Genomic DNA, 132,502 nt, shown 5'->3' on the forward strand with positions numbered 1-132,502 from the left:
CAAATGGGGGATAGGGAGAAAAGGGTATAAAAGGGCCGGTTGTGTGTAAAATGGAGCCAGTCAGTACACTTATTTGGCTGAGCCCTGCGCCTGATCACCACACTCTGTCCATCTTCTTATATTTCCTCATTAAATCTTTTCTTAACTCTGTCTGCTTATTTGTACTGCCTCTCCTGTGTGTGTGTGTGCTGAAGGACGGCGTGTCAAGACTGGTGAGATCTGGGGGTGTGCGTGAGTGAATTTAGGGCCTGCTATCAGAGTCAGGCCAGGAGTGCAGGCCCTGAGGTTACTTTGGTGCCAGCTGCTGGAGCCAGCAGGGCCTGCTACCCCCCGCCATGGGACAGGAGCTGTGTGTGCCCCCAAACCAGGGGGACCAGCGTGAGGGAGGCAAGGCTGGGCTCCACACTGGCACCGGAGCAGGGCTCTGGTCACTGAGTGTCTCTGTGTGCCCCACGCAGGGTGTGTGGGGTGTGGGTGTATTCACTGGAGAGTTCTCCAGTTTGGCTATGGTAAGGCTAAATTTCATCTTCATAAGGTGTTTGAGACCTTGAAAACAGGAATTTCAGCATCCAGTACTCTGATATCTCCTCTTTGCATCAACTGAGTATAAATGAATATATGGATGACTCTGTGCACTGTTGCATTCCCCATTTGCTGTCCTGTTGAAGATGGTACACAAACATATAACCACAGCCTGTGCCCACAAATGAGAAGCTTCTATTTGCAACTTTAAATAGATAAAAACTGTTAAAACAACACTATATATATATATATATATATTTATTTTTTTTTGTGAAACGTTTGCCACAGATTTTCAATTTTGGAATGAGTGTTCAAATGCATCTAGACCTCATTTACTGCCAAATAAGTTAGAGAAGCAGTTGTAGCTGGAGATAAAAAAAAAAAAAAAAAAAAGCTGACAAATCTGCAGCTGGCAACTGGTTTTGAGATAAGGATAAATACACCAGTGACCTCCTGACAAACTTCAGAATTTATTTCACTTCAGATAAATTGTAATTACAATGGTCCCAAGAAGGATGAAGAAAGATTATCCAAAGAGTAGGATATAGACTGCCTGGAAATGGGGACTGCCTGAGAACACGTGGTCCTCAGCAAGCAGGTGAATTTCTCAGTGGTGCAGTTGTGAAGAGGTGGTTTGTACCAGCTCCCTGCCTCTCAGATTGTCTGTGAGCATCAGGAAATTAAAACTCTGCATGGAAGATTTCGTTGGGCTTGGAGGAGCACACTGCAAGAGAGGGGTGGGTCAAGCCTAGATCCTCCTATGCAGAGCAAGAAAAGCTCTTGAAAGCCTGGCCCAAGAGGGAACAGCAAAAGCACAGCTTGTCCCTGTACACTCCGGGGATGGGAAATAAATGTCTCAACCTGCAGCATCTGAAATCTGAGGTCCCTGAGGTGGACATTTGGGAGTTTTTTAATGGGGTGGTGCTGAGGATGCAGAGGGCATAGTGCTGGAGTGCTATGGGGCAGCAGAGGGGAACTTAACCCCTTCTCCCCCTGCTTGCTGCTGTTCATTAGGGCCAAGGTGTGGGCGAGACACAGGATGCGAGCAGATAACACAGCAAACAGAGAATTTCAAAATGAGTTAATTGTATAAACCATTCTGCCAGCTTGAATATGAGCCAGTTTCTGCTTAAAAGGGTTTTTTTGTGTTTTTTTTTTTAACACATACAGTTTATAATTGGATGTGAACTGTATTGCCACAGGATGTCTTAGATGCCACAAAAATAAAGCACTGACAGAGAGCTTAGATTTTTAATCGATAACAAATCTATTTGGTCATTTACATCACTGATAACCACAAAAACAAATACGTGAGAGGACACATGAAATCAAGTGATCGACGGAGATCTTTGCCACCTCTGGAGACCTGAGATCAGCCAGATTCCCTCTCATCAGGCAGTCACTACATTTTTCAGACCTTCTTTTTGTGCCTTCTGTGTCAGCTAGGTTTGAGGAGGGCTCCTAAATGGACTCTTACCAATGTCTCACAAAGGCATTTTTGTTTTTCTTTCCAAAGCTGTTTTCCCCCACTGGCTGTAGCTCTACTATCACTGAATCCTTCCATTGGTACCTCTTGTTAGACATCATGCTGGTCTTTCAGTTCAAGCCTTGGTCCCACCTACTAATTACCTTTGATAGATATTCCACCTTTATCAAAGTTTCAGATCCACTGCACACTTGTTAGGTTTCAGTCCACTCCTTTCATGCTTTCAACCTCAAAGGCCCAACCCTTTTTGAAGACCTGCTCACAGGCACCCCATTTCATTCTCCTTCGGCTCTCCAAAATCTCATGCTCAGTTCAGTTTGCCCTGCAGCACATTTCCTGATGTTTCTTCTCCTGAAGCCAAGCCTCCCGGATGAAGAACCATGATTTTTTTCCTTCTTTTTGCTGTAGCTCAAGGCCCTGATAAGTGAGGGAGGGTGCGGTTTCACAGTAGAGTTAAGCTGATCTAAAAGCTAAATGCCACAAAAAAAGGATGTACCTCCTTGCTTTACTCTGCACAGTCCCATATTATTTCTTTCATCCCCATCTTGGCATCCCCTGTGGGAACCCTCATCCCCAAGAGATCCAAAGCTACCAGAGGAAAAGCAAATCATACTCTCACTAAAGTACATACAGACGAAGAAATATCATGTTGGCCAGGAAATACTGTCCCTTCCCTTAGGCATGAGTTGCTAATTTGGCCTCACTTTGTAGTGAAACTTCAGGCACTACAATAAATCTAATAGTAATATTGCTGCTGATCTGGCTATGCGGAGCAGTTAGGGCCCTTCTTCACTTACCTGAACCACGTCGTAGTTATGTATTAATCATCTATTAATTACTACAGAGCAGGCTTCTCATTACTCACGAAGCCCAGCTCACATACCTGGAAGCCCTCTCTTTCCCCTGTCACTCCACACAGCAATCCAAAACCAAAGTGAGTGATCTGTTTCCTTTGAGTCACCTCCTTGAATACCGAGCATCTATTAGATCACGCTACAGATGTACCAACCACTGATGGCGACCACAGCTGATGAGGAACTCTGATATTGATTTAGATGTGCTTGAAGAATTTAGGTGTTTAATAGAGGGAAAAGGTTATCTTATCATCTTATCTTTTTTTTTTTTTTTTTTTTTTTTTTTTTTTTCTGACAAGTCTCCTGTAAAGATCAAGGAGAGAGACAAAGGCGCAGTGATTTGAGAAGTTTGGAGGGGACTTCTACCTGTTTCTGAAACAACTGTCCATGCACAGCAAGAGTGCAATTAAATTAAACTGAAATTCAGCTTCAGTGTTGAATCAGGGTGCTCAGGACCTTGTTCCATCAAGTTCTGAGTCTTCCTCCAAAATCCACTGGACTCACACCTTGTATTAAGTGGAGGGGTGTTGCCTTGACTTACAGGGATTTGTAAGAATGTGTACTCAAGAGGTGTACCTGTAAATACACTCTCCATCAGGAAATATATATATATATATATTTGTATGTATAAATAGAAAAACTCCTTATTTTCCAAAGGAAATATAAAATTAACCACTTGTGATTGGGGAGAAAAAAAAAAAAAAAAAAAAAAAAAAGTATTTGGGTGTATCTGCCTTTTCTCTTTTAATTTACAGCAAGCTAAGAAGAACTCTGCCCCTGACTCACACTGTGACTTTGAGGGGAGAAAGTGTCACCAAAGCCAATTTATTTGAATGCCTGAAGGATCTCAGCTGGGTAAAGTGCTGAAGTAACGACTTAATCTTTCACCAGAGCCCAGAGATGGGCTAGCTTTGATTTCAGAAGGCTTTAGATAACCTTTCACTCATTTCAGTAGACTTTTTTTAGCATCCTAGTTTTCAGCTCTCCAATAAGTGTGGTTTCTGTGGCACTAATGTGCCGCTAATGTGGCACTAATTGCTTCTCGCTTGCTTCTAATAGGAAGTCACAGGGCACGCAGCTCTGTAATATCGCAGTGCTTTCGGTGGCACCCGCCTGAAAGACTATACACAAAAAAATTATCAAAATTATCAAAACAATTGCTGCATATGTCCTGAAATATCATAATAGAAAAAACACGAGATATAATCCTTTTTGCATGTAGAACTGAAACTGTTAGTTAAGAGAGAACTAAATGTTAAAATAAAATAAACTCCATTAAATTCTCAACTCATGGGAAAAAATCATGCTTAGTTTTTCTTTTCACTCCAGATGAGGAATGATTGGCAAATAATTGTTTTAACCTGAAAAAAAAAAGCTGAGAATCAGAAATGTGAGAGTTTCATTTGTATAATTCAGACGTGCTGAGAACATTTCAAGATGTGTATTTTTTCCTAAAAGCCTCTCATCTTGCCTCTGACAATTGCAAATTTGTGCATTCGTGGCTCAGAACAAACCATGGAAAGTTTTTATTTGTATTTTTGTTTTTCACCATTTCAGTGAGCATTACGTCTGCTGTGTTTGAATGCTTAACTATTCACCTCTCAAGTGCTGAGGTAATGCAAACCACTGACACATTTAAAGTAGATAAGCCTGGATTTAGGGTCAGGCTGGTTGAACCTGACCTTCCGCTACCTTGCAGGCTTTTGAAATCTTTCTTGCTTCTAAAATTGCAAATTTAACTGACCCAGTTTGAATGGATATTTCAGTAAAGAGCATTAGAGAAAACCCCTTCTGAGGGAACCTTTTCCGTTAACCTGTACTGCTCTAACTCTAAGAGGGAAACTGAATTGTACAAGTCACTCTTCAAACGTCAGCATCTTTTAAACAAGCTGATTTAGGTCATGGCTATTCCAGAAACTGCAAGGTAAATTTTACTCTCATTTGCATCCTCCTTTGGATTGCACAAGCTGGGAAAACTCAGACTCAGGAGTAAATATGAAGCACAGATAATTTGCAACGTTTTCATCTGCAAGCAGGATGAAAACTAGAGCTGAGAAGAGGAGTGGGTCAGATCATTGAGTTTGTTACACCAAGTGTTACTGTAAGGTGCACATCCTAGCAACTTGTCACCCACTCTCAGAGCAAATCAATGAGAAATATTTCCTAAAGCAAAGTGTTATATATTCTCCCTCTTCTTTCTGAGATGTAAGCCCTTTCTTCAAGAATCTCTCTGAAACTGAGCCTACAAACAGCATCAACACTTTTGCGTTCACTCATTACTGACTCTCCAGACAGCTTATTGAAAGCATCATCAGAGAACACGGTTGTAGCTGATTTCTGCTATCTTACAGTCCATCTGGATCAGCATCATTACCTGGGAAACTGCATCCTGACAGATTTGAGCCTCTCTCTCTCTCTGTACCAGGTTTTGCAGCACTCTGGGTGGACTGTTCTTCCCAAGGATATTGAATGGTCACACAGCAACACCCAGCCCCAGAGCATCCCACACATCCCAGTGACCAAAATATTTGCTAGAGAGCTGTTAATTTAAATCCCCCAAAAGCTGAGGAGAGTTAACGCAGACATCCCTCTCTGCAGGAAGGGTCTCTTGGTCAAGCTCATTGCTTTTACTTGGTCAAGCTCGTTGCTTTTAATGAGCATTCAGAGCTCATCAAGACATCTGCCTAAAAAAGAAACAAAAACAGAGGCAGTTACTATCACAGCAGCTGTGATGAAGCTCAGGAAAGGACTCTCTCTGAAGCTGGTACTAAAGTATTAGGGTTTCCCTTTGTAAATTCCCAAAGCCAAGAGGAGGGACAACCTTGAAGCAGCCCAACATCTCCAAGACTGCAATCCCCTGACAGCATCTTAGTGAAAATCTAGGAAAACGCGAACCCCTGGATGGGAGAAAGGGATCCTGCTTGTCACCATGTCAGTGGAGTCTGTCCCCCTGAACACAGGGATTTAAACTTTGCATGTTTAAATACTAACAGGGTAGGGTACAGCTGCTACACATTGGTCTTGTAGGATGGAGAAACAGCATGATCAGTGATCAATATCACCCAGAACACAGGGATGGGATGCAGGCAGTTGTGGGGCTACACAATGAGAGGTATTTTAGCTCCTAATATTGTAGCATGGTATCACCTATCTACCACAATGCACCGTGGAGCAGATGGTTGCAGTTTCTTCCCTTTTTCCTGCCTACAAGAGGGTCAGTTTTCATCTCACAGCCTTCACAAGGTTTCTCTTGAACCCTAACCTGGGATCTGAGGGTTTAATTACATCCTTCACATTTCCCAGACTGTGGTCGTAGGATCACAGCCCTGTTGCATAGCGCAAGATCATGAAGGGAAATGAAAATACAGCAATCTCAAAAGCAACTGAAAACAGTGTTTTGGGCTTTGCTTCTCAGATGGAGAATGATCAAATGTGGAAACTCAGTGTCACAATACATTTTGGTCAAATTTGTCATATCAGAGGTGAGGTACATACATCAACAAATATAACCTGATCCAGGCTGCGAAAACTGAGAAAAATAAAATAAAATTTGAGAAGAAATCTGGGTTTTCAGACATCAAAGCAGGTGATTGGGCATGATAAGTGTGGAGAGCAACTGGACGGGCACCAGCTGTCCTACATCTGCCGACCTCAGAATAAAAAGACACCAGACTGGTGAAGCACCACATGGATCCAAGCCATCGGTGCTGGTGACAGCGGTGCTTTTGATACTTAGAGCATCTCGAGTTGAGTCCGTGAAGCACGTTGATGTGCATTTGAGTAGATGTCAACTGTAGTCCGAGTTCAAAATTGCATACTTTGCATCCACTCGCTGCAGCGTGCGTGACAACAGTTCAGTGGTTTTCTAACATCAACATGGAATTTTGTTACTACTTGAGTGACTTAGCTGAAGCAATGACATCACCAGCAGATCTCAGAAAAGGTAAGCCCATATCCTGTCTTCCACCTATGGAATTTATACACAGACACTTTTTAGTGTAAGGTCAGAAACCACAGTCAAGGTTGGGAAAAAAAAACACCTACTCCCCTTTAACTAGGACAGCACGAAAGCTCTTATAAAAAGACCAGCAGCAAATGCACCCAGACGCCTTCAGTTTGACAGAGCCCAGCACAAGCATCAGCTGCAGTAAGAAGAGGAAGATGTCTCCAACCCTTCGTGCTTCTCTGGTAAGAACTTGCCATGTGTTTTGTTTTCTCCTAATTTAATAGGGACATATTTAAATTCTTATAGCTGACTCTCAGGAATGGGGCACCAACCTTTAAAATGCTTGTTAAAATCACCAGTTATCAAAAAGAACTGAAACAGGAAGCTGCTGAATAGCACCAGCATGGGACAACAATGAGACTGTACATGTTTATTAGGGAGTGGAGCTACTGCCACATAAACCCAAGTCAAGATATAAATTGAAAACTCAGAGTGTCTTTTTGTTGCTATATTCTTTCTGGTATCTCTTATCTATATTATTTTTATAATTATTTTTTATATTTTTTTATAATTATTTTTTATAATTGAGATTTTGCATATCACCAAATTACAATTGAGTGAATACCATATCTTTCAGTGCTGTAAGAATTAGTCCATGCAGAAATGGATGTGATATTTGGCACGCTTTCCCCTAATTCACCCAACCCACAGCATGGACTTTAATACCAGCTAGGCTGACTGTTCCCAGCCCCACAGAAGAGCTGTGTTACAGCAGTTGTATGGCGTTGTGTCCTAAATAAACCGTTTGTCTTCAGTCCAGCTCTCTGCTGTTAGTGCTGCTGGCCATGCTGTCAGCCAGCAGTTCTGCCTACGGGAAGGTGATACGGCCCGGGCTCAAGCCAGAGAGCCTCTTCAAGCAAGCAGATGCTGGATGCCTGACCCAAAAAGATGCCAAATTCCCTCAAACTGTGAGAGTCAACATAAGCATCAGCAACATGAACCAGGATAACAAAGTGACTCTTGATATCAGCAAACGTTCGCTGTCTCCCTGGGATTACAGGTACGATCACTGTCCCTATTGTCTAGAAATGACTGCCTTGGTCAAGAGGGATGCAAAAGCTATGCCCATATCTTTATTTTCTTTACTTCACTGTTGAGAGATTTGGGCAGTATCTACAGACCTCTTTGAAGCTAATCAACGCAGAAAGGAGCACAGAGCAAAAGTATGGTCTAGGCAGAAGACAAAGCAAATTACCTCTGTAATTTAATTATATTATGATGCATACTGGAGCAGATCTTATCGTAAAATGTATTCTTTACATAAGAGATGATCAAAAACTTTGGACGACTGACATTGTACTAAAGTCAGTGGTGGTTTAATAACACCAGCATCAGGCCCTAATAACATTTTGTGTTCTGGGGGAAAGCTGAAGTCTTTGGATTTGTCAGTCACTCCAGCATGTTGTGAAACTCAAGCCACTTCTAATCAGTCTTTCAAAGTCAACGCCTATTTGAAGCGAGTCCTTTGCCAAGGTAGTTGGACACAGTCCTTGCATGGATGACGTGCACTTAAAAACCTGCAGTATGCACATACTTATACCCTAATTATACTTAAAAAGCAGAAATAGCAGAGGGTCTACTGCCCTTCATAGGCAACCTTCCAGTGAGTAGAGGTTCCTAGGCTTGTTAGCCCATAATGATCCAGACTATCATGCCTCCAGAGATGCAGCAGCGTTTCCACTGCAAATACTTCCCTATCCTTTCATGTCAACTTACAGGATCGATGAGGACCACAACCGCTTCCCCCAGGTGATTGCTGATGCTGAGTGCCGCTACTCCAGGTGTGTGAACTCAGCCGGGCAGCTGGACCACAGCCTCAACTCCATCCCCATCAATCAGGAGATCCTCGTCCTTCGCCGGGAGCTGAAAGGCTGCCACCACTCATACCGGCTGGAGAAGAAAATTATCACCGTGGGCTGCACTTGTGTCACCCCCTTGATCCAGCACCAGGCTTAAAGGGAGCCTGTGGTGCAAGAGCAAGGAGCCACAGCAGGAGGACTTCCTTGCCTAACAGCGATGAAAATCTCTGCAGAATGGAATCAAGCCATAACGATTAGCTAGATTCTCAGTTTTGTGCTTTTGGTTTGTTTGATTTGGGTTTTGTTTCAAATCCTTTTCCCTTTTAAAACTCTGAATTCAGAATCTGGATCCTTTCATGTGCTCCACTGAAGGAGTAACGGGAACTCTTTACACATCTTTAGTTAACACTTTGAAAAGTCTATTTATTTAATTCTATTTATGCTAGTGGAAAAAAAAATAATATTGTGTCTGTTTATTTATCTTCATGCAATAAGAAGTTGTGGATGAACATCCCTGTAAGTGTTCAAGACCTGGCTGGATGGGGCTTTGGGCAGCCTGGTCTAGCAAGAGGAGTCCATGGCCATGGCAGGGGGGTTGGGAGTAGATGATCTTTGAAAGTTTTCCAACCCAAACCATTCTGTGATTCTATGATTCTATGCAATAAAAAAAAATCAGCCAAATAACTCTGTGGTATTCTCCTTCCTTTCTGAAGAAACCTTTTCTCATAAAGCAAGAAATCACTCCATTCCATTAGGACCATGTAACAGATTAGTATGAAACTAAAACCAAAAATTCTCATGATAACATCTAGCTCTGTTTCAGTAGACTATAAACCGTATAGAAGAGTTAGGGCTCGCATCATTAACATCGTTTTAGCAATAGAGAAACTAAAGACACCTGGAGGGAAATGATTTACCGAATGGCACTACACAGATTGACAGACAAAACAGACCAGCAAAAAAAAAAAAAAAAAAAAAAAAAAAAAGCAAAGCGGGTCCCAGTTGTCTACCTCATTATGTGATTGGAAAGGAGTTTGCAAAGAAAGGTTCAACGTAACACTCTGAATGCTTCTTCAGTGGAAAGGAAACTCCCTCCCCCAAAATGGAGAATGCGTTTATACTGTGTTTAATGCTGGTTACTACCGGGTAGACAAGGAACGGGGCATGAGTCAGGTGGATAATTGAAGTAATTAGCTGCTGGTGAGAGAAAATGCTTAATGCTAACCGCAACTGCAGTTTCCTCCAGTCTTACGTCCTTCCAATGCTTTTGCTGTCAGTGCTTCGAAGTAGAGCTCACTGACACAGTACTTCTACCACAGCCGTGAGGTTGCTTACGTGGGTGGAAGTCTTACGCTGCAGGAATTTTGATTTAGATGCACCCAGATGAAGATGTTCCGTGTTTCAAATGGAAGGCTGGTTTGCAAAGACATGGGTGTTTTTTTGCTGCCGCCTCAGGGATGTGTGACGTTGCCTGGCACCAACAAAACGCCATGGGCAAACGCAACAGAAAGTACACAATTTCTGAAGACGCAGAGCTTGGGGATGCAAATCCCAAACGAGAGGCAAGGCCCTTTCTGGTGAAAGCATCTTCCCCACATCCAGCTGGGCTAACTGGGGATGTTAACATCCCAGCTGTTCCTGCTGGGAGTTATTCCCACCAGCTGCGACAATGAACCTAAGCCCTCCCTCATCTACTCTGTGTCAGCTTGTACAGTGTAAACTCACAGCACGGGCAGGGATTTCATAGCATCCTTTGACCTAGCAGATATACACTGGGCCTGGAAAATGTTAATTAACTGTGAGCAATCACAGTATCTGCAACCAAAACAGTGAAGTCCTGCCCGTGCTTAAATTTCTATCAAATGCGAACAAAGTTTTGCCTGTATATAGGTATCTATTAATATGAGATCCGAACTGTTCTCGTTTCCTACCTTATCTCCAGCTATTGCTCCTTAAGGTCTCCTGCAGGCCCTGAAGTTCACCTCGTTGGCTGTCCCAGGAATATTGAGCATGGAACTGACTGCCAAAAGATACAGCGAGGAACCTGGCAATGCTCCGTGTTTCAAAGGGCAGGCTGGTTTGCAAAGACCCGGATGTTTTGTTTGCTGCTCTCAGGGAGGTGAAAACCCCTGAGGTTTTCAAGAAGTTAAATAAATTTCAGTCCAGACTGAAATAAAGCTGTCTGCACAGTCCATTAGATAACCTCGCAACATCCTACCACCTGCTATAGAAAGAACTTTGGTAAATTGTCTGCAACAACCCAAGTAACTTCTAACAGTCAAAATGAAGGACCCATCATTACCTCGTAGTGATATGAAGCTTAGCTGGGGTTGGCACATGAGTAATAGAGACTTCTTAGCAATTCTGAGAGAGCTACGATGTGGAAAAAGTCAGAACCAGGTCATGCAGCTGAAGCACTAGAACACGGACATCTTTGTGCTGCAAAGATACTCCAGTCCCTCTTCCTGCAGCATTGTTCTCCCTTGGAGCATTTATTTACCAACCCAATGAAATCTGGGCCTCAGGACACAACCGTTTTTTATTTACTTGGCCTCGTGCTAGGTTCATGCTCTCCTCTGCAAGGTACATGGGTGATGTACACACTCCTACAGAAGTATTTAATAGTATAACTGCCTGAATTCATTTGGCCCCAGGACTATTTTCTATCCTGCTCTAAGTTCCCTTGGAAATTCTGGCATCATGAGCTAAAATGTCTTTCTTTATCTTGCTAAACCCAGTTGAGCAGGTGCAGGGCGATCCCAAACCAATGCACCTGACTCTGAGGTGACCTAATCAGTGCTTTGTTTCTCTGGGCAAATGTTCACGGCTACAGTCCATAGCTCTCATAGCAGGGGACTGAGGAGAGCAGGACCCCTCTTTCACCCTTGCACAGCCTTATCAGTTTGAGGTTCAGCAGTTAATGCTTGCTCTTGCTGGTTTTGGAGAGTTTCAATGCAAATTCCTGCTGATTTGATGTCCTTTCATGATACCATAGTGAGCGGGGGTGGAAATTGCTGCAAAAACCTCTTCATAAAAAAAAAAAAAAAAAAAAAAAAAGATTTCCAGTCCAGCACTGCTTCACATCTCAGTTTCATGTCAGCTTGCAAAATTTAAGTAGCAAAGACTTACCAGTCAGCGTGCTTGGAAATCTATGAGTAAAACACAGCAGCAAGAGAAGCTTGAGGTTGGATTTGTGTGGCAAATAATCAGATAACTACACTCATCAGTGCCAATTACCAAAGCAAGATGGGAAGATGCCAGATGCTTGTGAAAGAAGATAAAATCAACAGTTGGCATGCCTTACCATGTAAAGGGGGTCAAGATAAGTGAGTACAGTACAGATTTCTGAAACCAGAAAGAAAAAGCAAACAAAAAATAATAGTAGGGGCAACTCAGAAGACAATCCATCGCTACTCATTTACTGGAACAAGGAACCTTGGTCACGATACAAACAAGTTGTGCTTAGTAAGAATGTAGATAAAACAGAAACATAATGCTTTGTACTTGATATAAAAAACATCAATTCTCACTCATAAAAATCTATGTCCAGAAAACACTGAGTGGAGCCTGCTTAGTTCATGACCCCCAAAGAGCATCTGGTGTACTCTTAATCCTTCATTGAAGTTACAAGAGAAGAAAAAAAAAATAAAAATAAAAATTCACAGCCAAATGGAACAGTGTTATACAAGATGTGGTCTTGGACCACTCACCTAGACTATTCTGAAGCAGCACAAGTTTAAAAATAATTACCAGAGAGCAAAGAAGTTACAGAAGAAGGTTAAGGAGCAAGAGAGGAAGACAAAGGCAAGGCTCACATTTTATCCCGTGATGGTGATGCGGGCACTGGTTTCTGCTCTGGGCCTGTCAGGCCACCTTGCAGGACAGCCAGGACTCACAGCTGGTGTGGAAACTCACCCCATCACCGGCATTCATTGTGTTCCCACCACACCATAGATCTCCAAAAGCCTGACCAGCAAACCATTCATGCCCTCAGAGTTTTGTCTGTTAGGCCTAATTCCCAACAAGTCATCTCTACTTCTGACTTGCCAAGCCATTGCTCCCTTGGCTTAGCAAACACAGCACTTGTACAGTTCTTGATTTTTGTCATGAGCCCTAAAGCTCGCTACTTTTGATTTATATATATATATTTATATATTTAATTTCTATGCACTTTTAAAAACAATAGTTCTGGGAAACAGGCTGATTTGGTCTGTAGTCCTTTTGAACACCCCCAAGAACATTTGCCTCTTGTCAAGGGTCACAGAATCACAGATTTGTAGGGGTTGGAAAGGACCTCCAGAGACCATCGGGTCCAACCCCCCTGCCAAAGCAGTTCCTTATAGCAGGTTGCCCAGGGAGGCATCCAGAGGGGCCTTGAATATCTCCGGAGAAGGAGACCCCACAACCTCCCTGGGCAGCCTGTCCCAGTGCTCCATCACCCTCACTGTGCAGAAGTTCTTCCGCATGTTGGTGTGGAACTTCCTGGACTCCATTTTGTGGCCATGGCCCCTTGTCCTGTCCCCACAAACCACTGAAAAGAGGTTGGCCAAATCCCTCTGCCTCCCACACTTCAGATATTCATAAACATTGATGAGATTCCCCCCTCTGTCTTCTCTTCTCAAGGCTGAACAGACCCAGGTCTCTCCACCTTTCCTCACAGGGAAGATGCTTCAGGCCTCGTATCATCTTTGTGGCCCTCCGCTGGACTCTTTCCAGGAAATCCCTGTATTTTTTGTAGCAGGGAGCCTAGAGAAGCCTTGCTCACACCAAAATACATCCACAGGTTGCAGCACAAATCTGGGAGGAGGCATTGGCTTGGGCTCATGCCACTGTGGTGCCTCCCAGCCTGTGCCAATGCAGGGGTCTCTGCAACGTGCTATCTTCACCATCCCCTGAGAGCTGCTACACACAAGGGGACCCCAGCTTGGGCTCCAAATACTGCCAAATGAGCACAGCTCAGGGATGTGTGAGAAAGAGGTTAGGGAGAGGCAAGCAGAAGAGGAAAGAAATAGGAAAGGCCTCAAGGCTCAGACACCAACCTGGGACCACGGGAGGCTTAGCTCAGCGAGTTACAAGAAGGCGCTGTGCTTCTACACCTAGAGCAGTGTCTTGTCCTGCTGGTGAAACAACCAAGCCCCTGAAGGCTGCTCTAACACCTCAGAGCCAGGGGATGCCCAGCTGCACCAGGAGCAGAGGAAGGGATTTGCTCTTAGGACAACCCAGAGCTAGGCCGGGTGCGTTGACTGAAGGCCTGGGTGGCTGCACGGGGAGGGAAATCAGGCAGAGCCCTTAGCCAAAGTCTGGTGCTCAGCTGTTCGACATGCCTGCCCGCGGTGCCGGTATGACTGTGCTGTTTACAGGAAGCCTGATGGCATTTGCCCTATGTTCTTAGATTGCTGGGAATCAAAGCCAACCACCTACCTCAATGCAAAAGCCAGCAGTTAAAAAAAAAATACCATCAGCTAGAGGCTTATTTACAACCAGCTGCACTCTAAGAATGATGCCATTAGGAGGAAATAACCCTTGCTGCCGGTTTTATTTAGAAACAATCCCCACACACGAGCGCACTCACTGAGAGGCGTGTGGTTTGTAGCTGACAGAGCCAGCTCCAAAACCTCACGACCCATGGGCGAGACTTCCTTTATTAACTACTTCTGTGTTGTCTTAATTAGCCACTTCACCACTCATCCCATTAGAGCAAACCTTAGGGTGAGCTGATTGGTGTTTAGGAGCATCAGCACGGGAGCTTTCACCGTTCAGCTGCCATAATTAAGGGATGAGAGACCTTCAGGCTAATTTTCTCCCTGCATAACAAGCAAGGACAAACCCCACAGGCGATACTGATCGAGAGGGAGAGAAATAGGTCACGAGCAAGGGCCGGGTGTCAGCATGCGACTTCCTGGTCAGCGGTTACTGTAAGAGGAGTGCTCTGAGAACACCTCCCTGGGTTTGCATCCCACCACATGAAGGGCTCGGTGGTCATAACGAAACAGCCGCTGCCGCAGATGAGTATGGCTGCTTGTAACTGAAGGAGATGGTTTCCCCACGATGCCACCCAGGGCTTGTCTTACTTGGCTCAGCGAGGCTCTCAGGGGATACACCCTGCTTGACAAACAAGCACAAAGGGAAAGATTTGGACCCGATGACTTGCAAACTATGCAGGGGGAGAAACAAGGGGGCCTCCCGGGCTCTACCTCTACCTAATTTAAAGGGGATTAAATGCAGCTGAAATGAAATATGAGTGCCTGGTATAAATGCATATGAACTAGGTGCAGGTGAGTGCCCAGGTATAAATGCAGGTGAACTAGGAAACAGAAGCTTCATGCCCTCACCAGCAGAGGAGAGTCAGAGGTAATGCTGAATCTTGACTGGATTTCCATGAACGGTAAAAAAAAAAAAAAAAATCTGATAAATTAACAGGCAGCAAGTCTAAACTGCTAGGCTGTGCTCCTTGTGTAGCTGAGGGAGAGACTAATACTTTCAACAACAGTTCCTCCACTACTAAGACAGGTCACCTCTATGGCAGCCCTGCCCTGGAGCTGTCTTTCTTTTTTCCTGGATATTTGGGCTCCTCACGCCCCACTTTTATGTCAGCCTGGCTAAGGAGCAGTGGGATGAAGCTGCCTTTGCTCATTTCCCTGCATTCCTGCTCAGCCAGCCATCCAGCTGGTGGAGGAGAAGGGATGGAGAGAAGATGACATCTTGGTTGGAAGAGGACAGGGCAGACTTCTCCCATCTCCTGTGAATAAGGCTAGACCCCATCCCAAATTTCAGCCCTGCAATGCGTTGTCCCCCACCTCTTTTCCCACCACCCCTGGAGACTCTCCCACTGGCTCCATTGCCTGTATAACCTCACTTTATCGCTTTCAGCCCTTTTTTTGCATCTTTTCATCTGTTTAGACTGCAAGCTCTCTTGCCCTCCCTCTTACTCATATCACTGCACCAGAGCCTGATCTGCACTGAAATCTCGCAGTGCTATTCAGCACAAACCCCTTCCCTGTCTGCTTTCATTTTGAGCTATCATGAAACAACACTCTTTTAAATAAAATACTGATTTTATTTTATTCGGCTGATAAATTATTGAATAAATACAAATAAACTTTTACCAGGTTTTGGATACTCTCAGCACATACAATGTCATAAATACAATCATAAATAGAAAATATAAATAGAAATATAAACACTTATTAGTTCTTTGCTGTTTTACCACTCAAAGTGGGATCAAGTCTCTCTCAGATTGCTCTGCAATAAGTCAGCAGCTGCTGACTCCGTGGACAATGAAGTCCATGGAGCAGCAGTGACACAAAAGCAGAGTGTGATGAGCACCAGGCCTGGTGGCACTTATGCCAGACGTACACTAGAAGAGGGAGCAGTGATGGCTGGAGGAGGAAAAGGGGATGAGGAAGGGAGGGAGAAGGTGCAGGAGTGGGGATTTTTGTGACACTGCTGACTATATATTTGGGCAGTTTACTGCTGATATCATCTTTTGAAACTGTAATTCATTTGATTCACAAAACTGATATGAGCTGCAGTGAAAAAGTAAGCACTGCTTTACTCCCTCCCTGCTTGCTGTCACAAACACAACTTTTCCTCCATTTCCCTTTCCCTCCTCCCCCATTAGCTACTGTCAATTCTGGTGCTAAAATCCATAAATGAACAACAAGAATTAGTACTCTCAGGAGGTAATTTGCTCAGGTTCAAAAGGAAAAGTCACGCTGAATTCCTGGGATGCAAGTGGGCACCTGGGATTTCTCCTGCGAGGTGTTTGTAGGGGACACCTCTTCTTCCCAGTGTTGCACCCACTGCTAATTCCTCCTAGGACTGGTAGCGGACGACCGGAGCAGCACACGTGCATCCCACCGTGATGAGTTTCTTCTCCAGGCGGTAGGTGGGCGGGCAGCCCTGCTGCTCCCGGCGGAGGACGAGGATCTCCTGTTTGATGGGGACGGAGTTGAGGCTGCGGTCCTCCTGCCCCAGTGAGTTCACGCAGCCAGAGAGGCGGCACTTGGCATCAGCGATCACCTGGGGGAAGCGGTTGGGGTCCTTGTCGAGCCTGAGGACAGGGACACAAAAGGGTTTTATGTGTTTGCTCTTTGCCTGTGCACATGTTTTGGTAGGATCTTCTTTTTTACCTCCGTGACAGCACCCATTTACCTGTATAGCTTCATTTTGAAACATGACAAAAGAATTTCAGTCTCCTTAACATTTTTAGAACTATTATCTATGAGTGGAATCAATTTTGATAACTAATATTGCCATATCTTTTTTAGTATATGAATGGAGTGGAGCTGATTGAAATAGGGAACTGAGAGCAACTGGACCATTCATATTTATTTGTTTTAATTTCAGCATTCAAAAATTTGTTTCAGTCAGGAAAATGTAAAATTACAATGTACTGACATTCTTCTTTTCCTAAAGGAATAACTCCTTGACAAAGACTGGCAATTAGAAACCATTCCCATGATGTCCCATTGCATTGCAGTTTATTTTGGAGAAACACCACCCAGCACCAAAATGAATGTGTGTGTCAAGAGGAGCTTGTGATATTCACAAGACTCCAGGCATATACTAAGAACAAGCCATTTTTTACCACAAAAGACAGCTGTGTAGCACAGCTGTTGCATTTTAGATACCATCTAAGGAGTTACCTGTAATCCCAAGGAGCGAGAGACCGGTTCCTCACATCATGGATTATCTTAAAGGCAGAATCTGAACGGCTGATGCGAACGTCAACTTTCACCGTTGTGGGGAATTTGGGATCCTTCTGGCAGTCTCCATTAAGTCTCTCAGAGCCACCGTTGCTGGGTTGAGGATGAGCTACCCTCCTGTGGGGTGAGCTCCTTACGGTGAGTGCTAGAACCAGCACCAAAAGGAGTGACCTGAACTGGAGAAGAAACAAGTATCATAGTCTCTGCTCAGCTGGGAGAGAGCACGAGGAGCCATGGCTTGACTAGACTGGGCAATAAACAGGCAGTGGGTGATCTTCATACTTTCATTTGGGTGAGCATGAAAAAGTAGTGCAAGTATGTGAACAATACTCATCGTAACAGAGGCTAAATTCTGATTCAAATGCTGACTGCAGCTGGCACTGCACCAGTAAGAGCATCTCTCCAATGAGTTATGAAACATTCTCCTCCTCCAGAGTCAAACAGCGATGTCTTTTGGTCTACAAGGGGGGGTAAGGACTCACCTGACCCCATCCTTAAGTTTAGACCTCCAGGTAAGCCTTATGCTTTCCTAGGCCAGGAAAAGTTGCCCACCTAGAAGCCACTTGCTAGAAATAACACTTTTTTTCAAAGAAATTTGATATTCGCAGTCCATTTCCAGGAGCAAGGAAAAATAATAATAAAAATAAATAAATGCAAAGTTTTTAAGAATATCAAAAGAGTTGACAGTACTGCAAATACTACCCAAGCTGGAGTTTAAATACAAAGACATTCACTTCACTGTACCTCCTCCTTTTCTCAACTTTCAGTAATTTTTATAGCAAGTTCTCTAAGAGAAGGCCTGTCTCTCCCAGTCACATATGAGCAGTGATGCCCTTACAGATAAATAACAGCCCGCTGCCTCTCCAGCCAACTTGCTCACATCTTGGACACAGCTTGCCTCGGCAGTCAAGAAACAAATCTACTTGCAAAAGCTCGGGTATGAAAGCTTTATCAGACACCTCGCAACCCATTTAGCTCTCACAAAGACCGACAAGAGTTGCTCCTACATCATGGGATCTACATTCAGTTTTTGTCTTGCAGCTAGTAGGATATCTGAGCACTTACACCAGATATAAGGACTTACCATTGCAGCATAGCTGGCAAAAGCCATTGCAACCTCTCTTCTGCTGTAGGCAAGCGCACACAGAGCGTGCAAGTTCTTCTCCGAGACCTCTTTCAGCCTCCGTATGCCTCAAAGCCAGCCGTGGTGCCCTTTTTATAGCACAGTTCAGCCACTACCACCTTTTCCATTGCATAAAGCTAGCTTACCTGACTCAAGGTTAGGAGTTGGTATTTAATTTATCTAGCCCACTTCCTTCCGTCTACCCCCAGAAATGGGAGGGCAGATACCACGTCATCAGGATCCCAAGTCAGCTAACACAGTTTGTTCAGACAGATAAAGCGATACGGGAAAAAAAGAGAGAAGCAAAAAAAAAAAAAAAAAAAAAAAAAAAGATCAGACAGCTTTTTTTTCCCTTCCCCGCTTTCTAATATTAATGTTCTCTCACCACAAACTCATCTGAGGACAGGTCCACGTGCCTCACACAGATCAAATGGCAGAGATCAGAAAGCTGCAAAGTCAGGCAGACAAACAGGGTTTCAAAATGAGGACAGGACATGGGATTCATGCTTTAACCTCCTTTTGCTTCAGTTACACGATCCACCCCTACGTTCTCTAGGGGCTCCCTACGTACTTAAGTGGATGGGCAAAGGGAAAGTAGGTGCCCACGGGAAGTCCTCCTGGTGGGCCGCAGGGTGCAGGGAGCTGGGATGCTTTCCCCATTCCTGTCTGAGATCCCATCTTGACATGTACTACAGTTGGAAAACCCATGCACACCCTGTCAGGGCCCTTTGGGTACTAAGAGGCCTTACTGGTCACGACCAGCCTCACCTTGGGCCTCCCTTCACAGCCTTTCCCCCAGGAGGCCCATTTTAGCTCAGCTTTGGGCCCACTGTCCCTGCCTGAGCTATGTAGGAGTGTTGGTCTTCAATCCCAGCTCTGACCTTGCCTTCTGCTTGGACCTTGGAGTGGCTTTTCTCCTGGGTAGACTCCTTGGACATACGTGGTAGGCCATCTCTATGGCCATACTGCACTGCCTTTTGTCTAGGCCTCCTCTGGGCACCAGAGGTTCTGAAGAAAATATAAAGTATTTGTGAATTTGTGAGCATTTTTCTTCCTCAGTTTAAAGGGCCTGGAAGGGCTTTCCCACCACCAGCAGAGCAGTAGCTGCAGATGACGATGGCACATCAAGGTGTCACGCTGTAATGTGAGAGCACCCACTGGGGTTGTGAGAATTGAAGTTGGGTTTTTGGATGAAGATTGTTTCACACATGGTGGAGTTGAAGCACTGGAAGTGTCTTATGCTGATCCCATGAAAATCCCATCAAACCTGATTAAGACATGGGTATTTATAAAGCCTTAGTATGCACAGAGTAAGGGCTTGGCAGAATTTAGGGGCTAAATTCTGCATGGGCATCGCCATGAGAACAGGTTGCATTTTGCAGGTACAGGGTTACATGGAAATTGCTACATGTGATGAAGCAGTGACATGATCACACCAGTCCCTTGGGGTTTTCCCAAAATGCCCCAAGGGGCATTTTGCTCTGCTATGTCAGTGTGTCACATCTGGTCAGTAAATACATGTTTAAGCTCTTGGAGGGATGAGGCTCTGTAGCAGTCAGCTCCTGTTAACCTCTCTCCTCTTATTTTCTTCTGTCTGTTCCTCACTGTTCTCCCTGGATCCTTTCCTTTCCCATCAACTCCTCTGATGGGTCTCAACCCCAGCCCTGGACTGACCATCCTTTTTGGACAGCTCTGGAGGAGCTGGGCTGGGGGCTCCGCAGGCACTACATTGCTGGGGTTCCTCCACCTGGCTCTGCTCCTCCTCTCTGCCTGTAGAAGATAATAGCTTTTAATGACAAACCTAACACCCCTCGTTTCATTATTAGGGACCAGAAGTGTAAAAATAAAAAGGGAAGCAGGAGGAAGGACTCTGTTATCCGTGAGCCAGCCACAAACTGGAGGGGAAAGGCCAGTGCATGTGCTGTCTCCCCATCAGCACCCTCGGTTCTCATGGTGGAATTTTGGAATGAAAGTATTTTTATAACCAAAAAAAAGTCCATGAAACTAGTTTTATCACAGTCTCTGTGGAGGAACACCCTGAGAGAAGCCTCTCTTGAAGCCATGTAACCGAGCAGAAAGAAGAGGACTGAAGCATAGGACTTTTCACTCAAATTCATCTTCAGTCCTCCAAAACCTGGAGGAAAATCAGGAGCCTCTTAGAGATTCATTGCATTTTCAAGCCAAAAGGAACTAATCAGGTCCCTGCTCTGTCACCTCACTCGATTATTACTGGCAGAAATCTTCATCAACTGATGTTTTATGTCATTGCAGGATATTGTTATGATTTTGTGGTCTGATTGAATGACAGTTCAAAGAGCAGCAACTCATCTCAAGTAAATTTTTTGTATTTCAGGTTATTAAGTTCACTCTACTTTTAATTTCATGACACACATTCCTATTCTGACTGTTCATATCTATATATCCACGATGCATCTACTGAGATGTGGAGCGTGGAAGACCAGAAGGTAAAATTACCAAAAACCCACTTCTATAGCTGAGCATGTAAACCCCTTTTTCCCCTTCACTGATGGCTTACAAAGAAGGGAAAAGGGTGTTGCCATGAGAATGGGTTGGATTTGGCAGACACAGCGCTAAGTGGAAATTGCTATGTGTGATGAAGCAGTGACATGATCACGCCAAATGCTGGCTTATTATCCCTGACCACCACTTTCCACTCATATCTTCTGTCTTCAGCAGCTCACACTTTCAGCAAGGATTCCCTCTTTGACAAGATATTTCCTACGACTGAGCTTACCTTCAGCTGAAGGTCGCTGAAAATTTGATCAAAAAGAGATCACCTAATATGGATCATTACAAAGAAGGAAAATTTTATTTCAAAATCATTGTTACAAAAAGCTATTTAGTCCTGTGTTTCAAGGGCTTGGAACAGGGATAGGGATGAAGACTTGGAAATCAAAGAGAGATTTTTAACTTTACATGGAAGAACTCTTGTACGCTTGAGTTATGTTAAAAAAAAAAAAAACAAAAAACAAAAAAAAAAAACATAAACACGTTTGCACTGTAGGATTCATTACACATGTAGATGAAGGTTTTTGTGACACTGCAGGGGCTTCAGGCATGCGACATGGCTGTTTTCAGATTGGGTTTGGATGCCACATCCTTTTAAGCTCCTCTCGGCATTTCATATTTAAGCCTCCACAACTCACGTGAGGAGTCTCTCCAAGGAGACGTGGACCAAGGGTACAGAAACCAAAAGTACTCAAACGCCTTTACACCTAGAGGAGCAAACTCTGACAGTTTCACTAATGTTCCTACTAGGCAAAACAAGCAACGTTTCCTAGCTGCTCGCCTGCAAATATTCACAGCTGGTAGTCAGGCGTTGATGATGTGAGCATTTTCTGCTTTGGAAGTCTATCCTTACCATGCAGGACCAGAGGGAATGGCCTCAAGTTGTGCCAGAGGAGGTTCAGGTTGGAAATGAGGAGACATTTCTGCTCAGAGAGAGCAGTCAGGCGTTGGGACGGGTTGCCCAGGGAGGTGGTGTAGTCACCGTCCCTGGGGGTGTTCAAGGAGAGGTTGGACGTGGTGCTTGGGGACATGGTTCAGTGGGTGATATTGGTGGTAGGGGGATGGTTGGACCAGCTGATCCTGGAGGGCTTTTCCAACCATAAGGATTCTATGACTGGAGTGACAAGGTGTGTCTGAAAACCTAAAAAATGTATAGGATTTTTTGAGAAGTATTGTTACTCTGCTGCACTCTGCCTCACCACCACCTCATCCCATGTATGGGGTCCAGCTGACTCAGAGTTGGTGTTGGCACCTAAGCAAGCCCCCATGATTTCTGCTATGAGAGGGGGCAATATTTGGGGGCAGATGCCCCAGCCAGCTCAGCTGAAGTACATCAGAGGACCTTCCAGAACAGAAGAAATGGCAGAAAAGTGGATAAAGGGGCTGAAATAGTGACCCCCTCTGGATCCCAAGACGAAATCAATATTTCAGAGCTGAGCTCAGCAGGTCAGCTGTAGCACAAGCCCAGGGCAAGGCTCCTACCTCCAGCTCGCACTCCCGCCTCGCTGCCCACCCCTGGTATTTCCCTTCAATGCGTGTGACACCATGAAGTCACCTATGTTCTGCTTCAGAAAGCTGACGGCACTCACCCGGGTTTGCTGACAGGGCTTTATCACACCAAAAAGGTGCGTGACCAAGCTGCCAACCGCAGACCGGAGACGTGGAAAGAGCAAATTTTGAGGGCAAGCATGCTTGGCTGAGCGTGCCACAGATGTTGGCAGCAAAAAATATCTCAGAACCGAGCCATCGGTAAGTATTGCCCCAGCACGACAGCAACCACAGCCCTGTGTCATCGCAGCCCTCTCTGGGGACCGATGGCACCGCTGAGCTCCCTCTACGGGCAATGGCCAACCTCACTTTTGGCTTTCACGCCTGGCTTGGCTTCACGCTTTGGCCAGGGCTGTGGGTTAATGGGAGGCAGGGATTAACTGGTGCTGCTCGCACCAGCTCGGGGATTTCAGCCCTAATCCTGCACTGTAGGTGCTCATCCGTCCTTCAGCGGGCAAGCAGAACATTCAGTTTCTAGCAGCAGTAACCCTGTCGAAAGTGAGGTGACTGAGGATTTATGAAGTGTAAGACTAAGGCACAGTGTGATAAATCAGGTTGTCTGCATGACCTGACTGTCTTCATGCCTCTGATGCAGGGAACAGCCCTGGTGGCACAAGCACCAGATGAGGGGATGTTAGGGGACACAGGCACTCTGCACCACGTCACCCAACCCAAAACATGGGGCAGGGCCAAAACTGGGATTCCTGTTCTCCCATCCAGCAGGGATGACACCAGGGGAATCGTTAGAGCCACACTTGAGAGGAGGCAGCAGGCACTGCATGAGACCAAATGCCTCAGTTGCCCACGTTGGATTCACTGGCCCTGAACCCTTATCACTTGTGATCATCTCTTGTAAGAAGCATGATGACCCTCTAGAAATTGCACGTTCCCCATTTCCCAATGGAAGCTGAAGGTTATGCTCTTATCTATTTCGCAGAATTAAGATAAAAAGGTCAGGTGCTGGCCTTGGTCCCGCTGACGCGGCCAGCTTTGTAATCTGATTGTTTTCCCACCGAGGTAAGATTCAGTCAGCACGTTATCACGGACACTCTGGGGAAAGCCCAGCGACCTCTTGCTCACATGCAGGCTCTTCCTTAGATAATGTAGGTTGCATTTGCATTTCTACTCCGTACACTGCTGCCTGGTAGGTCTTCCCTAGGTCAGGTCCCAGAGATATGGAGGTAGCTGGCCTCCTTTGCTTCCAGCTCCCTTGGAAAGTTTGGGTCCAAACACTTCTTAGCATGCAGTGTTCTGGGATGGCATCCCATAGCTAAAGGAGGTGGTTACAGAACCCTCATAGGCTTCTGTAAGCTGTGTAAAATTTCCCCTGTGTATTGCAGGGAATTGGGCTGGAAAGGATCATGGATCATATCATATATGTATATTAAGTCTTATTTCTTTTTCTCTGAAACAGCCACATCTTTTCTCTTTTAGACTACAGCATTTTAACTATCATATGATGGTCCCGACAGCAGCATGACACTGTTGGCTCAAGTGAAGATTGTTCAATGCCAAGTCTCTTCCTAAAGGATTATTCTGTCCCCATCAGCCTCCCATCTGTAGGAGCTGATTTAAAAAACAGTTGATTTTTCCTGCTTCAGTTCAGAGGTTTGTACACATCTTGACTGAACTGGGCGTTATTCATTTCATATTATTTCCTCAATTCTAGCTGTGTCTTTTGTATGCTCACGACCCTTCTCAATCAGCCATCACCTGCTGCTATTAGCAGGAAGATATGATTTTCCCGTGCCCACCTGCTAATCAATGCAGTGACTAGTACTGGTTCGAGGTCAAACCCCTGGGGGAGTCCTGCTCGTCACCCTCCCATATGACAACTACACTCCGTTAGGGTTTTTCCAGGCAGGTATTAGCCCACCAACTTGTAACTTCACTTCTAGTACACTTTTTTTGGCATACTTATGAGAAAGTGATGTGCAAATTTATCAAAAGGCTTAATAACACCAAGATAAAACACACCTGTGGTTCGTCTCCTAACCACAAGTCCCATAACCAGCCGCTGAACAGCACTGGGGTATGATTTGCTGTATAGCTTTGTTATCTCTTTATTGTATACAACTTCTGCTTCATTATCTGCCCCTGCAGCTGTCTAGAAACTGTAGTTTTCCCTGTTTTCTCCATTTTTTAAACCACATTTTTTAAAATCCTCTTTTCCAGTTTTCTTCACCTGTCCCCCAATATTTCCAAAACTGAATCCAGTATATTCATTCAGTTCAACTGACATCAGTCATCTAAAATGTAGAGCTGAGCTTGACAGTTTAGGCTCACTTTAGACTCAGAAGATATGCATTTAAACCATAGCTAATCTCTATCAATCATAATCCCTATTAATTGTAATGCCTGCAGATGCTCAAACTTAGTTACATCTATATAGGAAATAATCATGACCTACAGGAATCCAAAATTTTCTTCATCTGGTTTGCATTTAATAGTGTTTCTTCAATATTTAGAAATTATTTTCCAGAGTGTCTTCCTGGGGGATCTTTCCTATCAAATCCCTAATATTACTCAACCAGGTTTCTTGAAAATTGCAATCTTTATTCCATGGTCTCCATCCCTTTCTTTCTAAGTATCACAAACTCTATTATCATTTTCATCCACTCTGGAATTTTCAGAGGGTTCTTCTACATCAGCAAGAATGAAGCCTACAGATGAAATTTCCTTGCTCTTTTATGCAAATAAACAAACAAAAAATCTCTAACAGACACCAGGGACTTGCTGGGCAGATTGTGTCTGGTACACAACAGAGTTTGGGGTAGGCACAATCCACCCCAACCCCACAGTCCTGAGCTCTCAATGATTTAGTCCAAAAGCCTCCAAAAAGATCATTTTGTCTGGAAAGCCAGCAAAACACCCCTGCATTGGCACCATGATGCCACTACTTTCAGGTTGTCAAGAAGAATGGCAAAAATCTTTATAACTGTCCACATCCCTACATGGACAAAAGCTCCCAGCCTCCAGAATGTGGTTACATCAAAACTGCTCTTTGGTCCACGCAGACTCCTGAGACACGGCCAAAACTTATTTGGGACAGGGCTAATTAACCCCATCAAAACTGTGCCAAGGACCAATCCAGTCACAGAGCCAGAGGAGGTACAGTGCCCAAGTCTGTGCCCTGCCACCATGAGTTTTATTAGTGCAGACAGAGCTTCAGGGCCCACAGAGATGAGCATCCAAAAACTGGAGAACCTCTCCTGTAACAGCAGATTCAGGCTACTTGCAGGCAGCTGATCTCCAGAATCTCTATGTCTATGCCTCCTACTCCCTCCTACCACTCTTTAACCTACTGCCACCATAATTTACCAGCCCCTCATATTTCTTAGTCTGACCTCAGCCCACATGGGCCAAAGGACAGCTAAAATGAAGCCACATTTTAGGCAGTCCTGGCCTTCACAGTGCCTCTGCCTACATGGCACCTTCCCCTGGCAAGGTTCCTCACTACAAGAAGGACATGGAGGCCCTGGAGCGTGTCCAGAGAAGGGCCTGGAGCACAAGTCCTGTGAGGAGCAGCTGAGGGCACTGGGGGTGTTTGGTCTGGGGAAGAGGAGGCTCAGGGCAGACCTTATTGCTCTCTGCAACTGCCTGAAAGGAAGGGGTGGGGAGCTGGGGGTTGGCCTCTTCTCACAGGTAATCAGTGATAGGACCAGAGGGAATGGCCTCAAGTTGTGCCAGGGGAGGTTCAGGTTGGAAACGAGGAGACATTTCTGCTCAGAAAGAGCAGTCAGGCGTTGGGATGGGTTGCCCAGGGAGGTGGCGGAGTCACCGTACCTGGGGGTGTTCAAGGAAGAGGCTGGACGTGGTGCTTAGGGACAATGTTCAGTGGGTGACATTGGTGGTAGGGGGATGGTTGGACCAGGTGATCTTGTAGGGCTTTTCCAACCCTGATTCTGTGATTTTATCTTGCTGCTGCCTTCCATTCCCTAAGCTGCAGAGTCAGGGACACTTCTGGCACAAACCCATCCCTCCTCATGCGTGTGGCCGGGATTTACACATGTCGGAGCTGGGATTCTGGAGGCCTGCACCGGGAGGGATCTGACTACTCCTGACCTTCGTAGGCCACAGGAGGGGAAAATAAACCTGAGGTTTGCCTACCCTGGAGCTCCCTCTGGTGCCTTGTCCTGGGAAATACACTATTTCTGCAGCTGCAGGGACAGGGGACACAAAAGCCTTAGGGGATGGAGAAAGGGAAAAGGGAGGTGGCTCTGAAAAACCACTTTCACCACACACTCTCTGCTGTGACCCACAGGAACAGCCTCCAAACTTCAGGGGAGAAGTGGGGAGATAGGAAAGAGATGAACATAACCTCAGCCCTACAGCAAAGCAACATAGGAGCTGCAGAAATCACCAGGGAACATTTTACAGGTGCTGAGGCAGTTTTCCACCCAGCTTTTCTCTCCTGGAAAGTGCAAAGGCTGCACAGACAGTATTTTCGTGGTAGCTCATCCTAGAAAGATTACCCAGCTAAACACCGACAGCTTCATCTCAGGCCCAATCTCTCCCTTCCGTTTGTAGAAGCTGCGTTTGTGAGGTTAAATTTCCAAGATTCTGGATTTTTATCTTTATTTTTTTTCAGAGCATGCAGGATATTTGTGGTTCCCAGATGTGGAAATGGTGGTGTCGGTGCAGTGAATGGTTTTGGATGTCACACAGACATGGAAACACACACGGCTTTGTAGCTGCCCTTTCATTTGAGCTGGAAGAGGCTCACGTTTCAGGCTCTGAGGATCCTCTCGTGCTGAACAACCTGGTGATCATCAGAGGCAAAAAGGAAGGAGAAAACTGCATCATAAATTGCTCAACTCAGAGAAATTCAACAGCCAGGGGACTAGCCCAGCCTTTTTGACCTGTGCTACGTCCCATCTATTATTCAAGGTCCAAAAAAAGCAGGACTCTGTCTGTAGTGTCATATTTCTCATATGTCATATGTTCTCTCATATGTCTCATATGTTCATGTCATATGGCCTTCAAGATTTAGGTTTGGAGGCTGCTCCAGGGGCTTAGCAGCCTGCCCAGAGTACCCAGCAAGCTTTTCCTACTGGTAAGCATCAAAACCAGCTTTGCAGATTTTTTTTTCCTTTGCTACAGCACCCAAAATGCTTAAAAACTGCTTCCCCTTTGCTTGGTCATGCTGCAGGGAGGACAAAACCACACATTTCACTTCCCTGTTTTTATTCTGGCACTGGGAGATATATATATATATTATTGGCAAAGAGACCAACGCTGGCCGGATGCTTACAAGGGGTGGAAACGGACACCCTTTGAAGAAAATGAGGAAAAGGAAAGCACTTTCTCCAGCACATTTCTGTGCTAGTTGTGGATTTTGGTCCCCAAAATACACATGGAAATATGCTGCCAGTTGGTGTTTCCTCCTTATTTTTGGTCTTTATTTTAAGTTATGTGTGTGTTTGTTGTTTTTTTTTTTGTTTTTGTTTTTTTTTTTTTCCTCCAGCCTGTACACAGGAGCTTCCTTTACTGCTGTGCCATCAGGCTTTCTGGTCCGTGATCCTCATGTGGATCCTGGGGCACCTGGACACCACGTACAGTACCCCCACATGACGCCCACAAGGTGAGAGCTTGCAAAAGCCCCCATTTTTTTTCCCTTATTGACAATAACACATCCCCCTTATTGCATTTGCACCTTTACTGGTGCATAAAGATGCTATTTATGGTCCTTTTCAATCCAGGCCACTCTATGATTCTGTGACAAAGCTTGAACCCTCAAGACCTTATCCAGAGCTATTTGTGAGCAGTGTGATTCCCTAGAGAGCAGGAGTGGTGTTTAAGGAATGAGAGGCATGCTAGGAATAAGGTCTTAAAACTGTTTTTTTCAAACTGCAGCAAAGCTGACCTGCCAAATCCTGAGCAGACAGCTCTGGGAGGGAGCAGACATCTTACAGAATTGCTGGCTTTGGGGATTTCTTGGGGGGTTGAGGCTCATAGATGGGATCTGTGGAACCAGGCAAGGCTAACAGCAGATTTCTATCATCTTCGTTTACTGAATTTTTATCTAGGACTGCACGTCTCCTGCTGCTGAGGGTGCTCAGTTGAAAGCACATCCTTGTTCATGCACAAGTTGGTAAGAAAACCACATCTACCTCCAGCAAAAGGGGTCTGGGTGCATTCATCAGCCACCCACCCCCAGGGCAGTTCTGCAAGGTCCTGGTCCACCAAGGTACCAGCAGAGGCAGGGTGGTGGGGAGATGTGCCCCAACCCAGCCCTGAGCTCAGTCAGCCTTTTTATAGCAAATCACGTGAGAAATGGTTATCTGGATGCATTTTATTATTCAAGGAGATACTTACGGTGTCACTGACACAGAAATGAAGGCACAGGAACCACGCAGATGCCCTGAGAAGGGCAAGGACACCAGGACAAGCCTGTGGTGCTCAGGGCATTCTCCAAAACCTAACCTCAAATTTGTCAAGACAAAGTTTAATAAAAATAAAATTAAAAATGTTAAAATCCCAAACATTCAACAGCTCTGATCACAGAGACAGGTTTGACCACACGGTCAGCTTTTCTTGAAAGCCAGCCCTGGCCATGGAAGCATGCTGGTTTCTAGGAATATCCCATCTCCAGGAATTTGTCACCTAGACATTCCCAGAATATCACACAAGTTGCCCATGGGCAAGGGAAGGCTTTCATGGTTCAGTGTGGTCATCTTCCATGGGACTCAGGAAGGGTTGCAGCAACACAGCCTCAGGGGATGTACAGAGGACGTAGGATCCCAGGCCCCAGAAGTGCTTCTTAAAACCCTGACCTTTCTTAGTTACAGGTTTCCTCCTATTTTATATTCATACAAGAGCCACCCCAGACTAGAGAAGGGCTGGAGACCTAAATCCATGTGCACTGGGGGCACAGCTGAGCAGCTCGGAGCATCCCAGGTCCTTCCCATCAACTCCGGGCTAAAAATCCCAGTAGGGCTGCAAAATCCAGTAATGGAACTGACCGTGAAAAAAGTGGGGGGAAAAAAGCTTCGCTATTAATAGTGAGTTTCCACATTGCTTCTTACCATCACTGCTATCGTATATTGGATTCCTAAACCCATTTTTTTTATTCAAAGGCTGAAACCATTACCACCAACTGGGGAACTTGCACATGGTTACACTGGGAGGGAAAAAACATTTTTTTAATTAAATGATAACAGAAAAAAAGGAGGTAAAAAGGCTCCTTCAAGTCTGGGAAGTCCATGTTAGAGTAAAAATATAAAAAAGGATGATTTACATGGGCAAAAGCCCATGGGAGCCCTGCACTAAACCAAACTGGCCTTGAGTAAAATCAGCCTGAGCTCCCCAGCCTGCATAACCAAGACCAAAGCTAAAAACACTTTAAAAACATCAGTAATGTGCACATCAATTCTTCCTTTTGGCTACTTGCAAAACCAAACCTCTTTCCAAATACTCCAGCAGCTCAGAGGTGGCATGTCAGAGAGCTTTCAAAGTTTCCTGGCTTCTTTGGTGCCAGCAATGCACAGCGAGGAACGACTAAAGTGCACAGGCTCAAGCTCCCCGAAGTTCAGCTCAGCCAGATGAAGCATTAAGGAGGGAGATGAAGGTAAATACAAAGAGTCTTCAGGCTAAAAGTCCGTGAGAACTTGGGTTCTTCTGCCTCGAGGCTCAAATTAAGAAGATAATGTCATCGGACACCATGATCTGGTTGTCATCTTGCATGTGGGCCAAGGCCAGCTTCACCTCAGGCAGCGAGAAGGGCTCGGGGTTGTCGCGGTTGATGGACTCCATCACGCTCTTCAGGCCCACAGACTGGGCATGGGAAGCTTTGAAGACCTCCAGGAGCGCAGCCTTGAATGCTTTCAACCTAGGTGAGAAGCAATCCCCATCAGAGACCAAATACAAGCTCTTCTTCTCCCTTCCCAGCCACGGATACCACAGCCCTTGACCATCCCAGAAGACGACTGAGGAGAAAACCCAAAACCAGAGCTGGGAGCACCCACCAGAGGCCGGTTTCAGAGACTTGGATATGCCCCCAGAGCTGCTGCACCCACCCCACACGTCTCCAGCCCATGGATACCAGCTCCAGGCCTGGGGCTGACCCAGCCCTGCCTCCTCCTGCACCCTCTCTGCACCCACTCATCCACATCTAGCTCCAGCATCTGGCTGCAGTCACCACCTGAGGCACGGTGTTATTATGCAGAGCACCCTTTAGTCCAGCTGAGATGTCCCTTGGCTGAAATTCAGCTGTCCAGGACAGAAACCAACGTTTTGGACAAGAGATTGGACCCAACAGCTGAGGTCTAAGCAGCATCAGAGCCTAAGCAGCAGCCTCATGACTGCAGGTAAGAAGGGAGCTGACTCTGTTCACATCCCAGACAAAAGGCAACAGCCCCAAATATTGAGAGCTGCAATTACCAGCACCTCAGGAGGGACTGAACAGAAATCCCCTCTCCAAATCTAACTCAGGCTGCCCCTGCTTGGCTCACACAGCTGGGAAGATGCCACCATGCAACCCTACAACATGCTCAGGGCTTTCTGCAGGAAAAAAACAACCTACACCTTATCAAAGCAGGTATCAAAGCCGAAAGGCCCAACCAGCTCATCTTTCCACGACTCAGGCAGGACAAACACCTCCTCCTGCTGCTTCTCCAGCCCCCACTCACCTCGGATCAGCCAGCTCCGGCTTCTTTGCATCGCCAGAGGCCGAGGCTTCGGGTGTCTTGGGTGTATGTGCCTGGACTGGAGGAGGAAGAGGAGTTACCTTCCGCCTGCCCGGTGCCCAAAGAGCCAGAGAGCCAAAGCACGAGCTGCAGCAACCAAACCAGGCTGTGCTCAGCCTCTCTGGAGGAACCCAAACTCCCAGGAGATACCACACACCAACAAAACCCCACTGACTCACCCTCTGGCATCTCCTGCTCAGCGTCGCTGAAGTCATAGGGGTCATAGGATTCCTCCTGGCCCTCCGTGCGTGCCTTCTTCTTCCTGGGTGAGGGAAAAGGAGGTCACCCCCGATCCAGCCCAAGCACACACCTCAGGAGACCCCCTCAGAGCTCTTTCAGGACCACACGGGGTAGTTGTGGCCTGCGGGTAAGCCCAGGGCTCATCCACCACCCCCTAGCCACAAAAGTTGAGTTTTAGGGCTGTTGACAGTGGCTCCCCTATTACAAGTTTGGGCCAAATGATCTGCTGGGTTTAACGAAACGTGGAGTATTTCCCCAAGGCCTGCCATAACTACCTTTGCTTCCTGCCCTCCTCCTTGGGCTGTGTCTCCTCGTCCTCCTTCTCGGTCTCCGAGTCATCCTCCACCTGTTTTTTGCGCTTCTTCTCCTTCTCCAGCACCTGCACAAGGGTGGCAGGCAGTTCTCAGCCCCCTTTCAATGTGGGAAGGATCCTCTCCCATCTCTCTGCCCTCCAAGAGCATCACCCCGTTTGCTCCCAATGCAAACCTGCCCCCTACTAGACCCATCCTCCCGAGCTTCATCCATCCACACAGACCTGCTGTGAGTTTTGGGGCTCACCAACCTCCCCCAAAGCCTTATTCCGCATTCCCAAAGCCTCCTGTGGGTATTTTTGGGGTCTCTTAGCAGCACGTGCCCAGATGCATCCTTCCCAACCAGGCAGATGGACACCAGCCCCACGTGCTCAACCAGCACTCGTTGACCACCCAAATCCGCCCCTTTTAATGACCCCTGCGGGACCCCACAGCCACGGAGGGACGCTTTTCCCCCACCTTTTTGAAGTAGGCAAACTGCACCAGCTCCAGAGCCGCCTCCGCGTCCTGCAGGTCGACCGTCTTGTTCATCCTGGCCTTGGCGTGGGCCGTGGAGAGGCGGATCAGGGTCTCCAAGGTACGGGCTGTGACCGGGGAGGTCTGGGGTGAAAAAAGAGGTAGTGGTGAGACAGCAGAACCCATGAGGCTGTGACCCCCTAACGCAGCATCTGGTTATCCCGTTTTACAACCCCAAAAGGGTCGCATCCAGATGACCTTCCCCAGTCTCTTCCACTCTGTGATCCGAGGTGGAAAAGACCCGTGAGGGGAGAGGTTTCCCTGCTCCTGGCACGAGTAGAGGAAGCTCACCCTGGCGATGTCCGAGCTCATCTGGTTCTGGCTGCGCAGGCGGGAATACTCCTCCGCTATGTAGTTCGCCGACTCCTGGGTCAAGACGGGCTTGATCATCTTGGCTACGTGGATGTACTTCCTCATGAACTCCATGCTGACGATCTTCTCCCTGTGGGACACACACACACACCCTTGTCCTTCAGGAGAGCAGAGAGAACGAGCAAAGGGTGCGTGCAGAAGCAAGGCTGCACCCAAGGAGGGCACTGCCCTTCGTGGGCATCCAGGCACATGGAAAATTCAGCTCCAGATGCTCCCCATCACCTGCCTCACCATCAGCAACCACCTCCAGCACCCCTGTCCCCAGGGGTAAGCCACCAGCGGGGTGCTCCAGCCAAACCCGTAGTGTTTTGGCATCGACTTGTCACCCCCAGAGCTACGGGGGCACGGGACAGGGACTCACTTGCGGCGATTGGGACCATGCAGGAGGTCATCGTGCTTCTCGTACACTTGGAGCTCCTGCTCCTCCTCTTGTGCGAAGTCAGGGTCGTCCGTAGCCAGGATCTCCACGGCGCTGCCCAGGGGCATGGCTGGAGAGGGGAAGGTTCCCAAAAACAGAGTTTTAGCTTCCTGCAGCCAGAAGCCACCTAACTAGTAACTAACAGCACTCTGCAAAACCAGACACTGAACCCGAAGAGCTGCAAACAGGTGACAGGGCAGAGAGGACAGCCACGAGTCTGGGGAAGAAAAGTTCACCAAGGATTTAGAGCAACACGGTGCTGCTTTTCTGCCCTCCATCTCAAGACAAACTCAACCCAACAGCTCTTCTCCTGGTGCTCCCACCCAAAAAACTTGGGTTGTGCCTCAAGACAAGAAGCCCAACTACCTGCTCCCCCATCACCTGAGCCACACCATCCAAGACAAAGATGGGCACCAGCTAGAGGAGGGATGGACGCTCTTTTCCTCAAGGTCACAGCAAAGAAATGACCAACATCCCATTGAGGACAAGGGTCCGGTCTCTTCTTACTCCAGGCAAAAGAGAAGCAACCACAGGCAGAAAAAAACCATAACTTCTGGGCTCACACACAGCAGGAGCAACTCACCGTCCCCGTCCTGCTCGTTGGGGTTGCGGTAGCGGTGCATCCGCAGGACGTGGTCCGAGATCTCCCTGTCCTGCTCGGGGTCCATCTGGTCCAGCACGATGAAGAGCAGGTCGAAGCGGGAGAGCAAGGAGTCCTGCAGGCCGATGTTCTCCATGGGCGTCTTGTACTGGTCGTACTGCAGGAGGTTGAAATAAGGAGGTGAAATAAGGTTGTGAGACTCTCACAACCCAGACAGTTGAACACTGAAGACACCACGCTAACCCCAGCTTGCTGCAGCACTAAGACTGCTTTTCCCCATCCGTGGAGATGTGCAGAGCTCTCTCTTGCAAGGAGATCTCCTATTTTTTGTGATCCTAGGTCAAACACCAAGCCTGGAGGTGACACAAGACACCCAGGCACCCAACCTGGGCCAAAAAACCCCACAACCCCCAGGAGATCCAAGCGAACAAATTCTCAACCCCAAGCACCCCAGTCCCACTCCCAACCACATCTCCATTTCTGGGAGACCTTTGAGTTTTCCCCAGCTGCCTCCTCTACAAAAACAGCCCCCAGCAGCCTTCCCCAGCACTCACCCGGCCGTAGACAGGGTTGGCGGCTGCCAGGACGCTGCAGCGGGAGTTGAGGCGAGCGTGCATGCCGGCCTTGGCGATGGTGACACGGCCCTGCTCCATCACCTCGTGTATGGCCGTGCGGTCGATGTCGGACATCTTGTCGAACTCGTCGATGCACACCACGCCCCGGTCTGCCAGCACCATGGCCCCTGCTTCCAGGCGCCGCTCGCCTTGGGGTGAGGGGAGAAAAAAGGGGTCAGGACACAGTGGATAAGAAGGAAGCCCCCAAGGAAGAAGGCAAGCCCCAAGCTCCTGGCGGTCAGACAGCCCCCACAGGGGTACATCTGGTAGAACAGGAGACCACCACCCACCAGAGGTGGGGAAGACACCCCTAAAACACCGTTAGCATTGCCCTCAATCATCTGGATAAAGCAGGTCCTGCAAATGCCACCACAGAGAGGACAAGTCTTAGGAGGAGTGGCTGAGGGAGCTGGGCTTGTTCAGCCTGGAGAAAAGGAGGCTCAGGGGCGACCTTATCGCTCTCTACAGGTACCTCAAAGGAGGCTGTAGTGAGGTGGGGGTTGGCCTGTTCTCCCACATGCCTGGTGACAGGACGAGGGGGAATGGGCTAAAGTTGGGCCAGGGGAGGTTTAGGTTGGATATTAGGAAGAACTTCTTTACCGAAAGGGTTGTGAGGCATTGGAATGGGCTGCCCAGGGAAGTGGTGCAGTCACCATCCCTGGAGGTCTTTAAAAGACGTTTAGATGTAGAGCTTAGTGACATGGTTTAGTGGAGGACTTGTTAGTGTTAGGTCAGAGGTTGGACTCAGTGATCTTGGAGGTCTCTTCCAACCTAGACGATTCTGTGTTTCTGTGAAACAGCAGGCATGGACCTTGTAGAATCCCTCCCGGGTATTAACCAGCATCCCTCCACTGGTTCCCAATGGGAACCAGCCTGTTCCGTACCAGTTTCTTGGTCGGTGGTGATGGCAGCAGTCAGGCCAACGCCGGAGGAGCCCCTGCCGGTGGTGGCAATGGCGCGGGGCGCGGTGCACAGCACGTAGCGCAGCAGCTGGGACTTGGCGACAGAAGGGTCTCCTGAAAGGGGTAAGATCTATCAGCAACCACCACCTCGATCCCATTAAACCTGCTTCAGCCTCTCCTCTGCCCAGCCAGACCTATCAGCAAGATGTTGATGTCTCCTCGGATGCGGCTCCCGTTCTCCAGGATTTTCTCCACCCCTCCCAGCAGCATGCAGAGGATGGCCTTCTTGATGAACTCGTGCCCATGGATGCTGGGTGCCAGGGACCTCGCCAGCTGGTCAAAGATATCCTAGGGCAGAAGAGGCAAAGCACAGCCCGTAAGACACACTGTAGCAAGTAAGAACAAGGAGCAATTCTTCACAAGTGCATTTCAGCACAAAAAATGAGATTATTCCTATCACAGAGCCACACTGAAAGAATATTCCAACAGTCTTCTGTTAAATAATGTTTATTGATGCGGTTCTGAAGTCCTAGACCATCCAGCAAGCACTGGAAGCAGCAAACCCCATAAGAATAAGGTTTTATCCTTTCCACACTATAAAGCAAAGAGGTGAACAGAAGACCAGGCTGGGGCTGACCCCATTCCCTCCCTAGCCCAAGGAGTGGAATTTTGCTGTGTTCCCTTTCAGAGATCCACGCTGTCACCTCATTCTGTTCTTGGATTTGAGGGGGGAAGATGGAATTCTTCTACAGAGGAACTTTTCTGGCAATCAGCTAGCAGAGTCAGGGCACAGCCAGATCTCCATCTCGACAGCTATGCACAGCAGAGCCGCCAGCAAGCTCTGCTACCACGACAGAAGCAGCAACAATAAAAATCTAACAGGAATTGGCAAAAATCTAGGCAGAAATGCAAAGAAAGCAAGTGGAAAATCCTAGAAGTCAGGTTCTGAAATAAAGACAAATCAATACCTTGGATCGACTCTTGCTGAACCTCTTGATCTTGGCCACATCAGTAGCAGAGTAGAGAGGCCGAGCATCTTTGCTCATCTGCTTCACATGGCAGGCAATGAGGATAGTCCTGGGAACATGACACAGCCCTGGTCACACACCTGCAAACCACACCGAGCCCACAGGGGCCACAGCAACAACACAGTAAAAGCTTCCATGGGATCATCTTTGGCTCTAGGAAGTCCTAGAGAGGGATGGGAAGCTCCGAGAGCTGTAATCCCTCTGTCTGCCTGCACTGCTCCATCCGTGGAGCATCTTTAAGAGCTCCCAGCCCACCCTGTGGGCAGCTGGAGCTCACAACTCAACACTGATCCCAAGGAGCAAACCATTTCGAAGTGATTTAAGCCAACTCTCAACTCAAGTGATTTAACCCAGCTCTCTGGTGGCCACCTGCCTGCCCTAAACCTCCTCCTCCAGCGATGTGACCCTACTAAAAATGGGATGCTCACCTGAAGGTCCCCGAGGTGTAGCCACCTTTCTTTCCCGGCAGGCAGCGGTATGTCCCCACCACCTGGATGCGGTCCCCGGGCTTCACCTTGTCCACCAGGTCGTCGTCCAGAATGACATCCACCGAGCGCGGCAGCTGCCCTGCCGGGGCCTTCTCAGGCATCTCCTGGATGGTGATGGTCTGGTGGTCCTTGTAGACCGAGAGGCCAAACTCTGTCTCCAGGGGGTTGTTCTCTTCATCCTTAAGGAGGAAGTAAAAGGATTAGCAACGTTTTTTGGGAGCACAGGGAAAAGGGACCAGCACACAGAAGACTAATGCAAGTTGTTGCCAGAGCCTGGGGTTCACCAGCTCCCCAGATCTAACCCTGCTGGCCCATTAAGTCCTTCCAAACCCTGTCTCTAGCACATGTGGTGGTAACACATCATCCATGCAGAAGGTGTGGGCAATGTGGACAATGCTCAGGTCATCCTTTTCCTTCCTCCATTCCCCCTCTGCACTAGGGTCTGTGTACCCTCTCCAGGGCAGCACAGACATGCTCACGGGTCTCAAAAGACACAAAACTGGCTGACATCCCACCAAGAAGCCAGCTGAGCATCCTACAGCAGAACTAAGATCATAATTGACATTTGCTAGTGAGTCTGGTGACCAACAAAAACCTTTGTCATCTGTTCCTAGCAATTTTCTCAAGCCATCACACCTCACACGTGATGTGTCCTCCCTGTACTCCATGGCCACATTAGATGAAGAAGCCCAAAGGCATCTGAGACCCTCGGCTCACAGCTGGTATGTCTGGTATGTTCTCCCCAGAGGAACCTGCTGACACTTCCCACGAGGCCACCTCACCTTTGTAGGGTAGACAGAGCTGGACGGGAAAGCATCCAGGGACGTCAGGTCCGTGTAGCGGCGCTCGATGGTCTTCTTGGTCGCGGGGCAGTAGTGGACGCTGCGGACGACCTTGGGACGAACCAGAGAGCCTGGGTTGGGAAGGAAGAAAGGTTAGGGGCAGGAAAATCCCACCTGGCTGTCAGCAGGCAATGCCCAATGGGGTTGCCACCACTTGGGACACAACCTCTGGCACCCAGGGTCTGTTTTGTGCCAGGATTTGCTGAGTTCCTTCCACAAAGACCACCCCAACATCCAGATCTTCTCCAAGTCCCCTGTCCCCCTCACACATGGTGGACTCCCTGTGGACAGCCCCTCCAAACCTGGTGGTAGAAGCCCTCCAAGCCCCTCCACAGCAAACACCTCGACCTCCTCAGCCCGCACAGCTACACCACCTGCACCCGGACACGTCCCCGGGCTCACATTTTGTCACGATGCCCTCCACGCACACGATGCAGCTCAGGAAGCAGGCGGTCAGCGTCCGCGGCGAGACATGCTTGGAGCCAAAGCTGCCCTCCAGCCCGATGTAGAAGTCCTCGTACTGCTTGGCATAGGTGGCGTCGACAGAGGCTACAAAATCCTTCAGAGCACGCTGGAAGGCAACGAGCTCCTCGAAGGCATTGTTCAAAAGCCTGCAACAGAGAGAGAGGATGACCAGGAGCTGTAGGTATCCTGGCAGCCCCCTTCTGCCCTCTTCCGCAAGCAGCTCTGGCAAAGCACTCAAAGCTCTTCCAGGTGCCTCAATGCACTCAGAATTTACTGCGAATGTGAGGCAAAAAATAATCTAAGCTCCTTGCCACCACCAGCCAGGAGCTGAAAATGGATCAATCCTATCTGAAAGACTTCTGAAAAAGAATCAGTCGTATCAGAAAGACTTCACGTGTACTTAAACAGACCCGAAAGCACACTCAAGAATGCCTCAAAATTGTAGAAACGGGATGATTTGCATCATGCAAGCACCTGCTGCTTGCTACAAAGTCTTTCTGCCAAATGAATGAGCAGCGAGCTCAGAAGGGATGGATGTGACAGGGAAGGAGAAGGCCCTTCCACTTTTCCAGGGGACCCCAAATCCCTGTGGAGCACAGGACGGGGTCTGGCCCTTCTTGTCCAAACCTCAGGGACCCTCAAAGCCACGGGGTGCCCGGCCCCACGCACCGGCTGGCTCTCTTCTCGTTCTTCCGCCGCAGGTCGTTGATGCTGACCAGGAGGCGGTACTGGTTGTCACTGATCATGTCGCGCACCTTGCCGTGATAAACCCCTTGGTCTTCCTGCGGGAGGAAAAAAAAAAAAAAAAAACACCAAAATCCCCCAAAATACAGATTTGTATCAGTTGTGCTGAACAGAAGATGCTGGGGGGGTGGAGGGGAGGGGAAGGAGGGGAAGGGGGTAATCCTCACCGCCGGGAGGAAGGGATGCATCACCCCATCCCCCCCATCCCAAAACTCCCCCCTCCTCACCTCATCATCCAAAAAATCGAGGTAATCGCGCTGCGCCTCCCGCAGCTCCGCATCCTCCAGCCCTCCCGCCGGCGCCGCCATGCTGCTGCTGCTGCTGCTGGGGGCCGCCGCCTCCGGTATCGCAAGGTGAAGAAGAAGCCGGAGGAACCGGTAAAAATGGGGGGAAATCGGTAAAAAGCAGAAGGCACCGGCTAGGACCCGGTACAGGCCCCAAAGCGCAGCGCAGCCGCCGCGCTCCCCGCTTGGCGCCAAATCCGGGAGGTTTCCCGCCAGCCGCCGGGCGCCAGCCAATGGGAGCGCAGAGGGAGGGCGCGGGAGTTTGACGCGCCAAAGCGCCAGCCAATCAGCGGCGAGCAGGGGGCGGGCGGGGGCGCGCTTTGGGCTGCGGGCGGGGGCTGCGGCGGCTGGGGGCGGGGATCGGGGATCCGGGATCAGGGACCGGGGATTTGGGGTCAGGGATCACACAAATTAATATTTTGGGAACAGGGATCACACAAATTGATTTTTTTGGAGGAAAATACCAATTTCTTCTTTTATTATCTTTTTTTTTTCTTCGTGTCTCCGGAAAGCCCCGTTTCCGGGTGTTTTTGCCCCAAAAGGTGCCGGCTGCCTGTTTCTTTCCCCTGATTTTAGTTGTGGATGACATTTTCCTGGGCTGGCTGTTTTTTTTTTTTGTATTTCTTTTTTTTTTTTTTGAAGGTGTTGGAGCCAGGGGTCAATGCAGAGACCCCTCTGTGCACAGGAACCCACTGACACCCCTTCAAAAGGAACATATTACATATCTGATATCTATTACCCCCTAAGATATATTATAATATAACCCCCGAAGAATATTTAATCCGAACCGTGATCAAAAAATACGAAAAAAAAAGGAAAAAGATGGGAAAAGTCAGCATGTCACAGCAGGCACCCCACCCAGGCTGTGTCCCCAGGTGGTGTTTTAGCCAGAACCAACTTTTTGGGGTCTGCTGATAAATACTGACCTGGGACAGAGGCGTTTTCTGCAATTCTGTGACCTGCAGGAGATGCTGGAAGCAGTTCCTGCCCCATTTCTCCTTTTCCTTTCACGTATCTGCACCCGATCCCTCCAAAATGACAGGGAATATTATTATTAACCGACGCCGCTGGTTTAGGACATGCGTTGCGCAAGTCCTCCTGGAGATGTGTCCCACTTCTCCAAGTTATTGTTTTGTTTTTTTTCATGTTTTGCATCAGAGTGGAAGCTCAGATTTTCCTTCGCACATTGTTGGGCCCTCCTCTGGAGCAACTTGATGGAGTGTTATTGCATTTGGCAGGGTGGCAGGAATGAAGGATCTCGTGCTCTGTTGCTGTTTTCTCTCTTTTTTTCTCCACTCTCTCTCGCTGCTCTAGCTCCAGAGCCACTCTCCGCAGCAGGAACAGCCTCCCTGCTGCCTCTCCTCAAAGCCAGCCCTTCCCGTGATTTTCTGGAGATTTCTCCTTTGCGTTGCAGGTGACTTGAGACAGGGCAGCAGGAGAAAAGTGACAGCAACCAGAAAAAGCCCTCAGTGTGCCCCTGTGTTAGCAAGAAAAGTCAAAGTACATAAACTGGGGAGGAATCAGTCCGGGTGTAATTCCCAAAAGGAAGCATAATGTATCCTACAGATGTCAGAACCCGGCATTAAATTGCAGCTCTGAGATGTTTTCTCCCTCTGCAACAGATGATGCATTAAATCCAGCAATGGGTACAGCCTGCTGGCTTTTTTTGGTAAGAGCTGGATGGAGGAGTAGAAACCTTGCTTAGAGGGCAATTCCTCGTTCCCCTCTGGCCACAAAACACCCGATGAGTTTAGCTGCCAGCCAGCACGTTCAAAGCCAGAGCAAACAGGGTCAGATTCACACCCACAGATCTACATCACAAATCAATCTCACCCATATTTTGGTTCCTTGCTCTCCAAACAAGTCCCAACCCAAAGATGCCGAGCGTGAAGAGAAAGAGCAGAGAGGAGCTGCCAGGAACCCTCACTTCTGGCTGCAAGGTAATGAGAATTAGGGCTAAAAATAGCTGCCCGTTGTTATTCATGACCGTGCCCTATAGCAACTGCTGCGGTGCGTGGCTCTTGTGTGAATAATTAATTGTGACAGGGCGAAGACAATGGGACGGAGAGGTGGAGGTGGCTGCAGGCGGGTTGGGACCTGGGCACGGCCACAGAACCACGGTGGGTGGGGAGGGATCCCGTGTTTTAAGCCTGTGTCAGCCAGGAACCAAGCAGGACCTCACAATTTTGATTTAACTGTTCCTGTGCTTACCAAGAAGTTCCAGGTTTATGATAAAAAATATTAAAAATAAGCATTTGGGGGGGGAGGAATTAAAATAACAAAATTTGAGTGCTCGTTCTTGGGGCTTGTGCAAATCTCTGCCGTTCAGGGCTCGTTTGGGTTCTGTCCCACATCTCCAGGGAATCAGCGCCCCGATGTTGTGCCACATTTCAGCTGGTTCTGAGCAAACCAAGCAGACTCACAGAGATATTCGGGCTCCTTGCACCCACTAAAAAAAAAAAAAAAAAAAAAAAAAAAAAACTCAATAATGAAAAAAAACAATAATGGAATTAGGCACCTAAATGCATGGAGAGCCTGGGCTGCAGAGCTGCAGAGCTCGCAGAGAAATGAATGAAAGCCTGGAAGAATCACAGGTGATTATAGGAATAATGTCCAGGGATGAGTTGCACCCAAGGCGTGCTGAGCAGAATACCTCAACTGCACCTGTTTACAGGGTGCATCTTCCTTACATCTCTATCTGCACGTGCACAGGGTTTCTGAGATCCCTTTATGGGATCCCTGTGTTCCCTCCCAGTTGTTTTTTTTTTTTCCCTTGGTTTAACTAAAAATCAGTTTCCACAGCAGAAGTCACTTTTCAAGTTGCCATCTATTAGCTTTCCCTCATGCTGAGCAACCTTATCTCACCCGTTTTGGGGAGAGGCTTGTGGTTCATTCACAGCTCCAAAAATGAGGAGTCAGCACCCCAAATCCAGCAGTGTCACCTCATCATCAGGCAACGCTTTGCAGTGGAGCTTTTAAATATATTTGTAATAAAGCACGAGTGTAATGACGTGGAATAAATGGGGAAAAAATGCTTTTTGTAATTGTAACAATATGGGAAAATTAAAACTACCCGTGATGTGGTTTTGTCGGTGTAAATTTTAAGTTTTGCAGGGGATGTAAGGGGTTCGTTCGCTCTGGCTGCCCTCCAGCTGAACTTGCAGCAGCTGAACCCAAATCAGGGAATTTACCCTTGCAAGAGGAGAGCCATGGTGACTCTTTCCCCTGCAGGACCGAATGTGGAAGATGTAATTCGGTGCTGGAGGAACCCTTCTTAATCCTCTGATCTGACCTTTTTTAGGTTGAGGAATTTCACCCGCTCGCATCTGCACCGTCTGAGGCATTTCCAACGTCACTTTCTTGAAGTATTTGCTATTCCCACGCGCTCCGGTAAATCTTTAAACTGATCTCACTCTTTTTTTTTCCTGACGTCTGGGCAGAAAAACACTGAAGACAACTATCAGTGTAGCTGAACAGGATATCTGTACTTAGACACACCGGGAACTGCTCGTATCTCCCCAGGAGAGCACAGCAAGTAGGTAAAAAGCTAAGGCTCTGACCTTCAGCATACTGGCACGCATCGTGGCCACCTCCTTGCTTCCAGGAGCAGGAAGCCTGGTGTGCCCAGCTCTGCTTTCCCTGCTGGGAGAAGCTAGCACGGCGTTAGCACAGCCTGTGAAATCTTGTGGTCCTGCGTCCGATGCTCAGCGCCTCCCGGATCCTCTGGGTGAATCGCTCCCTCCTGTCGTGCAGGAGGAAAATAGGGCAAATAAATAAAAATTAATCATAAATAAATATATATTTTTTAAAAAGCTACCCACAGGCCGTGATGGAAAATGAATCCCCGGGGAAACAAAGCCCGAGGAGAGGCTGAAGCACCGGCCAGGAGCGCGTCTGCAGAATGTGGCAACCCCGCCGTGTTTCCAGGGAAGTCTGGGTGGCCCAAATATAGATCCCTGGAGGTTGTGCCTTGCTATTTCTGGCCACTCATCTGCTGTCATGAGTTCTGGCCGTTCCTACAGACAGTGACAGCTGGCTCTTTTTATTCCTCATTTTCTTTCCTCCCCCCCCCCTCAAGCCCGGGATTCACCAATCTGTGTGCAAACCACGAAGCAGGGATGCTCCCGTCGGTTGCTGGTGATCTCAGGACCTGCTTCTGGCCACGAGGCAGGATCCAGTGGTCACTTCTCCAAGTGATGCCCGGTTCTGGGAGACAGGGAGCTGCAGCAGCACATGTGGCAATGGGGTTAGACCCCGTTAGCAATCCTCATCTGACTGTCACGACTTGTGCTCAGCCCCACTGAGCCGTACTTAGTGCTTCCCTCTGACTGCGTGGGCTGGGTTGGGTAACCCGGGGCTTTTAGGGCTGTTTTTCTGAATTATTAGTTGCAGAAAGCACAGAAACAGGATTCAAAACTATTGCAAAGGATTCATGTAGCCCAGCATCCTGAGACTTGCACGTGTTCTTACAGAGGAACAAGAAATAAAAAGCAAATGAAAATCCCTCTGTAAGTTATGGATTCCTACATCCACAAAGAAATTTTCTTCCTGAGACCCATAAGCTGGAGATTTTTTGAATCAAGGTTTATATCCTTTCCAAAATTGTCATTTTTTGCCATCTTTAATAACATCCAACTTGCCTAAATCCTGCCAAATGATGAGCAAAATTTCTGTGCAAAGGAAAGGAGTTTGACAAAGCAAAGCCTGGCGTGTAGAAGTCTCTTTTACCCAGTTATGATTCTGCACCTTGATATTATTCATTACAACCTCATACGGGGAAAAGGTGGCTCCTTCTACTTTCTGCATCCCTTTTGGGGTGAAGATCTCAGTTGTCTCCAGTGCAAAGTTGCTGTGATCTCCCTAACCAGCACAGTGCGGACACAAGGTATTTGGATGCATTTTGGTGAAAAGCCCTCCCTAAAATATAAGAGGAGGGGTTCACACCTATTTTACTCACGGTTTACACCCTGGAGAGACGGCTGGTGCAGTTCTACGTCCTCTGGGGCACTGCTGCTGTGCCATCAGGTCCTAGCTTTGTGGTGATAACTCACAGCAGCCAAAATAATGGCAGGACCACTTTGCACCCTGAAAAAAATTAGGTTTGTATTGCACAGCAGGGAGGGTGTATGTATGTTTGGGCAGGGAATGGAGGTGTATGGGGGCTGTTTGAGGGCACCAAGCTTGCTTGACTCGTATCAGATGAGTGCCAAGGGCTGGGAGAGCGCAGGCTGGCACAGCTCAGCCTAAACCTGCTGGGAACAGCCTGCTGGGCAAACACAGCCACACCTGGGCTTCGCCTCGGAGTGAACCCAGTGATTCACTGCAGGGTGTGAAATACCAAAAGCAGGGGGAGCACCGAGCAGCACCCCTGGGCAGGTCCCTGTCGCCTGGGAGCAGGTCACGGGGCAAGCAAACGAAACGCCCTGAAAGGTCTCGCTGCAAGCACCTGCCAAGCCTGGAAGATAAATGGGGGAGAAGTCTGTTGGTGGAGCAGAAACCTGGCAGCGTCTCAATGCGGGCGTTGCAGCAGGGATGCCCTGTACGCTGTCCCCTTTACCCTGCCCTGCTTGGTCCTGACCACCATCTACCTGGGCTTGTGTGAGGTGTTCCTCAGGGGTCAGCATTGGAACCGACACTGTTTAATGTCTTTTTCGGTGACATGGGCAGTGGGATTGAGTGCTCCCTTGGCATATTTGGCAATGACACCAAGCTGTGTGGTGTGGTTGGCACACTGCAGGGAAGGGATGAGATCCAGAGGGACCTGGACAGGCCTGTGAGGTGGGCCTGTGCCAACCTCATGAGGTTCTACAAGGCCAAGGGCAAGGTCCTGCAGCTGGGCTGGGGCAATCCCAAACCCAAACACAGGTTAGGTGGAGAATGGATGGAGAGCAGCTCTGAGAAGGACCTGGGGGTGCTGGTTGATGAGGGAGGGGATTCTCCTCCTCTGCTCCAGGCCCAGCACCAGGAGGACGTGGAGCTGCTGGAGAGGGCCCAGAGGAGGCCCTGAGGAGGAGCAGAGGCTGGAGCCCCTCTGCTCTGGAGCCATCTGAGGGAGCTGGGGGTGTTGGGCCTGGGGAGGAGAAGGCTCCGGGGAGACCTCCCAGCGGCCTGCCCGGGCCTGAGGGGCTGCAGGAGAGCTGGGGAGGGACTCTGTCAGGGACAGGACAAGGGGGGTGGCTCTAAACTCAGAGAAGGGAGCTTTAGATCAGACGTTAGGGAGAAATTTGTCACTATGAGGGTGGTGAGGCCCTGGCGCAGGCTGCACCGAGAAGCTGTGGGTGCCCCATCCCTGGGGATGCCCAAAGCCAGGCTGGATGGGGCTGGGGCAGCCTGGGCTGGGGGTCATGCCCATGGCAGGGGGTTCAAACTCGATGATCTTTAAGGTCCGTGCCAGCCCCAGCCATCCTGTGCTTCCATGGTTGTGTGGGAAATGATGCAAAGATGGGTGGAAGAGGAAGAGCAGCGCCGTGCCCACCACCCCCCACCCTGCAGCTTCAAAGGGAGGGAGGAAGGAAGCAGCAGTCGGGGTTTTACGGTGGGAGATGCTTAAAAAAGGCAGGAAAGAAGCAGGAGATGTCTCTGAAGAGCCCAGGAGCTGCTGCTCACATCCCCGAGCGAGGCGACGAGCCTGGGGCAGAGGAGGCTCCGGGGGAGCTCCCCCATGGCCGTCAGTACCCGCAGGGAGGTGCGGAGAGGCCGGAGCCGGGCTCTGCTCAGCGCTAACCCCCAAATCTCCCCCCCCAGGACCCCAAATCCCACCGTGTCCCCTCCTCCCATCGCTGTCCCCGCCCGCTGGGGACACCCCGGGGCGGAGCCCCGCATGCGCTCGGGGCCCGGCGGTGGCCGCGGTGGCCCCGGGGACGCGGAGCCGGAGGTGAAGGCGCGGTGAGTGCGGGTGGGGACACCTCGGGGACACCTCGGGGACACTTTCGGGGACACCTCGGGGCTGGCAGGGGTGGGGACGGGCAGCGGGGTTTTGCCCCGGTGCGGGCTGGGGCGCGGTGCTGAGCATCCCCCGCGGGTCCCCCCGCCCCGAGTGCGTCCCCGCGGGCGCATCCCCAGGAGGGTGGCTCAGGGCAGGGGGAGCTGCCCCCGGTTTCCACCAGGTTTTGTGCTCCGAAATTGTGCCGAGCGCTGGTGCTGTTGCTCCGCCAGCGGTTTTGGAGAGCCTCGTGTGGGTTTTCCACCGTGGGGCTGCGGGACAGCCGAGTCCTTTGGGGACACCCAGGTTTGGTTTGTCCCCAAGCTGCCACCCTCCCGTTTCCTCTGAAGTGCCCCCAAAAGTGCCAGCGAAGGGCTTGTTCCCTTCTCCCGCTCCCCAACATCCTCCTGACCTCATCAATCACCTTCCTTTTACTGCCCACCTGTTTTTTTTCCCCGGAGGAAAACACCAAGAGCATCTCACTTTTTTTTTTTCCTAGACCCCTTTCCCCTGCCCCTTTGGAGACCCCTTTTTGAGGGACTGCAGCTGGGCAACAATTCCTATGTAATTCCCAAATCCCTCGACCCTGCAAAATTCCCCTCCGTGCTAGGGCTGCAGGTCGCGGGGGGAGTGCTGAACCCGAAGGGGTGGTGAGGATGAGGATGTGGGCGCCGCCGCCCCGGCAGCGGTGGTAGAAAATGAGTGAAATCAGGAAAAGGTCGCGCAAAAGGGTGAAGGACGCAGGCGATGCTCTGCAGGAGTGGAAAGCAGGCTGCTGGGTCTGGTTTTGCTCCCTTCCAGGGCAGGGAGGGGACGTTGAGCTGTGAATTCCTGCAGCTCCCGCTCCCACCCCGAATCGGAGAGGGGACCGCGCACCGCACACAGTTCCTAGAAAGGCGCAGCCTGGCCAGGCCAAACCACAGGCTGCTGCTGCACGTTTCCTCCCCGTTCAGCACCCACGGGAGCCTCCTTTCTGCTTTGCTTCCCTTCATTTCCCCTCAAGCTGTGCCTGGAGGGGGGCTGGGTCCCTCTGGCACAGGGAGATATGCAGCCCCGAGCACAAAACGGGGCAGCGGCTGAGGACGCCTCACCTGCTTGTGTTCACAGCTCTTTATCCGCCTCCCCTGAGTCATGCACCGGCTTAATATTTAGCTGCCGACGCACTTTATACTCTCTGCTCCAAGGGTCAGACCAATATTTGATTGCGGAGCTGTAAGAAAGTCCCCGAAGCAGTAAATTGCCCCAGGAGGCTGTGGGTTGTGGGGCCGTGCCGTACGTCCCTTGCCCTTCAGGCACAGCGCTTTGATTTTTTCCCTGTGAGTCTTTGGGACCAAGCAGGGATTTAATCATGCAGATGCCGCCCAGCATCCCGCATTTTGGGGGGGATATCCATCCTCTGATCCTTGCTTCCCATTGCTGAGGGCTTCGGAGTCCCCCCCCAAAGGGCAGTGCCACTCGTCCCAGAGCTCTCTCGGCCAAACAGGAGGATGGGGACAAGGACAAGGACGAGAACTCGCGGCTCCAGGGGGTTGGCACGGAGCTGCAGGCTCTCCCCGGCAGCCCGCATGATTTATATACATTTTTTTCTCATGACCGAAGCTCTAAAACGTGCAGCCTTCAAAATGTTTGCAGGCAGCAGGCAGTGGTGGATGACAGCGTGTTTGCAGCAGAGCCTGGAGGCTTTGGGGACATCCTGGCAAAGCTCCGGATCCCCCAAAAATGCGCAGCCGGTTTGCTTCGGGTTTCTCTGCCTCCAGGCAGGTGGTTTTGGGGCTGTCCCACCAGCAAATGGATCTGAGCGAGGAGGGATTTGGTGGCTTGGTGAGGTTGGCACCAAAAGGTTTGTGCCATCAGCGGTGCTGGGGCTGTCACCTGGGCTCCCGGGGCTTTCGGGATCAGGGCAGTGACCCCATATGCGGGCAAACTGGCCCCAGAGATGCTGTGTGCACAGGGATGGAAGGGAAGCGCCCCGTATCCCACGGACATCACGGGAGGAAAATCAGGATGTGAAAGCAGGATGCAGCTGAAACAAATCCCAGCTCCCTTTTCAGCCCGCGGGGAGAGGAACGGGCATTTCTGTGGCACCATTCATCTCCTTCCAGCGCTGGCATCCGCAGCAGGGCAGGTCACTCACCCCACTCCATCAGCGGTCCTGGCACGACCGAAGGCAGCAGGCGGGGACGGATCTGGTGCTCGCTGGCAGGGGACAGCTCGCAGCCACATACCTAACCCCTCTTTGCCCCAAAACAGGGCGGATTTACCCCAATCCCATTCCCAAGGCTGGACCGAAACCACGCTGGGAGCGTGCTAACACTTCGGCAACCTGACAAATGCAGGTCCTTGATGGGGAACGTGCCCATATCTGGTATTAATACCAGATATTAACACTTTTAAATACCAAACATTAACAGTTTTGCATCTACCGAGTGCCACAGTTGGGTTTATTTTCCTTATTTTGTTTTATTTTTTTTTAATTCACGTGTCTCATGCATCAGCTGCATTATCAATGCAATCAATGCAATCCAATAATTATCAATATCAACGAAGCAGAGACCCGGTGCTGCAAAAATCAGAGCCCTGCATGCAATGGAAAATTTTCACAAGGTTGCCTTGCTTTGTAGCAGAATTGAGGTTATTTGTAGGCTTCCCCTTCAAGGTCTTCAGTAAATCACATCCCTAAGGGACGGGGTTTAGTGATGGGACTCAGTAGGTCAGGCTGGGTTGGGTCTTGATGGTGGGGTTTTGTGAGACCCCCCCTGCAGCCCCGAGCTCAGCTCCAGGCCCAGCACCAGGAGGACGTGGAGCTGCTGGAGAGGGCCCAGAGGAGGCCCCGAGGAGGAGCAGAGGCTGGAGCCCCTCTGCTCTGGAGCCATCTGAGGGAGCTGGGGGTGTTGGGCCTGGGGAGGGGAAGGCTCCAGGGAGACCTCCCAGCGGCCTGCCCGGGCCTGAGGGGCTGCAGGAGAGCTGAGGAGGGACTCTGTCAGGGGTAGGGACAGGACAAGGGGTGGTGGCTCTAAACTCAGAGAGGGGAGGCTTAGATCAGATATTAAGGAGAAATTTGTCACTTTGAGGGCTGTGAGGCCCTGGCGCAGGCTGCCCCGAGGAGCTGTGGGTGCCCCATCCCTGGCGGTGCCCAAGGCCAGGCTGGATGGGGCTGGGGGCAGCCTGGGCTGGGGATAAGGGGCTGGAACCAGGTGCCCATCCTATAGTTCTGTAATTCTTGACAGAACTTGATTTGAAAGGTCTTTTCCAACCTAGGTGGTGCTGTGGTTCTACCTCAGCTGTTTTCCTTCCAGACCCGGGCAGCCCCTGTTGGGTGAGCCGTTGTAGCACGACCTTTGGGCTGATGTGGCTGTAAGGGGGCACGCAGACACGTCAAGGAAAATGAAATATTCCCTGCCCCAGCACTGCCTGGTGCATCAGAGCAGTGCCTCAAGAACACAATATCTTGTTCTCCTTAGGCAGGTGGGGATTTCTGTCCTCATTTTATAGACTTGGAGGTGGAAGCCTGCTGACAGGAGTCCCAAGCACCCGAGGTGGAGACACCCACCTAAATCCCAGTAACTCCCTCTGGGGATGGCATCAGAGGAAGGTTAGCACGGGCAGGTTGATGTGCCACCGAGGGAGGAAGCAGATAGTGCCAAGAATTCCTGCTGTGAGCCCTTGTAGGGTCTCCTCTTCATTTCTTGTCTCTGCTGGGGCCTCTCCAAAACACCAGGGACTCAGCATGGGACTGAGGATCTGGCATCCTGGTCCCAAACTGGTCTTCTGAAGCGAGCCCCAAGCAAGGGGGAAATGCCCCAAGGTGGTGGGGGAGATGCCTCAAGGTGGTGGAGGAGATGTGGGTGCTTGGAGAGGACCAGGAGGGCTTTGGGGTGCAGCTTGCAGCCTGGGTGCATGGGCTGGGTGCAGTTTGCAGCCTCTCCCTGACCCCCTGCCAGCCCTGGGGGGGCGAGCAGAGCTGCTCTCTGCCATCCTGCTGCAGCACAGGCTGCGATGCCAGACTTAATCCCGTGTAGGAAGTGGTCAGAAGAAAAGCCCAGGGTCCAAAATGACCCGAGGTCCTCCCGAGGGGCCTCTGCTCAGCTCTTAGAAGAAAGGAATTCAGGAATTCATCACGTGCAGCTCTCCAAGCTGCCCTGTCGTCCGCTGCTGCGAGATGCCTGCGGTTATTTTCGTGCTGCCCACAACCACTTTTCTTTTAAAATTTAAATGCATTTATTAAAGATTTCCCCACAGCTAGGTTCCCCAGGCCTGCCTGCTTTGTGTACCAGGAGTCGCTGCCTTTCTGGAAGCAGATACACACCCAATGCCTGCACACTGTTCTGCAAGTAAATATTATCACGCTGCTACAGCCTCCCTTGCAGAGGGTTAACGCTGGGGCCAGGCCGGTGGGAAAATCAGCTGTAACCCGCAGGAAAATTTCCCATTCAAGCCCTTCCATTAGCCTGTGAGCAAAGGCAAAAGAAAAAGCTTGAGTTTCCAATTACTTCGGAAGAAAGGGAGAGGAAAAATTGGAAGGGGATCGGTCCTCCTGGGTGCCGCGGCTCTCATTGTGGCTGCGATGATACAGCCTGGCCAGCGTCCACTCTCCTCCTTCCCTCCTGGCAGCTCCGGCCCGAAAGAAACAAACGCTACTCGGTGGCTGGTAATTGGGAGCAGCCAAAAGGACTGAATCCCCCCCCCCCGGAGATGGGGGCGAGGACGGAATCGCAACGAGCCGCCCCGAGCGATGAATGTGGCTTTCAGCCGCGCCGCGACCGCCCCCGCCAAAGGGAAAGAATAAGGGCTCTGTGAAAGCAAAACAGCCAGTCCCGACCTTGGGGGTTCTTTTTATATTTTATTTATTTATTTGTATTATTATTATTCCCCTTCTTTCTCCCTTCCCAAACGTTAAAGGCTGTGTCCATCACATGATCGCTGGAAGCTGCCAGCTTGCTCCTTCGTGTCACAAGCTTGGTTTAAAATAAGCGGCCGGCCGGATTCCTGCTTTCCTCGCCGTTTGATTTTCAGATGTGTTTTCCTGGGGTTTCGGGCTGTTCTTTTGAAAATCTCTGCACCTCCCCCTGTACTGTTAAAACCTGGCGTTTCCCAGCTCCGTGAGCCTGCCTGGAAGAAGCCCTGCGCTGGCAGGGGGGTGAGCAGCGTGGAGCCTCCCCCTCACTGAGCTCCAGGGCGATGCTCGCTATATCTGAGATGAGAGACTGGGGCAAAATCCAAGCGTTAGCAAAATCCTGGCTCTGTACAAGCCGGAGCCAGCCTGTGCCTGGTGCAGCCGCTGCCGTCCCTCCTGTGTGCTCGTCAGCATGCAAAGCAGGCACGCCGCCGTGGTGGAAAACACGCCGTGAGCCCCGTGTCGGCACGCATCCCTGCGCCCAGCCTCCGTCGCCGTCTCCTGGTTGCCCTTGCTCCTTGCAGCAGCTTGCAGCGTGTTGCTGCTCCTCTGCAGGAGGTGAATGTCCTGACCCTGCTCCGTTGCGCTTCGCTTGTCCCATCTGTGCAGTGTCTGAGCTGGTTTTCTGGGTCCTGGGGTCAGCACTAGCAAAGCTGGGGGGCTTGGGGAGCCTTTTCCCTCGTGTCTTGCCACCGTGAGCCCCATCACCAGCTTTGGTGGAGCTCAGGACACCCAAAGCAGAGTTCATATTCTCACCTTCCCATAGGGCATCCAGACCAGGAAGACAAATATTGTCGCAGTAGAGGCACAGCCATAAAACCTCCCTGCAATTCCCACCGCATCGTGCTCAGCCTCAAGCCAAGGTCTGGCCACATCAGCCAAAGAGTCACGGGGCAGCAGAGGGGGGATATGACAGTGCTGCATAGCCACGAGTGGTCCTGCCTGGACTTTGCCTGATCCTGAATCTGAAGTCAAGAATAAGATGGATGAATGATTTTCTTCTGTCTCCTTCAGTTATCAGGAGCCAGAACAGACTGGCTCAGGTGAACATACCTACATTAGAAGTGTGGAGAGGGAATGTTGTCCCTTTTTCATGCCATCCCCTTGTAGGAACGCTTCAGAGTCCACATTTACCTTCCCAAATGTTGGCATGTACCCCCATGGGGGCACACAAACCGCTGAACGAAGCGTGTGCCCCATCTCGGATCCAGGCCTGCAGACCCTAAGGAGGGAACTAACATCCCTGTGACTGCACAGCGTCAAACCCCAGCAAGGGCCCTGCCTTCAGTCTTGCACAACCGTGAAACTAAACTACCAGGCGCGGGCACCACCTTCCCTCCCACCTCCCGCAGCCAAAGCAGCTCCGTCCAAGTCAGCAGCCAGCTCCCCCGGTGGCACAGAAGGAAGCAAAACGTCCTGAAAGCTGCTAACGGAGAAAGCCTGGAAAGCAAAACGAGAGAATTGGCTGGAAAACGCTGTCACCGTCGGCTCCCATCTGCTAGAGGAAGTAACGTGAAAACAGTTGGTGTGGTGTCAGAGGGTTGCGAGGGGAAGTGGGACTGGTGAGCCGGCACGTGGCCTGCTCTGACTTTTTGCTCTTGGTGCTGTCTCACCCCGGGACTGTGTGGTGGGTCCCGTCTCTCTGCTTTCGCTTCCTCTTGGTGGGTGACACCGGCCTCTGTGTCGCCTGCCTGCTCCGGGGCTCCCGTCGTGCACCCGCTCTCTCTTCCTCTGCCTCGCCTCTTGCAGCGGATGCTACGGAAGAAAAATAAGACGTTACCCACACTCGGGCAAAATACTCATTGCCGTTTACTTATTTGGGGCCAGCTCCATGCCCTGCAGGTCGGTAAGGGTGTATGTAAGTGTAGGAGTCAGGCCCCGGTCCTACAAACACACCTGTTGTGTCTGGGGAGGAGAACAGAGCCCGGTGGGGCTCCATCAGTATCCAGTTCGGTTAAAGCATGGTCGTGTGTGATGAGTTCATTTTTTCAGTGCGATAGAAATGCCAGCAGGGAAGGGAAGCATCTCGGGTGGAAGAGGAACAGAGGGTACTAGGAGTGAACTCAGCACTGTGAGGTTTGCTCGGGTGCAGAAGGGCGAGTTATCCCGTAGGTGAATCATTACACCCCGAGCGGTGTGTTTGGGGGAAAAGGGCTGACAAATCCCCTCCACGGGTGCTTTCTTGACATCTGAGTGCTTCTTGAAAGCCTGTATTTGCAGCTACTGCCTACTCCTAGACGTGCTCCAAGGCGGAGGAGGGACACGGCGGTGCCACCTTCCTCCATGCTGAATTTAGGTGCCACGTCAGGAGACGCCCCTTGCCTCTAAGAGCAGGGTCAACATCTCCAGGGTTTATACCCCTGAGGAGAAATCCCCCCCGCTTTCCTCCTCGTGTTAACGTTTCCTCCATCTCTTCTCCCGCAGGGCACAAGGACGACGTCCCCCAGAGCCGTGCTGCCGGGGGAGATGACGGCCATCCTGGAGCGCCTCAGCACGCTGTCCCTCAGCGGGCAGCAGCTCAGCCGCCTCCCCCGGCTGCTGGAGGACGGCCTCCCTAAAATGCCCTGCACCGTCCAAGAGGCCGAGGTGCCACAGCTCTTTCGGGAGCCCTACATCCACGCCGGGTACCGTCCCACCGGCCAGGAGTGGCGGTACTACTTCTTCAGCCTCTTCCAGAAGCACAACGAGGTGGTCAACGTGTGGACTCACCTCCTGGCGGCGCTGGCCGTGCTGCTGAGGTTCAAGACATTCGTGGAGGCCGAGCAGCTGCCCGTGGACGCGTGGTCCTTGCCTCTGTTCATCTTCGTCCTCTCCTCCGTCACCTACCTGACCTGCAGCCTCTTGGCCCACCTGCTGCAGTCCAAATCGGAGCTGTCCCACTACACCTTCTACTTCGTGGACTACGTCGGTGTCAGCATCTACCAGTACGGTAGCGCCCTGGCCCATTTCTACTACAGCTCCGACCAAGCCTGGTACGACAAGTTCTGGCTTTTCTTCCTCCCGGCCGCAGCTTTTTGCGGCTGGCTGTCCTGCGCCGGCTGCTGCTACGCCAAATACCGCTACCGACGGCCGTACCCCATCATGAGGAAGATGTGCCAGGTGATCCCAGCCGGGCTGGCCTTCGTCTTGGACATCAGCCCCGTGGCTCACCGGGTGGTGGTGTGTCACCTGGGGGGCTGCGAGGAAGACGCCGCTTGGTACCACACCTACCAGATCCTGTTTTTCCTCATCAGTGCTTATTTCTTCTCCTGCCCGGTCCCTGAGAAGTACTTCCCCGGCTCCTGCGATATCGTTGGCCATGCCCACCAGATCTTCCACACCTTCCTGGCCATCTGCACCCTCTCCCAGCTGGAGGCCATTTGCTTGGATTACAAGACCAGGCAGGAAATCTTCCTGAAGAGACACGGGCCCTTCTCCATCTATCTCTCCTGCGGCTCTTTTTTCGGCCTGGTGGCTTGCAGCGCCCTCACAGCCTACGTCCTGCGAGGCAGGATCAAGGCCAGCCTGGCGAAAAAGGACTCCTGAGGGGCGCGGAGGCCACGGGCAACGACACCACCGGGGTGGTGCAAACCAAGGAAAGGGGCATAGCGTACTAGAGACGTAACTGGCTTGTTTGCCTAACACACTGTGACTAACCTGGACCTTGGACTTGGGTGGAGGGCTGGGTGCTGGATATGTTTTCACGGCAGGGGCTGCCTTCTGCCCTACGGGGGGACAGAGAGGGATTAAGCCAGAACAAGGCACTTAACCAAGGATGCTGAAATAGGCAGAGGTTTCTTGTTCACTCTGGCAAACCTAGTTATCTAGCTGGGAGCTGAACTTCAGGGAAGGTGGCCTGAGGGCTGTGAGGCTGTAGCGGGGTCTCACGAGGCGGTGGAGAACCCACCATGAGGCCCAGAGGTGCACGTGGTGACCTCTTTGTGTTTTGCTGTCTCTGAGGAGACCTGTTAGCATCACAGGCAGTAACAAGGTTTCAGGAGGAGTCCACACTTGTAGGGTTTGGTTGCAAAGGGTATGTTGGAACAGTGGCTGCAATAATCCTTCTCCTAGCTGGGCTAAGCCAGGTTCTCTCGACGACCTCCTTCTCAAGTATCTCAATGCCAGGTGGCATCAGCAAAGCATCTAGACCTGGACTTGACCTTCTTTAGGATGAACGGGGTCCGAACCTTTGTGTCTGCCTGGCACTGGTGTGGGCTCAGCCACCTCTGACCCAGGTGGGGATGTCAGCTCATCTCCATCTCCTCCATCTTCATAGTTGCACCATTTTAGAACCACAGAGCAGCTGGAAAAGACCTTAAAGATCATCTGGTCCCAGCCCCCTGCCATTTTGTCTGCCTGTGTGTAACAAGTTCGTGCATTCCTGTGTTGACTGACCCCGTATCATCTGCCACAGGAGGCTGGCTGACTTCCAATGCAGCCCACATGGTGTAGAAGTAACTTGGGTGTGATCGGTCTGATAGGGGAAAGGCTCTGGGCCCCGGGCCTCCAGCAGCCCTAGGATGGTCGTAGACAAAAGGGGATAAAAGTGAAGTGGATGTGAAGCCTTTGTTCCCCTCTTAATGGTTCTTTTTAGGATGCCAAGCGATCCTTGGTGGGCATTGAAGCTGACTGTGAAGCTTCAAGGTTGCTCTTCTCTGATGCATAGGGCTGTGGATCGGGCATGTTTTTATCAGCACTGGATGAAGGTAGAGTGGTGAAAGGCAGGAGCAGGTTGACAGAATTAAGGTTCTTTGTAGTCTTTGGGATGGGTTTGTCCTTGGAACTTGGTGAGTTCCAGTTCAAGTGTGTAGGAAGGGTTGGTTTATGGTGTCCACAAGTAGACGAGTCTCTTCTGGGTTTGCTGGGGGGAATATCAGGTATGGAGCCGCATACCTGTACTACAGTTGGTAGCACTTACAGGACTGATGCTGAGAGCCCTCGCAGGGACCTGTTCCATTCAGCCTAGGCACCTCCTGTCCGACCCACAGCTCACTTTCCACACGAAACTCGGGGTCCTCCCAGCTGTATGCTGTGCAAGACCTGAAGCCTCAAATGCCCTGACATCTCCAGGAGGTGCAGCTCTTTGCTGAAAGCCAGGGAGACTTGGGATCTACTCCAGCCGGGGATCTCTCTCACCGAATCCAAGGGCAGGCAAACGAATTGTGGTTGCTGGTCCTGAGCAGGCAGGGTTTGGGGTTGGGGATATGATTGATCATGACAAGCACTGATTCCTGCACTTGATCCGTTTTTTAACTATTGAGATGTGTTTATGTGTGCGCGCGTGCCTGCTATAATATCCAGGAAGGCTTTGCCTGTGGCTTTTTTGTCTGCAGAGCTTCCTAGTTGTGTCCAGATGGGCTAAAACAGAAGGAGTGGGCACCGCTAGCAGCAAGCCGTGCTCTGCCCCTACCTGGTTATACCGGTACCAAAAGGCAGAGATCACCCGGGCGTTTCCTTCTCTATGGCTTTGAAACTAGGTGAGATGTTGAGCCCCTGGCTAAGGAGGATGACTACAGTAAGGCCGCCCAGTTCACAGCGGGGTCGGAGGTGCCCCATGATTCTCCTGAGGTTCCTCTGGCCTTATATCATCTCCTGCCTGCTCCAGCAGAAGTGAAACTTCTCCTTGTGGGGCAACCGTTGTGTGGCAGCACTGCTGTTTCCACATCCTCCCGTGTTAGCCCTCAGCTGAGGCCACTCCTAGCCCCGTGGGGCCCTGCGCTCAGACCTGGAGCTGACCTCCTGGTCACTATGATGGGTTAATTTAGCAGGGAGCCGCCACACGGGTGGCTGCTGCTGTGAGGATGCACCCTTGGTGTCACAGGGGGCTTGTCTCCACTGGAGCTTCCTCCATCCCTGTCTCCATCCTCCTCCTCTTCCTCCAGTGAGCTTCTCTGTTTTGGGACTTCATCCTTGTGCCTTACACACCTGGTTACCTACCTGTGCAGGCTCCACATGCCGTGCCATTGATCTAGGGGAGAGCAGGGCTGCGTCCCGAGGGAGGAAAAGTGTCTCTGTGCTAAATGTTCAGCCCACCTGAGGGCCTGTCGGGGTCTGCTCCTTGGGCTCGCTGCTTGGAGCTCGCCTTCCTCCATCCTGGTGCTCCTAAGGAGGCACGGCTGGGAAGGGCGAAGAGGAGGCCACCAAAGGTTGATCACGAAGGGACCCAAGTCCTAACCCTCACCCTCAGGAATCTCCACTCCTGAGATTGTTTTTTAGCAGCCTGGGTCTTCACAGATCCACTGAGAAGTCAGCCCAACGTGCCTTACGCCATCACCTCCTGGGATTTACACTCTCTGCTGGTCCACTTTTACCGGGGACTGGCTTTGCCCAGCGTACGAGGCAGAAGGGGAGGATGGAGAGAGGTGCCTTCAACTTGCCTTAAACTTGCAGTTTTGCCCAGTGATTTGTGTAGCAGGGCAAGGACGGGTTCCTCATGTGCCTTGCAATTGACAGCTTTTACTGACGAGATTGTTTTTAAGCACTGTTTGTTACTAAACCGAAGTACGGAAGAGTTTGTATTATTTTTTTCCCCTGGGAAACAGGGAAGGATAAGGGTGTTAGATACTAACCATCCCCTTCCCGCCTCCCGTCTGCTGACGTCGCATTGTTGGAAACATTGACAATATTTTAAGCTTTGTACTGTACTGATCATTATTTAAAAACCTTAGTGAAAAGAAAAAAAAAAAAGAAAACTGTGAAAGTAAACCGATTGGTGTGGTGTGAAATTGCCAAACGCACAAAGGTTGTGAGTCACGGGGAAGAAACTTCGGCCTTACGGGAAGAGTGGGCAATAATAATAACAATAATTAACGCCGGGGTGTGATTTTATCTGTGTATTTCAAAGCACAGGTTTCATAGTAATTCTGTGATAATTACGCCCTGACACTGATTAGAGGGATTAAGTTCATCATCCACAGGAGTATTTGGGTGCTCGGTATTCCTTAATTTCTTCCAGAGGCGAGTACCTTAAGTGCCATGGTCCTCTGCTCCAGGCCCAGCAGCCCCAGCTCTTTGCCTGTACAGAAGCCCATCCTATCCTACAGCCTTTGACATCCCTGCCCAAATTCAATGCCATCTGGGCTTTGGCTTTCCTAAATTCATCCCTGGGTGCTCAACCATATTCCTGTGTTCATCGGAATACAGGAACCTGTCCCTGCTTTCACCCTCTGCACGCTTCCCTTTCGTGTCAGGGTTTCGTGTTGAGGTTTTGGGGATTTCTCCATACTACGGCACTTCCTCGCTTCTATGCAAACGCTGCGGGTGCCCCCGCTTAAACTTTGCTCTGTGGGTTTTAATATCCATTTCTGCCATAGCTCTCTGAGGTATTTGCTTATCAACCCTGTCCATCGCTCCCTTGCAGGGGCTGGTAACTCTCCCTCACCTCTTATTCCTGGTTCCAAGCCCTCCTTACCATGTGCAATCTCATACATGCTTCATCCCTAAGATATACTCTCAATGATTCAGTCCCATAAAAAAAAATAAAATGCATTTTTTTCCTTTTATTAGAACCATACGAATAATTCTAGTCATTATTTAAGACCATGTGCAGAGCCAGGCCTCCGTACCAGTATGTTTTCGCCCAGCAGAGGGCGAGATGTCTTCATCTGGAGCACCAAGAGGCCGCCCGTGCCACGAAAGCAGAGCCTTCAGGGCTCTCCAGACAAGCTGAGGAAAAAATGTTGCCCTTCAAGCGGGCCTGCTGCCAGCCCTGCGAGGAGATGCATTGCTTTCCGAGCGAGGGATGTGCTTTGCAAAAGTCTCGCCCTCTGCATAAGTGGCAGGGATTTTGCCAGATGCGTTAGGGCAAAGTTTTACGTTTCCATCAAGCAAAAACTGAAGAGGAACGGGACAAAATACCCAAAGAGGGCTGTTAACCTTTTCAACGAGAAGCAAAAATAGAGACTTTTGGTATGCTGAGAAGTTGCTTGGCAATACTGTTTCAGGGAACGTGTTTACTACACGCCCTTTACTCTTTGAGTTTACATATACAAATCCTTAATGGATGAAAAGCTAGATACGCTTATTAGCAAAAGCATCTGCTTATCCCAAGCAGATGAAGTCAAATGCAAAAAAATAAAATAAAATAAAATAAAATAAAATAAAATAAAATAAATAAAATAAAATAAAATAAAATAAAATAAATAAAATAAAATAAAATAAAATAAAATAAAATAAAATAAAATAAAATAAAATAAAATAAAATAAAATAGCTTCCGAGTCAGAAGAGCAAAGTATTTTATTCTGGTTATTTCCTGAGTCACCGGCCACAGAGGGCGTAATGTGAGGGAAGGTACAATTTTTAATTCAGGCCCCAGGTGTTGCAGCAGATATTCTGAGTTGCCTCAGGAGAGGTCCTGTTACCCAAAGTCAGTCTTTGCCTGGTCTTATCCTTGCAGCTCTCTTGAAACATGGGTTAAGAGGCAGAGCATCAGCCAGCAGCTCTAAGTGGGATGTTTCCTCCTTTGCTCTGCTAAGCTGCTGTTGAAGATGGTCTCAGCAACTACGTCAGGAAAAGAATACTTCCCAGTGTTGTCTGCTTCTCCTGTGGACTCCAGAACAGAGAAGTAGAGCCTTCACAGCCTGAAAATCAGGATTGAACATAAATAAATGAAATAAAGCATCAAGAGACCAGCAGGGCCTTAAGCTTTGCAGCTGTCCCCAGTGATCTCTTTTTCGTTATCCTGTAGTTCTTTATTTTCTTCTGGTTGAAGGTAAGACCTGCTCTCAATCAAAATCAGTTCCTTCAGATATGAGAAGCACTAACCTCATTCGTTAGCAGTATCCTAACACACCTCTATCAAATACTTGTCTATTGAGGGCCAATAGATGAGGTGGAAGAAAGATGACTATCACATTTCAGCCTGTTGCCAACAAGCCTGTGCTTCCACGTGTTTTTTAACAGACCCATTGGAAGCAGCCTTCAGATCTTTCGGACCACGGATGAGGTGTGCTGAAACATTGTCCACTCAGGATTCGCAGGTCAGACTTTTTGTTACCATGACAGGGGTGTAAGTACACGTACCAGCACAGCCTTTGCTCCAAAATATATGAGCTTTAAGTAGATAAGAGCTAGGAAATCTTGATATAGGAAACACTGATCCTTTTCCTTTTTAGGAGAAGTGCTGTAGGGATGTAGGAGGCTAGAGACGTGCCTTAATCTTTGCAAGTCTGAGTCGCCTGTAACAGAAGCAGATGGGTGTCAAAGATGTAGCTGAATCAAGATGTTCTGAGTTCAAATCAAGATGTTCTGAGTTCAATTCTTTATTCTCCATTTCTCCCGTCTCCTGCTTTGTGGTCACTATTTCTAACAAAGTATTCGCTTCTGCCGTGGCTTTGCTCAGTTATCATTTCTTCATTCCCATCTCCCCTGAGTGTTTACTCAGGGGGAATGTACTCAGGGGGACTAAAGTGTCCTAATCCTCTTCCTTCTCGTGTCTAGAGCCTAAAATCCCCCTTTGTGATGGCCTCTCTTTGCTTTAGTCCCCCTCCCATGCAAAGTGGGGAACAACACCAGGAGAAATCGGAGAGGCACCTGGGTCTCAGCACCCTCATCTGAGTCCACAGCCACGCTGGCTGCTTGCTGTCTCTCAGACCCTGTTCTTTCAGCCCTGCTTGGCCTTCAGTCTATTATTTTCCTTTCCAGGCTCATCAGACCCATTCTTTATCTCTCACTGCCTGCTTTTCTTCCCTCTCCCACAGCACACTCAGACTGCGTTCCTCTCCGCTTGATTTCTGCTTACAAAACTCCCCGATCCCGCTGCCTGCCCTTGAATCGCAGCCTGGTCTGCCTTGGACACCGATGATAAAGATACCAAGGAAAATAAATACCAAAAAATAATAATAATCCATGGTGACTGATTTGGCTTTATCTGTCACACTCAGCAGTGACTTTTGCCCAGCAACTTTCTTCTTGGTGACCCTCCTGTTGTTTTTTTTTTTGTTTTTGTTTTGTTTTGTTTTTTTGTTTTGTTTTGGTTTGGTTGTTGTTTTTTTTTTTTTTATTATTTTCTTCTTTCTGGAGAGAAAAAAAACACGCAGAGAAGAGGAGAATGATGTCAGTGCTACGACCGGCTGCTAATACACACACTAAACACATCATAAATCACCACAAGCGCTTCTGCTGAAGTACTTTGAGCACTCAGGGCATGGATTTGACCCCCAAAAACCCCTTCTCTCCCTGGGCTCCACACAATGCACAACCCCCAGAGGGGAAGGCTGGGCTCCCACCACCCTTTGGGAACATTTTAACAGGGGGGGGTCAGCCCCAGCTGTGCCATGAGGGCTCCCACAAGGCAACACCCGAGGGGCCCCGAGGCCTCCCAGGGCCGCAGCCAAGGCCGCGGGCCCGCCCGTTGCCATGGCAACCGCGCCCCGTCGCCCAGCGCGCATGCGCGCTTCGAGGGCGGGCGCATGCGCAGTGGGCGGGGGGGGGTCCCGACGGTTGCCATGGAGACGGCGTCGCCCTCAGGGGAAGGAGCGCGGCCGCCGCCATGAGCTCGGAGAGGGGCCCGGCGCTGCCCTTCCTGCCGGGCTGCGCCTTCAGGGACCCCACGGTGAGCACAGCCGCCTGGTAGCACGCTTCCCCGGGGCCCCCGGCGTCCGTGCTTCTGCTGCCGTCCTCCTGGGACGCCTCCCCCTTCGACAGAGGCCTGGCCTAGGGGATAAACAGCCCCCCCCCCCCCCCCCCCCCCCCCCCCAGGGACCCCCTCAGGGACCCCCTCAGGCCCTGCCCTGGCTCCCTGGCAGCGCTGCTGTCCCCACATCCATCTGCTGTCCCTCCAGGGGACGTGTTACCCCTGCCCTGAGCCCAATCCCAGGGAACCCGCTGTTCCCACAGACCGCCCACTGGTTCCCCCAAGGGATGTGGTGGGTCCCCAGCTCACTGGAGTCCTGTCAATCCGTGCCTGGGGAGCCGGGAAGCCCGCAAATGCATTGGGCACCCTTTGGGGGTACCCACCGAGGTGACTCCCGCTGAGGTGACACCCACCAAGGTGGCACCCAAGGGACCTGGTGCCCTCTGAGCTCCCCTGATGCTGCCCAAGGGACCTAACACCCACCGAACCTCCGTGTCCTAGTGTTTCCCAAAGCCAACAGAGAGCTGCTGATCTCAGTCCTTGGGGGCTGAACTCTCTGACCCCACCTGGTACCCCTGAGGTCGCCCGCAGGAGACCTGGTGCTTCCCGAGTGTCCCCAGTGTGATTTCAAGCCTGTTCCCAAGGAGCTGAGTATCCCTGAGCCCACCCTACAAGGGATTTGGTACTCTTAAACTCATCCCCGAGGAACCCAGTGCGTCTTGCAGCCATCTCATAGCCCCTAAAATTGTCCTGGTAGCTTTGGAGAGTGAGGTTTCCCTTCCCATATCACATTCATGTGATACCCCAAGGGAAGGGGTTCCCCCAAAGTCACTTTATGAACTTGAACCCCCTGGGAAAACTGCTGCTTCTCTGCCCCATCTCAAGACCTCCTACTCACCAGGCACCTGATAACTTCCACAAATGCCTTCTCTGTATCCCCTGGAGAACTTAATCAAACCATAGGGATGCTCAGGAACCCGAGAATCCAATATTCTGTTAGAGAACTGGGATCCCTGCACAGAGCTGATGCCGTCACAGCCCCCAGGATCCTCCCAAGGAAGCAAGACCCACTCAGCTGTGCCCAGGCCCCTTGAATTAATATCTAGGCAATGAAGCAACCTTTCCTTTTCCCCATTCCCAATGGTCCACGCGCTGAGGTTCTGATAACCCCAAACCATCCCGATAACCTCTTGTGAAAGCAGTAGCACAGAAGAAAACTGATACACCCTGGGCTCCTGCCAGTACTGATTTGGAGCAGCTTCCTTCTCCCCAGGGAGCTAATATCTCGAGTCTTGATGCCATTATTCATCTTCAGATGAGAATCCGCTATTCTTGAATTTTCTGGAGTGCCTCCCTCAGAAGCAATGCTCCCAAACTTCAGCAGGGAGCTGATATACCAAGGCATGCCCGACATTCCCCTGGAGCTTAATATCTCTGAGGATGGGCTTAATATCCCATTTCCAGAGAGCTCAGTACTCAAGTGAGGACTATTTGTCCCCTTTTTTGTCCCTTGATCTCTCCCAAGACATTTAAATTCCCTTTTAAATTTAAATTCCCTTTTTAATTCCCATTTAAATGCCCCAGCATGCTCTGATATTGCAGGATGAGGAACCTCATACATAGAAAGCTTTGTCATGGACGTGCTCCACTGAAAAATAAATATATAAAAAAAGGAGGGAGATGCCTGGAGGTGGCACTCCTGGTCCTGGATGCTCCGGTTGAACATCGACCCTTCCAGACTCTGCACTTCAACAGCTTCTGACGCTTCCCTAGGTCACTTCCCTTCCATCCCCTTGCCACCACAAGGTTATTTCTGGAGGAGTCTGCAGTATTTCCCAGGTGCCCTCATGACAGAAACTTCTATAACTCTTAACTGCTCTCTTTTCTTTCTTCTGCCTGTGTGTGGATTAGCCAGGGACACGCTGTCTCTGTGCAGTCCCCGTGGTGCCCTCCAGCACAGTCGAACTGGTTTCTAAGTCAGTGATGAGTTCTTTAACAGTAAGTGGAGTCAGTTACTCGTAACAAACACTCTCAATCAGGCAGCTCTAGAGGTTATCTCTGTGTTATTCGCACGCTTGGGTTGGAAATTTACAGTGCAAATCTCTGCTCCTAGCAAAATATTATTTCCTCTATCGGTAAAATGCTGCCTGCTTTAGTCACGTGAAGGGCTGTGCTGACATCAGCCTGTAGGAAACACCCGCAGGACTTAACAGAGCAGGTAGTTCAACACTTCAGGTGCTCTGAAATCATTTGTAATGTTTTAAGGGGATCCAGGCTCCAGAAATGGCTTTGCACTGCTCCTCAGGACAAGCCTGAGCGAGTGAAATCAACTCCCTTTGCCAGTCTATAAAATGAGCATCGTGATTCTTGTTTTCCAATGAATTTTTGAGATGTGCAGAAGAAAATCTTTGTGTTTGAGTGAGACTGTGGTTAGTTAGAGCTTTGTGTGTGTGTGTCTGTGCACAGAGACACCAGCAGGGGAAGCAGCATTTGTGCGAGGCTTTATAGACTTAGCCAAGGACTTAATTCAGCGGATTTTCTCAGATAGGGACCGGCAGCGACTGAGATTAGGAGTTTACATTCTGGGCTTTCCCTTTCGAAGTTACGTTGGTTACCTGATACTGCCAGATGCAGGCTGGCCTGGAGACCTGGGAGCCTTATTCATTCACGGGGGGGTTTCTTTAGGCAGCTGTGGCCCTTAAAAGCCCCTCTGCCTCTGACAAACACCTCCGTTGCTCAATTTAAGGCCAAATTTCTTGGTTTTCCCTTGAATGTTTTCCCCACAGCTTTCCCTGCATAAAATCACTTAGTTACCAGGAGGAAATGGCAATCCTGTGGCAGGGCTCATGTTTATAAAGCACTCAGTTACCACGTCTTCAGTAAATTCTCTTGTTTTCCCCCGATCCTGTTTTCCTAACTGCTCTGCCCACAGCATTGCGAGATGCACAGCACCAGTGCGGAGAGAAAAGAGGCAGTTACTTGAAATTCAAGTGGGGCCTGGAAGGTACGAATAAGATTAGAGGCTTAACCATGAGGGGCAGAGAGGGGGAGGAGGAGAAGTAGTTCACGTGCCCGGGGTTCGACAGATTGCACGTCTGGGTCTGGAAAAGGAGCTGAAGAAAATCTAGAAATGCCTGTAGTTCAGTTTTATTTGGCAAAACTCAAGGTAAAGCCAGAGACTATTATCAGGGACTCACAGTTTCTCCTGTTTTCCCTGGAACACTGAGTGCTGAAGGCCTGGGAGCAGCCAGCTGTGTGCTGTTTCAGATGGTTTTGGGATTGCAGGTGAGGTTCCAGTTGTGATCTGTGGGTGGACTCACGTCCGATCTTCATCTTCAGCAGTGAAGAACACGACTGGGCAGGCAGAGATCCCATCGTGTTTTCAGCTCTGATATTCTCTTGTGCATCTGTAAGCAAAGCAGGGACCTCCCTGTGCCATCTGGAGAATGATTTAGCTTCAAGAACAGCTCAGGAGCTGGTGTGAAGTAGGGAGCAAAGACAGGTGAAGGGCTCTTCACCAAGAAGAAACCATCAAAACAAAAAATATCAGGTGAATCCTACAGACAATGTTATTCAGTGCTCACAGACAGAATTCTGTTTGTCTTATCAGGCCTCACAAATCGGCTACAGGGCCTTAAGCTGTGGCTTTTTTCGTGTGTGGACCTTTGCACGGGCTGTGGAGGGATGAGGTAGGTTCGGTGTGTTTCACGACTGCAGTTCTGTAAGCACGACACACCTTGACTCAACGCAGCAAGTAAAATCCTCTGAATATCATCCCCAGGAGAGTTTCGACAAAATATCAACAGAGAACGCAGCAGGTGCACAACCATCCTTGTGTAACAGCCAAGGGAGCACCATGAGGCATAACAGTGGGGTCCCTTGGTGCTCTCTACTGCAGGAACACACAGAAGGGAGCAAAGAGTTAGTGAGGCAAATACTGGGGCAGACAAAGTGCTGTCACCCCATTCTGGACACCGAGGCTTGTGGTAAGTCTGCTCCAGAGCTAGATTTGAGATCACTCTGCTTCTTTGTTCCTCCGGTCACTGTTTTTTTTTTTTTTTCAGCCTTTTTGATCTAAGCATAAAATTTGATCATAATTCACTGCTGCAGTAGGTTATAATAAAACGTCGTGGAGGCATTCTGGGTGTCCGACTCGTACTGTTTCTCTGTGCTTTCAGTAGCCGTCTCTGCTGAGTGCGTGTAGTGTTTTAACATCTGGTTTTTCTTCCCCAGAAAACATCCTTTCATCGCTCGCAGACCCTGGGCTACAAAAATGGCTTTGCCTTTTCCCGGCTGCCTACAGTGGGGATCGGCGGGGAGCGACTGTACGTGAATCAGCTTTCGCAGGCTGAATTAGATGAATTATCCAACACGAGACCCACGCTGACCTACGGGCAAGCCAGGCAGGCTCCTCCTTCGGGCTTCATTCCAGCGCACGTGGCTTTTGACAAAAAGGTAGAAAGAAGCTTATTCCAGGAATATCAGCTGGCCGAGCTCGGAGACATAAACAGTCAGCTCCAGGGTTCATGGGACAGCGTACAGCAGTTTTCAGATGCCATTGCCCTTAGTCAGAGACAGCTGAACCCCAGTCTGAAAGAGGCTTTCTTTGCTCAGGAGGAGGATTATAATACGTACACGATGTAAGACATTCCCCACGAGTTACGCCGGAGCATTTCCAGCAGGAGTTTGAAAAGAAGTTTGATTAACTCTGAAAAGCTTCCGTTTATACCCGTTGCTCTGTAAAAGCCAGCCTGCCCTTCTGCATTTCCAGAGCTATATTGAGGTTGTAACCGGGCTTAGACTGTAAAAGTCACTCTGCAGTGGAGTGCTCGCATACTGTCTGGCTGTGGTCTATCTATTTATGCTCGTGCTTGTCACCGCAGCGTGTTAGAGCCTGCACTGCCCCGTTAGTACTTCCTGCATTGCATCCTGGTGATCCTATCAGCCTAGGAGGTGGCTGTGTGTCTGCCCGGAGCAGTCCTGAGCTGACCCTCGATTTTCAACGTTGCTCAGGCTGCACGAGGGCGTGTGCAGCCCCAGGCAGAGCAGTCCCTGCAGAGTGTGCAGGGCTCAGCAGTCCTGAGCACACCCCAGGAGTTGCACGCTGCCAGGCAGCCTGCAGCCAACCCTCAGCCCATCTGTGAGACAGCCTGGGGAACAGATGTGCTGTGTTAATTACTGCTTCAGAGGCCATTCTTTCAGAGTCACGTAGATGTTGCCATTTAATCTGTCAGACACTTCACGGCCCCTTCATTCAGGCCAGAGGAGCAGCCACTTGCTTACCTAGCTCTGTGGGCTGACGTAGGCTGGGCGTGCAAGGCTTGATTAGCCACCTACGTCCTCTTAGGGGCAGTGAATGTGCTTGGAGGGAATACTTGTGCTTCTTTCACACACAGGAACTATGAGCAACTGGCTTTTGGCAGGGTATGCAGCATACATTTTCTCTGGGCCCTGATTTCTCTCCTCGTTTCTCCAGCACACACTGGCTCTTCATGGATATGAGTTCCTGAGCCATGCAGCTCCTAAGGTCCACAGATGTGGTGGAGCTCAACTAAAATCACCAGGTAGCTTTGCAGACCCTGGTTTAAAGAGACTGACTATTAAAGAAAGTCAGGTGTGTTAGTAAATGAGATTACTGGCAGCAACCAAGCACCTGGCAGGAGGTAAAATAGCAGGTGATCAAAGGAAGAGGGAAAGGACTGCATTTATTACAAGTGTCTCATGCCTACCAAACCAATAAAAGGCAAATGCTGATAAAATCCCTCATGATGCCTCCACCATTAGTCACAGATTAGGCCACAGTAGGCTCTGATGATTTTATAGATTACAGTCCAGTAGTTTTGCACTGTCGAAGCACATTACAAATAAGCTATTTGGACTAATGATGATGTTCAAGTTGTTTCTTTCTCTCTCCCTTCGGGACGTTGTCCCAAACAACAGATTTTGAAGTTTGATGCCTATTTCCAGGAAGATGTTCCTCTCTCTACAGAAGAGCATTACCGTATTCGCCAAGTGGGTATCTATTACTATCTGGAAGACGACAGCATATGTGTCATAGAGCCGGTTGTGAAGAACTCTGGTATCCCTCAAGGCAAACTTATCAGACGCCATCGCGTGCCCAAGAATGACCGTGGGGAGCATTACCACTGGAAGGACCTGAATCGAGGCATGGACATCACCATGTATGGCAGGACGTACCACATAGTCGACTGTGACCCGTTCACCCAGGTGTGTTGCTGGTACAGAGAATACTGACACGAAGAACCCCAGGAGTTACAGGTGGCAAGAGCTGTTAGAGTCCCAGTAGCCTGCACCTGCAGCTTTCACGCTGAGGTTGCTTGAGATCTTTCATTTTATGTTCTGTGGAGACTTCTTCTTTTCTTTTCTTTTTTTCAATGGGTAGTTCAGGGTATGATACTTGCTGAGGGCACAATAACTGCTCAGTATTTTTGCCCCAGGGCTGCTTTGACTCCATGCTCTATCCTCTAGATACGGTACAGCAAAAACTCAAAGCTCATTTCTGTGTTAGCAGGATTGGTTTGAGTTCATTTCTCTGTGTACAACAGTTTAACTGCTTGGAGTCCTAATTAACCATTTTGCATATGTGAAAGGGAAATTACTGATCTTAGCTCTTTTCCAGCTTCATATTCCTTTGGTAAGAACAGGGCAAGGGAATGCTGTCAGTAACTCTGCGTTTATCTACAGCCAGCCCAGAAGAGCACTCATGGTCAGTGGATTGAGAATCGTGGTACAAACTGACCTAAGAGCACTTACTCATTGCTTACTTTTCTATTTCAGGCTATTTCTGTACTAGTAAATTAAATAATAACAATGCATTAACAAAAACAACAAATACCAATGTACTGGTATACTCTTAGTTTGTCCCCAGTGTAATCTGGGTCCTGGCTAACCACTGCTCTTCCAAGCACTTCCAAGGAACAATCCAGGAGTTAGAATGCTCCGGGGACCATTCTCAATAGATGAATTGCGTGCAGCCAGCTCATCGCGGAGGCTGAGAGAGTTTAGATGAGGGTTATTCCTTGCCAGTTGGCCTCAGTGCCCAGGAATGTTCCCAATTGTGTGTAATATATTAATATATATCTGTCAGGAGCATGTGGGGCCTACTCTGCTGGAGCTGGATGGCCGTTAAAGTCAGTTGACATCAGATGAAGAGCTGGCTCACCTGTTAATCTTGGTTGCTTGATGGAAAACATGCAATGAGCTACGTGGGTCTACTTCTCAAGGTCTCTGGTCAATTTTATCATTAATTGGCATCCTCTAGACCAGAAGAGTCTGAAAATGTGAACCTGCCTTGTGAGTTTTCAGGGTGATCTCACAAGTCTGTTGGAGATGTTTGCACAGGTGCTTTCTGGGGTGAATATTTTCATGGGCCACTTCCCAAAGCCAAACAGGGAAGAAGGCCAGTGACTTCAGAGGTTGTTTTAAGTGACAGAGGTGAGTGCACAAGCAAGGCCCTAGAGTTTGTTTATGCATCCAAGCCAAAAATCCCTTTATAAACAAACAGATTGTTCTCCTTCTGTAGGAAAAGTGCTCCTCCTGGAAGAGGAGCTAAAGCTGTTACTCTGGACACACATCTTCCTGGCCACAGGGGCCACTGGTATGGGTTGCACTAACTTCCATTGTCTGATGGAATGGAGAACCCTGGGTCTTTTGCAAATTCAGACTGACTACATCCATGGTTATGCATTAACTTAATCTTTTTGTTTTACATAAAAGAGACCAACCCAACTGTTATCCTCTATTTAAAGCCCCAAGGCCAAGGAAGATGGTGCTTGAGTAAAAACTGACTTAGGACGTTGAGGGCAGGACTGCCCTGAGTGATGAAAATGCAATCAAAGTCACCTATTGCTAGTCACCTCATATCATCAGAACTCGTGGCAGCAACTAATACCTTAGATGACTTTCCTAGGCGTTCCTGGAGAGCCAAGGAATTGAACTGAACCAGCCAGAGAAAATGGTGTTTGATCCTTACACGGAAATGCGTCGGATGCCCCTGCGCATGTACATCACACCATCAGACTTTGACCAACTGAAGCAGTTTCTGACTTACGACAAGCAGGTGAGTGTGCTGGCAGCAATTACCCAAGTTATAGTCTACATGTGTCATAGAAACATGGAAACTTGGGTCTTATGAGTGCCTGCAACTTTAATCATTCTAAAAAACTCCAGTCCACTGCGCAGACTCCAAATTTGCTCCTTTCTTGGTGTTAGCGAGAAACAAAATCTTTTTTTTTTGCTCAGCTTTGTGCCTTGTGAACAGTTTCTCTTTGGACTGCAGAGCCCATTCTCCAGATCCTTCATCTCTTTCTTGCTTTCTTTTGGGATGCTGTAAGCCACCTGCCTTGGGAAGTTAGCAGACAGGAGCAGTTCTAATATGAACAGGGATGATGCAGTCACGCCTGGGCCAGCTCTGGTTGTGACAGCTTTTGGGTTGTGTGTTTAGGAGCTGCACCTTGGGGAACTTTTGAGCTGGTCCACTGAGTGCAGCGCTCCCAAAGCAGCGCCTGCCACTTGGATATGTTAGATTGCCATTAGGTCAACATGATCCCACAAAGCCAAGTGGGCATTGCACCAGTAGGCAATGGACTTGGAAGCCCTGCAGTGTGAGCTGTTTGACTTCTGTGGCATTAAAGCATATTTCCAATAGTAAGAAATAAGATGGTGTTTATAGTGAATGCAGCCCCCTTAGGACAGCTCCATACATTCCCCTCTGCCTTCCTCATCATGAGAGTGGTAAAGAATTGGCCATGAAACCTCAAAGAGGTGTAAGAGTCAAAATGATGATTATATCCCACTTTGTTAAGTTTCATTGGAAATATCACCTCCATTAAGAGGACTTCCCTACTCACCTTGGGTAATTATTTTCTGCTAGTTTTTAATCATTTTTCTCCCATTTTTCCTCACACTTCCTGAACAAAATTTCTTGCCTTAGCCCATATTGTTCTTTCTCATGGCTGCGTTCAAGGTAAGCCAGGCCTGTTCAGCTCTCCAGGCTCCTGATGCCCTTCCCTCTGCTGCCTCAGCAGCCCAAGCATCCCAGCACCCACAGTACAACAAGGGCTTGGCTCTTCTCTTCCTGGCAGAGAAGAGTGCTGAGTCCAATCACCTCATCCATTCCAATCAACTTAATTTGGACAAAGTGCTAGTAATTCTAACCCATGTTTGTTTTTCGTGCCCCAGGTCCTTCGCTTCTATGCCATGTGGGATGACACCAACAGCATGTTTGGTGAGAATCGGCCTTACATCATACATTACTACTTGGCAGATGACACGGTGGAGGTTCGGGAGGTCCACAAGCCCAACGATGGCAGAGACCCATTCCCAGTACTGATAAAACGCCAACGCTTGCCCAAAACCTTTGTGGAGAAGCAAAGTAAGTTTAGACCAGCTGGCACATCTGCTTGTGCTAAAGTGCCTGGGTGGGTGGGTGTAGGTATGGAGGCTGTGTCAGAGATACAAGTCTGGAGCATCTGTGATGAGAACACTGCAAGTGTCATCAGCTTTTGGCCAAAGAAAAGTTCTTTTGATGATCACTCGAGTCTTTATCTTTGGGGAAGCAGAACAATACCAGCAGCTCCCTGAAGATTTTTATACAACTTGCTTCTGTATCCCTTTTTGCAATGAAATATTAACATCTACCTGATTGATTTATTTTTCTTTTTGCTCCCTTGTGCTTTAGAGACCTTCCCAAGCTGTGTGCTGGAAATCTCTGATCAGGAGGTACTTGAGTGGTACACAGCTAAAGATTTTGCTGTTGGCAAATCCACCACTCTTCTTGGACGCAATTTCTTCATCTATGATTGCGACGAGTTCACACGCAACTTCTATCGCGACAGATTTGGCATCACAGACTTCCAGCCAGTGGAGATAAAGGAGAAACCACCTGAGGAAGTGCCCCAGGTACTGTAAACAATTTCCCAAAGGAAGGGAGGGAAAGCTGCAGTGCGTGTAAGCTCTGGTTGTAAAGTGTAGGTTCAGCTTAGCAAGAGCTTGTAAAGAGGTTCAGCATAAAGGAAAGCTGTAAGAAAGTACCTTGAGGAAGACAAGGCAAGGATGGTCATAATTCATATAAAACGGAAAGCCCTCTGAAATTGTCAATTTTGAATACTGTAAAGGACAGCCCACTTGCTAATGGTGATAGAAAGCACTCTGCTTGTGTCTATACTAGAAAATCAAATAATGCCAGGGTTTGTTTCCTGACTGGGAAGCTAACTGGCACAGTCTGGCTGTACTCACACCACTAAACTCTCCCTCATTCTCCAAAAAAGGGTTGCTAAGTCCGAAGTGCTTGCTGGGGATAGTCATTGCCCATGTTATCTCCCAGACTGCGCCCAGGAATAGTGCGGAGTGTTAGCTGGCCTAGCCCACAAACCTGATGGGGCTTTGATTAGCAGTGTAACCATTTAGATGATTGAGTTCCTCTGCACAGGAAGGGTTAAGTTATTAGCGTACCATTAGTCTCTTTATACAAAGAAATTACCTGGCTTTCTGACTAAGATTTTCTTAGCTCTCTTAAGTGCTTCTATAAATAAGGAGTCCAATACATGCTTGGGCTAGTAGCCTCTTTACTGGGCAGGGTGGCACAGCTCTTGCCACTTGGTGACAGAAGAGGTCTTTCCCAACAGATGGTTTCTGATAAGCTGTCTTGCAAACATTGTCTTGTTCTTAGTTTCAGCTGTTTCTGCTTGGTTCTTGTTCTTAGTTTCAGCTGTTTCTGCTTGGTATCTCCTCTGGCTGCAGGTAATTCCTCCCTATAATGGTTACGGCTTCCTTGAAGACTCTCTTCAGAACTGCTTTTCTCTGTTTCCGAAGCCTCCCCGGAAAGATATAATTAAGATGCTAGAGAACGACCACAAAGTGCTACGATACCAGGTGGCCCTGGTAAGAGTTTTCCTTGATGATATAGTGGTTACATCAGGTCATGTTTTAGAGTCAGAAGGATGGGAAAAACAGGCTGCTCAGACAAGGCTGCTAGCAAATTTTCTTCTGTGCTGGTGGGACAAGAGATTTCCCCAAGCCAACGCTCGTGACCCTTAGGGGATGCCCCTGGGTTACTGTGTGCTTGCTGGGACAATTAGAAGCACGCAAAGGTAGGAAAAAAAAACAAGGCCAGGCAGTGCAAAACAGACGTGCTACAAAACCACAGCCATTTATGGAAAAACTCCCACTGACATCAGCACGTGACAGATGGCCCTAATTGAAACTGCATTGCAACTGGGCACCGTGCCTCTGCCTGCCTCCAACTGCTGCCAGAAGCGTGAGCTTGCTGTCTCTCTGCTGCTGGCTCTCAGCACCTGCCCTTCCCCAGGCCAGTCCCAGCTGCAGCAGCCAGCAAGGGGCTGTGCTAGCAGAGCAGCAAAGTGCTGGAGCAGAAGCTGGGGACAGAGCACAGGGACAGCACTTTCCAAAACCCATGGCATTCAGGCCTTTGCCTTTCTGCCAGCTTTGCAGCTGGTTTATGCAAGGAACTTCTGGCACGTCCAACAGCAGCAATGGCATTTCCTGTGCTGCCTGGTGCCTGCCCTCTCCAAACACTCAGGGTGAATAAGGGCTGATTTCTTTTCCCTTTTGTGCAGGAGTTCCTAAAGGTCACAGCTGACGAGTTAAGATGAACTTACTTTTAAACTAAGCAAGTAAAGCCACTGGTGTGTCAGGGGAGTGTCTTCCTGTGAGTAAGAGCACCAAGCAGCACCGGCCCCTCTCAGGCAACCATTAGAATGAAAAATACAACTTCAATAGTAATCTTTACAGCTGGAATTCCTCTGAGTGATGAGTCATTCCATATAGGATATTCCTTTCTCTTGGATTAGTCAGTCTGGAAACACTGAATGCGTTTGGTCACTGCATCCCAAATTCTGCTTGTTAGCCCGACTAGAACAAGCAACCTTTGAAATTCAGGTATTTAATACTGTCCAGGGCTTTGTTACCCAGTGTTAGTGCATCTGCAGCTTTTGCCTACATCAACTGCCTTGTTTAGTCAGCTAGAAAAAAAGCTATGAAGTCTGGGTGCTTATTACTAGTAGGTTACATGGTAGTCCTGAGCTCCTCAGCAAAAAAGAAACCTGGTTCAAATGTTCTTTTCCAAAGCCACTCCCTTTCTTCTAGGAGTCACCAAACCCCGAGGACAGGAAGCGTCGTTTCATCCTCTCTTATTTCCTCTCCGATGACATGATCAGCATCTACGAGCCCCCAGTCCGTAACTCTGGCATCATTGGGGGCAAGTACTTAGGAAAGACCAGGATTGCCAAACCAGGCTCTACAACAGACAATGCCATCTACTACGGGCCCTCTGACTTCACCATAGGTTCTACGATTGAAGGTAAGACCCAGCCTGGCTTAGGAATGCTCTAAGCATTGGTTTTCAGTGCCTGACCTGTCATCTGTGGCACAGACAGTGCATTTGCCTTCCTGCATTTGAGAGATTTGCTCCTTCTGGATCTGGTTGCATTGAGTTTCCAGGTCACCAGCTGGTGTGACTGGATATAACTCTGCTCCTGTCACTGTTTGGACCTTAGACATAATTAGGAAAAGGGATATGTTCTTCATTGTAGGTGTTCATGTTTTGGGAGCTGCCAGGATTCACAGGGTTAAAGCTCTGCCGGTAACTTTGTTACTACGGCCAGTAACAAAGGCCATTAAACTATCCTGTGTGGAAAATAAATGTAATACTGAAATGTTAGAAACACACTGGTGCTAATGGGGGAGTCATTTTAAGCCCAGGCATGGGGTCTTTGCTTTCAGCAGCTGCTCTTGCGACAAAATTCCCTCTGGGTGAGTGAAACCCTTCACACTCTAAGGATTGCAACAAATAGCCCAGTCAGCTCTGACCCTAACCGCAGGGGAGAAAACATGCTCCCTCCTAGCTGATGAAGTGACTTACCCATGCTGAAAGGCAGGTAGCACTGCTTGCTTTAATGCCTCTTCCACAGTGTTTGGCCACAGGTTTGTTATCACTGATGCTGATGAATACGTGCTTAATTACATGGAGAGCAACGCAGAGCGCTTCCCTGCAGCAACCCTGCAGTCCCTGAGGGATCATCTTCGCCCACGGCAGGTGGTAGAGGAGACTGCCAAAAGGTAGGCTTCAAAGGATGGTGTTGTGGAGCTAAATGAGACTTGGGGCTGACAATGAAGGGGATTTCCAGCAGCCTCCATGGGCTCCAGCCTGCTGTCTAATGGCTACTCAGCTGATTATTCAGCTCCAAGATCTCGTGTTTGAACACATACAGGGGGTATGAGGTGTGTACAATATAATGTCACTGCTGCCACTGGCCCCAAAACCTTGTGGGGCAGTTCTGGCTCAGCAGAAGAGACACCTTCAGCTAAATGGATGCAGTCACCTTTTTCCAGAAGGGAGCAGTAATCTGTAATAGGTGCTGCTAACGCTGTCTGTGGGCTCAGAGGAGGGTCGGTGGAGTCTTTTTTTTTTGTTTGCTCTGGCCTTTCAGAGCCTAGACCACATACCCTTTTTAGGTGTCTGTCTGGATCCATTTTAGGTGACCTAGTAACAATCCTATAACCTCACAAAGAGTCAGCTCATAGCATGGTATTTCAGAAGGTCTGCTTGAAACTGGAGTTGCACTGCAATTCCTCAGACTGTATGAAGTATACAAGAAAACCCTCCTTATCCCAAAGTAATTGCAGACAAAGGGTTTACAAAGCAAATGCCATGCAGATGGTAAAACATGTTTACCTAATGTCCAAGATGAAGACTAAGCTTCGTGTCTCAGTCCAAGCTGAGATGAGCTTGCCATATAAACCAAGCACCCCAGAAGCCTGCTGTGTATTCAGAAATAGAGCCTGGCCAGCCATGGTGGGCAGCCAGCACAGAAGCATCACAGCAGGGCTGCTAGAAATAGCTGTTACATGAAATCCTCTTCTCCCTTTCCTTCTACAGTGATGTCCCTGCACTAGGGACCAGCCAGCAGGAACTGGATGAATTAATTGTGCGGGTTCAGGAGGAGCTGAAGCTCCATAATTACTTGAACAACAGCAGCATCCGGGAGGCGCTTCTTCGGTGTGACAAGGATGGCTCTGGTGTCCTCGACAAAGCAAAATTTTTATCCCTTTGCAACAGCCTAAGCGTGCCGACCAACGCCGTTCTGGTTAACAAGGTTAGAAGGAAGGGGTGCTGTGCATGTTGAATTCCCCTCTTGTGGGTGTTCCAAAAGAGCTCTTCCACAAACCAGCCCAACCAGGCTAGGCCAACAGCTATTCTATCCTACAAAGGGGAACAGCTTCAAGAACGGGGTGAGATTCAGAAAGGCCTCTGAGCTGCTGGACTGAGCCTTTCTTCTCTTAGAGGATGAGATAATGATTAATGTCTGCTAAATAAAGGGAAGAAATGTAACCCAGGTTGCCCCCAACATAAGCAGCCTAGTTTTCAGCTGCACTGTTACGTGAAGCTGAAGGTGCCTGCTGGGTCAGGTCTCGGATAGAAGATGACAAGGAGGTTGTAAATCATGATGGAGATGAGGAATAGGCTACTGCAGAGCTCCTGAGTGTCTGTCCTGACTTAAGCATGCCTGGGCCTGAGAGGAGGTGACACTGAGGTGCTTGGGGGCTCAGCCTCAGGAAAGCACAGACACATTGTGAATTTAGAGCAGCTGAATTGAATATTTCAGAATTAAGCGTAGTACAAAAAAAAAATAAATAGTAATAATCATATCCATTACTAATCCTTTCCACATTCAGCTGGCATCCTGACCCTTCTGAGTGAAGTCAGCCTGTGATCTTCTTTTTTTTTCAGTTTATAACGTTTGTGCCCATTTGTCACTGAAGTTCAGCAAGCCCACAGCTCACACAGCAACCCAGCTTCCTCTGCTGCCCATAGCTCAGGCCACCTGTGGCCGGTTGGTTAACCCAACTGGAACAGACTTGCTGGGCACAATGAGCAAAAACATGAAAGAAACTAAAAATTCTTGCAGAGAGGAGGGAGAACGCTTCCAGAAACATGACTGGCAAGGATCTGTGCTTAGCATAAGGAGATATACAATAGATTAAGGGCCAGGAAAGGCAGTCTCGTGCTTTAAGGAAGCCTAGAAACCAGAGAGAGTATTTCCCTAGCTAAAAAACCATGTTCTAACCCACAGATGTGAGCATCACAGCCATGGTTAGAAAGGTGCACAGGCAGGGTAATTAATTCTCTGAATGTGCAGCGAGTAAAGGCCTTTAACCAGTGCCCTGAGGAATCTAAGGTACAAGGTGGTGACCACCCTTCCTTCTCACGCGCAGGGAGCCTGCGACAACTGAGGCTCAAACCCTGTGTCTGAATCCCCACCTAGGACCCGAACACTAAAAGCATTCCTTTCCTCTCTCCTGAAATCTTAATAAGAACGTGCCCACAGCCCCTGGGACTGTGGCGGCGCGATAAATTAAGCATACGGCAGATAGTTAACTACTGTCTGGCCCAGAGAGGAGCACAGCTGTCAGTCACACAAGAACAACACTAGTAAATCTGTCTCCAGGCGACAAGGGGAAGAAGAATCCTTTCAAGGAACTGTGATATTAGACCTTTTCCATCTCCCTGGGTGTCAGAAGGAGATTAGTTATGCAATTAAAGAAACAAAAGCCCTCTTTCTTCCCCGTAAGCATACAAAGGCTATAGCTCTGTAACACAATGCAGGGTCAGGCGTGGATACCAGAACTGGCTCATTAGCAGGGCTGTCACCGAGCTCAATTATCTGTGTCTCCACTTTATGCCGTGTGCACACAGCAAGCGACATCACTGAACAGTGACCGTTCGGATATGCTGCCTCCATCACGCTTTTGGCAGGAATTTCTATGGGGTTTCTGAAGGATTTGCTGTGACCTGTGCCAGTCTGTGGTCACACTTGATTTTCCGTGGCTCCGTTGTCACTGTGGTGACACTTAGAGGGCAATCAGGAGTAAACTCACATGCTTTAAGCTCTTGTCCCTGCATAGGTCAGCCATCAGTACTCGAGGTTACCTGGGATGCAGGTCTACTGACGTAGGAAGCTCTTCCACACTGGGGAATGAGATCTTCTGCTCTGTCACATAAGGTGTACCTCTGGATACTTCTCCCTAAAAAAATACATGTTTGCAGCTTCTTCCAACTCTTTACGCTGTTGCTTTTTTTTCCCCCCAGCTGATTGACCTGTGTTCTTGTGGAGAAGACAAGATAAACTACCGTGACTTCCTCAGAGCCTTCCCCTCGTGAAGCTGAAGCACAAGACCAGCAGTAATATCCTTAGCTGAGCTGACTGGACATCATACTTCAAAAAGGATGCTCTAGTTTTCACCTTTGCTTCACTCACCCTTCCCTCCTTACTAATTTCACCCTGGCTTGGTTAACTTTTTCCTTTCCCAACCTTTCCCTGCCCTTTTTGCTACCACCAAACTCAACCTCTGAACTGCTGGATATTGCAATGAAACTCACAGGAAAAAAAAGTTTTGGAGAACCAAAAGCCAGGTTCTTCTGTTGTCCTCACAACTTTTAAATGCTTGAACTAGCAAGTAAGGCTTGCTAGAGCAAAAGAGCTCTGAAACCTGGAGTGATGAGCACTCTGCATTTCTCTTAGAGTTGAAAGGTGCCTTTCACCTTCAAGCACTAACGACTGCCAGTTTAATTTTTTATTTGCATTACAATAAGACCCAAGAGCCCTGCCACGGACCACAATAAACACGTGCTTGTAAGTCTGAATGTAAGCAAGTCATGTATGGCTGCTATAGTGTTAACAAGTCCCCTTAAAATAAATGTACCTCAGTGCCTGGAGTAGCTAAGGATTAAAATGAGAAAAAAAAAATACCACCACAAAAACAATTCTGATTCTGGATTTACTTGAAATGGAGTAGTGCTTTAGCTCTCACATATCTCATGGAAATTGCAGGGTTTGTACACAGATCCGCTGACAGCAGCTTTGCATTTTTTAACAAAGGTTGGGAGAATGGCTTTCGAACCGAGATGCTGTCTAAACCCATCTCAGGCAATCTGTCAGCTTACAGGCTGGGTCCAATGAAAAGGAAAAACTTAACAGTTGGCATAGCAATAGAGCTCTGACACTTTCGCTCAGATTGCTCATCTCTTCGTGAAGGTAAACGGGGCAGGAGCCTTCTCAGCCCCGATGACACCTGCCAGGTACTGCCGTTGAGCACAGATGAGGGGCAGCTATCACGCAGGCAGCAGAGAACAAAGCTCTTTGGAACGAAGTGCTTATTTAAATCAGCTTTTGTGCTGTGGATTCCCACTTCCCCTCAGCCAGCTGAATCTCCACACGACGGCTCCCTCCTGCCTCCCCTTGTTCAGAAAGGTCACCGCTCTTCCCTTCTGGGCCCGTTTTGTGCTGCTCTTCACTCCGACCGAGAGTCACTCAAGCTATCTCAGGTCCACCTCTGATTTCAAAGCACGCCTTGGCGTTGCACGAGGTGCCTTCCAAGCACCAGTTGACAAAGGCTAACTTCTAAAGGGCACCCTAATCAGCTTTGCCAGAGGCCAAAAACTTATAGATGAAATTACTGGAGCTGTGGGCCGTAGAAAAGAAAGTCAGAATTTGTTTCCTCTACATGCTATGAAACGGTAACCTAATACTCAACCAAATCGTGTATCATGCCCAGGGCCAGCTGCGGAAAGTATACAATTTAGCTCACCAGAAAGCATGCACCAAAGCCACATCAAATAAATCATATCCCCCAAATGCTCTTATCCTCTACTCCCAGCGAGCGAGGCAGCCACAGATAACTAACTCAGAAGCAGCTGCCTATGACACGGAAAATTCAGGAATGGGAGCCGCAGCTGTGGGGAATCTGAGGGCAATGGATGCCACAGCAAAGGGAACAGACTCGTCTAGCACGGCAGGAGGAGGAGAAGTACAACCCACCCCAGCCTGCTCTGTGAAACCGTACAACTCAGCACCGCGATAAAGCATCGGTGAACAGCAGCAGTGGAGGAATCTATGCCTTTTATTTATTTATTTCAGAAAATACTTTTGTTGAGTTTATCACAAAAGTCATTTAACAACAAACGTCAACAAACAAACAAACAAAACGTACAAAAAAATTTGAAGTGACAGGAAGGATGAAACAAATGAGATAAAATATCGGAGGCGGTCACTTCCCCCCCCCCCCAGCCCCCTCCAAAATCAGGAACTTTTTGCACTAAATATGGAAGAACAGAATTTTTCCTTGGGTTCCTTTGCTGAAGTTTGGTCCGTGGAGCCCAATGTGTCCAAGGAAAAGCTTTGTGCCTCCGCCTGGCGTTTACAACAACCCACTGCCAGCAACCACTGCCCCGGGCCCCGAGGCTAAGTAACATACTTCACAGTTTGAGTGTCGAGCCTGCCAAACTGTCTACAGCACGCTCCTAAAGCTTACAGGAAGGCTGTAAATCACAGCCCAGAATCTCCACCTCCTGTTGATGCACGTCGGGGTCCATCTACCAAGAGTTCATCCGAGGCAAGAGGCAGGTGCTGCCATAAATCCCCACGGACTGCAACAGAGCCGGGGTACCTACAGGCTTCCGAGTAACTTGGGGTCAGGGGAAGGCATCCTAGAGCAGTCCTTCTCCCCTCCAGCAGGGAAGCCTACCAAAAATACATCTTCAAACAGTGAGTTAAGGGCAAGGGGACCTACGGGGAAACTGGAACTTGTTTTCTTTACCACTAACCCCAAAATGAGTAAGAAGAAAGAATCCTAAACAAAAACAACATAACCGTAATGCCCCATAATGTAAGAGTCACTCAGACATTGTAAGTGAAATGCTACATCTGTTCTTCCTCAACCCCCTTCTCTTCCCAAGCCCATTACCCCAGCTATCTAAGACAAGAAGAGAGAACTACTGTCGGGTTTTTTCAAAAGCTTTCCTAGGCTAGGGCAGGAAAACCAAAAATCACACCAAAAATCACAGAGTACTCAGTCCCCGACCTTAGGTCTGTAATGGACACAGACTACAAAAGCAGTCTGATGCCCGCAGGAAGGGTGCAGAGCAAGCAAAAGCGTTACACCAGGAGTAGGAACTTGCAAGTTTTGGGTAGTCTCTACCAGTTTCCACGCTGCGGCAGACAAGAGCTCCTGTTTGGGGTTGGGTTTGTTGGGTTTTCTTTTTTATTGCAGAAGACACGGGGCTGGACTGGATGGGGCGCAAGAAGAGCATCCGCTCAGTGAAAGGGGGCTCTCAGCATCTCTACACAAAGCAGTCGAGGACTGCTAAGGGCTTGCAATGGAAATTCCCCATCTGGGGGAAGAAATAGCTTTTTGGGCTGAGAAGAAGGCTTGGTCTGCTGAGAAATGCCGTGGACACAGAGGAGCTGCTGCAGGCTCGCAGCCCGGGGATGGTGTTTGCACTACAAGACGGAGACAGAAGCAGACAGACTGGAAACCTCTGGGACGAGGGTGAGTGCTGCCTCGCAGCAAAGGCTCAGCACAGAAAAACAACGAGGTCATGCCACGCTCAGGCACAACAAGAGATTTCAGAAGAGACTAAAGATGGGAGGGAAAAAAACAACAACAACAAACAACCAACAACAAACATCAGCTCTAGGTTTAAAAAACCAACCCAACCCGAAATAAGCAACATGGAAATGTTTCCAAACCAAACTGTCCCTTGTACTGGTAGCTCTATGAAAAAAAAGACAACATAAAAAACCAACAAACAAACAAAAATACACGGATGTGGCTTATGCTGTACAGAAGTCGTAGAGAGGGAAGGCTTTCGGGTACACAGCACACGGATCTAGCGCAGGAGGCTACCTGGCAACGTAAGGCACTTGGGATACAACACACAAGTAGTGACTTTGTGGAGACGCAGGGTTGTGCAAGTGGGAAAGCTGCCTGAAGCGAAGCAGGCAGGAGGAGGAATCATTCAGCAGCCAGTTTTTTGGGGGATTGTTTGTGTCAGTTGTTAACAGCCAGTGCCCCAGCACTGGCTCCGGAGACGCTGGCCACCGGGTGCTCCTGGAGGGCACGTGTCAGCGGGTGGCTGGGGAAGGAGGAGGCAGTGGAAAGGAAAAGCGTCTCGCACCAGACCTTTTCCCCCATATTTTCTCACATGAAGCTCTTTCCCTGCCCTCTCATCACGTTGCACTGCCTCTGTTTGAGCCAAATGGTGAATTATCTGCCCAGCAAGGACTACGAGGAGCAACTGCAAGGTGCCATCAAGGGCTCTGCTCCAAAGTCTCCTTCCTCAGTTCTCCTGAAAAAGGGGGAGGGAATCCTTCCCCTAGAATCCTGCTGGTATCTTGTTTGACACCCAGAAGTCACAGAGACGGAGGAACAAGCGGAATTTGACCGACTATACTCATGTCCCTACGTATTTTCTCCCTCTGGTGCCCAGCATTAGCTGAGGCTCAACACGGAGAGGAGGAGGAAAGGAAAAAAGACACCTACAAAAAGAGGGGGAGAAAAAACACAACTCGAAGTGTGGCAGAGAACCAACTGTCTCCCATTCCCCAAAACAGGGATGGAATAAAAAAGGTATGAAAGACAACTGTGCCAGCCTCACTGCACGAGAGCCCAAGCTCGAATCACGCTCGGATTCAGCTCAGCCACCTGCAGGGCTGAGCGAGGGACACGCCACGAGACCACGCATCCCCCCTGCCCACGAGGAAGGTGGGCTTCGATCCCGACTTGCACACCAAAGGCTTCCCAGCCTCTCCCCGACCCCGCGCACCGCTCGCCTGCTCCTGCCGTAGCGACGCAGAGCGAAGCCTACAGCCGGCTTTGCTGCACAAAAGGCACCAACAGCAAAGCCCGGCTACAGAAGCATCCCCGGAGGAGAGCTACGGGGTGAGAGGTGCCCCTTCAGCGCCCACCTGCCCAATCCAGGCTGGTGCATGGCACCCAGAGAAGCCCGGTGCCCCGTGAAACCCCGGGCAGAAGATGCTGCCCACCGGCAAAGAGGCAGCAGGGGACCGAGCCGGTGGGATTTGGGCTTCTCCTGCCAAGACGTACGGGTGGCAGCGGGCAGGAGCAAGAGGGAAGAGTGGTCTGCAGCCACAGCTGGCCTCTGAGGTAGGTTTGAGACAACTCCATCTGCCCACAGGTCAGGCCTTTCCTACTGCACGAGCTGCTCCTTGCAGCCGCCCTTCCATCCCCTTCCACGTCACCTCATTCACAGCTCAGAAAGGGACGAAGGGGGTAGGTATTTTTTGGAAGAAACCCTGCATTTGATAGCACCTTGGGTGGATACAGGCCGTGTATCCTTCAGAAACAAAGAGAAGCTGGTGGCTGCAGGTGGCACGGCCGGACCGGTACGAAAGGGACGAGGAAGGCTACGGCGATAGCACGAGGGGCACAGTCCCATAAACGCAAAACCCCCTTGCAGCAGCCAGTTTGCTCAGCTGGACGTGGTTACGAGCCATGAGAACACCAGGTCCAGGAGGCAAACGAGGCTGACAGGAGCTCAGAGCGGGGCAGGGCTCCAGGTTTCACCTGGACCTGAGGATATCACTGCCCCACGACAAGGCACGACGAGCTGCGGCGCCCCGAGCCCAGCTCTCACTGCTGGGAGGTCCAAACAACTACGGGGCGGTCAAGAGGATAAAAGGGACCTGGCTGTACCAGAAGAACTGAGGCAAGCAAAGACTAGGACGCGGGTCCTATAGGAAGAGGGATCTTCTCTCCCTTCCCTGCTGCCCACATCTCCAAAATTAGCTCAAAACCAGGAGCTGGAGGAACCCTCCTCAACCACAAGTCCATCGTGAGACAGGACATGGCTGAGGTTCCTCCCTCAGCCCCTGGTTCCTATTTGCAGCATCGACATCCCGCAGCACGTGCCAAGTGCTGGCCAGGTGTGCCCCAGGAGAGGCAACCCTCAGCTGAGATCACCCTGAGCCTCGGGGTCACAGAGCCCCAGCGCTTTTCCCCAGGAGCCTGATCCCAAAAGAGACACGCGGAGCCTTCAAACTGCCACGGCCCTGACCCGGGGGCTCGGGGAAGCAGCACAGAGGGAGGGGAGAAGCATGCTGTAGAAACAAAAACATAATAATAATGTTCGGAACCACCTACAATGCGTTTGTAACAACAACAAAAAAATGAATCGAACAACAAAATAACCAAATACTAAAGTAGAAAACCAAAATTGCACGCTTATTTACGGTGGAAAAGAGGAAGGCAAAACCAGGAGGCTCGGAAAAGGCTCCTACGAGGGGGAGGGAGCAGGGGAAGGGGACCTTTTTGGTTTTATTGCAAACGGTTTGAGAGAGCAAGAAAGGCAGGGAGGGGAGCAAGAGACACCTTGGGAGGATGACCTGTGTGTGCCAGCCGCTCGTGAGGCCCGGGAGGCCGGGCTGGTCCCTTAGTCCTGGTGTCTCGCCCTCCTCCCCAGGAGCTCCCCTCGCTCCTTACGGCGACTTCAGCTTCTTGGTTCGCGGCGAGGTGCCGTTCTCCGCCTTCACCACTCCGTTTTCGTGGTAACCTGGGGATGGAAAGAGAGAAAACGTCACCCTGCCTCATCCCACACGGCCCCAAACCTCAAACCCTCTCGGGGCTGCCCCAGGCACATCGCCCTGGGACATTGCCCCATGCTCAGCAAGAGAGGCAGGTACCAAGGACACAGCTCCACACGGTGCCACCCCCGGGGGCCCGTCGATGCTCACCCGAGTCCCTCTTGAGAGGCTTGGCTTGCTGCTTGGCGCCGGCGGTGGCGGCGGCGGCTCGCTTCCGACTGCTCTGCTCGTGCCAGTACTCCCGCCAGCGCCGCAGCTGGAAGTGGATGAAGCGCCACATCACTGAGGCCTGGAAGAGGCACACCAACAGCAGCACACTCATTCTGGCAAGGGCGGAGAAGAGGCAGGCTGAGAAAAAAAAAAAAAGGAGCAGGGCCGCAACAAACCCAGCCTCCGACCCGCAGCGTTGGCCAAAGTCCTCCAAGGAGCGGGTGGTCACCTCGACCAGCATCGTCCAACCCATCTTTGCCAGGGGAAACCAACCCCAGCTGCTCTCCACAAGGTTGGAAGGGAGCCTGGGGAGTCCCCGAATCCTCAGGTGTAACCCATGGCTTGAAAAAGCTTGGGAACAACTGGATGGATGTCAGGCACCAGTCCTAGCGATTTTGGAAGTGAAGCTGCATGGTGAGAAGGGCTCCCAGCCCCGGTGGGCAGACGGGAAGGCAGAGGGAACCCATCCCCTCCTCTGCTCCCCGCGTCAACAGGCACCAAAACACAGCCAAGCAGATGGAAAAACTCCTTTCCGTTGACCACATCCCCATGAGCAGTTAGGGGTGCAGAAGGGAGAACCTGCGAGTCCTTCCCTACGGTGCCTGCTTCCGCTCATCCTTTACAACTGGTTATTTCCCTCAATTAACAACTTAATTTAATTGCTGCCGTGGCTCAGGAGCCTTCACCCCTGCTGGCTGCCTGCACACCTTCCCCGCTCACCAGGGCTTTCCCCTGAGTGGGTTTCAGATCCCCTCTGGGCTTTCCAAACTCAGCTTTTCTCGCCCACGCCGGGAGAACAACCAAGGAACACAACGGGGGAGGTTTTCACGTGCCAGCAGCCACGCGAAACGATGCAAAGAGGGAGCAGGCGGGGGACATCCCTACCTGAAGAGGATGTTGTTGAAGAGGAAGCTGAAGAGATTCCCCTTCTCCGGCTCGAGGGCCTGGTTCTCCACCCGCGGCAGCCCGAAGCCGATGACCAAGATGTACAGGGTGAGGGTGAAGAGCCTGGTGACCACGAAGACAACAGCCCAGACGTTAAACCTGGAGGGAGAGGCAAGCAGAAGTGTCGGCAGGAGCAGCCTCCGTGCCCCGCGGCCACCTTCCCAGCAGGTCACTCCATCAGCACGGCCCCTCGACGGCAGCACAAGGACAGGACACGCTGGAGAAGCATTTCGTAGACTTCTCTTCCTTGCACATCCCACCTCCAAGCCCAGCACGGCCAGCTCAACAGCCCCTTCCTCCTCCCGACTCGCCCGCTTACAGCTTCTCGTTGTTCTCGTCCGTGAAGTAGACCAGACGGGCCATGTGGAAGAAGAATTCGGCTAAATACTGCAGCAGCAAGAGGATCAGCCCCAGGCGGCTTAAGCTAGGAGGGGGAAAAGAAATGAGTATCACTGGGCTGGTTGGCTTTGGTCCTTCACATCTGTCAGTCCGTAGCTGCAGCAAACACCAGCCCAAAGCTGTCCATCTCCCCCAAATCCCTGTCCCAAAAACATCACAGCAACGAGAAGATGAAGCAGCCCAAACCGGCAGCTTTACCACCATAAAAGCCCCTCATCTACCATCCCGCAGCCAGAAGCTCAACTTCAGCCCAGCCGCCTTTCCTCCCTTTGACCCCCAACCCCGGCTGAAGCTTTTGGGGCAAAAAAATCCCAATCCTGCACAGCCCCGAGCCCGGGGCAGGGACTCACTTGAGGAGGTACGCGCCGGCGATGTGTGCCAGGTAGAGCGCGATGCACTGCAGCTGGCGGGGGATGTCCTCCTGGCAGGGGCAGAAAGCAGAATGAATCCCCTTGCCCCGCTCCGTCCCCACCTCTCCCGGATCCCACTTGCCCTAAAACCAGAGGGCGAAGAGCCTCGGGTCCCGATGCGGCTCTCACCTTGCGGACTTTTTGGAAGTAGAGCTCCGGCAGCGCGTGCAGCCAGTAGGCCAGCTGGCACAGGTAGAAAAACTTCACCTGGAACCTGAAAGGCACGGGGTGGAGCTGTAGGGGCACGGGGGGATCCCCGGCCACCCCACACCAGGCGATGCCCCTTTCACAGGCATCATTTCTGGGCTGAAATCATCCATTTGGCCGAGTCTGGGCTCTCTCCAGGGCTTTGTGCCCACGCTCTCAGCAAACCACACTCTTGCAAAAAAAACCCAGAAGGGAGAATTATCCCCCCACTTTGTTTCTACCACACAAAAAAAAACAAAGAGCAAAGCAACCTGCCCGAGGTGCTGCAGCATCCAGGGTGAATAACCAAGCTGTGAGGACCTTCTTCACGAAGGCAGCCCTCCGGGAACACCCTCCCCACAAGCACAAAGGAGATGGCCACTGCCGGGATGCGTGCGGAGGGCGCTGCGCCGTCAGCACCCCGCTCCCAGCCACAGGGAAAACCGTAGAGAGGAAGGAAGCGGTCAGCCCGAGAACAAAATGCCCTTGTGAGCACTTACGGAAGATAAACATGCGGGTAGTTTTCCCACAAACTCCGGGGGTTCGATATGTATCCTTCCTGAAAAAGAGAAGAGAGGCGAGCCTTCAGCGAGGGAAATCAAGGCAGCGCGTGGGTACAGTGGGGTGGGTTAGTGCTGGAGTGAAAATAGGAACTGGGGGTGGCCCAGAGGAGGCCCCGAGGAGGAGCAGAGGCTGGAGCCCCTCTGCTCTGGAGCCATCTGAGGGAGCTGGGGGTGTTGGGCCTGGGGAGGAGAAGGCTCCGGGGAGACCTCCCAGCGGCCTGCCCGGGCCTGAGGGGCTGCAGGAGAGCTGGGGAAGGACTCACACACCCACAGAAATAATTCAAGATGCATTGTACAGTTTAATTCTCCACCCACACGCCTTCCCCTGTCTTTGCAGGGTGGATTCCAGGGGCTCCCCTCTTGTTCCACACAAGCACAGCTCCTGCCACAGGGCTGCTGCGCTGGGCTTTGCTAGGATGTCCCGTTCCATGCAGCCTAGGATAGGAACACGGCCTGCAGTCCCCAAAAAGGTCAGTCTGGAGGTGGCCGAGGTCCTCCAAGGAGGGCTGGCAGGACCCCTGAGCAGCAGGAGAGGACCTCTCCCCGAGCATCCCCAAGCCATGGACCACAGCTGGACCCCAACCGGTAGCAGAGCATCCTCACTGCTTCACGCTGCCAAATCCATCCCGTCTTCCCCATGCCGTCTGTTGTTTTTCCCTCCCTTTCTCCAAAAAAATACGAAACGATTCCACTCCAAGTTTTTTTCCCCGTCTGTTTTGGGCTGAAACATCCCCAAAACAACCCGAGGCACTGCATGGTTTCCCTTTTTCTCTGCGTCCGCCACCACTGCCACCTCACCAAGAGAGGGATCACGGACATCTGCCCGTTTACCCCAAATCCCTTCCAAGGTCAGCGAGCACAGAAGGACCCACAAGCTGCAGCCAAACTAACTCATCCCACCCAGCCTTTCACAGGGCAAAATCAGCACATTTTTTTTCCAGGATTTTCTTCTTCTGCTCCCCACGCCCCATGGGGACCCTCTGTCCCTGCTACCGTTCTGCAGTCCCCTTCAAACCCTGGTCCTGTCCACGTTCCCACTCCCCCATCACGTTGCTTAGGACCAAAACCAAGTGTTTGGGTTTTTTTTTTAACATCTGCAGGCGTGGAAAAGAGCTCTCAGCAGCACAAGGCTTCGTTGTTATGCTGCTTCTCCAGCCTTGCTGGCATCAGTGGGGTGAGCAGATCCATGAGCAGCATCACAGGCACCAAACCCCAGGTCAAGCCCATTCCTTCCCCTATTTCTCACAGAGGTCCTGGGTTAAGCTTTTGCTAAAATGTGCCCATCTCAGCCCAAGGGCTGATTGTGAATTCTTTGCTCCCATGGGAGTTTTGTGCTCCAGACACCCAAAATTCCACCCGGGGAACCCCAAGTGCAGCCGGCACCGCGCCCTCACCGTCACAACGACGTACAAGCACCAAATCAAGGAGGTGAGGTGGAAGGCGACGAGCTGCCCCGACTCATTGAACTTGCTGTGTTTGACCTTGGAGAGATGGAGACGCCTGTTGATTTTCTGGGATGGGCCCGAGGGAGAGAAAAGGAACAAGAAAACGTGAGCCGCCGGGCCAACAACCCTCCTTCCTCCTCTTCCTCCTCATCCCAAGCAGCCCCCAGAGATGAAGGCTCACACGTGGCCACCCCAGCCCATGGATCACACCAGAGCTGTGTTTAACTGCAGCAGGACCACGTCCCCACCACGGTATTTGAGATATTTCATCAACCCAAGACACCAAACACACTCACGTCCAGGGCATACTCCTGCACCACCGCGTGCAGGATGATGGCGATGAAGATGTAGAAGAGGATGGTGACCAGGTCCTTCAGCCCGTAGTGATACTGGACCAGCTCCCCGTCTACAGAGAGACCAAACCTGAGGTCAAATCTCCCAACCCGACCCATTTCCTACATTTCCTAGGGCTTAAGTCTTCTGGGGTGGGGTTATTCCCGACACAGCTTGGCTGGGGCCGTCTGTTTTGGAGGCAGAGAGAGGTGAGGACTGTGCCAGGGGCCACAGGGCTGGGAAAAAGGGCTCCAGCCTGGGTTAAATCGTTGCTAGAGGGGGGACAGCTTCTTCTCTGATTGTCACACACCCCAAGCAAGGTGATTACGGAGCCCCTGGGATTCCTGGCAGCAGGAAGGGATAAATCACCCAGCACACAGGCAGCGGAAACCGTCTGGACTGGGCTCTGGGGGAGCGCAGACCACAATTTAATCTGGAAGCAGGCCGAGTTCCTCAACCCTGACATCCAGGGACGTGCACGGCAGACCTACCATCTCCCCTCTCCTTATTTTCATTAATCCCAACCACCCTGATCATCAGCTGGATGATTTCTCAGCTTCTCCTTAGGGGCGGCTTTCTGTGCCCCGAGCCTTTGGCCCATGCCGGTGCCTAAATCACTGCCAGGCTGGGAGGCAGCAGCCAAAATACAAGCAGGGACCGAGCCCTGCTTCCCCCTATTTCTGATTTTTCAAGTTTTCTGTACCACCACGCGAGACCCAAGCAGCCTACATCAGTGGAAGCTGATTTGGGGCTTCCCCATTTTGGGGATTTGGGGCAATCGCATGGGGACAGCAGCACCTCTTACCTGCCGTGGGCACGCTGACGTTGTACTGAGGTAAGATAAACAGGAAGGCTGTCTTGGCTGTGACCTGTCAAAAACACACAGGAGTTGGGGGGGAGAAAGCAAACTCATTGATAAATTCATTAATTAATTCCTCTGCCAGCCTTTGTTCCCTTTTCCTACCATGCTGGGAAAGGGGATGCGAGCGGGACAGAAGGGAGATGTGCAGGCAGCAGGTGATGGGAGCGGGGATTTGGGAAGGAGAAAAGGGTGGATAAAAGAGGGAGAGAGCTGGAGAAGCCAGCAAAGCCTGACGGGGGAGATCCTGCTTCCTACTGAGGATTGAGGATTCCTATTGCATCCCTCCGGCAGCACCCATCCAGGTGTGACCCTTGCCGTGGCCTCACCGAGCTCTGCATGTCTCTGTCCCTCTCTCAACCCCCAGATGAAATCAAACGAAATAAAACCCTTGGGCAGAGCCGAGCATCCCATCCCGCTGCTGCGCTTCCCCCAGACATCTCGAGAGCTGCAGGCTGTTAAAAACCCAGCTGGAAAGATTGCTTCACGTCTCGCAGGACGCGGCTGGAAGGAGGTGGGGGGGTTGAAAAAACAACCCGGGGGCTTTGCCAAGTGCTCCCGTCCCACCCCCAGGAGCATTGAGCAAGGGGCTGGAGCTCGGCTGGAGCCCGGCACCGAAACGCTCGCGGAGAAACAAGACGCAAAGTGCCCGAGGAGAAGGAGACCACGGGCAGGATTTGGGGTGGTAATGGAAAAAATGCATCGCGTGGCTGGCTTACGGAGACGCTCCTGGCTCCTGCGAGCCTTGCTGGAGAGGAAAGAGAAGTTCCTTCACCCGGAGCTGTACGGCACGGCCGGGACCGTGCAGCCAAACCCCACAGTGAGCTGGTGCAGGGCACGAGGTAAATGCCAGCTCAGTGCTGGCCACGATGCTGCAGGAATGTGTTTTTGGGGTTTTTGCCTCTGTCTGGCTGCCACCCAGAGGTGGCACCCCCGGGATGAAGCCTCCTAACCAGCCAGAGGGGCCGTAACCAGCCCCTTGGGTGCTGGTGGGCATCACGGGAGCATCACTTGCAGTATTTGAAGGCAGTCCCGGGGCTTTTTGAGGGCTCAGAGCATCCTCCCCACCACTTCAACATGAAGGGCACCTCCAGAAAGGGCACCTCCAGCTCCCCTGCAAGGCAGAGCGGAGGATTTCTCAGCTCGGGAAGCAGCTGGCGGTGCTTTTCAGCTCACATCAAGCTCTCGGCCAGAGAAAGGAGAAGTTGGTAACGGGAAGAGCAGGGCGAGCATTATTCAGAGGCACAAGACCTGCAGCGGTGCTCGTTCTGAAACCAGAGCCCGGTGAGGGAATTTTTCAAAGGTGGGAGCGGGATTCGTCTGCCCAAGCCACGTGGGGACCATACGGGAAATGCTCTGTGCTCCTTGCTTGCTCCAGGCACCCCTGTGCAACCCAAAGGGGTGAGGAAGACGCTCCTCACCCTGCCTGGCACGAGGGATGTGCTTAAATCAGGTGGATTTGGGAAGGTGGGATGCTCAGAGTGGCCTGGGCTGCTCCTCACGGGGTGATGCAGCCACGCATCAAAGCTGCACATCACCTGGGTTTGGTCTCTGATACAAAGCACCGAAGCTTCCCCGGCCCTTTTTTGATGTTTTTTTCCCCCCATGAGACAAGAGTCCAACCAAAATCCCAACTTCACGTGTACAAGCACGCAAGCTGCTTGTAATAAAGGACCCTGAGCGCACGCATCCAAGCACCTTCCCCAAAATCCCAGGATCACAGCACAGCTGGGACTTGGGGACACCCCTGGGTGCCCCTGTAGGGTGCCCAGCCCCATGGCCCCATGTCCTGGTGGCCATGGCCCCTCTCCTGCCTGTCCAGGTCCCTCGGGATGCCAGCGCCCTTTGGGCTCAATCAACCATGAGCATCCTTTCCCAGGGAAGCACCAAGTCGCTCTCCAAAACCTGTCCCCGCTGCCTGCACCCCAAAACCTCACCCTGGTGGGATTTGTGGGGTCCCAGCCACGCTCCCGTTCGGGTTCCAGCTCCTCCCGAGGAAGGAAGCGGCTCCAAAGCTCCGGTGGGGGAGGCCGGGGGAGCTGCTGCAGCCCAAGCTGGGAAAATATTTCCCGGGCTTGAAAAACAACTTCTAATTACAGATAAAACACCATCGGGAGATTTTGATTTGTTTTCTTCCCCTCTGCCGGCCGGAGCATTTGCTGAAGGAAAACCACATCAGCCCCCAAGCTGGGATGGCTCAACCCGGTCCCCGTATGTACACCGGAGACCAAACTTTGGACCAGAGCCCTGGAAGGTAAACAGCCGCCTTCACAGCCCCTCCGCTGCCCGGGGTCACCAGCACAGCCGGGGAGGCTGGGGACAAGTCACTTCTGCACGAAATCCCGGCCTGTGACCCTATTCCAAGAACCTTCAAACCCTTCCAGGTCCAATATTGAACCCCAAATGCCCTCAGCACACACCGAGCCCTGTCCCCACCTGCCCACAGCAGATGGTTCTGGGTGGGAAGGAGCCCTAAAACCGTGCCTCGGTTTCCCCATCATGCACAGATCGCAGCATCTGATAGAGAAATCCCCCAAAACGGCACCATTTCCCCCAAATTCAGCCCGTGAGGATGCTGCCCGGCCCTGCACCGTGCGCCCTGATGCAAGCTGGACAGCTGGGGGCTTAGCCGAGCCCGGCTTCAGTTTCATTTTTCTGCCAAAAAGGGTGACAAAGAAAAAAAAGAAAGAAAGATATGCAAAGACGGAGAGCAGCTGTTTCGCGTTTCCAAACTTAAAACGGTTTGGGAGGAAAAAAAAAACACAACAAAAGCCACAGAAACTTTTCACTGCCCTCCTGCGCGTCCCCGCGAGGTGCACGGCACCCCAATAACCAGCGCCCCGTCCCCAAATCGGCCAGGGCAGCACCCCAAAAGCGGACTGGGCTCCTTGTGCCATCGATCCGCCAGGAATGGGAAGAGGTCGTGAGCCAAAGAGGATGCTGGAGGTGGGTTTCGAGGCGGGGAGATGCTCGGCGAGCCTTGGAGCATCCCCTCCACCCCGCCCGGCGCGGGGCTGCCTGGGAAAAGGTTAAAAAATCCCGTTTGCGTGCCCCACAAACCCTCCCCTCCGCAGGAAACGGCCCCATTGTGAGCAGGACTCGGCCGTTTCCGCCGTCGGGAAGGTGGGAAGCCAGCGGGACCAGGGGGAGGACGAGGAGGAGGAAGGGCCGGGGATGTCACCGGGAGGTGACACGGCCGAGCTGCCACCCAAACTCACCGCGGGGGCGGCTCTGGGGGGGGCCCGGGGAAGAGCAGAGCAGGATTTCTCCTCCGGGGGAAGACAAAGCAGGAGGAAAACAAAATATAATATAATAGTAACAGAAGTGATAATAATGATAATAACACAAGAGCCCCCCGGGGGGGTCACTGCTCCCTTCGGAGAGGGGTTATTTTGGGAAAACCAGCCCTCGGGGCGTCACGGCCCCTGAAATCCCACAAAAGCAGCAGCACCCCGAAAGCTGCAGCTGCGGGGAGAGAAAACCTCGTGGGAGATGCAACCCGGGCAATTTTTTTTTCTTCTTTTTTTCTTTTTTTTTTTTTTTTTTTTTTTTTCCCAACTTCGGGGCATTTGCGGGCGGTTTTGGGACGGGCGCCGGCCCTCCCGCCGGAGCTTTAGGAGCCGTCCCTTACATAAATCCCTGCCACGCACTCAAGCAGCTCATTCAACGCCTTTGCAGGAAGAAAAAAAAAAAAACAAAAACCAAAAAAGAAGTCAGGAAAAGGAAAAAAATAAATAAATAAATAAAAGAAAAGCAAAGAGGAGGGGGCTGCCATCGGGAGGGGGGGTAAGGAAATGGATTTCCTCCTCCTGCGATTTGCTGGAGAAGGAGCCTTTCCTCCTCTGCCAGGCCCCCTTCTTCCCCGGCCACCCCTTTTCCCGTCCCCGGATTCCCAGTTGAAACGTGGCACTGGGCTGGAGGGGAGGGTTTGGGCAGGGTTTTAGGGGGGATCCGCTCCGGCCGCTGCCCACCCGAGGTGCCTCCACGTAGGGAGGCCGGAGAGGGTGAAGGCTGCGCGGCGGCCTCCAGCCCTCCCCTGTCTCCTCCCCGAAAAGAGGAGAGGAAAAAGGAAAAAAAATAAAAAAAGAAAAGAGAGAAAAGGGAGCTGGGAGAGGGAAGGAGAAGCGGGAGAGGCGGCGTTCAAGGCGCTGCTCGGCCTTTGTGGGGCTCTCGCCAACCCAAAGTTTCCCTGCGGAGGACGAGGGGAGGCCGGGGGCCCAGGAGCCTGCGGTGCTCGTCCCACGGCACCTGGAAAAAGCACCTGGAAAGGGGACAAAGTGGAGGAATAGCCCCAAAACGAGACCTGGAAGCATCCACCGGGGCTCGAGGTTTCCTCGCAGGAGGCCGGGGGTCGAGGCAGCCTCCGGGCACGGGACGGGAGGCCGATGGTGCTCGGGGGGCCGTGCGGGGCAGGGACCCTCCCCAGCAAGGGAGGCAGATTTTGGGGAGCCAAAAGGAGAAGCGAGGTTGGCGAGCACCCAGCGGAGACCCGTGAGCCTCAGTGGTGCTAAAGGGTTTTATTTGGGGTGGGGACGGGGCACCCCAAAAGGCAGCGGTGGGGTCCTGCACACGGCTGGGTCTGTTTTGGGAGGGTTTGGGGGAACAGGGGGGGGGTCCCACTGCTGGTGGGGGGTGAATGGAGTGCCCTGGGAGTTAATGGGGTTCTCCAAGGATTAATGGGGTGCCTCGAGGATTAATGGGGTGCCCCAGGAATTAATGGGGTGCCTCGAGGATTAATGGGGTTCCCAAGAATTAATGGGGTGCCCCGAGGATAAATGGGCTGCCCCGAGGATGGAGAGGGTCTGGTGCCCCCAAAACAGCGGGGATCTGCCCCACAGCCCCCGGGGGGGGGGGTGTAATGGGGTGGGGAGCACCCAGGGTGCCCCATCCACAGCAGGAGGGGGGGGACACACGGAGATGGGTGCGGGTGTCCCGGGGGGGGGGGACACGCGTGGGAAACGGGACCGTGGGGAGTGGGGGAGCCTTGGGGGGGCGGCGGGGGGCTCTCACCTCGAACATGAGGGCGATGAAGACGATGAGCACCAGGCAGAAGCCGATGTCGGCGTGGTTGTGGATGAGGAACTCCTGGCTGAAGAGCGGGTGGCTCTTGGCTCGCCTCCGAAAAGCCATGGCCGGCCCGGTACCGGTACCGGCACCGGCACCGGGAAAGCCACCGGCACCGGCACCGGGACCGGGACACACCCGGGAACCGGGGCTGGGCACCGGGAGCCGCCTCCCCAAAAACTTCCCCGGGCCCCGCACAACTTCGCGGAGCTCCGCCGCCGCCCCGCGCAGGCGCCGCCGCCCCGCAAAACCCCTCCCCGGTCCCACCCCCGGCTGCTGGGCTGGACACGGCCCCCCCCGGGTCCCCTCCGTGTCCCCTCCACCCCCCCCCGTGTCCCCATCCCACCATCCTACTCGTGTCCGCGCCCCCCATCCCTGCGTCCCCCATCCCTGCGCCCCCCTTCCCTGCGCCCCCCATCCCCGCGCCCCCCCGTCCCCATCCCAGCGCCCACCCGTGTCCGTGCCCACCCCACGCGTGTCCCGGTGTCCCCCCCCCCCCCTCTTTTAAGGCCGCTTTTAGGGTCCCCCTTATTCCAGCAGTGCCGGCTCTTTCCTCCCGCAGCATCCCCGCGGACCCCTCGCCGCCCAAAATCCCCCCAAAACGGAGCTGAGCAGTCCCGGTCCTGATCCTGATCCCACAAAATTGGTTCCCCGGCCCCAATCCTGCACACAAAGCACGGTCCTTGGGGGTCTCATTAAGTCACAACCCTCATTAGGGGCCTGATGAGCCCCCGGGTTCCCCGTGCCCTTTACGGGAACAGGCAAAGCACCAAAAAGGGAACCAAAAACCGTCCCGAGTCACGGCTTGGAAAAAAACAACCAACAACACCCGGGGGCAAATATTTTTCTGTAATTCAGCTGTTTTGGTATTTTTGGAAGTGAGAATATTTTTTTTTTTGCTTTGTGGGTAAATCATCCTGGGGTTGGCTCAGGGCCTTTCATCACCTCGGAGCTGGGTGGTTTGCGCCGTGCCTTGACCCAAAGCAGCAGCCGAGGGCAGGAGCTCCTGGACCTTCCCCTCTTTAAATCCCCATGGGTGGACGAGGCCAGACCCCAAACCCACTGCTGGATGGGCTGCGACCACCCTTCATGCCCTGCCACCACCTTCCAACCCATTATTTTTTTAATTTTTGACCGTGCTCAGAACCACCCCAGCAGGGGATTGGGGTGGAGGGGACGGTGCCGGCTGCGTCCCCAAGCCCCGGTGCTGCCCTGGGCATTGTTTGTGGCTCCGGGAGGGCCACGGGCTCCGTTCCTGCTCCTTTTTTTCCAGGTGAGTGACCAGAGGCACAGGCAGTTCCTGCAGGTCACTCCCCACATTGTCACCCTCTGTCACCCCGTTCCTTGTGCCCCGTTCCTTGCGTCCCCGCCGTGGTGGCAGCGGTGGCACTGGGGCACGACTGAGGGTTTCCTGAAGAGCCAAGTGAGCAAAAATCGGGCTCGCCAGCCACAAAGGAGCAGAAATCCTTTATCCCGGGGCATTGGAGGGTCTGGGGATGGGGACGTGCCGAGCTTCCAGCCCTTCTGTGGAGGGAGAAACCCCAGCAGAGGCTCCCCAAAGTCCCCCGAGACCCAGGGAGGTTTGGGGAGCTGGAAGGAGCCACCCCCAGAACCCCAGAGCCCCCGTTTCACCCCCAGCAGCTCCCATAGGGGATGTGGAAGTGGTGAGGGTCCCACACACCCCTCTCCCCAAACCCCATGGGTGCCTGATCGGGAAGCCTTGGGCAGCATCTCCCTCTGGTGGCCGAGGGACAAGGAGCATCGTTCCCTTGCTGGCTGCTCCGGGGGGTGGTTGCTTGCCCTCTGCTCACTGCTGCGGGACCTTTGCTGTAGGATGTGGCCCTCCCAACCTCCTCCTGACCCTTAGGGTGTTTTGTGATTAAAGCTAAACCAGATCTGAGGCTGTTCAGGGCAATTCCCAGAGGGTTAAATCCATTTATCACTCATCAGAGCGGCGAGGATGGTGTAAATCCTTCTGTGGACCAGGGCAGGATGGCAAACCGGGAATGTGTTTTCTTTCCCAACCTCATCTTGCCTGATCCCAAATTTCCACCCTGGCAGGAGGGGATGGGACAGGGAGGACAAAGAAAGAGGAAAAATAAAACTGAGCAGCGTTGAGCCTTGATTTTGGGGCTTGCTCTGCCCAGAAGGAGGGGTAAAGCCCGTTAAATTTCTGGTTTAGTGAGAAAAACCTGAGAAGTTTCCTGCTTTGGGCAGCCTTGCAGCCCAGGGGACAGCAGCCAGGTCTCCACGTAGGGCAGACCCACAGCTCCTACAGGCATTTGCTTGAGGTCACCTTTCCCGACACCACCCCAAATGCCTAAAATGCAGGATGCCCCAGCTGCCTGTCGGTTTTTTTTTACATAAATAAGTTGAATAAATACCCAAACCCAGACGTTTTAGCTATTCCAGCTGCCGAGGCTCTCCAGAAGCAGGAGATGCTCCAGGAGGTGAGGCGATTTCCTCGCCGTGTAGGACCACATCTGCCTGGCAGCAGGGTTTAGGCTCGGCCTTGGGGGTGGAGGTGAAGCACGGCGGCCTCAGTTTGCTCGGGACAGTCCCCTGCTGGGTGTCCTGGAGGTGATGCCACCCCATGGGGGTTCCGGGGGGCTCTACTGCCCCGCAGCCACTTGTCCTGCAGAGGGACGAGCTGCTCTGCAGGTGCCGGCAGGCGCAGGAGCCCGGGATGGGGCTGATGTTCGCCATCCCGAGGGATGAATCCTCTCCTCTTCCTCCTCCTCCTCCTGCCAGGCAGCCCGGGGGAGGCCGGGCTTCGTTGTCCCCTTGCAGCAGGGTTGTGGAGGTGGCCGTGGCTGTCATCACACCAGCAGAGGTGATGCCTCTGGCGTTGGCAGTGAAGTAGACGGAGGAAACCTCGTCCAGGACCACAGAGGAGCTGCTGGGCAGGGAGGTGGCAGGGCGAGGAGCAGGCTCCTGCCCTGCTCCATCTTCCTGCGCTGCTTCATCCCCGACCTCGCCTTTGCTGCCTCCTCCTTTCCTCACCACCCCCAATTTTGCATCTCTCGGATCAGATCTGAGGCGCACGGGAGCGATTTCCCTCGTGGGGAGGCACAGCTCTGCCCCGGGCCAGGCTCTGCCCGCGTACACCTCTCCCACGCCACCATCCCCGAAAGCTGCGTTGATTTGGGACACATCGCCCGTCTTCAAGGCCAGCCTCACCAGCAGCCAGTGGTGATGGGTTGTCCACGCATCCTCCAAGCACCCTCTGACCTGCAGCAGCGAGGAGCCGTTCCCCTTTTCGGGAGCCGTTGTGGTCCCTTCCACCTCCAAGCATTCGCCATCTCCCGAAATTCCCAAACTTTGCCCTGTTTGGGAGCTGCTTCCAGCATCCTGATCGTCACGAGCAGCCGCGGCCCGGCAGGATTTCTCCAGGAAGCCCTCCCAGATCTCTGCGGACTTGGGGTGGAGCAGGCTGTAATAAACCACCAGAGCTGCGGCGCCTGCAAAAGAGCAGAAAAGCATCAAGGGACGAATCCTGGCCGCATTTTGGCCACAATGCCACTCGGAGCCATCTCTTCATGAATTTACTCCCCACCAGGAGAGGAGGCTGCTCCAAACTTCACCGCTCTGATATTACGCCACCTCCTTACCTCCACCCCAAACTGAGAAATAAAGCTGGGAAATGCAACTCCAGGTGGATTAGGGGATACCCAAATAAATCCAGAACCTTAAGCTTGAAGACATAAAGCAAATATTCCCCATGCAACTAAAACAGCAGCTCGTTTGCTCCAGCTGCTCTCCAAACACGCGATCCAGGTGCTAAATTCAGGGGGTTTTACCTAGGGCAGACCCCGACAAGACGGCCCCGGTGACGCCCAGGCTGTGCCTCGCCTCTGCCTGCGGGAACTCAGTGGCCAGCAGCAGCAGAAGGGTGTTTTCCACCAGCATTACCTGGGGAGCAGAAGGGAGAGAAAAGTCACTCGGGTCCTTCGGAGGGTTTCAGGTTGCTTCAAATGACCAGCACCAGGTCTAAGTCGAGACGCTGCTGATTTATTTTGCGCCTACATTGCAAGTGCCCTTCTTCCCCAGCCTAATAAGTAAATAAATAAATAAAATCCGGTGCTTAAAAATAATAAAAATAAAAGAGAATTTCCACGCCCCCCCCCCCCAGGGTACTCACCAGGTAAAACACAGCCACCCTGTGCCTGGAGGCCCCCGGCTGGACGTTGATGTAGCAGAAGACGTACACGGCTCCCACCAGGGCATTGAACAGCCTCCAGCGGCACGGCTGGGCCACGATGTCGGTCTGCTGGGCCACCAGCCAGAAGGCCATGAGCAGCCAGTGGATGCCTGTGAGGGGATGGCACCGAGAGGGGGGCAAAACGGCCCCGGAGGAGCTGGGAGCGGCTCCCCGGATGCCTACGGGATGGGGTGAAAAAGCTGAGGAACGTGGGTCTCACCTGCCACAGCCAAAACCCAGCAGGAATAGAGCCTGGTGAAGAGCACCAGGGTCAGGACGCGGGTCCCCAGCATCCCCGTCCTCCAGAGCAGCAGGCAGAGCAGGGCTGCGGCCGGCAGGCGGACGTGGCCGGGTTTCAGCAGGCAGGAGAAGCGGCTGTAGGACACCAAGGCCCAGGAGAGGGACAGCAGGGACAGCCCAGCGCTGACACCTGCATGGGGACAGGGGAGGTCTTGAGGGGGTTCAGAGGACACCTGACCACGTCTCTGCTTGAAGGAGCCATCAAGCACCCATCCAAGCTAGACAGATGCTATCTGCTGGAGGATTTCAAGCAGCTCATCCCAAATCTGGTCTCTGCTACGTGCCGGTGCCTGCCCGAGGCTCCATCTCCGCCCGCTGTGGTCGGACCTGAGCCTGCCACGACTTGGAGACTGACCTCGCACGTGTCCCAGCTTCTCCCTTTGCAAAACAAGTGGGAATTCCCCTTTTCTGTGACACAGCCCCCAAGCCCTAAATGCTCAGCACCACACCACGATTCGGCTGGAGCTGAGGGACGGGTGTTGGGTCCAGACCCAACCGAGGCACCACAGAGATGCTCCCTACGCTGCGAGGAGTGCCCGTGCCAGCTGGGAAAAGCCATGGTCAGCCCAGAAACTCCTACAGGCTCACCCACAGTGTGTTTTTAAGCCATATTTATCCCCGATTGCCTTGCATCAGGGCTTCCTACCCCCTCTGCAGCACAATTCTCCACGCAGAGCCCGCTCTGCGCCCTGCCAGGTGGGAACACGTCGCCCACCCAAACTCATCCCCCCTTTTCAACACGAAGCATCCTCCGGGGAGCTCCCCGCTCACCGGGCACAAAGCTGGTGGGTTCGACAGCCACAATGACGTAGGCCTGCAGCAGGAGGTGCGGCAGGGTCTGCAGCAGGGCCTCCAGCAGCCGCAGCACGCAGACGTCCCCGAGCTGCAGCAGCACCTCCCCGGCACTGCCGCTGCCGCCCGCCTTCGCCTCCAGCTGTAAAACATCCCAATACCTGCAAAGGGCAGCACCGTGGGACATCCACCAAAACTTTTTGGCAGGTGTAGGGAGGCTGGGTGGGTCATGGGGTGAGGATCTCACCGCTTCCAGAGGCCCAGCTGCAGGATGTGGAGGATGAGAAGCCCGCAGCCGGGTGGGCGGCCGTCTGCCTTGAACCAGAGGGTGCTGAGGAGCTGAGGCACGCAGCCGGGTGCCAGGCAGGCGACGGTGAGCCAAAAGCAGCCCAGTTGCCCCCGCAACAGGTAGTGGATGATGGTGCCGAGCCCTGGGAGAAAAGGAGAAGGTTCTGGGGGATGCCACCCTAAAGATGCCACCCGCAGCCTCCCCCAGGATCCGCAGCCCGTGCCTTTATCTCGGGCTTCCAGCCCCTGGGCCGCTTGTCACAGCAGCGCAGCCGGCGCCACCGAGGGGCTTGGCCGAAGGCGGGCTCAGTTAAAGGCGCCGGAATTCGAATTCGAAAAGAAACAAAAAGTTCAAAAAAAATTTTTTTTTTAAAAAAAGGGGAGAAAGCGGTGTCCGGATACAAAAAGCTTTTGCTTGGGGAACGGAGGGGGCGCAGCGCCTTCTCCCCTTTTCCTCCCTTTACTCCCCCCTTACTCCCACTTTATCCTCCCCGCGCATCCCCTGCGCGCCCCCTGCGCGCTCCCTGTGCGCCTTTTGCGCGCTCCCTGCGCGCTCCCTGCGCGCCCCCTGCGCGCCCACTCACTCGCAGCGCTCTCCGCAGCCAGCAGCGCCAGGGAGAGCCCCGGGAAGCCCCCGCGCATCCTGCGAGGAGGAGGAGGAGGAGGAGGAGGAAGAGGAAGGAGCCTCCGGAGCGCCTCCCCCCGATGCCCCCCTCCCTCCCCGGAGATGTGACGTCACGCTGCTGACGTCACGCGGGCTCTTTGGGGTGCAGCACGGAGCGTTGAGGGGTGTTTGGGGGCGATGGGGGGGTTGCAGCATCCCGGTGTCCCCAAATCTCTGCGCCCTCGCGCAAAGCCCCCCCCAGTGTCCCCCCGGCTGTCCCCGCGGGGCTGGGCGCTAGGTGGCGGCCGGGAGGTGCGAGGGGGAGCCACAAATTAATTAGGATGCGTCCATCGGACGGACGGCAGCTTAATTAAGTCCAAATGTCACCGAGGGTTTTGTTGGTGCCTCTGGAAAATCAAACAGGAGGCTCCCGAAGCTCTGAGATCCCCTGGGCTGCCGGGGCGGTGAGGGCGTTTGGAGGCTTTCACTCCTTTCCTGGTGTTTTGGGGTTATTCTGGTTGATTTTTGGAAACTGTAATGCCACCCTGGACTATGCTGTATTAAAAGGAGCAAAGTTTGTCACCCAGCTCTGTTTCCAGGGTTCTCTGCAGGTCCCCAGCACTGCCCGTGCCCTGTAAGCTCCCCCCTTGACACGTGCAGGTGAGCGACGAACCAAAGCCCCCGCGTGTGCTCAGGGATGTGCCGAGGAGCCAAACCCCGCTCCCGAGGGATCTGGGACCTTCCCTTTTCTTCTCTGATTTTTCCAGATGAACCAAATCCAGCAGCCGGGGAGCTGCAGGGGCTCCCACGGGAGCGAGGAAGGCGAAAGGCACGAAGACGAGGCCTCTCCTGGAGAGCAGGTGGAGATATTCACCGTAAGAAACCAGAGAACATCACTTTGGTGGCCTGCGAGTGCTGATCTTTGCTGGGCCCTGCACAAAGCTGAGGTGCTCCCAGAGCTGAGCGCCCTCCCCGGTTTCACAGCCTCCTCCCAGTTGCGCTGGCTGCCTTCCAGCCACTGGTTTGGCCACGGTTTTCTCTTCCAGATTTCAGCACCCGGGAGCCCCCACGGGTCTCCAGCAGAGCTCAGAGCAGAGGGTGGTGATGGATTTTCTTATGTGTTGACCCCTTTTGGAAACAGGAGCACGAGATGTGCCCAGACCTGCTGGATGCGCTGCTGGAGCCACACCGAGAGGCAGAACAGCTCGGTGGGGCTGATTCTGGATTCAGTCTCCATGTGGTGTTGGGATTTTTTGGGGGAACAAATGCTCCCTTCTGTTCAGAATTGGAACTTCTGGAGGCAAAGCTGTGTCTGACTGAGATTTGAGTACAAAGACCTCGAAGTGACCCTGCCTGTACATGCTGCTGATGGAGGAGATGGGACTTTGGGTCAGGGCACGGGAGCCAGATGTCAGTGCTAAGAAGATAATTTCTCTTGGGGTGGGGGCCAGTACTGCCATCTATCCACACGGGAATTGTAATTAGAGATTACAGAGCACATCCTTTAAGCACTTTATTTATTCGATTGCTAAATCCCTGCAGATTGCATTAACCAAAGCTTTATAAACAGGTCCTTTCCTTCCTCTCACAGCGTCTCTTGCTCTCAGCAGCCTTGGGGTGACACCCCCAATGCCAGCCCAAGCCATGAAGGTGATGCTCCTGCTGCTGCTTGCTCTCCTTGTGGCGTCCCAGGCTACCACAGGTAAGTGCAGACACAACCACCGGGCACTTTTTAGGTTGACTTTGTGTCTGCTCAAAGACCTGTTAACATGGGGACAAGCTTTCTTCACGTGTGAACATCCAAAGAAAGTTTTTTTTTTTTGCAATTACAGTGCCAGACACTGTCATGTGTCGGAAGATCAAGGGCGAGTGCTCCTTCTTGCTGTGCTCCTTGTTCAAGAGATCCATCGGTACCTGCTACAATGGCCTGGCGAAGTGCTGCATACCCTTGTGATGACCATCCGTGGTCCATGTCGGGTTTGGTGGCTTTGGTGGGGTCAGCAGCAGTGACACCCGCAGTTGTCCGGCTTCACTTGGCTGCTCTTTGTGGTGCTCTCTACACCTGGAGCTGGTGGAAGTCACTTTTGCCACCTGGGTGTCCTGAAGAGGACTACCCAAGGTGGAGTTCCCACCTCTAAGAGGTTTGTTTGGGAACGGGGTCTCTGTTATGGCCACCTCAGAGGTGGAGGGTGTGAGGTGCAGAGGGCTTGTGCCAGTCAAGCCTCAGAGGTGACAGTGAAACCCGGGGGAACCTTTTCCAGCTCTTGGACTTCCACATTGCCCTTTCTGCCAACCAAAATATCTAAGGGCTTTAGCATGGGGATGCCTTTGGAGTCTCACTGCTCTCCTCCCACCTTGTCTCCACCTGAAATTTGTCTCTCCACCTTCATCCAGCTGGCTCCTGCATGGTGAGGTCTGATTCAGCCCCAGCTCCTCCTCTCCAGGTCTGGCCAACTCTAATTTGGTCTCTGCTGTGATGCAGCAAGGGCTGGACACTGAAGTCTTCTGCTCTCCTCCAGACTCTGACAAATATCTCAGCCTTACAGCATGGGAGTGATTTGTGCTCCTTTTCTCTCCTCTAACATGTATTCACCATGTCCAAAGAGTCCGGTCTGCAAATTATCTGAGTTGTGTAAATATCTAATAAAGGATGTGTATTAAGGCCCAGCTTCTTAAGCCATTAATTGGTGAGGAGTGTTTTGATCGCTCTGGTTCCTGAGGCCTGGGACCACACGGTGGGCCTCGTGTCCAGCCACAGCTCATGGGTGGGCACCTACAAACCTGGGCAAGGTTTTCTAGGATTTTCCCACCCAGGTCCAAGTCCGGAGGAGGTTTGGTTACCTCCACATTTGGGGAGTTCAGATCCATTCAGCCCAGAAAGATGACTTAAACATCTCATGAGCCATCTGTGCTGGTTTTTGGAGTAGCAGCTTCTCCAGGCACAGCCAAGTCCTGCCTCCGCGCTGCAGCTGACGTTATTGCACAGCACGTTGCCACCACCAAAGGAGTAATCATTAATAACAACCGAGCTTCCCAAGCCCAAAGGTGGTATTTGAACCTTAATCGCTCCTTCCATCTAGCGATTTGAAAGTCCTTTGTGCTCGTGAACTGGGGCTTGCACTGGCCGTAGGAGGTAGCTGAGCAAACAGAAGGTACCTGCTGTTCTGATTAAGCCGTGCTCTTCCACCTGGGTTAATTTTAGCTGCTTCAGTTCAGGAAGAAGAAATAACAATAGCAAAAAAAAAAAAAAAAAGCTGGTATTTGGTGGAATGCCAAAAAGTTGCAGTGACTCTCTCACGGGGCTGCCTTTCAGGAATAATGGTAGTTGAGACTCCGTAGGGATTGTATAATCATTGAAGTCAAGTGCTTTAAAGAGAAGGCAAAAATCTCCACTCGCCTTGCACAGATGAAGAAACTGGGGCATGAACTGGGGAAGTGTCAGCAAAGCCATTGTCTCCTGGTCTCCTGCCAGGAGGAGGAGGAAGATCTTGAGATGTCCTACATTGTTTATCCCCTTCCAAAATAACTGCAGGCACTATTAAGAAAGGAGCATAAAAAATCATTCTTAATTGTGACCAACAAATGGAGACACCAAATCCTTTTGTGTAGAGCAAAATCGCTGACCACATCCCAGAAATCTGAATTGCTTTGTGGTGGCTATGATAGGGAAGGTATGGAAAACCTCTTTTTCGGTAAGCTTCCCTCCATTGGAAAGAAGGATAATGTAAGATTTGGGGTTGTACTGAACTGGAAATGCCTTCGTTGCTTGAAGGGGGGTAATAATATGAAGCTCAACAAGGTGGGAGGGTTGAAGGCACCACTCAGCCAGTGAATGAGGGCAATGGGGAGCATCAAAGCCACCTGTGCAACCCCATACACCATTTAGCACTGTCCCCATGCATAAGAAATTGGGAGGCAAAGGCAAAGGGAGCCTTGGCTTGCCTACAGATGAGACGTCACATGGACCTGGATGGCCCTGACGTGTTGAGCCCTGTCTGTGTACTTGTTTCAACCCATGTTTTGCTACACACCCGAGCTGCAAGTGTCTGTCAACACCTTGGAGATGGGTTTAAGCAATAGGACCTCCCTGATGGGCCCAAAGAGCAGGTCACATCTTCTGAACATAGATCCCTTCCTCCAGATGATGCAGCAGAGCTGTTGTGAGGGGCGGTTCTGGATGATATTAGGAAAAGACTGATTATTGAAAAAACTGGTCCTGATACCCACAAGAAAAGTTTCTTCTGGATTTGGTCGTGAGTGTTGCAAAGGGCCTAATTCAAAAGTTACTTGGAGGAGAGCTGCTCTGCAAAAATTACCACAGTACAATTGGTTTTATCCGTGTTGTGGGACCAAATACATTTAACATGCAAATATTCAATCTCAAAAAAAGCAAAAATGAATAGAGAAAAGCACCAAAAGGAGCAACCCGGGGGAGCAAGAAGCCTGCAGGCAGCCTGTAAGCTGTTAAAAAGGCTGTGCTAGAAACCTCAGCAAAATATTTGCTTTGACTCGAAAAGAAAACAAAGAGGTCTAAGAAAAAATCCCTGCAGGGCATGAAAGGCAGCTCAGGGGAGGCTCTCACAGGGAAGAGCTGTGGTGAACAGAGGGCTGACAGAGAGCAGCAGCTCCCATACAGCGGGGCAGGTCAGGTTCTGATAGGAGTCAACGAGGGCTAGGAAAGAAAGCAGAGATCCGTTCACAACAGATACCCGGAGGAATAGTAGAAATTTCTGTAAATGCACGGGAAGGAGGAAGCCATGGAGGGTGTAACTGTGGGATTGCTCTCATGTCCCTCAGCCTCTGCCAGCTGTGTCTGCTGAAGGCCTCCAAGGCCTTTGGCTTTTGCTGGGAGGTTGAAATCCTTTCACCACTCAATTCATTGAGCATTTAGTGAATTTGGTTGCTCTCTGATGTCTCTTACTGGGTGTTGAGACCACTCAGTGTTCATATTTGACACATGCTGTCTCTGTGTCCCGGAGCAGAGCCTACTCCATGAGGTGCTGAGGCCTGGAAGCCCAAGGGGTGCACCGGGAGAGTCAGGAACGGCCTCTGTGACCCTCACACCCCTTTTTAGTTGTGAAGGATGAAAGCTGGAAGGAATTTCTCTGTTTCTCTAGGGGATGTGCACCAAAGAGTTAGCAGAAGGCCGGGTTTGGCCTTGCCCTGCAGGACTTTTGCCCCGGTGAGGCCCAGCATGAGAGCTGAGTGTTACCACAAGGACTCATCACTCTCACAGCCTAATCTATGGATAAAAAAGCAAATGCAACCAGATTTTCCTACAGGGTTTCCTACAGCAGAATCCGCCGCAGGTGTTTTGAGGCAGACTATTTTCTCCTCAGCTCTGGTGATATCGCAGAGGCCCAGGAGGCTGTGCTGTAACAGCAGGGATGGATTTTTCCTGTCCTCCAGCAGGGGGTTGTACAACCTCTGTGTCTGCCTCCGAGCTAGCCTCCAAGGTCTCCCAGCTCGGAGAAGGTCACTTGCACCACCACATCGGGCACAGATTTGGGGTTGCAGCAGGACCTGAAGCCTCCTTTTGGCCCTCTGTGGTGACACCACCCTGCTCGAGCACAGAAAATGGGCAGCGTTGCCTGCTCCCCCTAAATTAATTGAGGAAAACTGGTGTAGCCCTGCAGATGCTTCCAGGTGTATGGTATGGGGAGCATCACAATGCATGACAATCCTTACTTCTAGTCCTTAAAACATGGATGACAGCAACTCCTGCTCAAGTATTTTCTTGAGAAGGCAGACCAGCAAAAGGTGCTGAAGGGTGAATGTGACTTTCTGTCCCTCTCTGACAACTCCAGCCAGGGCTGGCTTCTTCTTTATGTTGACCTGGATTCATACCAAAGAGGAAAGTCCCGAAAAAACAGCATGAGGGGAAAACAACATCAGTAAAGATGTAAAACATCATGTTGGGGTGGTTCAAGTAATGTTTGCCGCAAACCGGTGGCTTAAAATATCTTGTGTACAGTAGAGGTAATAAGTACTGAAAATATTTTGGTGCAGAAGATATAAAAACAAAACAAAACAAAAACAAACAAACAAAAACAACCAAAGCTTTCCCTTTTTTCTTGTTTTACTCATAACTATTAGATTTTTGGTTTACTTCCTCACTTTCCCCCCCACCTTTCCTTACTGCAGATCTTTTTAATTTCTGTTAATCAAAGTAGTGTTAATCAAACCTGTCAACATTTTCCCTTCTGACAACAGAAATGATGTAATATTAACAACAGCTCATTAATCCCGTTTCTGAATTTTCACAGAAGTGCTAACTTCCCATTTAACACAGCTATTTTTAACCTAATTCCAGCTGATTATTATTTTTCTTTCTGCGGTGACCTATTTTTTACCTTTGTAAAGAACTCATCGGGAAGCAATGAAATGAACGGAGTCCATGCTTCCTCATTAATGAGTTGTGGGTGTTTAGGGAGAAATTCTTGCCGGGATTTATTTGGTAGATGAATTAACTGGCCAGTTCATTGATAGCACTCCGATGCACATGACTGCCCCCATCAAAACCCAAAGCACAATGCTGCAGAAGGCAAAATTAATACTTAGAGCTGGAACTCATTGCATATCCCTCAAATAGCTGGATGACAATATATTGAAATCTATTTTATAAGAGCAAAGGCAAGCTTAGGCCCAACACCTTACCATTATTTAGCCATCGGCTCCTAACATACCTGCCATATAGCTCTGGCAGTGAATCAAGCAGGGCAGGACCTGGGCGTTGGAGCACAAACATTTTTACTCTGCAATCCTCAGAGCTCCCCGGGCACAAATCTGGCTCTTGCATTCTTCCAGCGATTTCCAGATACGGTCTCAAAGCTGGCAGAGACCGGGGATCATTCCCAGCAGGAAATTTAGACGAAGTCACTCCATGGCGGAGGCTGAGATTAGAAGTGCTCTGCCTTTTCACCTGGGGTTAAATCTGATACAGGTAAGCAAAGATATGATCATCAGGTAGAATATACTTCTGTGCTCATCGATCAGTTAAATTGAGTAACGCTAAATGGCATTGCTCACACTAACCACAAAGCCTTCTTAAACAGCAGCTTTAGGATAGCTTCAGGATTATGATTTCCTTCCATGTCATGGGGATGTGAATGAAGGGCATGCCTTTGAAAGACATCTGATCCGTGGCCATCTGAGTGGACACGTGCTGGTTAAATCCCACCAGATATCTGATCTGGAGGTGGCCCAACGTGGCTTGCAAGAAGCTCAGTATATTTCTCAAGGCAATACCGGGATATTTTGAAAGCAATACCTCCGTCCCTCACAGGAGGACGCTAACAGAGAGGATTTGCTGGACTGCCTTGATTCTCCCCAAAACTGCAGGGATCTTCTGATTGGCCCCCAGATGGTTGTGAAGAGCAAGTATCCTTCACCAGCCTCCAGAAACCGCATAAAGCCAAGCTCTGCTCCTTCATCTTAACGTGTCTGGGTGGCTGACACCAATCCACGGGACTGGTCCAACCTAGAGCCTCCTCTTACCTGGTAACGACCAAAATCTTCTCGTTCTTCAGCCTCTCTTCTAACCTTCTATCCTTCTGAAAACCGGTAGAGATTTCACATCTTTCATGTATAGCTTCGTTACACTGTTATAACCTTACCTGTGCAGTGACTCTGGTCTATCCAGTGCTAGCTCAAGCAGTTCTAGAAATTTAAAATATCAATAAGAAAAAAGAGTTTTTGTTGGCTGCAGATAGAGATATGAGAGGAAATTTTGTTGGAAATCAAGTAGCTCTTGAGGTGAACGAAAAGCAAGAGCCTCTAAGCAAGAATGGGGAGAAGCTGGATTTTAAGCTAACTGTGAAGGAGCTTTCTCTGCCTTTTTTGTTCTGTTTTGTTTTGTTTCAGAAAAGCTTGAGAACATGCTTTGTGTTGCTTTGTATAAATACATTAAAATTGTCTTAGTTTGTTTTCTGAATTAACTTCTATAAGGCAAAATGAATTTATTGCAATGAGTTGCACAGTATCAAGCGACCTAGGATAAACACTGGCTAATACAATAACTAAAAAGAGGATTTTAAATCCCATTTTTTTCTGCAAAGAAGCTTCTTACTGTGCCATGCATGTGTGTGCTTCAGAAAACCCTTAAGACCATAGACGTTGTTATAAAAAAAGTGTGTTCTAGATGACTCTTGGTCTCAAAGAGCATTTTTGTATTGCTCTACTCAGCCCAAAATGCTGTGGAGGGACAAACCTCTTATTAATGTCTTGATGTCATTTCTTTGTAGTGACAGCACCTCCCAGCCCACCTTCTGCCATGAAAATCCTTTGTTTGCTCTTGGCGCTCCTCTTTGTGGCATTTCATGCATCTGCAGGTAAGGTGTAAATAAAAACAAGGGGTGATACAGAAGCAGACACTGGTGGCTCATAAAGGTCTCCTGTCCCCTTTGGGAAGCGGCCAAGCTGCCTCCTGCAAAGTAACTTCACTCATATCATCAAACCTCACTGGCAGATTACAGCTGATGCATGAAATTAGCAGGCAAGCACTCCAACCAGCCATTCATTGCCTTTGCTACTCCAAAAACCCAGTCTGAGTTGAAAGCACGATGCGCAGCCCCCAGATTCCCCTTCAGTGCCTCCATTTCCCCCATTAAAGCTTGCCAACTCTTGGAGCACTTTCATTGTCTCTGACTCACCCTACAACAAACCACCCCTAATCAAATATTCTTAAACCACATGGAAAAAAAATAATAATTTGGGTCCCGTGTTTTCCAAATATGCTTGAGGACCTTGTACTTGGGTCAGGGAGGCTGAAAATCGTGAGTCGAGGTCAAAATGCTGCTGGTACTCTCTGCTTGGTGGGGAATCCTGTGCAACCACAAGGGTTTTAGGAGGGGTCAGGGCTTGTTGGAGGGACCCACAGGGTGCTGGAACCCCAAACTCACCTTATTGTCCAGCAAAAGGAGCTGTTTATAAACAGTATCCCTGAAAATGGCAAAATTACCGTGCAGGGCACTATGAGCACAAGTGTCAGTAGAGGTTTGGGGTTGATCAGTGTGGGAATAGGATAGTAAATGTTCTCTGGGGTTTAAGGATGGGAAAAGACCAGGCAGGTCCAGGGAACACGCTGGATTAATTGTTAGTCTGCTCCCAGGGCAATTTTTCACCCCCGACAACTAACACTGTCACTGGTAAAACCCAGACACCGCTGTGGGAATAGTATAAACCATTCCCAAAAGCAGCCCGAATGTGGATATTGTATTTTATGTGGGAAGAAAGTGTAACCACGTGGACAACAGCAATGCTACACTGCTTGGCCCAAGACCTAGCGGGCAATGCCTGGCATAGAAGTGGTCGTTCTGCATGTGCTGATGGGTTTAGCTGTACATGGTGGCCATCCGTATGGACCTCTAGACATCAGGACCTGATGTTGGACTTGAGTGAAACCTAGCGCAAGGATAACAGGCCAAATCTGTGGAAATCTAGGCACACAAAAATAAATCCTCATCATTCTGCCCCCAAAAGTGGCAGCTTCCCAGCCGAGCAGCTGTCCTTGATTGTGACAAAGTCCTAAGAAATGTTTTCTATCCCATCTCTGCTGTCTGTTCCTAAAATATGAGTTTCTAAGGGCTTTCCTGGGCTTGGAGATACAGTTCTTGTATTTGAAGAAGGAATTAAAGCATGTGTTTGCTTGTGCTGCCCATAGCCCTCCTCTGGACATTGCATTAGGACTCTGGGCATTTTTTTTAAATTTTTTTTTTCTTTTTTTTTTTTTTCTTTTTTTTGTATGGTACAGACTTTCCCCATCCTCCAAAGCATCTTATGCGATGTGGCTATCGTGGGACCTTCTGCACCCCTGGGAAATGCCCTCGTGGGAATGCTTATCTGGGGCGGTGCCGTGCTGGGCATTCTTGCTGTAAATGGTAAGATAAAGACTTAAGTGGGGAAAAGCTGACTTACCAAATTTTCGTTTAACATCTGTATGGTGGGATTTTCCCCATCAATTCAGACCTGAAAACCTTGAAATATTCTTTCCTTTGTGCAGGTTGTAGTGTGACCAGTTGCCCGGGATCTCCAGGGATCTGGGAATGATCTCTTCTTGCATCGTTGGATTCAGGGCACCATTGTACTGATTGTTCTTTCAATAAAGATTGGTCATTCTTTCAATAAAAACAGCATTCAGGGCGATTGTGTGGCTGCAAGGTCTGTTGTTGTTATTTGTTTCTCTGGAAATATTACTCATCTCTAGAAATTTGAGCAAGAAAACAGGTTACACCTACCAGGAATGTTCAGTTTACCCAAATAATTTCCCCCCCTGCTGGGATCAAAGCTGGAGTCAGTGATCACTTCCAAAGGGAGTATGAGGAGTCACTTCTCCAGTATGATTCTTCCAAGCACCTCTGTTCTGAAAATTTGGGGTTCCCCCTCCTAGCCCACAGCTTTCAGAGCCGGGAACAGCAGTCGTTACAGGAACGGAGGAGGAGACATGCGAACAAAAGGAGGCAGGTGACCTCCTTAATCATTTTAAGATTCAAAACCTGTTTTTACCCTTGGTTGTTTTGGGATATATAAATTTGGAGTCAATCTGCAAAACTCATGTCAGATGCAGGAGGTGAGCAGAATTAAACTCATGACAATTAGAAATGAATTAAACCCATGACAATTAGCTCAACAATTAGAAAACCCGTACGAAAGGCCAATACCCCTGCTATTCAACCACTCCTCTTGCAAGAGGCTTCTCCTGTCCCACCTTAAACCCTAACTCAGAAGGTGCAGGTTGCTCTGTGAGCTCCTCTTCCTCCACACTTGGCCTTCCACGGTCAACAGCATCCTTGTGCAGATAAATTGGCCTTGAGCCCAGCACTCAGAGGCTGCATCCCATGAATAGCTTTCTGTTTGGAGCCCAGCTGGCCCAGCAGAGCACATTCGGCCCCCAAAGCAAAGCAACCTCAGCTAAACGCCTGTCCACAACCAGCACGTTCCAGCTGCCTCCTGAGTCCTGCTCAGGTGAGCCATGGGTTGAGCCCAGGCTGATGAGCACCGTGCCAGAATAACCCTAACCCCAGCTCTTCCACGGCTCCTGGATTAAGGGAAGCGACCCAAGAGCCTACAAAGGACTGAGCGCCTGGCCTCCCTGCAAAACCAGCTATTGCTGCAAGGGATTCAGTGCCACCAGTGAAACCACAGCCTTGTGCAGGGCAGGAAACTGGGCCAACGGCCACCTCGCAGGGATTCCCCTGGATGGAGACCTCAGGAAGTTGCCACGTGGAAGCAAACCAGCAATTTGCAGTTGATGTCCTAAGAAGCTTTGCACAACCGAGTGCTTCTTTCACAAACTGTGAGTGGCACAAGATGTTTTGCACAAAGACTGAGGGCTTTGTGGAGAAGGTTCAGCCTTCATGGCACAGAGGTTCATGGCACAAAGGTGTGCAGGAGAGGAGATCTGCTCACCCCAGGGCCCCTGCAGCCCTCCCTGCACACAAAGATCTCTTTATAGACCACGGGAGAGATGCAGGATTTTTTCAGGTGGGATTTGTCAGGATGATTTGGGACATCACCACGAGGAGGACACAATCTGTAAGGAGCAGGTGAGGAGCTCAGCCCAGCAGCTTCCTCACTGCAAAAATCTGCCCGTGGCAGCTCCTTAAAGAGCTTCATTAAGATGGTAATTAGCTACATCCCAGTGCTGCTCCTCTTCAACACACACACTAGTTCAGTTTTGGGGTGGGGGAGAGAACAGAAAGGGCCCTGCTCCTGAGCAGCACGGCTGTGTCCCCCTGGAGACACAGCTCCAAATGCCTGATGCAACTCTCCTCAGTGGCGAGAGAAATTCAGGCAGGAAAGAGGAAAGAAATATGATGAGGGGTTGGGATGCAAGGTGTAAGGATGTAAGCACTCAGTGAGCATACATTATGTCTGAGTACATTGTTATGCATATATTTATTTACACATACACATCTATACACGACTGACGAAGCTGAAACGGGGTTATAAAAGTACACCCCCGATCTGCTGAGAACCAGCAACAGATGATACCCGGCAAAGCCTGACGTGGCAGAGGCACAATTACAGCTTGTCTTTTCAGAGGGCTGCCAGCTGGACGGAGATGTCACCCCGCGCGGCCTCTTCCCAGGCAATTTTCAAGCGAAGCATGGCGAGAGCACGCTTCGCTTGAGGAGGGGAACACAGAGCTCCTTTGTGTTGGGAAAGCACATCGCTTGCCAGGGCCTAACAAACAGGGACGCAGTGTGTGTGTGTGTGTGTGTGTGTCCCAAGACATGTCCAGCAAACCACAGCAGCCAACGCCTCTTTCGCAAGGTGGGATGACACAAGCCGCGAGGCTGAAGGCCTGGGAATCCTCCTCAGAGCTGTCAGAGGCGGAAAACGATTCCTTGTCATCTCTGGCAGGGGGAGAAGAGGAAAAAAAATGCTTCTTGGCCAGGCAGCCTGAGGTGTCAGCAGTCCCAGGGGACGCTGCCTGCGTGGCAGAAGCTTTGCTGGGGAGGCTGAGGAAGCCGCTGGCCTTTGCCACGTGGTGGGACCAGCTGGGATCAAACTGCTGGAAGCAGAGAGGTGAGGAGGCTCCCCCAGCAGCATCTCCTCCCAGGTGGGCTGCCCCTGATCCTCGGTCCTGTCCCTTTGCAGGTGCTGCGTGACCCAGGGGCAGGGGCTCTCCTGTTCCCTCTCTGCCCTGCTTCCTCTTCTCGCAGGGCCGTGACCCTCGGGGCATCTCCCAGCCATGCGGATCCTGCCTCTCCTCCTCGCCGTCCTCCTCCTGATGCTCCAGGCAGCAGCAGGTAAGATATGCACGAAAAGGGATGGGGAGGATTTGTCCTTTGTAAGTATTTTGTGGGGAAAATGGAGAATTTGATGATCACGAATCGTGTGTCTTCTCCTATTGCTGCAGAACCCTGCTGGGGTCCCTCACACCCCAGATCTTTAAGGGGAGGCTCCTGCTGCAGGTTCTGAAGCAGGGACCTTGCAACAAAGCTCTCACGCCCCTGGGATGATTCTGCCACCTTCTCCGCACCCCCAGGGCACAGCAGCACTCCTGGAGAGGAGAAGAAAGGAAGAAGCTCCTGCTTCTCCCCGTGATGCCCTCCCTCGTGCCAGGAGGGAGCCAGCTCACGTGTTGGAGACCCTCTCCCCGAGGCTGCTGTGGGATGGTGGCGAGCGTCTCCCATCCAAATTCCAGGAACATCGCCCCGTTTCCTTCTGCCTGGGACTTCAGGGCAGGGGACAGATGTGGTGGGCAAACGTTGGACATGCAGGGAGTAGGACTGTGCTGAGATGCTCTCTTCCTGCTCCCTGTAGGGCTGTCCTTTCCTCGAGGATCCCCCCAGGACTGTGAACGCCGTGGGGGCTTCTGCTCCCACAGGTCGTGTCCTCCAGGGATCGGTCGCATTGGCCTCTGCTCCAAGGAGGACTTCTGCTGCCGGAGGTGAGGTCAGGGCTGCCTGATGGAGGTTGGTAGTTGGGGTTAGAGGTGATGCTGATGGAGAAAGGGGAGGATACACAGCCCAAGGGCATGGGTCCCCAAGCCTGGGAGATGCTGCTGGGGCTGCAGAGACCTGGTGTCCTCCAGCACTTCCCACCAGCACAGCCTGGCCACCACCCACGGAGACTGTGGGGGCCCTTCCCTTGCTGCTGCCAGCCCTAGGGTCACCGTTCAGCAATAACCCCAAAGGGAGAAGGGCATTTCCCTTGAGAAATCCTCACAGAGCTGGAATTCTCACTGCCAGGCTTTTCCTCCTGCAGGCGATGGTATCCCTGATGGCCCCTGGGGCTCCTCACGCTCATCTCCACGCGGCACTTCGAAGCCACCCTGTGCCTTTGCAGCGCACCGGAGACACCGGTGACCCTCGACAGCCAGACCATGGCCCCACGAGCACTTCTCTGCCCCCAATAAAAGGTGGTAGTCTGTAATCCCACTGCTGAGGAGTCTGTGCGTCCCGGGGAGTGGTGTGCCGTGTCTTTTCTCCATCTCATTCCTGCCTGGGGGCACAACACCGCTGCATAGGAGCTGCTCACCCCCAGGGCATCTTAAACAACAGAAAGAATGAGTGGGGGGAAAAGGATAGCGGGGGACCTGCCCTTCTTCCTCGTGGCTGTTTTGCATTGTTCTTGTGAAGCTGCTTCAAGGGACACACCACTCTGGGCGTTGAGGTGGCATTGGGTCCATCCCCGGCTGTGGAGCCTGGATTTGTGCCACCAAGGCTGTGGGGGGTAGGGGGAAATCATCCTGCCCCAGAGGAAATAAGGACTGGTGGCCAGGCCAGGGGGTCACTCAGGAGATTGGGGCCAGGCTGTGGGGCAGCACGGTGGGCAAGCCTTGGGGCAGACCCATAGGGTTCATCTCAAGGGGGGCATGGGGGTGGCAACTGAACTGCCCTGTGGGAGCTGGTGGGGCAGAGGATATCCCTGTCCTGGGCCAGGGAGCAGGGCAGGGCAGGACGAGGCTGGGACCCAACCTCGAGACCCTTCATCTCTTCAGGATGAATGTCCCAAAGCATTTGTACATCAGAGCACTGGGACAGCCCTCTTGGAACTTGGAATTCAGCTTCATGGGAGAGCTGTGGACTCACCCATTTGCTGTTCCTCTACTCACAACCTGTTAATCACAGCAGCCATCAGACAGATAGAGTCCTATTTGTCACACCCTGGCCTGGCAAACACAAAACTATTCCTGTAAGGTTAACAATAGATAAAAGAAAAATAAACCGCATGATTTAGTATGTCACTCACAAGTTGATTACTAAATAGTGAGAGGAGAGGGAGAGAAAAAGATTTTATCCTTCTAAGGGACGTTTTGCTGCTGGGATCTCCCCCAGCCAATCTGCTGTGCCCATGGCAGGCAATTCCTGCCCAGGCAGCTCAGGCTGCGTACCCGCTGTGCCCCCGGGTGTCACAAGCTGTGTTGCGTGAGGATAACGGTGACGATTGCAACAGCCCCAGCAGGCACCTCAGCAGCCAGGAGGGATGAGGAGCAACCCCACCATGCCCATGGGTCACTGGCTGATTGGCCAAGGGCAGAGGCGGCAGCAGGAGGAAGCCCAGCTCCCACCCACCAGCAGCGGGATAAAAGCCTCACGTTTAGGGCAAAGCAGCACTCTCTGGCCGCAGGGGTACGTGGACACGAGGGATTCCTCTTGGCTCTCTTTGTGCCTGAGCACCAGGACCTCCATCAGGTAGGTGCACACCTCAGAACTCTTCTGAAGAAAAAGGCTAAGAAAATATCTTTTTCTTGTAGGCGCAGGTAGCCACTACTGGGGTTCCCCAGATTTGTGCCCAGGCTGCTGCAGCACCACCTGGGCTTCTCCCTCAGGTCCTTGTCACCTTGGTTTGTCTTCTCTGCAGCAGCCCCGTGAAGACCTGCTCCGGGCACCAGCCATGAAGATCCTGTTCCTGCTCCTCTCCTTCTTCCTCCTCTTTCTCCAGGGTGATGCAGGTGAGAGGGGAAGGAGGGAGATGGGCTGAGGTGTGGACAGCAGCGTCCTTCAGAGGGACCTTTTGTCCTGTGCAGGGATGGGAGAGAGCCCAAGGGGGATGTTGGCTTGGTGCAATGGCTGGCACACAACGTGGTTTTGTTTTGACCTCAAACACAGTTTCCCAAAGCCTCCTTGTCTTGAGCCTTTCCATGTGACTCTCGAAGATCTCTAAGCAGGCTGACTCCAGAACCTCTCGAGGAAGCTGTGCCAGTGCTCTGACCCCTGTTGCAATCATCTTTCCAATGGCTTACCGTGCATGTCTTTCTATTGCAGTCGGAAATTCTTGGCTCTGTGTAAGAAGAGGGGGAAATTGTCGTTTTGGGAGGTGCCAGTTTGCTGAAAGACAGATTGGGAGATGCTCAGCTTTCCAATCCTGCTGCGGCAGGTAAGGTCCATGGTTGACGAAACGGATTCCTCCTTTTTCCTTTGAAATAATTGTTACAGAACCCTTCCTACTCTACACATAACCATCAGCATTTGCAGAATGTACTGTGCAGGAGAGGCCCGGAAAGGAAGGGGATTGTGGGTTTGGATGTGTGGGTGCAGCCCTGTGTGGGGCTGAAGGACCCTAAGCTTAGCCAGCACCTCCCCATTCTGCTCTGCCCCACAAGGCTTGCCCAGCCTTTGCAGAGGACTCTACCTTGCTGGCAAAGGTTTAAGGTTGCCCTTTGGAGGTGGTGAAGGACACGGTCCTGTTCTTGATGCTTCTGCAAAGACTTGGGGTCAGGGCTACCAGCACTAAGGAGGGCACAGTTCTAAGGCATCAGCAGTAAGGCCATGAGTTCGCCTCTGGGCATTTGACTCTTTTGAGTCTCAAGACTCATTTGTCCTTGGAAGGGAGGTGGGAAAGAGACAAAACAGAGAAGTTTCAAGCAGGTGCCATGTTTGTCTGCTTTCTCTGTACAGGACATGGGGTTGATGTGCTGAATGCTGTGAGCAGGATGTCCCCCTCGCTTCTCACTCCTGGAAACAGCTGCTGACGTCCTGTTCCATGGGCCTGCTGTGGTTTGGCCACAGGCTGCTTTTCCCTGCTCCAATAAAGGCGTGCAGTTTGGCATTGCAGCTGCTGGGAAGCGTGAGCGTGTCCTTGTGCCAGAGGGTGCCCAGGGCTGCTGTTCCCCACCAGCATTGTGGAGAAGCCGGGGCTGGCAGTCCCTGTGGGGCCAGGCTGTTTGCTGCGGGTGAGGAAGGGGAGGGCGAGCGGGAGCCCTGTGCTGGTGCTGCCGGGCATGGGTGTCCCTTGTCCGTGGCAGCCAGAGGCACCATCACAAAGGTACAAGGGGATCCATAAGGACCATTGATTCCAAATCCTGGCTCCACACTGCACCCAACACCAATCCCGATGTTTGAGAGCATTGTCCCAACACTTCTTGGACTCCAGCAGGCCTGTTCGAACTTGGTATCATGTCCAGGTGCCCGACCGCCTCTGGGTGCAGAACCTTTCCCTCACCCCCGGCCTGACCCTGCCCTGTCCCAGCTCCATGCCATCCCCTCGGGTCCTGTCGCTGTCCCCTGAGAGCAGAGCTCAGCGCCTGCCCCTCCGCTCCCCTCGTGAGGGAGCTGCAGGCTGCCATGAGGCCTCCCCTCGGCCTGCTCTGCTCGGGGCTGAACAAACCAAGGCACCTCAGCTGCTCCTCACACGCCTTCCCCTCCAGACCCTTCACCACCTTCATGGCCCTCGTTTGGACGCTCTCCGTTATATTTATGTCCTTATGAGACAGAGGAGCCCCAAACTGCCCCCAGTACCTGAGGTGAGGCAGCAGCAGGCAGAACAGAGCAGGACAATCCCTTCCCTTGACCAGCTGCAGTGCCGGGCCTCATGTTCCCTCATGGCATTTGCAACACAAGTCCTGTGAGGAGAGGCTGAGGGCACTGGGGGTGTTTGGGCTGGAGAAGAGGAGGCTCAGGGCAGACCTTATTGCTCTCTGCAACTGCCTGAAAGGAAGGGGTGGGGAGCTGGGGTTCAGCCTCTTCTCACAGGAAACCAGTGGTAGGACCAGAGGGAATGTCCTCAAGTTGTGCCAGGGGAGGTTCAGGTTGGAAATGAGGAGACATTTCTGCTGAGAAAGATCAGTCAGGCGTTGGGACGGGTTGCCCAGGGAGGTGGAGGAGTCCCCGTCTGTGGGGGTGTTCAAGGAGAGGTTGGACGTGGTGCTTGGGGACAGGGTTCAGTGGGTGAAACTAGTGGTACAGGATGGTTGGGCCAGGCGATCTCGGAGGTCTTTTCCAACGTAAATGATTCAACAATTCCCTGTCATGATGGAGGCACAACCAGTGTCGCTCATTACCTCAGCTCAGGCCACCAGCAGGTCCCTTTTGGAATCGGCTGGAGCTGGCTCTTGGCTGACGTGGGGCAGCTTTGGGAATCGTCTCTCAGAGCCCAGCCTTTGCATCCCCATCTTTCCAAGCCCTTTCCACAGGATCCTAAGAAGTCGTATCACCAAGAATATCAGAGGACACCTGAGGGAAGCCCTCTTCTCCTTGCAGGGTGCCTGTGCTGCCATTGCCCTCCAGACACGGCAGGCTATGTGCCTCCTGTGCCCCCAGGTGTCACAAGCTGTGTTGCGTGAGGATAACGGTGATGACTGCAACAGCCCCAGCAGGCACCTCAGCAGCCAGGAGGGACGAGGAGCAACCCCACCATGCCCATGGGTCACCGGCTGATTGGCCAAGGGCAGAGGCGGCAGCAGGAGGAAGCCCAGCTCCCACCCACCAGCAGCGGGATAAAAGCCTCACGTTTAGGGCAAAGCAGCACTCTCTGGCCGCAGGAGCACGTGGACACGAGGGATTCCTCTTGGCTCTCTTTGTGCCTGAGCACCAGGACCTTCATCAGGTAGGTGCACACCTCAGAACTCTTCTGAAGAAAAAGGCTAAGAAAATATCTTTTTCTTGTAGGCGCAGGTAGCCACTACTGGGGTTCCCCAGATTTGTGCCCAGGCTGCTGCAGCACCACCTGGGCTTCTCCCTCAGGTCCTTGTCACCTTGGTTTGTCTTCTTTGCAGCAGCCCTGTGAAGACCTGCTCCGGGCACCAGCCATGAAGATCCTGTTCCTGCTCTTCCCCTTCGTCCTCCTCTTTCTCCAGGGCGCTGCAGGTGAGAGGGGAAGGAGGGAGATGTGCTGAGGTGTGGACAGCAGCGTCCTTCAGAGGGACCTTTTGTCCTGTGCAGGAATGGGAGAGAGCCCAAGGGGGATGTTGGCTTGGTGCAATGGCTGACACACAGTGTTTTTGTTTTGACACACAGCACAGTGTCCCAAAGCCTCCTTGTCTCGAGCCCCTCTGTGTGATTTTTGAAGATCTCTAAGCAGGCTGACTCCAGAACCTTTCTGGGAAGCTATGCCAGTGCTCTGACCCCTGTTGCAATCATTTTTCTAATGGCTTACCGTGCATGTCTTTCTATTGCAGCAGGAAGTACTTTACGCTGTAGAAGAAGAGGGGGAATTTGTCGTTTTGGGAACTGCCTCTTCCCTGAAAGACATATTGGGAGATGCTCATCTTTCCGACCCTGCTGCAGCAGGTAAGGTCCATGGTTAACGAAACGTATTCCTCCTTCGTCCTTTAAAATAATTGTTACAGAACTCTTCCTACTCTACACATAACCATCAGCATGTACAGAATATACTGTGCAGGAGAGACCTGGAAATGAAGGGGATCGTGGCTTTGGATGTGTGGGTTCAGCCCTGTGTGGGCTGAAGGACCCTAAGCTTAGCCAGCACCTCCCCATTCTGCTCTGCCCCACAAGACTTGCCCAGCTTTTGCAGAGGACTCTACCTTGCTGGCAAAGGGTTATGGTTGCCCCTTGGAGATGTTGTAGGACACAGTCCTGTTCTTGATGCTTCTGCAAAGACTTGGAGTCAGGGCTACCAGCACTAAGGAGGGCACAGTTCTCAGCCATCAGCAGTAAGGCCATGAGTTCACCTCTAAGCATTTGACTCTTGAGTCTCAAGACTCGTTTGTCCTTGGAGAGAAGGTGAGAGAGATTGGGAGAGAGACAAAAGGGAGAAGTTTCAAGGACGTGATAAGCTTTCTTCTTTCTCTGTACAGGATATTTGGTTGATGCCCTGAATGCTGTGAGCAGGATGTCCCCCTCGCTTCTCACTCCTGGAAACAGCTGCTGACGTCCTGTTCCATGGGCCTGCTGTGGTTTGGCCACAGGCTGCTTTTCCCTGCTCCAATAAAGGCGTGCAGTTTGGCATTGCAGCTGCTGGGAAGCGTGAGCGTGTCCTTGTGCCAGAGGGTGCCCAGGGCTGCTGTTCCCCACCAGCATTGTGGAGAAGCCGGGGCTGGCAGTCCCTGTGGGGCCAGGCTGTTTGCTGCGTGTGAGGAAGGGCGTGTGTGTCCCGGGCAGCCATGGCGCCAGCACAAAGGTAGAAAGGGATCCACAAGGACCATTGAGACCAAATCCTGGCTCCATAGAGCACCATCCAAAACCAATCCCTATGTCTAAGAGCATTGTACAAACGGTTCTTCAACTCCAGCACCTTGGTGCCCTGACCACTGCCCTGGGGAGCCTGTCCCAGTGCCCGACTACCTCTGGGTGCAGAACCTTTCCATCACCCCCAGCCTGACCCTGCCCTGTCCCAGCTCCATGTTGTCCCCTTGGGTCCTGTCGCTGTCCCCAGAGAGCAGAGCTCAGCGCCTGCCCCTCTGCTCCCCTCGTGAGGGAGCTGCAGGCTGCCATGAGGCCTCCCCTCAGCCTGCTCTGCTCGGGGTTGAACAAACCAAGGCACCTCAGCTGCTCCTCACACGCCTTCCTCTCCAGACCCTTCACCACCTTCATGGTCCTCGTTTGGACACTCTCCAATAGGTTTGTGCCCTTCTGACCCTGATACACCCCAAACTGCCCCCAGTGCTCGAGATGTAACAGCCACAGAAAGAGCAGAGCAGGACAATCCCTTCCCTTGACCAGCTGCAGTGCCGGGCCTCATGTACCCCAAATTATTAGCAGCACAAGTCCTGTGAGGAGCAGCTGAGGGCACTGGGAGTGTTTGCTCTGGAGAAGAGGAGGCTCAGGGCAGACCTTATTGCTCTCTGCAACTGCCTGAAAGGAAGGGGTGGGGAGCTGAGGTCGGCCTCTTCTCATAGGTAACCAGTGATAGGACCAGAGGGAATAGCCTCAAGTTGTGCCAGTGGAGTTTAAGGTTGGAAGTAGCAATATGGTTTAGTGGAGGACTTGATAGTGTTAGGTCAGAGGTTGGACGAGATGATCTTAAGGTCTCTTCCAACCTAGAGAGATAATTCTTTAATTCTGTAATTCTGTGAAATGAGGAGACATTTCTGCTCAGAAAGAGCAGTCAGGCGTTGGGACGGGTTGCCCAGGGAGGTGGCGTAGTCACCATCCCTGGGGGTGTTCAAGGAGAGGTTGGACGTGGTGCTTAGGGACATGGTTCAGTGGTGACATTGGTGGTAGGGGATGGTTGGACCAGATGATCTTGGAGGGCTTTTCCAACCTTAATGATTCTGTCATTCTATGGTTTAATGGTGGACTTGGCAGTGCTCATTTCTGGGTTGGACTTGTTGGTAATAAGAGGTCTTTTCCAACCTAAATGATTCAACGATTCCCTGTTATGATGGAGGCACAACCAGTGTCGCTCATTAGCTCAGCTCTGGCCACCAGCAGGTCCCTTTTGCAGTCGGCTGGAGCTGGATCTTGGCTGAATTGGGGCAGCTGCGGGGCTTTTCTCTCAGAGCCCAGCCCTGCATCCCCATCCTTCCAAGCCCTTGCCACAGGACACCTACATGTCATATCATCAAGAATATGCGAGGACGCCTGAGGGAAGCCTTCTGTGCTGTGCCCCCGGGTGTCACAAGCTGTGTTGCGTGAGGATAACGGTGACGATTGCAACAGCCCCAGCAGGCACCTCAGCAGCCAGGAGGGACGAGCAGCAACCCCACCATGCCCATGGGTCACTGGCTGATTGGCCAAGGGCAGAGGCGGCAGCAGGAGGAAGCCCAGCTCCCACCCACCAGCAGCGGGATAAAAGCCTCACGTTTAGGGCAAAGCAGCACTCTCTGGCCACAGGAGCACGTGGACACGAGGGATTCCTCTTGGCTCTCTTTGTGCCTGAGCACCAGGACCTTCATCAGGTAGGTGCACACCTCAGAACTCTTCTGAAGAAAAAGGCTAAGAAAATATCTTTTTCTTGTAGGCACAGGTAGCCACTACTGGGGTTCCCCAGATTTGTGCCCAGGCTCCTGTAGCACCACCTGGGCTTCTCCCTCAGGTCCTTGTCACCTTGGCTTGTCTTCTCTGCAGCAGCCCCGTGAAGACGTGCTCCGGGCACCAGCCATGAAGATCCTGTTCCTGCTCTTCCCCTTCGTCCTCCTCTTTCTCCAGGGCGCTGCAGGTGAGAGGGGAAGGAGGGAGATGTGCTGAGGTGTGGACAGCAGCGTCCTTCAGAGGGACCTTTTGTCCTGTGCAGGAATGGTAGAGGGCCCAAGGGGGATGTTGGCTTGGTGCAATGGCGGGCACGCAAAGTGGTTTTGTTTTATCCCCCCCACAGTTTCCCAAAGCCCCCTTCTTTTGAGCCATGACCCCTTTGAGGACTGGGTAAGGACTTTCCGTCGGAGGTCCCTCAAGCTCATGGAGCAGCAGGGATTGGGCTGTGGGCTGTGATGAGTGCCCCACTTGCCAGATCCACTGGTCCAGGCAGAGCTGGACACGCAGCTGGGCAGCCAGCACGCCTCTCCCTTGGTCTTCTTGCTGGTCCTCCTCCCTCGCTGCTCTTGTGTGCACCTGTAGGGGTGTGAAAGAGCCCTTCTGGGTGAGACACCTTGCGTTGGAAGACCTACATACGCCAAGCTTAAAGATGATGAGCCCAGATGCTGGCCTGGAGTGCATGGAGAGTGTCAGTGCACACACTCTGCAAGCACTCACAACTCACCCAAATCATCACCTCAGCTGTTTGTGTGTCTGTGATTCTCCCTGGCTCCAGGAAGCCACCAAGCATGCAGACGAAGAGGGGGATTCTGTACGTTTGGAAGATGCCGCTTCCCCACGAGACCTATTGGGAGATGTTCAACTCTAGTTCCCTGCTGCAGGAGGTAAGGTCTGGGTTCCTGGCCGAGGAAAGGAATTCCTCCTTTTTCCATTGAAATGGTTGTTATGGAACTCTTTCTAGTCAATACCTGGTAAAAACTCTGCTGCATTTATGCTCTGTGGGAGAGTCCCAGGAAGGGAGGGAAGAGTCCTCATAAATTTTAAACTATCTTTTTGGGGGTTGAAACAGTTCCAACTCCCATGACCAATGTGTCATTCTTTTGCACCGTGTATTTAGCTTTCATAACAGAGGAGGTGGGAGCAACTGAGAGCACGGGAGAAGGAAATTGCAAACCGGTGTCATGCTTTCTGCTTCCTTGTTACAGTACATGGGGTTGATGCCCTGAATGCTGTGAGCAGGATGTCCCCCTCGCCTCTCGCTCCTGGAAACGGCTCCTGACGTCCTCTTCCCATTCCCGTCCCCACAGTCTCCCCGTGCAGTGCCTGTGAGAGTCGCAGCACTGCTCCTGCTGGCTGCAAGGGCACCCATGTGCTGGAGACATCCTGCCCCAGGCCTGCTGTGGTTTGGCCACAGGTTGCTTTTCCCTGCTTGAATAAAGGCGTGCATTTTGGCATTGCAGCTGGTGGGAAGCGTGAGCATGTCCTTGTGCCAGAGGGTGCCCCGGGCTGCTGTTCCCCACCAGCGCCGTGGGGACGCCGGGGCTGGCAGTCCCTGCGGGGCCAGGCTGTTTGCTGCGGGTGAGGAAGGGGAGGGCGAGCAGGAGCCCTGAGCTGGTGCGTCTGGGCACAGAAGTCCCTTGTCCTGGGCAGTCATGGGTGACAGCACAAAGGTAGAAAGGCACCCGCAAGGACCATTGATTCCAAATCCTGGCTCCACAGAGCTCCACCCAAAACCAATCTTGATGTATGAGAGCATTGTCCCAAGACTTCTTGGACTCTGTTAGGCTTGGCAACCGTGGGATCCTGTGCCAGTGTCGAACCACCTCTGGGTGCACAACCAGCCTCACCCCCAGCCTCACCCCCAGCCTGACCCTGCCCTGTCCCAGCTCCATGCCGTCCCCTCGAGTCCTGTCGCTGTCCCCAGAGAGCAGAGCTCAGCGCCTGCCCCTCCGCTCCCCTCGTGAGGGAGCTGCAGGCTGCCATGAGGCCTCCCCTCGGCCTGCTCTGCTCGGGGCTGAACAAACCAAGGCACCTCAGCTGCTCCTCACACGCCTTCCCCTCCAGACCCTTCACCACCTTCATGGCCCTCGTTTGGACACTCTCTGTTATATTTATGCCCTTCTGACACAGAGGAGCCCCAAACTGCCCCCAGTACCTGAGGTGAGGCAGCAGCAGGCAGAACAGAGCAGGACAATCCCTTCCCTTGACCAGCTGCAGTGCCGGGCCTCATGTTCCCTCATGGCATTTGCAACACAAGTCCTGTGAGGAGAGGCTGAGGGAACTGCGGGTGTTTGGTCTGGGGAAGAGGAGGCTCGTGGCAGACCTTATTGCTCTCTGCAACTGCCTGAAAGGAAGAGGTGGGGAGCTGGGGTTCAGCCTCTTCTCACAGGAAACCAGTGATAGGACCAGAGGGAATGTCCTCAAGTTGTGCCAGGGGAGGTTCAGGTTGGAAATGAGGAGACATTTCTGCTGAGAAAGATCAGTCAGGCGTTGGGATGGGTTGCCCAGGGAGGTGGAGGAGTCCCCGTCTGTGGGGGTGTTCAAGGAGAGGTTGGACGTGGTGCTTGGGGACAGGGTTCAGTGGGTGAAACTAGTGGTACAGGATGGTTGGGCCAGGCAATCTCGGAGGTCTTTTCCAACGTAAATGATTCAACAATTCCCTGTCATGATGGAGGCACAACCAGTGTCGCTCATTACCTCAGCTCAGGCCACCAGCAGGTCCCTTTTGGAATCGGCTGGAGCTGGCTCTTGGCTGACGTGGGGCAGCTTTGGGAATCGTCTCTCAGAGCCCAGCCTTTGCATCCCCATCTTTCCAAGCCCTTTCCACAGGATCCTAAGAAGTCGTATCACCAAGAATATCAGAGGACACCTGAGGGAAGCCCTCTTCTCCTTGCAGGGTGCCTGTGCTGCCATTGCCCTCCAGACATGGCAGGCTATGTGCCTCCTGTGGCCCCGGGTGTCACAAGCTGTGTTGCGTGAGGATAACGGTGATGACTGCAACAGCCCCAGCAGGCACCTCAGCAGCCAGGAGGGACGAGGAGCAACCCCACCATGCCCATGGGTCACCGGCTGATTGGCCAAGGGCAGAGGCGGCAGCAGGAGGAAGCCCAGCTCCTACCCACCAGCAGCGGGATAAAAGCCTCACGTTTAGGGCAAAGCAGCACTCTCTGGCCGCAGGAGCACGTGGACACGAGGGATTGATTCCTCTTGGCTCTCTTTGTGCCTGAGCACCAGGACCTCCATCAGGTAGGTGCACACCTCAGAACTCTTCTGAAGAAAAAGGCTAAGAAAATATCTTTTTCTTGTAGGCACAGGTAGCCACTACTGGGGTTCCCCAGAGTTGTGCCCAGGCTGCTGCAGCACCACCTGGGGTTGTCCCCCAGGTCCTTGTCACCTTGGTTTGTCTTCTTTGCAGCAGCCCCGTGAAGACGTGCTCCGGGCACCAGCCATGAAGATCCTGTTCCTGCTCTTCCCCTTCGTCCTCCTCTTTCTCCAGGGCGCTGCAGGTGAGAGGGGAAGGAGGGAGATGTGCTGAGGTGTGGACAGCAGCGTCCTTCAGAGGGACCTTTTGTCCTGTGCAGGAATTGTAGAGAGCCCAAGGGGGATGTTGGCTTGGTGCAATGGCGGGCACGCAAAGTGGTTTTGTTTTATCCCCCCCACAGTTTCCCAAAGCCCCCTTCTTTTGAGCCATGACCCCTTTGAGGACTGGGTAAGGACTTTCCGTCGGAGGTCCCTCAAGCTCATGGAGCAGCAGGGATTGGGCTGTGGGCTGTGATGAGTGCCCCACTTGCCAGATCCACTGGTCCAGGCAGAGCTGGACACGCAGCTGGGCAGCCAGCACGCCTCTCCCTTGGTCTTCTTGCTGGTCCTCCTCCCTCGCTGCTCTTGTGTGCACCTGTAGGGGTGTGAAAGAGCCCTTCTGGGTGAGACACCTTGCGTTGGAAGACCTACATACGCCAAGCTTAAAGATGATGAGCCCAGATGCTGGCCTGGAGTGCATGGAGAGTGTCAGTGCACACACTCTGCAAGCACTCACAACTCACCCAAATCATCACCTCAGCTGTTTGTGTGTCTGTGATTCTCCCTGGCTCCAGGAAGCCGCCAAGCATGCAGACAAAGAGGGGGAATCTGTACCTTTGCGAGATGCCGCTTCCCCACGACACCTATTGGGAGATGTTCAACTGCAGTTCCCTGCTGCAAGAGGTAAGGTCTGGGTTCCTGGCCGAGGAAAGGAATTCCTCCTTTTTCCATTGAAATGGCTGTTATGGAACTCTTTCTAGTCAATACCTGGTAAAAACTCTGCTGCATTTATGCTCTGTGGGAGAGTCCCAGGAAGGGAGGGAAAAGTCCTCATAAATTTTAAACTATCTTTTTGGGGGTTGAAACAGTTCCAACTCCCATGACCAATGTGTCATTCTTTTGCACCGTGTATTTAGCTTTCATAACAGAGGAGGTGGGAGCAACTGAGAGCACGGGAGAAGGAAATTGCAAACCGGTGTCATGCTTTCTGCTTCCTTGTTACAGGACATGGGCTTGATGCCCTGAATGCTGTGAGCAGGATGTCCCCCTCACCTCTCGCTCCTGGAAATGGCTCCTGACGTCCTCTTCCCATTCCCGTCCCCGCAGTCTCCACGTGCAGTGCCTGTGAGAGTCGCAGCACTGCTCCTGCTGGCTGCAAGGGCACCCATGTGCTGGAGACATCCTGCCCCAGGCCTGCTGTGGTTTGGCCACAGGCTGCTTTTTCCCGCTCGAATAAAGGCATGCAGTTTGGCATTGCAGCTGGTGGGAAGCGTGAGCATGTCCTTGTGCCAGAGGGTGCCCCGGGTTGCTGTTCCCCACCAGCGCCGTGGGGACGCCGGGGCTGGCAGTCCCTGCGGGGCCAGGCTGTTTGCTGCGGGTGAGGAAGGGGAGGGCGAGCAGGAGCCCTGAGCTGGTGCGTCTGGGCACAGAAGTCCCTTGTCCCGGGCAGTCATGGGTGACAGCAGTGCTGGCTATGTGCAGAGGGCTGTGCCTTGTTGGGCATTGCCAGTGCTGCCCACCCGACCTGTTCTGGTGGCCCCGTGTTCCTCCTTATCCTGCCACAGCATCCAGGAGCCCTGCCTGCTAGGGGCTGTGCTGGGAGCTGGGCTGTGCTCTCCCATTGCTGTGAGTTAGAGCTCTTCTGACACTGTAGAAATGAGAAAGAAAATGATGAATATTGACCATGATCACAGAATCCCTGAACATCCTGAGTAAAAAGGGACCAACAAGGACCATTGAGTCCAAATCCTGACTCCATAGAGCTCCACCCAAAACCAGTCCTGATGTATGAGAGTATTGTCCCAAGATTTCTTGGACTCTATTAGGCTTCGCAACCGCGGGATCCTGTGCCAGTGTTGAACCACCTCTAGGTGCAGAACCTTTCCCTCACCCCCAGCCTGACCCTGCCCTGTCCCAGCTCCATGCCGTCCCCTCAGGTCCTGTCGCTGTCCCCTGAGAGCAGAGCTCAGCGCCTGCCCCTCCGCTCCCTTCGTGAGGGAGCTGCAGGCCACCATGAGGCCTCCGCTCGGCCTGCTCTGCTCGGGGCTGAACAAACCAAGGCACCTCAGCTGCTAACCTCACACTCCTTCCCCTACAGACCCTTTGCCACGTTCATAGCACTCCTTTTGGCACTCTTCAATAGATTTATGCCCTTCTGACACAGAGGAGCCCCAAACTGCCCCCAGTGCCCGAGGTGGGGTGGCAGCAGGAAGAGCAGAGCAGGACAATCCCTTCCCTCGACCAGCTGCAGTGCCGGGCCTCATGTTCCCTCATGGCATTTGCAACACAAGTCCTGTGAGGAGAGGCTGAGGGCACTGGGGGTGTTTGAGCTGGAGAAGAGGAGGCTCAGGGCAGACCTTATTGCTCTCTGCAACTGCCTGAAAGGAAGGGGTGGGGAGCTGGGGTTCAGCCTCTTCTCACAGGAAACCAGTGATAGGACCAGAGGGAATGTCCTCAAGTTGTGCCAGGGGAGGTTCAGTTTGGAAATGAGGAGACATTTCTGCTGAGAAAGATCAGTCAGGCGTTGGGACGGGTTGCCCAGGGAGGTGGAGGAGTCACCGTCCATGGGGGTGTTCAAGGAGAGGTTGGACGTGGTGCTTGGGGACAGGGTTCAGTGGGTGACATTGGTGGTTGGGGACATGGTTGGTCCAGATGATCTTGGAGGTCTTTTCCAACCCAAATGATTCAATGATTCCCTGTCATGATGGAGGCACAACCAGTGTCACTCATTAGCTCAGCTCTGGCCACCAGCAGGTCCCTTTTGGAGTCAGCTGGAGCTGGCTCTTGCCTGACGTGGGGCAGCTTTGGGAATCGTCTCTCAGAGCCCAGCCTTTGCATCCCCATCCTTCCAAGCCCTTGCCACAGGATCCTAAGAAGTCGTATCACCAGGAATATCAGAGAACACCTGAGGGAAGCCCTCTTCTCCTTGCAGGGTGCCCGTGGTGCCATTGCCCTCCAGACACGGCAGGCTATGTGCCTCCTGTGGCCCCGGGTGTCACAAACTGTGTTGCGTGAGGATAACGGTGACGATTGCAACAGCCCCAGCAGGCACCTCAGCAGCCAGGAGGGACGAGGAGCAACCCCACCATGCCCATGGGTCACCGGCTGATTGGCCAAGGGCAGAGGCGGCAGCGGGAGGAAGCCCAGCTCCCACCCACCAGCAGCGGGATAAAAGCCTCACGTTTAGGGCAAAGCAGCACTCTCTGGCCGCAGGGGCACGTGGACACGAGGGATTCCTCTTGGCTCTCTTTGTGCCTGAGCACCAGGACCTCCATCAGGTAGGTGCACACCTCAGAACTCTTCTGAAGAAAAAGGCTAAGAAAATACCTTTTTCTTGTAGGCGCAGGTAGCCACTACTGGGGTTCCCCAGAGTTGTGCCCAGGCTGCTGCAGCACCACCTGGGGTTGTCCCCCAGGTCCTTGTCACCTTGGTTTGTCTTCTCTGCAGCAGCCCCGTGAAGACGTGCTCCGGGCACCAGCTATGAAGATCCTGTTCCTGCTCTTCCCCTTCTTCCTCCTCTTTCTCCAGGGCGCTGCAGGTGAGAGGGGAAGGGGGGAGATGGGCTGAGGTGTAGACCTATGTCAATGTGTTCTTCCGTGTCCAGGGGAGCAATGCCACTTGTTGGAGGGATGCAAAGGTTAGCAGGGACTGATTAAAAGAAGCCTTCTGAGTGTCTTTGCAAGAGGACTTGGAAGTGGGGTGCCGAAAGAGCTAAGAAAGAAAGTCCGGGCTTATTGAGGGGTCAGTAAGGGGATTGGGTGTTGGTTGCAAGCCTGTGTCCATCTGCTCGTCTGATCTTGTCACTGCAAGATCTCCCACCAGCAAGGCTGAGGTTAGCGCAGCAGCGTCTTTCAGAGGGATCTTCTGGCCTTTAGGAGAGAGCCCAAGGGGAATGTTGGCTTGGTGGAATGGCTGGTCCTGAAGGTGGTTTCATATTTGATCACGGCACAGTGTCCCAAAGCCTCCTTGTCTCCAGCCTCTCCGTGTGCCTTTTGATGTTCTCTAAGCCTGTTGACTCCAGAACCACTCTTGACAAGCCGTCCCAGTGCTTTGAACTTTCTTGAAATTATCTCTAGAATGGCTTCTCTGTGCATGTCTTTCTATTGCAATAGGAAACGATATCCGATGCACAATAGAAGGGGGACGCTGTCGTTTTGGGGGCTGCCAGTTCGCTGAAAAACAGATTGGGAAATGTTATCGTATCGTACCTTGTTGCAGCAGGTAAGGTCTATGGTTGATGAAACGGATTCCTCCTTTGTCCTTTGAAATAATTGTTACAGAACTCATCCTACTTTACGCATAACCATCAGCATGTGCAGAATGTACTGTGCAGGAGAAGCCAGGAAAGGAAGGAGATTGTTGGTTTGAATGTGTGGGTGCAGCCCTGTGTGGGGCTGAAGGACCCTAAGCTTAGCCAGCACCTCCCCATTCTGCTCTACCCCACAAGGCTTGCCCAGCCTTTGCAGAGGAATCTGCCTTGCTGGCAAAGGGTTATGGTTCCCCTTGGAGATGTTGAAGGACACAGTCCTGTTCCTCATGCTTCTGCAAAGACTTGGAGTCAGGGCTACCAGCACTAAGGAGGGCACAGTTCTAAGCCATCAGCAGGAAGGCCATGAGTTCGCCTCTGGGCATTTGACTCCTGAGTCTCAAGACTCATTTGTCTTTGGAGAGGAGGTGGGAGAGAGACAAAAGGGAGACATTTCAAGGAGGTGATAAGCTTTCTTCTTTCTCTGTACAGGATATTTGGTTGATGCCCAGAATGCTGTGAGCAGGATGTCTCCCTTGCTTCTCACTCCTGCAAAACAGCTCCTGACATCCTGTTCTATGGGCCTGCTGTGGTTTGGCCAGAGGCTGCTTTTCCCTGCTCGAATAAAGGCGTGCAGTTTGGCATTGCAGCTGATGGGAAGCGTGAGCGTGTCCTTGTGCCAGAGGGAGCCCAGGGCTGCTGTTCCCCACCAGCGCCGTGGGGACGCCAGGGCTGGCAGTCCCTGTGGGGCCAGGCTGTTTGCTGCGGGTGAGGAAGGTGCTGTGTGTCCAGGGCAGCCATGGGCACCAGCACAAAGGTAGAAAGGGATCCACAAGGACCATTGATTCCAAATCCTGGCTCCATAGAGCAGCACCCAAAACCAATCACTATGTCTAAGAGCATTGTACAAACCGTTCTTCAACTCCAGCAGCTCGGTGCTGTGACCACTGCCCTGGGGAGCCTGACCCAGCGCCCGATCACCTCTGGGTGCAGAACCTTTCCCTCACCCCCAGCTTGACCCTGCCCTGTCCCAGCTCCATGCCGTCCCCTCAGGTCCTGTCGCTGTCCCCAGAGAGCAGAGCTCAGCGCCTGCCCCTCTGATCTCCTCGTGAGGGAGCTGCAGGCCGCCATGAGGCCTCCGCTCAGCCTGCTCTGCTCTGGGCTGAACAAACCCAGGGACCTCAGCTGCTCCTCACACGCCTTCCCCTCCAGACCCTTCATCACCTTCATGGCCCTCCTTTGGACAGTCTCCAATAGATTTGTGCCCTTCTGACCCTGATACACCCCAAACTGCCCCCAGTGCTCGAGATGTAACAGCCACAGAAAGAGCAGAGCAGGACAATCCCTTCCCTCGACCAGCTGCAGTGCCAGGCCTCATGTTCCCTCATGGCATTTGCAACACAAGTCCTGTGAAGAGCGGCCAAGGTCATAGGGGTGTTTGGTCTGGGGAAGAGGAGGCTCAGGGCAGACCTTATTGCTCTCTGCAACTGCCTGAAAGGAAGGGGTGGGGAGCTGGGGGTCAGCCTCTTCTCACAGGTAACCAGTGATGGGACCAGAGGGAATGTCCTCAAGTTGTGCCAGGGGAGTTTTAGGTTGGAAGTAGCAATATGGTTTAGTGGAGGACTTGATAGTGTTAGGTCAGAGGTTGGAGTCGATGATCTTGAGGTCTCTTCCAACCTAGACAGATAATTCTTTAATTCTGTAATTCTGTGAAATGAGGAGACATTTCTGCTCAGAAAGAGCAGTCAGGCATTGGGACAAGTAGCCCAGGGAGGTGGAGGAGTCACCGTCCCTGGGAGTGTTCAAGGAGAGCTTGGACGTGGTGCTTGGGGACATGGTACAGTGGTGACATTGGTGGTAAGGGGATGGTCGGACCAGATGACCTTGTAGGGCTTTTCCAACCTTAATGATTCTGTCATTCTATAGTTTAATGGTGGATTTGGCAGTGCTTATTTCTGGGTTGGACTTGATGATATCAGAGGTCTTTTCCATCAGAGGTCTTTTCCAACCCAAATGGTTCAACGATTCCCTGTTATGATGGAGGCACAACCAGTGTCGCTCATTAGCTCAGCTCTGGCCACCAGCAGGTCCCTTTTGCAGTCGGCTGGAGCTGGCTCTTGACTGAATTGGGGCAGCTGCGGGGCTTTTCTCTCAGAGCCCAGCCCTGCATCCCCATCCTTCCAAGTCCTTGCCACAGGACACCAACATGTCATATCATCAAGAATATGTGAGGACGCCTGAGGGAAGCCGTCTGTGCTTTGCCCCCGGGTGTCACAAGCTGTGTTGCGTGAGGATAACGGTGACGATTGCAACAGCCCTGCAGGCACCTCAGCAGCCAGGAGGGACGAGCAGCAACCCCACCATGCCCATGGGTCACTGGCTGATTGGCCAAGGGCAGAGGTGGCAGCAGGAGGAAGCCCAGCTCCCACCCACCAGCAGCGGGATAAAAGCCTCACGTTTAGGGCAAAGCAGCACTCTGTGGCCGCAGGGGCACGTGGACACGAGGGATTCCTCTTGGCTCTCTTTGTGCCTGAGCACCAGGACCTCCATCAGGTAGGTGCACACCTCAGAACGCTCCTGAAGAAAAAGACTGAGAAAATATCTTTTTCCTGTAGTTGGATGTAGATCCTCTTTGGTTTCCTCAAAGTTGTGCCCAGGC

At 51.5% G+C, this 132,502-nt stretch overlaps 11 protein-coding genes and 3 long non-coding RNA genes across 26 annotated transcripts in view; 8 read left to right on the forward strand and 6 right to left on the reverse strand.

The window, feature by feature from the left end:
* Positions 1–6,235: 6,235 nt before the first annotated feature.
* Positions 6,236–14,279, reverse strand: LOC106015275 (uncharacterized). Of its 2 annotated transcripts, XR_001187185.5 has the most exons (4): positions 14,089–14,279; positions 10,599–10,888; positions 8,585–8,758; positions 6,236–6,829 (listed from the first exon to the last, which is right to left on the reverse strand). It is a non-coding gene; the product is annotated as an uncharacterized lncRNA (long non-coding RNA). The 2 variants fall into 2 exon arrangements; XR_005264899.2 differs by lacking the exon at positions 8,585–8,758.
* On the forward strand, positions 7,024–8,848 carry IL17A (interleukin 17A). Its single transcript, NM_001310350.1, has 3 exons — positions 7,024–7,050; positions 7,624–7,868; positions 8,587–8,848. The coding sequence occupies exons 1-3, from the start codon at positions 7,024–7,026 to the stop codon at positions 8,822–8,824; spliced, it is 510 nt and encodes a 169-aa protein (NP_001297279.1). The 3' UTR covers positions 8,825–8,848.
* Positions 14,280–15,704: 1,425 nt separating the features above from the next.
* LOC101795199 (interleukin-17F) lies at positions 15,705–18,646 on the reverse strand. The gene is given in 3 exon segments (NM_001310806.1): positions 15,705–16,720; positions 17,316–17,551; positions 18,460–18,646. Coding segments are annotated over 3 exon segments (501 nt in total). The 5' UTR covers positions 18,487–18,646; the 3' UTR covers positions 15,705–16,482.
* A 10,202-nt stretch (positions 18,647–28,848) lies between these two features.
* Positions 28,849–39,350, reverse strand: MCM3 (minichromosome maintenance complex component 3). The gene is made up of 17 exons (XM_027455369.3): positions 39,031–39,350; positions 38,729–38,841; positions 37,997–38,205; positions 37,535–37,665; positions 36,693–36,931; positions 36,205–36,313; positions 35,431–35,584; positions 35,219–35,350; positions 34,275–34,483; positions 33,703–33,877; positions 33,063–33,189; positions 32,621–32,771; positions 32,273–32,413; positions 31,778–31,881; positions 31,442–31,524; positions 31,206–31,281; positions 28,849–30,406 (listed from the first exon to the last, which is right to left on the reverse strand). The coding sequence occupies exons 1-17, from the start codon at positions 39,109–39,111 to the stop codon at positions 30,208–30,210; spliced, it is 2,433 nt and encodes an 810-aa protein (XP_027311170.2). The 5' UTR covers positions 39,112–39,350; the 3' UTR covers positions 28,849–30,207.
* Positions 39,351–45,827: 6,477 nt separating this feature from the next.
* Positions 45,828–57,693, forward strand: PAQR8 (progestin and adipoQ receptor family member 8). Of its 2 annotated transcripts, none has more exons than XM_027455375.3 (2): positions 45,828–45,972; positions 53,328–57,693. In XM_027455375.3, the coding sequence occupies exon 2, from the start codon at positions 53,370–53,372 to the stop codon at positions 54,426–54,428; it is 1,059 nt and encodes a 352-aa protein (XP_027311176.1). In that variant the 5' UTR covers positions 45,828–45,972; positions 53,328–53,369; the 3' UTR covers positions 54,429–57,693. The 2 variants fall into 2 exon arrangements, with proteins under 2 accessions (XP_027311176.1, XP_012949825.2); XM_013094371.5 differs by lacking the exon at positions 45,828–45,972 and adding an exon at positions 52,446–52,745.
* Positions 57,694–59,100: 1,407 nt separating this feature from the next.
* LOC140002268 (uncharacterized) lies at positions 59,101–61,084 on the reverse strand. Its single transcript, XR_011808609.1, has 2 exons — positions 60,711–61,084; positions 59,101–60,059 (listed from the first exon to the last, which is right to left on the reverse strand). It is a non-coding gene; the product is annotated as an uncharacterized lncRNA (long non-coding RNA).
* A 162-nt stretch (positions 61,085–61,246) lies between these two features.
* On the forward strand, positions 61,247–78,140 carry EFHC1 (EF-hand domain containing 1). The gene is made up of 11 exons (XM_027455370.3): positions 61,247–61,435; positions 65,690–65,911; positions 67,397–67,684; positions 69,387–69,536; positions 70,658–70,850; positions 71,157–71,377; positions 72,218–72,358; positions 73,583–73,796; positions 74,407–74,554; positions 75,375–75,591; positions 77,586–78,140. Exons 1-11 carry the CDS (start codon positions 61,373–61,375, stop codon positions 77,655–77,657), a joined length of 1,929 nt encoding a protein of 642 aa, XP_027311171.3. The 5' UTR covers positions 61,247–61,372; the 3' UTR covers positions 77,658–78,140.
* Positions 78,141–79,378: 1,238 nt separating this feature from the next.
* On the reverse strand, positions 79,379–94,607 carry TRAM2 (translocation associated membrane protein 2). 2 transcript variants are annotated; one of them, XM_038176107.2, is made up of 11 exons: positions 94,238–94,607; positions 89,174–89,237; positions 88,332–88,441; positions 87,985–88,101; positions 86,528–86,586; positions 85,971–86,055; positions 85,782–85,852; positions 85,352–85,456; positions 84,973–85,131; positions 84,028–84,225; positions 79,379–83,846 (listed from the first exon to the last, which is right to left on the reverse strand). In XM_038176107.2, exons 1-11 carry the CDS (start codon positions 94,355–94,357, stop codon positions 83,612–83,614), a joined length of 1,323 nt encoding a protein of 440 aa, XP_038032035.2. In that variant the 5' UTR covers positions 94,358–94,607; the 3' UTR covers positions 79,379–83,611. The 2 variants fall into 2 exon arrangements, with proteins under 2 accessions (XP_038032035.2, XP_038032036.1); XM_038176108.2 differs by having other exon boundaries at positions 84,028–84,200; positions 94,238–94,600.
* LOC110351731 (uncharacterized) lies at positions 91,996–102,343 on the forward strand. 2 transcript variants are annotated; one of them, XR_011808611.1, is made up of 4 exons: positions 91,996–92,173; positions 101,244–101,351; positions 102,087–102,178; positions 102,309–102,343. It is a non-coding gene; the product is annotated as an uncharacterized lncRNA (long non-coding RNA). The 2 variants fall into 2 exon arrangements; XR_011808610.1 differs by lacking the exon at positions 91,996–92,173 and adding an exon at positions 100,009–101,136.
* Positions 96,695–100,570, reverse strand: XKR5 (XK related 5). Its single transcript, XM_038176105.2, has 7 exons — positions 100,457–100,570; positions 99,832–100,015; positions 99,564–99,745; positions 98,713–98,922; positions 98,433–98,602; positions 98,092–98,203; positions 96,695–97,752 (listed from the first exon to the last, which is right to left on the reverse strand). The coding sequence occupies exons 1-7, from the start codon at positions 100,512–100,514 to the stop codon at positions 96,695–96,697; spliced, it is 1,974 nt and encodes a 657-aa protein (XP_038032033.2). The 5' UTR covers positions 100,515–100,570.
* A 93-nt stretch (positions 102,344–102,436) lies between the features above and the next one.
* On the forward strand, positions 102,437–110,358 carry LOC140002267 (gallinacin-4-like). The gene is made up of 4 exons (XM_072036542.1): positions 102,437–107,419; positions 107,762–107,976; positions 108,720–108,806; positions 110,228–110,358. The coding sequence occupies exons 3-4, from the start codon at positions 108,749–108,751 to the stop codon at positions 110,356–110,358; spliced, it is 189 nt and encodes a 62-aa protein (XP_071892643.1). The 5' UTR covers positions 102,437–107,419; positions 107,762–107,976; positions 108,720–108,748.
* Positions 110,359–112,476: 2,118 nt separating this feature from the next.
* On the forward strand, positions 112,477–113,876 carry LOC140002269 (gallinacin-5-like). The gene is made up of 3 exons (XM_072036548.1): positions 112,477–113,004; positions 113,077–113,228; positions 113,746–113,876. The coding sequence occupies exons 2-3, from the start codon at positions 113,171–113,173 to the stop codon at positions 113,874–113,876; spliced, it is 189 nt and encodes a 62-aa protein (XP_071892649.1). The 5' UTR covers positions 112,477–113,004; positions 113,077–113,170.
* On the forward strand, positions 113,744–120,118 carry LOC101794476 (uncharacterized). Of its 6 annotated transcripts, none has more exons than XM_072036545.1 (7): positions 114,202–115,619; positions 115,789–115,879; positions 116,193–116,304; positions 116,826–118,752; positions 118,922–119,012; positions 119,324–119,435; positions 119,963–120,118. In XM_072036545.1, exons 4-7 carry the CDS (start codon positions 118,501–118,503, stop codon positions 119,973–119,975), a joined length of 468 nt encoding a protein of 155 aa, XP_071892646.1. In that variant the 5' UTR covers positions 114,202–115,619; positions 115,789–115,879; positions 116,193–116,304; positions 116,826–118,500; the 3' UTR covers positions 119,976–120,118. The 6 variants fall into 6 exon arrangements, 5 of the variants coding, with proteins under 5 accessions (XP_071892645.1, XP_021124234.3, XP_071892646.1 ...); XM_072036547.1 differs by having other exon boundaries at positions 118,925–119,012; XM_072036546.1 differs by having other exon boundaries at positions 115,550–115,619; positions 115,757–115,879.
* An 8,103-nt stretch (positions 120,119–128,221) lies between these two features.
* LOC113843319 (uncharacterized) overlaps positions 128,222–132,502 on the forward strand; it is a 5,531-nt gene continuing 1,250 nt past the window's right edge. The window contains exons 1-4 of one of the 4 annotated variants that reach the window (XM_038177674.2): positions 128,222–128,875; positions 129,013–129,135; positions 129,710–129,818; positions 132,159–132,396. In XM_038177674.2, the coding sequence (XP_038033602.2) occupies positions 129,078–129,135; positions 129,710–129,818; positions 132,159–132,396 (405 nt within the window). In that variant the 5' untranslated portion in view covers positions 128,222–128,875; positions 129,013–129,077. The remainder of the gene's footprint in view (positions 128,876–129,012; positions 129,136–129,709; positions 129,819–132,158; positions 132,397–132,502) is intronic. The other 3 variants (XM_038177675.2, XM_072036543.1, XM_038177673.2) reach the window with 3 other exon arrangements.

Source organism: Anas platyrhynchos, chromosome 3 (assembly GCF_047663525.1).
Source record: "Anas platyrhynchos isolate ZD024472 breed Pekin duck chromosome 3, IASCAAS_PekinDuck_T2T, whole genome shotgun sequence".
Taxonomy (NCBI): Eukaryota; Metazoa; Chordata; class Aves; order Anseriformes; family Anatidae; genus Anas; species Anas platyrhynchos.

Excerpts from the sequence above, each read along its gene's own strand:
- IL17A (NM_001310350.1), top strand. The coding sequence starts at position 7,024 with ATGTCTCCAACCCTTCGTGCTTCTCTG. Across the intron at positions 7,051-7,623 it reads CAACCCTTCGTGCTTCTCTG|TCCAGCTCTCTGCTGTTAGT; the intron begins GTAAGAACTTGC and ends GTTTGTCTTCAG. Across the intron at positions 7,869-8,586 it reads CTGTCTCCCTGGGATTACAG|GATCGATGAGGACCACAACC; the intron begins GTACGATCACTG and ends GTCAACTTACAG.
- MCM3 (XM_027455369.3), bottom strand. The coding sequence starts at position 39,111 with ATGGCGGCGCCGGCGGGAGGGCTGGAGGATGCGGAGCTGCGGGAGGCG. Across the intron at positions 36,314-36,692 it reads TACACCTCGGGGACCTTCAG|GACTATCCTCATTGCCTGCC; the intron begins GTGAGCATCCCA and ends TCATGTTCCCAG. Across the intron at positions 31,282-31,441 it reads TGAGCAGGAGATGCCAGAGG|TCCAGGCACATACACCCAAG; the intron begins GTGAGTCAGTGG and ends TTCCTCCTCCAG.
- PAQR8 (XM_013094371.5), top strand. The coding sequence starts at position 52,656 with ATGCTACGGAAGAAAAATAAGACGTTACCCACACTCGGGCAAAATACT. Across the intron at positions 52,746-53,327 it reads GCCAGCTCCATGCCCTGCAG|GGCACAAGGACGACGTCCCC; the intron begins GTCGGTAAGGGT and ends CTTCTCCCGCAG.
- EFHC1 (XM_027455370.3), top strand. The coding sequence starts at position 61,373 with ATGAGCTCGGAGAGGGGCCCGGCGCTGCCCTTCCTGCCGGGCTGCGCC. Across the intron at positions 70,851-71,156 it reads AACCTTTGTGGAGAAGCAAA|AGACCTTCCCAAGCTGTGTG; the intron begins GTAAGTTTAGAC and ends CTTGTGCTTTAG. Across the intron at positions 72,359-73,582 it reads TACGATACCAGGTGGCCCTG|GAGTCACCAAACCCCGAGGA; the intron begins GTAAGAGTTTTC and ends CCTTTCTTCTAG.
- TRAM2 (XM_038176107.2), bottom strand. The coding sequence starts at position 94,357 with ATGGCTTTTCGGAGGCGAGCCAAGAGCCACCCGCTCTTCAGCCAGGAG. Across the intron at positions 85,457-85,781 it reads GCCGGCGCGTACCTCCTCAA|CTTAAGCCGCCTGGGGCTGA; the intron begins GTGAGTCCCTGC and ends TCCCCCTCCTAG. Across the intron at positions 84,226-84,972 it reads TTCAACAACATCCTCTTCAG|CCTGCCTCTTCTCCGCCCTT; the intron begins GTAGGGATGTCC and ends TTTTTTTCTCAG.
- XKR5 (XM_038176105.2), bottom strand. The coding sequence starts at position 100,514 with ATGCGCGGGGGCTTCCCGGGGCTCTCCCTGGCGCTGCTGGCTGCGGAG. Across the intron at positions 100,016-100,456 it reads GGCTGCGGAGAGCGCTGCGA|GGCTCGGCACCATCATCCAC; the intron begins GTGAGTGGGCGC and ends CTTTTCTCCCAG. Across the intron at positions 97,753-98,091 it reads CTTGTCGGGGTCTGCCCTAG|GCGCCGCAGCTCTGGTGGTT; the intron begins GTAAAACCCCCT and ends GCTCTTTTGCAG.
- LOC140002267 (XM_072036542.1), top strand. The coding sequence starts at position 108,749 with ATGAAAATCCTTTGTTTGCTCTTGGCGCTCCTCTTTGTGGCATTTCAT. Across the intron at positions 108,807-110,227 it reads GGCATTTCATGCATCTGCAG|ACTTTCCCCATCCTCCAAAG; the intron begins GTAAGGTGTAAA and ends TGTATGGTACAG.
- LOC140002269 (XM_072036548.1), top strand. The coding sequence starts at position 113,171 with ATGCGGATCCTGCCTCTCCTCCTCGCCGTCCTCCTCCTGATGCTCCAG. Across the intron at positions 113,229-113,745 it reads GATGCTCCAGGCAGCAGCAG|GGCTGTCCTTTCCTCGAGGA; the intron begins GTAAGATATGCA and ends TGCTCCCTGTAG.
- LOC101794476 (XM_072036544.1), top strand. The coding sequence starts at position 114,193 with ATGGTATCCCTGATGGCCCCTGGGGCTCCTCACGCTCATCTCCACGCG. Across the intron at positions 115,620-118,921 it reads AGCACCAGGACCTCCATCAG|CAGCCCTGTGAAGACCTGCT; the intron begins GTAGGTGCACAC and ends TCTTCTTTGCAG. Across the intron at positions 119,013-119,323 it reads CTTTCTCCAGGGCGCTGCAG|CAGGAAGTACTTTACGCTGT; the intron begins GTGAGAGGGGAA and ends TTTCTATTGCAG.